We start from the raw sequence: 142,137 nt of genomic DNA, 5'->3' as shown, positions 1-142,137 counted from the left end.
AGTCCTCTCCCCAGAACTGCAGAGAATTTGAACAAAGAATTAAAATGAAAAGTCTGATTTTATAGCAATAAACTTCTTCTTTCATCCTACATTTCCCTCCGTGCTCTTTCTCGTAATACCTCAACTTAGACCTATTTTTTTCCTGTTATCTCTCCTACTTAATCAACCATTTCCCTGGATTCAGCCCACTGGAAATCATTCCTATCAAAATTAATGACTATGTATTTTTAGCCATTTGAATGAACTCACATCTTTGTGAGTTTTTCTTTCTATCTGGGAATGGTAAAGCCTCTCCGGTTGCCGAGCGGCGGCCAAACAGCCCCGCGCCCGGGCCGTGCTGGGGTCGGGGCCAATCCATGTGGGGCGGCGGTGGCGATCGAGCGCCTGCACTTCCTCCGTCCCTTCGTTGCCGAACAGCCTTGACTGCGTCCTGCCTGACACTCGCAGGCCTCGGCTTCCGCAACTGGGAACAACCTCCAGCAGCGATGATGCCATCGAAGGTGTCCGTGGCGTTGACAACGCGCCGACAGAATCCCAGCCCCGCTCTCCCCTGACGGGCTCGAGAGGAGCAGGGAGCGGCCCAGGGAGGCGACTGCAGGGGTGTAGGCACAGGAGCAGGGCACTGAGCGGTTTTCTGATCCGGCAGACCGGGTCAAGGAGGAGTCAGGGTCCTCAGTGGTTTTTGCAGGTCTTTTATTTAGATTTACCAGGCACAGGGCAGGCAGGGTGCTGGGGGGCCGGGAGGCTGGGCGTCCTCTAGCCCCCAGCAAGGCTTCACTCTGTCTGGGCTCTCCGGCCTCCTCTCAGCTCTGCTTCTCTTGCTTCTCCCTCGGCTTCCGTTCGTTCCTGGCTTCTCGGCTTCTCTTTCGGCTGCTGCTGGCGTCCCCGTGACGCCGCCCTTGAAAGCCCAGTCTCAGCCCAGGTGAATCCCATCCACCTAGGCCCACCCCCCCTCCAGGTGCCGCCCTCAGGCATGCATTCAGGACCGCAGGGATCCACCATCTATCCTGATGGCGGAGGGCAGAAAAGCCCGACGTTTTTCCTTACCCTACAAGGGGCGTTTGGTTCACAAGGAGTCGCAGAGCGACCCCAGGTGACAGAACAACAGCAGCGACCAGAGCAACAAGCCACCAACAAGAAAACCTGTGACGCTGCACGCCGCGCACTTCCGAGTCCCTTCTGGAAAGAAACTCGCTGAGTGTCCGTTGCGGGTGAATGAGAGGGCGGCAAGGGAAGTCGGAGCTGGGCAGAGTGAGTCCCATGGTGTGCCCGCCTCGCTGTCCTGGCAGTGCCACGGCCAGGCCAACATTTCCTCGGGTTGAAACCCAGAGGACCTGGGCGTCGCAGCCCTTGGCTGGACGGAAGTCAGGGAGAACCGGCTCCACAGGCCGGAGGGCTGAGCAGGGCTGCCCCCGGGACGCCGCTGTCCGCCTCACACCCCCAGAGCTGGGCAAGGGCAGAGGCGCGCCCTTCCTGCCAGGCGAGCGGGATCCCCCACGCGGCCTCGGGTGGGCGGCCACGGCGAGACACGGCTGGACAGAGGCCGAGGACTGACCCTCCCTGTTGCCCTTTCGGCGTCCATAGCGCTGTGGGTCTCGTCCCTCGGTGTGGAGTTGGCAGAGTCGTCACGGGGTCTGCACTGATGTGGGACTGGCACCCCTCAGGCAGCTGCACCAGGTAGGTGAGTCCTGCGGGCCCCCACCCTCACCCCCACCCCCACCCCCCGGCCTCATAACCCCGGGGTCAGGCTCCAGTGTCCGCCGAAGCCTGTCCTCAGAGTGGGCCGGCTGGGACTGCCCCGCCCTCTTTCTTGGTTGCTGCTTTAAAAAAAAAAAAAAGATTCGATTATTTATGCATACAAGTGCTGGGGTGCAGGCCAGAGAGGCCAGGGCAGAGGCAAGAGGATTCCCCAGAGACAGAGTGGGGAGCAGAGAGGGCAGGACCATTGAGAGCCCCTGCTGAGGGGAGGCAGGGGAGGTCTGCGGCGCCTGAGGGCAGCTCCCTGGCCAGGGGGTTGAACTAGCTCTGCAGTGGCTGCCGGTTGTCCATAGCACTGAGACTCAGCCCCTGCGCCCCCAGGAAGGCCCAGGTTGGCACCTCTGTAGTGAGTCGTGCGTGCATTGGATGCGGTGCTGGGAGATGCGTCCTGATTCCTGACGTGTTCCCTGGACGCCGTTTGTGAGGAGGCTGTTGCCATTGCAGGCCGTGCCCTTGCGTGATTCCCGGGGACAGTCCCGGCGCAGCGATGTCACGGGCCTTGCTTTCTTGTCCAGGCCGGAACACACTTGCCCCGACTTCGCACAGACCCGCGGTCAAAATAAGGCGCTTCTTGAGCAGTTGGTTAAAACACAGGCAACATTATGTTTCTTGAACTTTCTAAGGAAGTTTTCCTTTAAGCCAACGTCACATCTGATGTACTTGAGCCTGCAAGGGCCCCTTTGTCTGACGCGTGGGAGACCGTGGCCCTCGGGCGGCTGTGTCTGTCCCCGGCGCTCACGCTGGGTGCGCGGCCTGTGTCAGGTGCCCTCAGCGGCTGTGGCGGCCGAGCCGGCCCGGCTGTCCCGGGGCTTGATGGGCTGCGGAGTGCTGGTGGTGCGATCCTGTCTCTGCCAGGGTAGGAGGGGAACAAACCATATATTTTTTTAATATTTTATTTTATATAATTCTTACATCATTTTTCATCTTTGCACAACGTGTGCATTTTCGTTATGGTTGTATTCCCCATACAATTGCACCCCCCTTATTTTGACTCTAGACCTTCCTCTCCCCGCCTCCCCTCCCCCCCAAGAGTGTGTCTCTGGTTTATAGTTGCTTGTTGATTTTGATTTTTAGTTTGTATTGATTAGTCTTTTTCCTGGTCTCTTATTTAATTTTTCTAAATTCCTAAAAAAAGGGTCAATTTGGAATTTAATCACCACAATACACAAAGCTATCTGCAATGTAATTGAAAAATTCTTGGACAAAACGGTTCTCACCTCTGTTTAGAATAATTGGTCTTTGCCTTGATGTTGACGGGGGCCTCACCGTGATGGAGTGTCAGACCTCCCATCCCCACTGTCAGGGGAGCTCGATGCTCAGCTTGTCCGTCTGTCCATGCACCCAGTCAACATAATCTTGGCCGGGAGAGTCTCTGGAACATCATCCTAGCGAGTTTGCGAATGATGAAACTTTAAAAGAGCGTTCTGTCATCTTGTTTTACATCAAAGCAATATGGTGAATTATATATTCTGAATAATAGCAAACTGGAATTTCAAAAAAATGTTAAATATATGTTGACGTGCCCTCTGTGCCTGTGCGTCTCTCCAAGGAGCCGCGTCTCCATCAGACGCTACTTTCAGTTCCTGCTCCATTCCTTTATTTTTTGAGACCTAACGTCAGTTGAAAGGTGTTCACATCTTTATCACTGGAAAAAGGTACCAAGAGGGTTTGCGTACCTGAACGGTGGGGGGATGGAGAGTGTGTGGGGAGCAGGAGAAGAAATGGAGTGAAAAGTGCTTTGTCATGGGCAGTGATAAGCAAGGATTTTTCTCTTTCTTTTCTTTTTTAAAGTATTTTTATTTATTTATTTATGCATATAAGAGCTGGGGTACAGGCCAGAAGTGTGGGGGTGAGAGGATTCACCAGACACAGAGTGGGGCGCAGAACAGGTGGCTCTACTGAAATCCACTGCTGAGGGGAGCAGCGGGGAGACAGGAAAGGTCTGCTGTGCCATGTGGGTCACCCCCTGGCCAGGGATCGAACTTGTGCTGCAGTGGCTGTGGACAGCTTCATAGTGCTGAGACGAACCCCTGAACCACCAGGGAGGCCCTCTTTCTTTTTTGTTTTTAAATCTTCCACAATGTTATTTTTTCCCACCAGTATCCCATGTTTTTACTTTCTTTTTATTTATGCCAAGTAAATCAGTATATTATTTATGGGAAATAATGGGAGTGAGATAAAAAATTGGTTCTAGTACATTTTTAATTGTTTTTTCAAACAAGAGGTGATCATATAGACTACATTTACCAAAGTATTGTTCTGGAACATGAGATCTACAAATAAATTTGATAGACTGATAATAATAATGAATGTATCTTAATTTGTTCATTTCTCAGCATTTCTCAAACCTGCTTGACCAGAGACCATATTTTTTTTTCGTGATCTCCTGTGAATCTGGTGCCAGGAGTGCCCCTGTGGCACGGGCACACAGCAGAGGTGTCCAGCTCACATCCCAGTCCCTGGTGATATACAGATCCCTGTGTGTGCATCACGCGTGCATGCTCACACACACACACGTGTGCGCACATCCCCCCAAGAAACTTGCGCTCTTACTTCCGAAGCCGCCCACAAAGGCCCTCAGACTTGCAGCCGCCCCACTGATCCCTTTCCCCCGTCATTGCTTCCTTTCTTTCCCACTGGGAAGGGACATGCCCCATCCTAAACAGTACGAGATGGCCGAGTGCACGGCACGTGGGGCTGGACAGAGGAAACCAAGCAGAAGCTGGTGGATTGAACAGACCTATGGCCGGGTGGACACCGCCAGCCAGGCAGGACCAGTGGGGCGCCTGGGGTGAGAGCCAGGGTGCCGGGCTCCTGGGAGGGCCTGGGATTGGCTGCAGGAAGGGAAACCTGCGGGTGAGGATTGGGGAGGGTGCTGTGGGTCAGCTAACAGGGAAATACTGGGTGGGGGACCTATCTGGGGTAACGGGTCTCCTCTTTAAGTTTTGGGGGCCGTGTGGGACTGAAGAGGTCAAGGCAGCACATGCTATTTTAGGCCTTGGGACGCCCCTCCCCGCAGCAGCGGGCGGTTCTGTGCACTGGGCGTGCCCTTGCGAGGCTCCCGTGCTCCCGGCAGCCCAGTGTCCACGCTGGGAACTCAACGTGGGCCACAGTGCCGCCCAGCATGGTGTGTGGGGATCCCCTGGGCCGCTGAGGGTGGCTATTGTGCTTGATTCATTACATGCCATCGATCTCCGGAATTTTGATTAATGACAGGGAAACCTGAAAAGTTCAGAGTTTGGCTTTGGTTCAAATGAGCACCCAGAAGTTCAGATGCTTAATTCAAGCTGTCTCGGGCTCCTGGATAAGCAAATGTGGTTATGCAAAATTAGTCTGAAAAATCTCCTGGAAACAGCTTCTCTCTGGGAAATTTCTGGTATTTCCTGCTTCTACTTAGACCACAGACTATAAATACCACAAAGACAGCGCTTCTTGCTCTCATTTGTTCTGCTCATTTGCTCCTGGCAAGAGCCCAGGTTTCTAGGTTGGGGGGACAGGTAGCAAATCACGGTGGGGCGGCCGAGGGGCAATTCCCTCGCCGTGGCCCTGCGCAGACGGCCGCCTGGGCACACAGAGGCACGGGCACGTCGGCTCCCGGTGCGGGCAAGGCGTTGTCTGTTCATCTCCGACGAACCGACTCCCCTTCAGCGCGCGGGACAGTGCGAGTGCTTGTGGAGACGCAGGCGGCGCAGTGGCGCCCAGGGAGAGGCTGAGAAGTGACCGTGGAGAATTCCCCCCAAGTGCACAGTTGACGCCTCAGCCCTCCCTGGCTGGGTTGGGCCTGCAGGCCCGGGCGGGGGTGGTGGACAGCTTGTCTGGGGCCAAGCGAGGGGCCGGCCCCGGTTTGTGGGGAAGGACACTGCGGGCACGAGGGTCTGGAAGAACATTTAAGGACTGATCCCCTCGCCGCCCTGAACGCCCTCCCCAGGGAAGCCCCAGGCCCGGCGACCCAGAGGCCCCAGCCCGCCCGAGCGTCCAGTGCGGTCAACACGGCAAAGCGCCCCGTGCCCTAGGGCCTGCGTTACACTGAGAAACTATTAGGATTTGGATTAGGATTTGGAATGATTTGGAAAATAAATGAAAATTTCTGACCTTGGATACATGCATGTTTTTCAAGGACGCTACAAATCCCAGGAAACCTCACAAAGAGCCTGCCGTGACTCTGCACCTGCAGTCCCAGCTGCCTCTTTGCCCCCCCCCCCCGGGCCCCTCCCTGCACCCCACAGCCTCCCACAGGCCTGCCCCTGCACCCCGCCGAGGTGCGTGTGCCCCGTGGCCCCCTGGGGTAGCAGGAAACAGGTAACAGTTCCTGGAATGACAAGATGGTCCATTTGAAGTAAAGCAAACCCAAAGTCTGCAGCTTATGCTGAGAAAAAAGATCCCACTCGAACAGCACATATTTTTCCTTTATTTATAATATCGCTGCATCGTGCCGGTGTCCGGGTTCAGATTTATTAGCTGAACAAGACACGGTGGCTTTCGGTTTCAGCTGCAGGTTCTCTGAGAAGGGACTACACGGACCGGCCACTTGACTGATGATTCTAAAAAGTCACGAAAGCTCAATGGAGCATTTTACTACATGACTTTATTCAATAATTTACTTTTAATTATTTAAAAATGAAAAGTTAATGCTTAAGGGCATTATGCTTCCAGTTTACTATTTTCATAAACATAGGAATTTGAAGTTTTGTTTTATGTTGCACTAAAGTGCGGTAATTATTCTCATTTTTATATATTTACTTATTTATTTTTTTAAGATTTATTTTATTCATGCAGACAAGATCCAGGCCAGAGGTGTGGGGGTGGTGAGAGGATTCACCAGAGACGGAGCGGGAAACAGAACAGCAGACCGACCAAAATCCACTGCTGAGGGGAGCAGCGGGGGAGACAGGAGAGGTCTGCCGCGCCATGTGGGAATCTCCCTGGCCGGCCGGGATCAAACCCACGCTGCAGAGGCTGCGGACAGCTTCACGGCGCTGGGCTCAACCACCTGCGCCACCGGGGAGGCCCATCGGTAATTGTTTTTAGAAGGCCAGCCCACAGAGGGTGTGGGAGCCAGGCCAGGGTAGTGCCCGGCCCCGCGCCAGCAGGCAAGGCCCTGAGAATACTGTGTGACAACGCACAGTAGCTGATGCCTTACACTGGCATCGTGTTTGATTAATTTCCAACTTTCACGATTTCTTTTTTCTCCAGGACTTTCTTTAGAGGAATTTATTTGAATAAATGCACTTGGGAAAGCAGATATTTTTATACAACCTTCTTCCGAGTTAGGGTTGCTGTGGTCTCTGGCGGGTAAGACTTACTGTTTCTTCCCCCTCTCTGCTCTGGTCCATCAGTGGCCCTCAGGAGGGTGACCGATGACCTCCACTCTGCTTTTAGAGCCATTGTCTCCTCACATGGCCTTGAGATGACCTCAGGGCAACACTTGTGTCCACTCCCGGACAGCTCAGCGGCTCTGGTGGCTGAGACAGGCGCCTTTGTCCAGCACACATGGGCGTCGTCCAGCCCTCGGCCCTGCCTGACCCTCCCCTTCGTGTTTCCATGTACTGACCTGCACACTGTGGACATCGAGGCACAGAAGGAGCTAGAACAGCACCCAGGAAACAGCCTTCTTTTAAAATTGAAGTTAGGGCCTCAGCAATGTAACTCTTGGGCAATAATTAAGAATTGGGGGCTTGGATGTCTCAATATCAACCGCGGCTTTGCTTCCCGGCCGTTTCTTAGAAATACTAATGGCTTTAAAAGTCCTATTTTTACTGTTGCTTCTAAAAAGCTGCTCCTTATTCAGGCAACACGCAAGCGTGGTAGTTTACTACTGGAAAAAAAGTGAAATGAACCCCCCCCCACACACACACACAGAGCACAGGCCACGTGCTGGTTCACAAGAGCGCGGGTCACTTTATTTTCACAAACATAACTGCGATTTCTGTACACAACATCATCCCCCACCCTGGCACTGATCGAGGTGTGTCCAAGGCAGGGGCCGGGCCTCTGCAGCGTGGTCAGCAGGACATGCCGGCCATAGCCGCCAGCCTCCCGACGGGCCTCTGAAGAAAGAAATCAGAATTTTGCTCACAAATTCGGTGTCCACATATTTCTACTCTGTAGAAGCCAGGGCTGTGTCAATATTCTTAACGCTGGTGAGTCAGTAAACATGCTGGTCAACAGCTGCCTGGGACACGGGGCGCCTTTGAGAAATGCAGGCCCACCAACCGGGCGCTCGGCGCGGGGATGCTCAGCAGTGGCCCAGGAGGGCCCTGGCAGCCTGGGACTTGCCGTCCATGAAGCAAGAAGGCTGTCTCCCACGTCAGGCCCAGGAAGGGGTGAGAGGGCCAGGCTGCGGCCTCCGCAGCCTCCCCCACCTGTGGTGCCGCTCACCGCGTGTCTGTCTGTGCACTCACAGAGTCTTTCACGTCTTTAATCCTGGCTGTCACCCCAGGTCCACAGAGCCTGTGGGGCTGCAGGCTCCGATGGAGATGCAGAGGCCTGTGGGGCGCCATCCTCTGGTTACACTCACTCTTGAGGTTTCTCCTGGTAAAATCTCTCCCCTTTCTGAAAAATTGCCTGTTTTGCGTCTCAAAAGATGTCAGGAAGGAAGGACAGGCCAGGGGGGTCCAGCCTGGTGCAGGAGTTCCATCTGGGCCACAGCTGCCTCTGTGGTTCTGATGAGGAACCTGGCGCAGGCCTGTCTCACCCAGCCTCAGTCACACCCTCCCTTAGACAGCAAGCAGGCCGTCCCTTGGAACTTGGCGTCGAAAGATCAAGTCCTGGAAGAGGGACTTGTCCTGACTCGCTCCCCGAAGCGTCCTGCCTCCTTCCAGAATCCCTCCCTTCTCTCTGATAGATGGAGGTTTCCAGCATCAGCATGACAGTGAACTCTGCCACAGAATGATTTGCATGGAAATTAATATACTTAAACCTTGAAACAAAGCTGAGGGAGCTTAAAATATCACTCTGGTACCTGCAGCATATCACATGTATATAATTAAAGACCAAACAGTTCTTTTTTCACATCACTGATGGAGCATTAACAGGAGAGTGTGGATTCGGTTTGTGTAGAAACCAAAGGGAATCGCCTACACCATTATGTTCTTTTCTGCCACGAAAACCCGAGAACAAATATAAAATGGAAAATACAATTGAGGTTAAAGAATAGAAGCTGTTGGGCCTCCCCAGTGGTGCAGCGATTGAGCGCTGGGTTGCGAAGGTGCCCGCAGCCTCTGCAGCGCCAGTTCGATCCCCGGCTGCTCCCCGGCCACCGGAGGAGGGTCCCACATGGCGTGCAGACCTCTCCTGCCGCCCGCTGCTCCCCTCAGCAGTGTCCTTCGGTCCTTCTGCCTGCTCTACTCCCCGCTCTGGCTCTGGTGAATTCTCTCACCCTCCCGCCCTTCTGACTGTACCCAGTGCTTGTATAAATAAATAAATAAATCTTAAAAAAAAAAAAAAAAGAATAGAAGCTGTTTCCAAATGTCACCTGGGCTGTGAGCTGGCATCCTGAAGGATCTCCCATTTCAAGGAGCAAACTCCTGTTCATGGTGTTGGGGAAGCTAATCCTGGCCAGACAACCCTCGGCTGAAGGATAATGGGATTGCTTTGAAGGATCAGAATTAGAAAAATGAATTCAGGCCTAATTTTTAATAAGAAGAAAGTGATTACAGGTTTAGTTTTATAATACAAGTGTAATTTGAAAAAGACACGCTATAATAAACATCATGCGGTGTTCTTGCTCTCCAAGGACCCAGTTTTCTCTGGGGTTTTCAGGCCTCTGACTCTTCCCGGCTGCCCTCCCGGAGGCAGGACCAGGTCAGAGTCCCGGCTGAAAGGCCTCGGTCCACCCAACGAGGGTCGAATCGACGGAGCGACAGGCGGGTTTAGATAACACAGTCTGAGCTTGTTTTCATGTTGCACGTTGTTGGAATTAATAGGTCATAAAAAAGAATTAATAAGACGTAAATACTTCACTCAGATCCCTCTCTTACCCAATCAACAGCGAAGCTTGAATAGTTGTAAATTCTCTCAAAAAATAAATTACATTCCGAATGTGAAGTTGAGTGGCAGGACTGATTTATGACAACCGCTGAGGAGGGCCGTCGGACTCATTTTCAGACTCCAAGTTTTGCCTTACTTTGGTTTGTGCGAGCTACTTTATTCCTGGAAGATCAAATATAACGTTTTAATCAAAAAGAAAGGAAAAAGAATGTCACGTGATTTCTATACAAATAAAGGAGAAAAGAAAGAAAACCATATTCATCAACATAAATGTCAATACTGAGGTAAAATTGGAACTTCCTGGCATTCGTGCATTTTAAGATGAAAAGAGAAGATTTTAGGAAAAAAAGCTGTCTGAAATAAATATATGTGAGGATGCTAAAGAAATAATGACTTTACCAATGAGTTGGAGGGAAATTGGGGATTATACATAAAATATATATTTTGTTAACCTAAGATTAAGAATGTGGAGTATGACATTATTTACTTTTCCAGGTCTTTTAAACCTAATTTTATAACAATATTCATTTGCATAAGTTCAATATAATTTTTTATTTATTTATTTTTTTAAATGCTCAGTGCTCAGTGTTTGTTGTTTTTTTTTTTTAAGATTTATTTATTTATTTATACAAGCACTGGGCACAGTCAGAAGCGCGGGAGGGTGAGAGAATTCACCAGAGCCAGAGCGGGGAGCAGAGCAGGCGGAAGGACCGAAGGACACTGCTGAGGGGAGCAGCGGGCGGCAGGAGAGGTCTGCGCGCCATGTGGGACCCTCCTCCGGTGGCCGGGGAGCAGCCGGGGATCGAACTGGCGCTGCAGAGGCTGCAGGCAGCTTCACAACCCAGCGCTCAGCCCCTGCGCCACCGGGGAGGCCCAGTTCAATATAATTTTATATTATATATTGTTATATGTAGATAACACATATGCTATATATATAACACATATGCTAGATAACACCTGCTATATATTGTTTATGTAACATGCTTCCATGACCCTGTACTACATGGGTGTGTGTGTTGCGAGCAAGATGAGGGTCTTGCCAAGGTTGGGCCCCTGGGATCCATCCAGTGGCTCTGGGGGTTGGAGATTTATAAAGTAATTTCTGCTGTGCCCCACCAACCCTGCCCTTGTAGGGCGCAGGCTGCTCCTTTGGAAATGCCTTTCTAGGAAGGGCGTCGTCCTCCAGAGAGGGTGGTGTGTGTCGCGGCCCGGCTGCGTGTTTGCAGCTACAGAATTTCATAAAATATTGGTCTGAAGTTTTGAATTAATATCAGTGAACACATTTTTAACCACATTATTTTCCTGCCCTTGGGTAACTGATTCCTAACCACTTAGTCTTGATGTTAAGCTGCTTTATAGTCAGGGGAATAGAAAAAAATATTAACATTTACATTTCTCTAGGAAAATCCAGCGCGAGTCATTTTGAAACAAAGACTGGAATAAAGAGTTAAAATGCAATGAATAGACGCTTGGGTTGCAACATTTCATAAATGTCACACGTCTTTATTTTCACAAATGCCTTTCTAATAAGTAGATTTACAATCTGACTGCGTTATAGATTTCAGATGTGTCTGCTGGGGAGCGCCGGGGCCGAGGGGCCGAGCGCCCGGGCGGTGGCGGCTCCAGCGCGGCCTCTGTGCTGAGGCCCGGGCAGCGGCCCCTGCTGAGGCGCATGGCTCGGTGTGGCCATCTGCTAATTGTGTTTAGTAATTTACGCACTGCTACCTTTGGCAAAGGTACCACGAGGAGGTTTCAGTTACAAAATAAGGCAAAAGGATCTAAGAGAAAGGGGCAGGGGAGGAGGGAGACGAGGCCACGGGGAGATGTGCAAAGCGTCGCCTTGGTTCCTGGCGACATACATTATGTGTCCATTTTGCTAAGTGAGTAAAAATAGCTTTTTAATGTGAGTCTTTTTGTCTAGATCTAGAGCACAGCTCTCCGGAGGTGAAGGGATGAATAAAAACCCTGGTAGAATTGAGGTCCCGGAACTAAGCAGACATCACCAAGCGTGGGGACAAAAGGTGCTAATCTTGCTTTATTTAAACCAGCTCCTTGAGCGCGGTCTCCAGACAGCTGCTTCCTTCGGCCGCTGTAGTAGTACGGCCCTTTCTGTCATGTCTGAGTCCTCACATCAGGGACTGGTTGGAGGGGAGACCGCAGGACGTCGGAAGGAAGGCCAGGCCTCTGCTCCTGGGGTGTGGCCCCCGGCCCAGCACCCGGCCCTGTTGGGGAGCACCTTGCACAGGAGACTCAGCTCCTCAGAACCGGTCCCTGCTCCTGCCAATTCCTTGGTGATTCTCGAGCACATTCGAGTCTGAGAGGCACACACCTCGCCGCCTCCTGTCGCCACTGAGATGGGAACATCCACCGGTAGATTCAGCATAGGTGGGAGAGTGGGCTGGAGAAACCGGTTGTCTGATGGGCACGTTTAAGGCAAACATACCCTATTTCCAAGGCAGGAGGTTGTTTTGTTATTTATGTGGTGCCATAAAACACAATAGGATTTTAAAGGTCTATTTATATGCATAAAGCTGGCATACATATTCACAAATCAGTGCATTTATTTTCATTATCCTTGCGCGATAGCCAATACCCCATAAATTATCAATCCTGTCGTTGCAACTTTTGCAAATCCTAAAAATGGACATAATGAACTTTTTGAACAATGGAAATGAATACTCTAATAACTTGTCATGATTACTTTAATCATTGGCCATTGGATTATAACCGATCTGCCCCCACCCGGGATCGGTGAGACAGACACCCGGGTGTCGTGTACAAACAGCGACCAGGGGTCTGCGGCGTCATCTGCCGGTCCCTTCGGCTCTCCTGACAATGAATCCCAGCCCGAGCCTGCATGGCGCGGGGAGCCGCATGACTCACAGAGGCGAGCTGACGGTCCGCTGCGGTTGCAGAGACCAGCCGCGCAGCCAGCAGGCCCCGGGGAGCAGACTGCGGTTTGAAGAGCTCATGGGGCAAGCTCAAGAGGGTTTAGGGAGAGCAGAGCGAGACCAGCCAGACGTCCTCTTGGTTCTCCGAATCCCAGCACCAGACGGGGCCGCTGGACGGAGCCTGCACGCTCCCGGCCTCCCCACGTGGCACGATGGGGCTGCACGATGGGGCTGCACGCTGCCTTTCTTTTCAACTTGCCACGTTTTTGCTTTCTGGGCCAGTTCAAACCTGAGACTAACTTAGGGAAAGATGGTGCCCAATTAAAAGCTGTCTCCATACTTTTCTTTCTCTTGTTAAATGTCACCCAAGGGGTTGGTTGATTGTTTCTTGCCGCAGCGGAGGAGTGGCTGGGCTTGGCCTTGGCCCTTTGCCGCTCAGCGATGGCCGTCTCGGGGAGCTAAGGCCGTGGGAGCAGGGGGCCGGGGGGTGCGCTGCGCTTCATGGTCGCCTCGTTTGCTTTTTAGCATTGAGCACAGGGCTGGCGTTCAATGATTACTTATTAACTGGATTACACCTCGTAGCTTAATTCCCACTGTTACACAACAGCCTCAGGAGTTCTCGGAGGGAGATGGTGACGTGGTCCAGCACCTAACTGCACAGGCTGCTTCTCTCCTGGCCGCACTGGTGTCAGTGCTGCGGGGCAGGGCCCGGGCCTGACGTCGCTAAGGCCACGGGGTTCCTCTCTCGTGGGGCGGCCCTTACGCGCAGGGCCTGGAGGGTGAGGCGTTATCTGTGAGGGTACTTAGTCCCGTGCCCAGGTGAGACCAGCGCTGGGCAGTTTACAGCCGTAGGTCTGCACAGGGACGTGCCCGCACGCTGTTCGGTCCTCGGCGCTCTGGTGGGGCCCGGGGGGCTGTGACTGAGGAACATGGGGATGCGCGACCCTGTGGCACTGATGGTCAGCCCTCACCCATGTGGCTGCTCCTCAAGGCTGGTCAGCCCCAGGCGCCACGAAAAGGTGGGGCACTCACAGGTGCAGCCTGGTGTGCACCCCCTTCTGACAGATGTGCTTTTAGTAGCCGCCCGGCACCCCAGGGTGTCAGCTGCAGCTCCGGAACCAGGCTGCATCATCCGTGCCCTGAAGGAAGCCCGGGACGCACCGTCCCTCAGTGCTCTCAGGGAACAAGGACACGCATTTGAAGAGATGAACCAGATAGGTTTTTATTTTTACTTATTTTTTTAAAGAATTTTTTTTTAAGATTTATTTTATTTATGCATACAAGAACTGGGGTGCAGGCCAGAGGCGCAGGGGGTTAGAGGACTCCCCAGAGACAGAGTGGGGAACAGAACAGGTGGCTCTACTAAAATCCACTGCTGAGGGGAGCAGCAGGGAGACAGGAGAGGTCTGCTGCGCCCTGTGGGTCAGCTCCCTAGCTGGGGATCAAATTGGTGCTGCAGTGGCTGGTGATAGCTTGATATTCTGAGCCTTTAACCCCTGCACCCCCAGGGAGGCCCCCTGGATGGGTTTTTAAAAGGCAGGCGGGAGGTCAGTGAAGGGAAGGAGAGAAAGGCCGTTTGCCCACTGAGGAGCCCACAATCCCCTCCCAGTGCCTGGAAAGTGACCTCGCATCCGCCGTGCAGGGAGCCGCTCTGTGCATTGAGAGGTGCCACAGGAGGCCCAGAGTGCAGGGTTCAGCTCCAGGTGTAGGGGCGGCTGGTCTGAGGCCTTGGCAGGCCAGGAGTCTGTGGCACCCCGATTACCAGACCCTCGGATGGCGAGGAGACCTCAGCCTGTGCTGTGGCCACACCAGGGCACGTCCCAGTGGAGACCCTAGCGCTGGGGTGGCCAGTGCGTGCCTCCGGGACGCGCCTCTGTCATCTGGGCTGGTTCCAACAGCATCATAACCATCCGTCAGCCGTGCCTGCTCCCGCGTGCTATTTCAAGATGAAAGTTTTCAATACTAATGCTGCAAAGTGGGTATTATGTTGATTTATGCTAATCAGTTTCATGGATGCTGTCATATTACATTGTTAAGCAGTGACATCGGTGAAATATTCTGTGTCTCCCGTTATCTTGCAAACAGCCGCCGCACTGGAGGGGAGCTCTGCCGCCCCCCGCTGCTAGACGGCTTCTGTAGGGGGCTGCATGGCCAAGGGGTGCGAGGGCCCGACTGCACCGGTGTATGTTCTCTTCAGAGAAAACAGCGTAGAAAGGGCCGCATGCCGCAGGTGCCGTGTGTGGGTTGATGGTGACCGGTCGCCACAGGTCATGTCCACGTGGCCCTCTGAAGCCTGTGCCGGTGCCTCCGCAGCCGCTGGTCCAGCTGTGACCCCCGGCTCTGAACCAGGAGCTGCCACTGCCCCTGCTCAAGCGTCAAGAGGCGCTTTGCAGAGATAAGTTTATGTGAAATAAAGTCTACAGGGGTGATGGCTTAGCGGTTTTAAATGTTGCCTCTACAAACCACGTGCGTGTGCCCCAGCCTCCCCCACCCCAAAGCAAAACTGCTTTATAGGGGCCCGGGATCCTGTGGGGACACCCTCTCCCTTAGTAAAGATACTATGGGCAGGGCAGCTGCAGGGCCCTGTTGGGAAGGGCAGGTCCTTTGCTGCCCATGGCTGTGCGGCCTCACCATGGTCCCCAGAGCCACCGTCCTGGCACCAGGGAGCCCCGCTGCCACTGGCTCCCCTGTGGGCGCCCGGCGGGCCCATCTGGGCAGCTGACTCTGTCTAGTAGGAGGTGTGAAAGCAGTGTGAGTGATGGTAGGAATTGGGGTGCCATGTGAGTAATGGTAGGAATTGGGGTGCCATGTGAGTGATGGTAGGAATTGGGGTGCCATGTGAGTGATGGTAGGAATTGGGGTGCCTCTACTCAGACTCCTGAGCCCCTGCACTACCAGTGTCCCGGGCTCAGGTCCAGGTGGGGGGAGCCTGTATGTGGAGGCCCCTCACGCGCCCAGCACCTCCCTGTGCCTGAGCCCCTGCCTGGCAGGGTGAAGGTGAGGCCACCAGCCCCTGTCATGAGGGGCGCCCGCCACGTGGGGCTTTGCGCCAGGACCTGGAAGTCCGGGGCGAGAGGCCCAGAGTCATTACCGTGTGTCCTAAAGGCTCGCCGCTGTCTTACTTGGCTCGGTGTCCGGAAGCTCTGTCCAGAGCTCTGGGCACAGTGGAGACTCCGTGTGAGTCACCTGGGTGCCAAGGCCCAAGAAGAGGAGCCAGCGGCAGCCATGGACATTCACAGCTGCAGCTGGTCAGCCTGGGGTGGGGGCTGCCCAGGGCCTGGGCACTGGCCACTGGCTCAACCAGCATAACGAGGCTCCCGGGAGACTCAGCTCCTGGAGGATCAAAATGAATCGCCAGGAAGTGGCTCTCCTTGGAGCTCTGTTTTGCACTTTAACATTTGAAACCACTTCCACTCCAAAAAACTCTAGCGAGGTAAGGTAGAGATGTTTGGTCCCGGCTGCGGCGAGGGGCACCTCAAGGCCAGCCCAGCTCTGTGGCTTCTCACCACGGCATTGGAGGCGACTCACATGCTGGCAGCCCCAGCACCATCCAGCCCCTGAAGCTGGACTTGAGGAGGCCGCAGACGAGCCTGGACACCAGCACAATGTCCGGGGAGAGGCTCCCCACCAGGGCGCCACTGCCTCTGGGGGTGGGGAGCAGTGTCAGGTCACCCACAAAGGGAGCAGAGCAGGCGGTAGGACCTCCCCTCCACTCTGGCTCCCTTCCCCGAGGGTCACCCTGCCCGGGCCGGGCTCACGGGCGGTGCCAGCCAGAAGCCCAGCGCTGTCTCCTGCAGCCGTGACTTGCTCTGGGAAGCCGCGTGCGCATGGGGGGCTGCGGGGCTGGGAGGGGAGCTGCAGGGGAGTCTGCTATTTACCTCCCAATAGTGTTATTCAAAGACCAGGAATGAAATCCGATGTTTGCTGCGGCTAAATGACAGTATTTATTATGTACTCACAAAAGGGTGAAAAAAAGCTCCTGTTGATTATTTTGACATTAAATCGCTTGCAGTACATGAGGGATTAATTATGACGTGGCGCTTCACCCCGGCACTGGCACTAGCTGGAGTCTTCGAGAGGGTCCGTGCTCACGCGCGGCTTGGCACACGGAGGGCGTGGACGCTCGTGCCCCGCTCTGCACCTGGCCCTCGGCGGTGCGCCTGGCCCGCTCCCAGGCGGGCGCCCAGCCGGCTCTGTCAGCCCCGCGCCTCCCGGAGTCTGAGCGGCCTGTACAGTGGCTCCTGGACAGAAGGCTCCACCCGTTCTCTGGTAGGAAGGAGATTAGGGCCCCTGCCGTGGGGCCAGTCTCCCCAGCATAGCTGTTGGGGTATCGAATCCGACGTGCCGCAGTCCCCAAATGGAGGATGGTGAGCCGTGGGGTAGGCGGGCTGACTTCTAAGCGAGTGCTCCGCCGGAAGGGGAGCCGGCCACAGAGTCCAACTCAGGGACAGTGACCCCAGGAAACGCTCGGTCTGTCTCGAGGTCTCCAGGTCACTGGCCAGCCACCCCACCTGCTCTGTCTCAGTGCTTGATGGGCAAAGAGGGCTCAGCCCCCAACCCCGCGTCGGAAAGGCCCACTCCGCCCAAGAGGGGCAGGTCCGGGGCTTCACGGCCCGGAGAGTGAGTGTCGGGCAGAGGCTGGGGCGCTGTCTCTCATGGATGGAAGACGCCAGGCGTCCCGGGGAGAGGAGGCGCTGCCTCGAGGCCTGGGGTAGTGGTTCTGGCCTGCCTGAGCAACCTCTTCTGCTGGGGGCAGGGGGGAATGCAGCTTGGGGTGCTCAGCCACCATCGGCACCTGATGCTTTAGACCACGCCAGATGAGTCCCGGCCAATCCATCCCTTGTTAACGGAAAGGCCTGGTTGTTGACAATGAACACACTCAACTCCTGAGCTGCACCGTGAAGAGCGGAGCTGGTGACTGTGGCCGGAATATTTATTTACATTGTCTGGGGCATTCGATACTTGGAAAGGCTTTGCAGTCATGGTGAGCAGCTTTTCTTTGCACAATCCCCAGGGTCACCCAGGATGCGTGTGACTGACCCCTGGTGACGCCTGGGTTGGCGCCACTGCTTGGTCGCCTGGTGGGCGTGGAGAGGTCTGGGACCAGCTGCCACCCCAAATGCACTGGACCCCAAATCCTCCAGGGCGCCTCGTCTGATGTGCTGCAAAGGCCTGAGCTGACTCTTCCCTCCGGTCCAAGTTCATGTCTATAACAGAAACTCCACCCCGGGTCAGACTTACGTGCATTTTGATCTCAGAAGCCACTGCAAGGCGAGCGACGAAGCCGGTGGGGACGCGCTCCGAGGAGGGAATTCTAGCTGCAGGCGCTGGATTCTGCCCAAGGCAAACATCCTCTGCAGCAGGTGCCCGAGCCTCGGAGTCCTCGGCCTCCAGTGGGGTCCGCTCCGCCCACAGGGACTGGAAATCTTGTGCAAAGGTGCTTCTGGCACGTGGTGGTGTCCCTCGCCCCGCGGCCCGGAGTCGCCCGCCTCGGGACCCAAACAGCCGTGATCCTCGAAGGCATTTCCGCGCCGTTTCTGTTGGTTCGTGCTGTTTCTATATCCGACATCAAAGAGGAATTCAATAGCTCTGGAGTTAAATAATACATTTTTTCCCTCCCAGAACCAATAAATCTGTTTAAGGATGCATTACTCCTTTTCGTGAGGGGTAATTTAGACTATGTATCAAAAAAGGAAAATCAATAGTTTTTTCTATTACAAATAATTGCTTGTTTGACTCTTTCCCACTTTTTCTTTTTTATTTATTTTGGTTTCAAAATATTTCTACTGAGAACGTCTAACACTTCAAGCCTAAAACAGTGAGAGTTTCCACGGGACCACGTGTGTCTGTGGGCTGGGCTGGGCTGACCCGCCTGGGCTTGGCTGGACGCCTGCTCCATTTCTGGGGCTCAGGGCGGGCAGGTGCTCGGCGGGTGCTCTGGGGGTGCTCTGGGGGTGCTCTGGGCTGCCTTTGTGAATAAGCAGGACGGACATGAGATGCCCCCCTCCCCGGGACCAGTCCGACTAGTGCCCTCCCAGCCCCAGGTGCCAGCGCAGGTGCCCGCACCCTGGGAGCATGCCCAGGGTCATGTTTGGCCCCCACGCTGGACACTGTTAATCACGTGCCTGTTTCTTGTGCGCTCCTCGGTCAGGCTAACGGAAGCGGCAGGCCGGGGCCCTCTTTTGGAAATTAGAGGCAACCAAATGGTTACCTGGGATACTGGTTTGCAGTCTCTAGTGGTCCGAAGGGCAGTTGCTGGCACTCCCTAAAGGCTGCTTACTTTCAGATGATGTTTAGAGAAGAAATGATTTGAGAAGTTCCTGTGGCCTGGCTGGGCCCTAGAGAAGTGTCAGACCAGCTCCAGATGTCCAGTCACCCACCCACGACGGACATGTCCTGCCAGCGCAGCGGGGAGAGGAGGCAGAATCGGGCACCCTGTGTCCCCACAGGCCACGCAAGGGTCCAGCCTGGCTGAGGTGGACACTGACTGGGCACAAGAAAGGCCGTTCCCTGGCGGGACAGCTGAGCCTAGAGGCCGGTGCACCCGGGTCGGAGGACGTGGGGCGCGGCCCCTCAGGGACGGCAGCCTGGAAACCTCCCCCAGGGCGCGGAGGGGAGCAGGTGGGAGCGGGTGGGTGCAGCTGGCCTTGGTTTCGGGCCCTCCCGCGCCCTCCACGTGAATGTCCTCCCTGGCGCACCCCGCGGGGTCACCGGCGGCTTTGTGGGGGGCTGCACAGGGGCAACGGCGGGTCTCACAGACCAGCCCTTGCAGGGGAGGCTCTCTGGGCCCTCCCGGTGCCGCGGGAGGGGGAGCCGCGCACCCAGGACACGGGTCAGGAGCATCGTGCTGGGAGGACCTGTCACGGAGACCCCGCGGAGAAGGTCGGGGCTGCCAGGAGTCTGAGGGGGCGCAGCCAAGCCCGGCTGATGGGGCGGTGGTTCCCGCACGTGTGCAGGGCCGGGCGGGACTCCGTGTACCACAGGGCTGTCACAGCCCCCTCTGTCCCCCCGCCCCCCCGCGCCCCCTCCCCTGCTCAGGCAGCGCCTCATCTGCAGAGCCGGCCGGGGAGGGCCGGAGCCTGAGGCCGCAGACGGAGGCCATGGGGCGGGCGTGAGGGGAGCCGCCAAGCACGTGCCTTGGGCTTCTGCTGTGTGGGGTGCGCTTTGGTCCAGAGACGGGGGCGCTGGGCAAAGGTGGGCTCCCGGCAGCAGCGGAGGAAGGTGGTAACGGGGAGGGAGCCCTGCTGATGCTCGGGCACCCCGGGGGAGAGGTTAGGGGAGATGCTGGCAGAACGGTCCCAGCAGTTTAGGGGTTCCTCCTGGCTCCTCGCAGGTCCAGTCACCTTGGTAACACCTGAAAGGGGGGGGCAGGCATCCAGGTCACACGCTCACCCTGCAAACAGGAAATGTTGTTAAACAGGTCCTAGGAGTTCCCGAGACATCCCCCCACAGAGGGGCGCTTTGCTCCAAGGACACCCCCAGATTCCCCGGAGGGCCAGGAGGCCACGGCAGGGGTGGGTGGCTGTGGAGGGAAGGGAGACCAGGCCTGCGAGGTCGGATCTGTGCAAGGGGCATGAGGGGCAGCAGCCCCCACCTGCCCAGCTATGAGACAGGCCTGGGTTCCCCGGGACACGGAGGGTCTCCCGCTCACAGGGGAACAAGGGCTGTTCTTGCCAAAACGTCACCCGCGAAGGGAGTCTGAGCTTCCCTGCTTCTGGGGGGCACTGTGGAAGCTTGGGGGCCGTCAGCTCCCTGCTGGGAGTCAGGGTGAGCTGCTGCAGCAGGAGGAGGGAAACCAGAAATTTCTTGATTTGGGGGGAAAGTCGAATAGCCAGCTGGGACAATGTACCTGGGAGCCCCCAAAATGCGGAGATGTGTCTGTGCCCCCTGACGGCCGGGGTGCTACTCGGCGCCCAGAGCGAGCAGTGAGCCGCCCGGCCCGGGCAGCGGACTTGCGCGGGTGTCCAAGGTGTGCGGAGACCCTGAGCAGGACCCGGAACGGAGCCGCCTCTGTTCTGGCCGAAACAGCTCGTGCTGCGCTCTGCCTCCTGGGAGTGTGTGTTTTACAAGAGAGATGAATATTATCTCACAATCTGCCACATCACCTAATATCTATCACATTTCAAAATGAATACAATTACTGCATAAATCTCAGCATTGGCAATTTTCCTCTCTCTCTGGAAATGTTTTTTAATTGAAAGCATTTTAAGGTTTGAGAGAAAATGCACCATTTATTTCCGTTAGCTACTTTAAGTGTATTTGGTTACTTGGGAATAAAATAGCTCCTCCTTCAAGAAAAAAAAAAAAAATCCTACTTACATGACAACTGCATTTGGAGAAGGACGACCCGGAGCCTCCAGGCTGGGCCTTGGGGTGAGTGGGTGGTCGCACTGTCTATATAAGGAGATGCAGAATGAAATTCTCAAGCGATAGGTTCTTCACAACTTGGAGAACAAAGCCTCCACGGAGAGGCTCTAGAGAGACCGTTTCTGTTCTGGTGGCTTCCCCGGGGTTTCGGTGCTTGAAAGAAATCCTAACAAAACAGACGTCCCCACTGGCCACTCACTTCCCACGGAGAGCTTCCTCTCCTGGTTGAGACTCAGCGCCCGTTTCCCCTGAAGGGCGGGGCTGGCAGAGCAGCGGAGGGCAGAGGGCCCGGCTCCTGCCCGGGTCAGCGCTGGCTGCATGTCCCCTCGGCCCCTCTGGAACTGGGTTTTTCTTTGGAAATTGCAAAGTGCACTCAAATTGTGAAACTGCAAAGGTGCTGAATTATCTTCCTCTACAGCGAAACAACATGCAGGATGCTCAGGGTGCTCCCCGGTTTAAATTCCGGGAGACAAATGCTTCTGGTGTGACTGGCCCCTGGGGGTTGGCAGTCATTCGTGCAAGCCCTGTGCGTGCTCTGCTCTCCCGAGGCCGACCTTCCCAGCCACACCACACTGGGGCCGACAGAGAGATTTTGCTTCATAACCACCGCTGCTGTGCCTGGGGGCCGGGGGAGGGGGGCGGCGTGTTTGGGGCTGGCGAGCACACGGCTGCCTCTGAGCTGGAGCTGAGGCGCATCGGTGTGGGGGTGACGAGCACGTGCGTTTGAAACCTCTCCTCTTACCTCTTCTCCTCCTCATCCCTGCCTTTCTCTGCAGACCACACATTTCAGTTCTTAACAACAGAAATGCTTTCAGAAGAGTAATTTGAGGATTTTGGTCCAAACATACCATCAAAACCCAGAGCATCTCGTGGGATGAGGACTTGAGATTTACCCCAGACGGCCGGGCAGCGGTCTGCTCGCCGCGCCCGGTGCTGAGATTCAGAAGCGACCTTTGCCGGGTTCTTTCATTTTGTGTCCCAGATTTTCCAACTGTAAAGGTGGATTTTTTATTTTTATTTATTTAAAATGTTCTTAAAAAATTATTTATGCATACAAGAACTGGGTGTGAGCCAGATGCGCGGGAGGGTGAGAGGATTCACCAGAGACAGAGTGGGGAGCAGAACAGCAGACTGACAAAATACACTGCTGAGGGGAGCAGCGGGCGTGAGAGGAGAGGTGTGCTGTGCCCTGTGGGTCACTCCCTGGTGAGCCTTGGGAATTAACTCGTGTTGCAGTGGCTGGCGATAGCTTGATAGCGCTTTTTTTTTTAAAGATTGATTTATTTATTTATGCAAGCACTGGGTACAGTCAGAAGCGCGGGAGGGTGAGAGAATTCACCAGAGCCAGAGCGGGGAGCAGAGCAGGCAGAAGGACCGAGGGACACTGCTGAGGGGAGCAGCGGGCGGCAGGAGAGGTCTGCGCGCCATGTGGGACCCTCACCCGGCGGCCGGGGATCGAACCAGCGCTGCAGAGGCTGCAGGCAGCTTCACAACCCAGCGCTCAACTGCTGCGCCACCAGGGGCGGCCCCGATAGCACTGTCTTTTTTTTTTTTTTTTTTTTTAATAATTTTTTTATAGAGGCATGTTTTTATTTATTTGTTTGTTTGTTTATTTGTTTATACATGCACTGGGTACAGTCAGAAGCGCGGGAGGGTGAGAGAATTCACCAGAGCCAGAGCGGGGAGCAGAGCAGGCAGAAGGACCGAAGGACACTGCTGAGGGGAGCAGCGGGCGGCAGGAGAGGTCTGCGGGCCATGTGGGACCCTCCTCCGGTGGCCGGGGAGCAGCCGGGGATCGAACCTGCGTCGCAGAGGCCGCGGGCAGCTTCACAACCCAGCGCTCAACCGCTGCGCCACCGGGGAGGCCCCCGATAGCACTGTCTTTAACCCCTGCGCCACCAGGGAGGCCCCAAGGGGGAATTTTTAAAGTGACTCTTCATACATCTCTGGACATTAAATGAAATACTATGTAATGTACCAGGGTTATTTTCGGAACTTTGCAAATTCAAAAGGGCAGCTGGAAGAAAAGTAATATATATTCCTGTTATTTAGCGTCCTCCCTAATCAAAAATTAACACCACAATAGGAACATGTTTTGATAAACAGAAAAAAACAAACAAAACCTGAACCTGAGAAGCTTAAATGAAGATTTAAAATAGGATGCGGGAGGCTTTGTAAAAGAAGAGAAAAGGGCTGTTCTCCAACCGAGAGAGCTGAAAAGTTAGCAACTCCAGGCAAACAAAGTTGCATAAATTCTTCCCCATAGACCATGCTCCAAAACACTTCAGATAAATTTGAGGATTAAAGTGAAAAAGGAAACCAACTATAACCAACTATAAAGCAACTGTAAAAGTATTTCAACTATTTAACCAATTTCGGGGTGGGGGTGGATGCTACCGTGCGGTTAAAGGATGCAGCAAAGAAAGTGGCAGATCCCTCCCGTTATAAGAAGTGAACTATTGCGCATGTCCAGGGCTGCCACAGGCCGGGTGCAGTGACACGTGATGAAAAGGCTCGTAGCAAACGTGACGCCGATTGAGCAGCCCCGAGTCAGAGGTGCCGGCACAGGAGACACCCCCACGGTCTGCTTTAAAACAGAGGCAAAATCATATTTTACTGAGGAGAAAATGGAAATGTAGCAATATGTGAACAATTCATTTTTAATTATACCAAAATAGAAATTAAAAATTTAGGGTCATTGAATTGCCAGATAAAATGTTAAGTATCCTCCCTGCAAAAGGGGTGCAGGAGGGGTGTGTCCATGTGTTGCTGGAGGGTGTACATGGTGGGTGCACCTGGTGGGGTGTACTTGATGCAATGTACATGGTCAGTGTACATGGTGGGGGTACATGGTGGAGGGCCCTGGCGGGGGGATAGGGTGGGGTGTGCATGTTGGGACACTGCTTGAAATCATGCAGACAGAACCCCAAATGCTCATATCTGCTCCAGAAATCCCATTTCTCAGGTACCCTGACCGGCCTTCGGCCTCACCAGCCACCCAAGTGGGCCCTCTTCCCTCTCTGCTGACGCACAACCTCCAACCCTACACACACCTTCCGCCAGCAATTATTTCTTAAAGACCCAGAAAAACCTGCACAAAACCAAATAAAAGCCACAATTACAGTTACCATGGAGACACAGAGCCTTGACTTTCTCCTGCGTTCTGGAGACGTCTGGAGCGCCGCGTGCCTTTGGCAGCCTCACCTGTGACGTGCACCCCCAGAGCGCTGGTCCACGCCAGCACGCCCTCTCATAGGCACCCGGCGCTCTGTGTCTCCAGAGGCTCCTCCCACTCCTGTCCTCTCAGGGACCCTCCTGAAACAGCTCTTCACCCTGTTAGAGGTCAAGGTCAAGTTCATCCATCCATTCCCAGAAATGCTGCAGGGAAACCCCCTCCCTCCAACACCTTCAGCCCCATGTCCTCCAGCAAACCTTCTCAGGGGCTTTGCACCTGCTGGGCAGGCTCACCCACCTGGTGAGAAGTTAGGGTCACCTGGCACCTGGGTGATTGGTTACGATGTCAGAAATGCCAGAGGCACAGGAGGGCTAAGGACAGAGGCTGCCACGATCCCATGCTTCCTGCTTTCCCTGGCCCTCTGCTGCCCCTTTCCGCCGCAGCTCCGGCCTGGGCAGGGCAGAAGCCTCACTGGCTGCGGGGCCTGAGCGAAGTGTGTCCACCAGACAGAACATCACCTGGCAGAGAATGTTTCCAGATAGTGTTAATAGTGACAAGTGGCATGCAAAATAAAACGCTTTAAAAACAGAATGGAAAATTTATGTGCAGGGTTTCCCCAGGGGCCTAGGGGTTAAGTCTCAACGTTCCTACTGAGATGGCCCCCGCAGCGGCCTGAGTTCTATCCCCAGCCAGGAGCTGCCCACAGGATGCGGCAGACTCTCCTGTCTCCCAGCTGCTCCTCTCAGCAGTGGGTTTCAGTGGATCCGCCTGTTCTGCTCCCCACTCTCTCTGGTGCATCCTCTCACCGCCCCGCTCCCCCGCCCCCCGCACCTCTGGCCTTCACCCTAGTTCTTGTATGCAAAAATAAATAAAAATCTTTTGAAAAGGAAAGGAGAAATGTATGTGCAGTCTTATGCTAAGTTCAAGAAGAAAATAAAAAATTGGCGGATCGAAGAAGGACCAAAAAATACCAAATACCCGAAGTAATGAAGTGCGGTCAGCGGCATGACCAGTTTTTCAAAATTTGTTTCTTTATAATTTTCCGTGTTTCTTATTCGACAGCGGTGGGTGTTATTCTCAGGCAGAATCACCTGGGCCTTCCCAGGGCGTGTCCTCCAGACCGTTAGACGCGCACCTGAGGCCCCGGAGGTGGGACACTGCACCCGCGCGCCCTCCTCCAGCTGAGCTGCCTTGCCCAGCCCAGTGAGTTAGCGTGGAAGCTTCCAGACCATCCCAGAGCTGACCGCGGGCTGCAGTAGCTTCTTTGCTCCACAGGCACCTGACCCCTAACGGTCACCTTCCTTCTTCTGCTGAGCCCCGAGACTATGCTAGTGTGGGGGCCGCTGTATGCTGCCTCCTTTATTCACACTGGTCACGGCGCTGCCGCGGGGCGCTGTGCACAGGGAAGCCCTGTCCTGTCCTGCAGTGTGCACTTGGGGGGGGCACCGCGAGGCCTGTGGGGGACCCGGCCTCGGAGTCCGCAGGCGGCACCTCCTGCTCGGCATTTTCATGGCCCCAGGCCTACATCTGGGGCTCCCGCCTGCTGCGTGTCTTGTCATCCCGGCTCCGGCACCACCGTCACCTTCACTTGGCGGGACACGCACCCCACGCCCCGGCCGAGAAGCCCCCAGGCAGTCATCTCTCCCGTGGTCGTGACCTCCCACCCTGCCCCGCGTGGAGACGGGAGTGGTTTCCCGCCCCTCGCCAGCCCTCTTGCGTGGCTGTTTCTCTGCTCTGGCGTGCGCCCTGGACTCTGCTCGCCTCACCTGCCGCCTCTGCTGGTTGTTCTGGCTCCTGCAGGGCCAATGGCGAGTCCCGAGGGTGCCTGGGCTGCCCCCGCCCCTCGGCGGCCCTGCCCCTTCGCTGGGCCTCCTGCCCGCAGCCCCGGGGTGCGGAGGACCAGGCTGCCGTGAGAGCTGGTTGCTGGGGGCTGCGTGCTGTAGGCTGGGTGCTGGGTGCTGGGTGCTGGGGCTGGGTGCTATAGGTTGGGTGCTCGGTTGGGTGCAGGGAGCTGCTAACCGGCTGCAAGGGAGCACGCAGGGTCAGGCCTCCCCCTGACAGGCCTCCGCTGGCTCCCCCACAGGCTGGGAGCCCAGAGGGCAGCTCTCTTTGGTGGAGGCCAGGGAGGACCATTACTAAGGTGCCGCGGCTGAGCTGCAGCGGGCTGAGGGGCGAGTGGGGAGTGGGGCGGAGTCCTGTGCGGGCTGAGGCTAAATCACACGCCAGGGAAACGACCAGAAGGTCAGACACACCTGCAGAGCGAGACCCAGACAGGCCTGGGTCTGGGTGGCTGGCTCTAGGGCGCCGTGCCCAGGGCCTTTGTGGCTGGGGCTGCTGCCCTGGTGGTGGGCACAGCAGGGCCTCTGCGGCTGGAGCCCCTGCCTGCCCACCCCTGACCCGCCCACTCCCGCCTGCCGGGAATGACTCCCTCTTCCCAGATCCCATGCACCCCTCAACACGCAGCCGCTTCCATCGGCTGGGAGCCGCTGGCCCGGGGGAGCCGCTGGCCGGGGAGCCGCTGGCCCGGGGGAGCCGTTGGCCAGGGGGAGCCTCTGGCCGGGGGAGCCTCTGGCCCAGGGGAGCCGCTGGCCCCGGGGAGCCGCTGGCCGGGGGAGCCGCTGGCCGGGGGAGCCTCTGGCCCGGGAGCCACTGGCCGGGGAGCCGCACGTCCGGCGCATCTGGAGGGGCTCGCCCGCCGGCGGGGGTACATGTCCGCTGTCTGCTGACCTTCCTCGTGGAAGCCGCGGCCGCAGCCGCACATCCGTGGGGGCGACAGCCCGGAGGGCCCGGCGGGGGCTCCTCCCTGCCCGGCGGCCCCAGCCCGGTCGGCCTCGGCGGGTGGCTGCTCGAGCACCCCCAGGACGGGGGGTTCCGACGGACACGCTGCTCTAAACCAGCGCTCGCCATCTGTTCCGCCTCGTCCCGCAGGCGGGAGAACGTGCTTCACGCTCGCATCTGTAAGCAATGCTGCAAGTGATTCACATGCGTGTGTATGTTGGCGCGACGCGGAGACAGCTGGGCTCCCCCGCGCTCAGGTTTCCAGCACAGATCAAGGGAAAATCTTGACGATTCCTGATCGACTGTGTTTTCCCAGGTACGTGAGGTTGTTTTTGCAGGAAACAAGCTTCGCTGCCCTCGCCGTCCTGGTTCAAGGCCAGCTCCATAAACTGCAGCCCGCAGTCGTTTTCACAGCCCCGGCCTCGCCTCTGCCCAAACCCACCCTGGCATGTGGACCAGGCGGATCAGGCAGTGTCAGTAGATGTTGGTGAGGCCCGGTGGGCCGTGGGGCCAGCCCGTCACTCCGGCCCGGGGACGAGAAGACCAGCGCTGCCCCACACAGGGGATCTGAGGGTGGACAGCACGCCCGCAGGAGGGGGCATCCTGATGGGGCAGCGCAGCGTGCCCCAAGGGTGGCGGCTACTGGACAGGTGCTGGCGCCATGGGGGTGTGAGCCTGGGTAGGGAGTGGGGGTGTGGCTGCCTGAGAGAGGAGCACCCGCCTTGTGCTTAGGAGACGAGGAGCCAGGAGGCAGAGGTCCGGGGGTTCAAGAAGGACATGGCCATAGCTGAGAAGGGGTGTCCAGAGAGTGGCAGCCCAGTGTGAGTGGACGGGACCCGGACAGGCAGCCTTCCAGATGGGTACCCACTTTTTTCGAAACTCGATCTCTGCATACCAACATGCTACAGAGAATGCGAACTGCACTTGCTCTTTGGACAGAGATTCGTTGACCGTCACTGACACGGACAGGGACTGTCGGCTTCTGTGATGTCCCAGGGGCCGTGAGAAGGCCGAGTGGCTTAAAGGCGGCTGCGCTGCCACATCCCAAGCTGGGTGGCGGGTGACCTCACCCGCACTGGCACTGTGTGCTCCTGGTTACTGCGCCTGCTTCTTTGGCATCTGTGACAGCGCTCGCAGAAGTGGATTTGCGGGGACGTATGTTGCCATTTGTGAGGACTCCCCATAGAGGCCCCCTGAGTGTTCTGTACTTTGGATTTTGTAACTGCTTGTAGGCGACACATTTATTATGTTTTTTTTTTTCTCAGACAAAGGTGCTAGCGCGAACCGATGGAAGGTTTATTTTTGGAACATTATTAGCAGCTTGAAAATTTGGAGATGTTCTGCAGAGTAAAATTGTATTCAGAATTGTGCATGATGCATTTTTATTGACAAGAACCCAAGAGAGGGGTCAGTCCTGTCAGTCTCCATTTAACAGATGCCATCATGGCGCAGATTTAGATAAAGGAGCGATTTAGAGTCTTTGCCTATTAAGGGGCTACCTGTTTTCCCTGCATTATTAATCTGTTTAGAAGAATTCTCAACTCTGAATATATTCTCAACTTAGTATTTATTGTAAATTGGATGGGAATTGCCAACAAATTGCATCTTCAAAGAAATTGAGTTAACTGTTTAATCACGTGGTGCACCCACACGGCGCAGGAGAAATCAGGCATGGATGGTGGATGTAGCCCTGGGTTGCTCTGAGTTTTCACCTCAGGTCGCCTGAAGCTGGGAGCAAAATGCTGCAGGGAAACTGCCCGTACCCTGCCTTTAGGTGAATATGCATTTTGCAGAAACTCCTTTGGTGCTTGTTCTGGCAGCGATGCCACTGGGAGTAGCCTCGTGCACCAGACTCTGGGTTGGCGAATCTCTTCGGCCTCGGTTTTCTCAGCTGCAAAATCCTGAGAACACTGGCCTCAGACTGGGGCCCGGCTGGTGAGTGTCTGCACGCGAGGAGTCCCGCTGCCCGAATGTTGATCTTCGTCTGCGTGAGGGGTGGAGACTTAATGCTGTGCCACAATTTCGAGACTGGCCTTGGAAGGACGTTCCATCAAATCCTTCAGCTCAGACTCAACGAGAACAAAAGGCTGTGGTTCTGGTTGGCCCGGCCTGCCACAGGCAGCGGTGGGGCAGGCACTTCCGCTGCGGCTCCTGGGATTCCATCTGGCGGAATGAGCTGTTGAAAGGCCAGGGCCATACGCCCCAGGCCCCCCGGAGCCCCGCGTCTGCACGGAGGCCCCTGGCCGAGCTGGGCCACCACGGCCGCCATGCCGGAGTTGTCACTCAACGTCCGCAGAATCACAAAAGGGCAAAAGCAAATGTCATCAAACGAGAAACGAGGAAGGCAACAGATGTGCGTGAAGGTGGAGGAGAGACACGGAACACATTTCCTCTCTACATTTTAGGCAAGAAGAAAGCCCTGTTTTAAGACCTTGTGAAACGTGTCAGACTGTCAGCACTCAGGCCGGCCGGCAAGTCCACGCTGAGCACCCAGCGGGCTGGGCGGGGCGGGAAGGAAGCAGGTCAGCCGTCGTCAGGGCTGGCTTCACAGGCCCCAGTGCCCCCGTCGCACAGAGAAACAGTTAGGCGGCAGCACCTGTTCATGTGAAGGCAACTAGTTTACCAGTCAGCGGAGCAGCGAAGCCGTCCACGCTGGCTCACGCGCGCCTTCAGAGCAAACCTTTGCCCTGAGTGTAATCGTTGCTTCGGAGGTGGCGCCGTGCAGGGAGCACTCACAGCTCTGGCGTGAGCCGCGTGCTCTCTCTTGAGCAGCTGGCTTGAGATGAGCTGTTTTTTTATCCTTTCTAAAACATAAAAGGAAGGGGAAAGAATTTTCTAAGCTGTTGAAAGAGCCAAGCCTTAGAAATCTGTGACCTCCCCCGGAAACACACAGGACTTGCTGCTGGCTGGAGGCCGTGCTGATGACCGCAGACAGGAGTTCTCCAGACCCTTCGCCGTCGAGCCTTTTAGACCAGCGACAACGGAGGACTCGGAGCAGGTGCAGTGTGAGTCCCCGCAGGGCAGAGCAGCTGGGCTGCCCACACCCGCCCACGCAGGGAGCTGTCAGGGCCCGACGGATGGCGTGGAGGCTGCGGCGCAGGAGGGTGGCCAGGGCAAGGTCAAGGACCCCCGAATGCCCAGGGAGGGTGGAGGGACGACAAGCTCGTGGTGAATCCAGGCACGGGAAAGCACCCTGGTGCACCACCACCCAAGCTGGCAAGGAGACAGGGCGCCGAGCAGGCCATCGTGGGCCAGATGCAAGTTCCCTGCTGAAATGGGATTCTCGCCAGCGCCCCGAGTCGCCGGAGCTCACTGACTAAGCAGCCATTAACAACACCCGCGGGAAGCGGTGGCTCCACGCAGAACCCTGAGATGCTGCCCCCGCTTCCCATCTCCCCAGACACCTCCATGCATTTTCCCGCCGCACAGGAGAGCAGTCCACAGGGCAGGCGCCCCACCAAAAGAGACTCTTGACCCCCGTCCACTGTGGTTTTCACGCTTCTCTCCCTAATAACCAGTGACGTGGGATTTCATTCCATGCGCATATTTGCTGTCCAGGTCTCTCCTTTGGCAAAGTGGCCATCCAAATCTTCTGCTTTTATTTTAAATAGGATTGTTTATGCTCTTTTTTTTTTAAGGATTTATTTATTTATGCATACAAGAGCTGGGGTACAGGCCAGAGATGTGGGGGATGAGAGGATTCACCAGAGACAGAGTGGGGAGCAGAACAGGTAGACTGACTGAAATACGCTGCCGAGGGGAGCAGCGGGCGAGACAGGAGAGATCTGCTGGGCCTTATACGTTGCTCCCTGGCCGGCCGGGGATCGAACTCGTGCTGCAGAGGCTGCGGATTGCTTTATAGTGCGTTGCTTAACCCCTTGTGTCACCAGGGAGGCCCTGTTTATGCTCTTAATCATGAGTTGATATTTTACTTTTTAAAGTATATTCTGGATCTCAGTTATCAATTATGCAATTTGAAAATATTTTCTTCCAATCTGAGACTTGCTTTTAATACTCCAATGTACTCCAATATATTTTGAAGATCAGAGGTTCTTCATTTCAGTGAATAGTACAATTTATCAACGTAGGGCTCATACTATTGCTATGTATTTAAGAAATATTTCTGGGTCCGAGGGATCAAACATTTTTCTTATGGAAATTTTGTAATTTTAGGTTTTACATTTAGACCTGTGATCTATTTTTTTTTTTTTGCATAATCTAAGTTCTTTCTTCTTTTTTTATATGGCTCTTCAGTTTTATTGCACCATTTTTTCCCCACTGAATACCTTATAACTTGCTCAAAAATCAATCGGTCATATATGAGAATATCTGTTTCTAAACTTTGTTGCATCGATCTATTTGTCTGTCTTTAGCCCAATACCACATTGTTCTGACTGCTGTAACTTTGTAATTAGTCTTGAAATCAGGTCATATAAAGTTTCTAGCTTTGAACTTCAGAAATCATTCATCAGTTTCAACGAAGACTGCTGATGTTGTCTTTAGAAGCACATATTTATTCTATTGATAACATCTCTAATTTTTCTCAGCAGCATCCCTAGTTTTCAGCTGTCATTTCCAGCTTTTGTGAGACATCCCTCAGTATGTCATTTTTGGATGTTATTATAAATGCTTTTTTAAAATTTTAATTTCCAATGTGTTGCTAATATGTAGAAATATGGCAGATTTGGTATGCTATTTTTGTATCCCGAAATTTCACCAAACTGAGTTAGTACTGGTAGGTGTTCTTTTTAAAACGGTAGGAACCTCTGTCTATGCTCTCATGTTACCTGCGAAGACAGTATTAATTCTTACTTTCCAAGAAGACAGTATTAATTCTTACTTTCCAACTTGAGCGCCTTCTATTCCTTCTCATTGCTTTATGACTCTAATCTCTGATACAATATTGACTAGCTATAACGCGCGCGTACATCCTTCTTGCTTATCTTGAAGGGAACGTACTTAGTGTCTTCTATGATGAGGTGAAGGTTAGTTGTCCTAAAAATAGATGTGCTTTATACATTTGAGAAAGTTCTATTATTACTGTGTTTTATGCACCAGGATATGGTTTCTCACTAATTACTTGTGAACACTGGTGAAGTCAGCTCTGGCTATTGCCAACAATGTCCATCAATACTGTTGGCCACATTTCTTCACACTCACTGGCTTCTTTGTCCACTTCTATCAGTGAACCAATTATGGGGTGTTGAAATCTCCAGTTATAAAAATCATGGACTTGTTAATTTCTTCTTGTTCTTTTAGTTTTTGTTGCATGTATGTGAGGCTCTGTTACTGGATGTGTAAACACTTTAGGAATGTTCTGCCTTCTTGATGAATTGAGTAATATGAAATGACTGCCCGTGGAAAAACTTTGTTCTCAAATCTATGGTCTGATATCAATAGAGCCACTTGGGCTTTACTTAAATGAAGGCTTTTGTGTTCTACTATTCTCTATTTTTTTAAACTTTTACCTAATTTGTTGTTATAGTTAAACTGAGTTTCTTATTGGCAGAATATAGCTGTTTTTTTTTTTCAATCCAGTATCGCCATCTCTGTCTTTTAATTGTGTTAAGAGCATTTACATTTAATGTGATTATTGTTATGGTTGAGTTTAAATCTACCACCCAGTTATTCTTTTCTAGTGTACCATCCATCATTTGTTCCTGTGTTGCTTTTCCTGTCTTCTTTCGGATTATTGGCACATTTTTATTACTTCATTTTATCTGTTTTTGGCTCTTTAGTTTGAACATTTTGTTGCATTTTAGTGGTTGCTGGAGGGTTTATGGTAACTACCTTTAAGTTATAAAAGTACCTTCAATCATTTCACATATGGTAGAAGTTTATAAGAGCATAATTTTATTTCTTCCCTTACTTCCTTGCATTATTTTTGCAGACATTATATCTACATAAGTTACAAATTCCTGACTATACTATTTGTATTTTAATGTCAATTATCTTTTATAGAGATTTAACTAATAAGAAAATTATCCTTTTATTTACTCACATTATTACCATTTCCTGTAGTCTTCATCTTTTTGTGTGGATGAGTGATTCAACTGGGTCAATTTTGTCCCCTCCAGGGGATGGTTGGTAACTTGTGGAGACACTCATGGTCAAAATTGGGGGACAGGGACATCTAGTGGGTGGAGATTAGGGATGTTGCAAAAATGACTACAGTGCGAAAGAGCCCTACACTAGGAAGTATTTTCTGGCCCAAAATGTAATTAGTGCCACAGTTCAGCAATCTTAAGATAATGCAGAATTTCATCTGGGATCATTTTTCTTCTGCCTGCCTCGCTTGTGTGCAGTGAGCCAAGGAGGAATTCTTTCTGTTTATCGATGTCTGAAAAACATCTTTGTTTCACCACTGTTTTTGAAAGGCTGCTTTCACTCATACACATTCTACACCAACGGCTTATGGCTTAGGCTATGGTTAAGGCTAGATGGTCTCCTTTTTTGCTCCTCCACTATCTTCTGGCTTGCATTGTTTCTGATGAGAAGTCTGCTGTTATTTTTATCTTTGTTCCTCTGTACATCAACTTATCTCAAAGTTCACCAATGTTCTTTTCACTTAAAAAATTCCATTTCCTCTTGGTGTTTGATGTTGGAGTATTTCTATTGACTTCAAGTTCATGGTTCTTTTTACTGTGATGCATAATCTTCAGTTAATTCCATCCTATGCATTTTTAACTTTGGCCTGTGATTATTACTTCTAGAAGTTTTATTTGGACTTTTATTATGGTCTCAATATCTTTAATATGCTAAATATTTCTGTAGCTTCTTGAACAAATGCAATATAATTATACTAAATAATGTCCTTATTTGCTAATTGACTCTATACATTTGAATCCATTTTGACTGAGTGACATTTCCTCAATACTTGTCATATTAACTGGCTTGATAACTTTCTGAATACAATATATTGTGAATTTTATTTTGTTGGGTATCGGATATTTTTTCAAGCTTGTAAATATTCTTGAGCTTTGGAAGCAGTCTGATCCTTGTTTCTGCTGCATTTTATCTGTTAGGTAAGACTAGAGTAGCATTTAGCCTAATATTTTCTTCCATACTGATGAGAAAACCTTCCCAAGAACTCTGCCAGTGCTCCTCTGAAATCATGGACATAGCAGAATAATTTCCAACTGCTGAAAGAGGACAACTGTCAACCCAGTAAAGCCATCCTTAGGAATGAAGGATTAGTAGAGACATTTGCTTAGGATGGAAAAACTAAAGGAGTTTGTTTCCAGCAGCTGTACCCTTAAGAAGAACTGACCAGAGGAAATTCTTCAAGCAAAAGGATAATAATAAAAGACACGTCTTGGATCATAAAAAGGGGAAATGAATAAGAGAAAGAGCAGAAATGTGATATACGTGATAGAATATCCTTTTTCTCAAATTTAATAAACCTTATTTCATGATTGAAACAAAAACTTTAACATAATCTAAAATATCATGACAATATTTTAAAGTGTGGAAGATGTCCTTTCTCAAACTGATCCATATTTTACAGCACTTTGTTTCAATATCACAACAAAATTTATTATGGATACAAACATATTCTAAAATGTACATGGTGAGATGTAGGTTCTAGAAGAGCAAAAATAATATTGACAAAGAAGGATAAAGAGGAATAACTATTTTCTAGCCAGACTTAATACTTCGATACAGTAATCAAGCTGGTGTGATGTTGGAGTAAGGATAACTACATGGTCGAGACTAGAGTGCCAAGAAATAGTACCTTAAACATCTGCTCAACTTATTTTTGATGAAAATAAAAAGGCAAATCAGAGGAGGAAGAACAGACATCCAAGGAATTGCTTGAGTGACTGCACAACCTTAGGTCAAAAAAAATAACAACACCAAACCTTCCACCCAAGTCTCATACCTTACACAGAAATTAACTCAAAATGGATTATGGACTTAAATGTAATACCTACAACTCTAGCAACTTTAGAAATAAATAGAAAATATCTTTAGGATTTAGATAGAGCCAGAGTGTGTGACTTGACATGAAAAGCTCCATGAAAGGAAAATCAGATGAATGGGGCCTCGTTTCCGTAAATTTTTTCCTGAGCTCATGTGAAGAAGAGTAAAAAGTGTTAGAAAATATTTTCATCTCTCATCTCCCACTGAGGACAATATCATGAAAATATAAAGGACACTCATGACTCCACAGGAAAAATGTAAATAATCCAATTAGAAAATGGACAAAAGGTGTGGACAGACATTTCACTGCAGAGGACACACACAGGGGAGAGACCTGGTACGTGGTGCCCGGCATCATCAGCCATGGCATAAATGGAGTTAAACCCATAAAGAGCTGTCACCACACGCCCATCGGAAGGGCCACTATCAAAAATAGCGACAACATCAAATGTCCAGTGACGTGAATCATAGGAGCGCTGGTGATTCATGTCAGAGCCACTCTGGAAGGGTTTTTTAAAAAGCCAAAGAAAAGGATTTTGAGAAAGCTAATCATGAAATGACCACACGATTCAATTATTGAGATTTCGGCAGCGACTGCAGAGACATGAAAGCAGGTCCACACTAAAACCTGCACCATATTTACATCCCCCCTTAAAAAAATTGCCCCAAACTGGGAGCAGCCCACAGAGCCTTCAGCAAGCGCTTGGTTACACTAAGTGCGTGTGTGCCTGCCCTGGGCCCAAGGATGGACATGGAAATGCAGGGCACCATCCAGGGAACTCGGCTGAGCAGGAAACACAAGACCAATAGTTCCACGCTACAGGAGTCCACCCAAGCCTGGGTGTGGTTTATGAATGGCAGACGCCAGACATGGATAACAGAGTGGCCTGAGGGGCCCAAGTGCCAGGCAGGAAGCAGGGGGCAGATGGGGGCGGCCTGGTTATCGGAGGCAGCACAGGAGTTGGTGGGGGGACAGAGAAAGCGGGACCTGCAAGAGACCAGACCGAGACCACGTAGAGCTGAGCCACACTGACATGGGGCCGGCAGCCAGCGTGTCCCTGGCTGTTTCTTTGGAAGCACCAGAAACCTGATGCTGCTACATGATTCCGTGCGGATGAAGGAAGGCTGGATGGTCTCGGAAACCAGAGCGTGGTGGGCAGGGGTGGGGGGAGGGCCAGGTCAGGATGGGATGGACACGTTCTTGTCTCTCCAGAGCCTTGGGTTGCACAGAAGCGTGCATTTGTCACAACTGACCAAACTGTACACTTGAGATCCGTGCATCTCAGAAAATGTAAATTATACCTCAGTAAAAAAAAAAATGTATCTGATTATAATTTGAAAATTGGATGAAATGTTCTGAACATTTTATAGCTAAATGAAGTCTGGTAGAATTATTTCTCTACCTCATAATGGATATTGAATTCAAATTTAAATGCTTTCATTTGGTTGTTAATATTTGTGTAATAATTTTGTGGTACCAAACCATTAAAATACAAATGAGAAATAGACGAAAGCAAGGACCTACCTGCTGCTTCCTGGCTCTTCGACTTACTGAGTCGTGGCTGTGAGCAAGTTCCTGAGCTTCTCAGCCTCCGTTTCTGCCTTGACCAGAGGGGGGGATTTGTGCTGACTTTGCAAATTGATAGTAAGGATGCGGAAGAATACAGCAGGTGTTCAGTGAGCCTCGGTGTTCCAAATACAGGTATTTGTGATGGTATTTTCTTTGTGGCATACAAGACGCGTCTTGGACTAACGGGAACCTAGCGGGAGTGCGCCGGAGAACACAGCCTCATCCCTAGGGTCACACTGGCCCTCATCGGACAACACCGTCTGCTGTGGGAGCACCTCATGGTCCACTGCATGTTTCCATGGCCACTGGGATTTCTGCTTGACCCATTTTGGGAGTTAACAGCCGGATAAAAGTTCTCAAAATATTAAAAGTGGGTCTACCGTAAGATCCAGCAATTCCACTCCTAGGTATCTGCCTGCAGAAGCAAAAACATGAAATTGTGGCACTGTCTGCACTCCTGTGTCCACCGCAGCACCATTTATGATATCCGAGTTAATGGAAACAACCTACGTGCTCAGGGCTGGCGAGAGGGTAAGGAGACGGAGGCGGTGACTCAGGAAAGACGGACAGATCCTGGCATTTGCAGTGTGAGTGGAGGGGGTGACCCTCAGCAAAGTAAGTCAGAAGGGCGAAGACAAACACCCAGTGCTTTCACTCAGATGCGGACTAGAGAGACAACGAACAAAGGAGCAGACAAAACTAAAGCAAAACCAGCCCTAGAAATCTGGCCTTCGGATTGTGCGGCCGGGGGAGGGGAGCACTGGCTGGGGAGCAGGGAGCAACCCCACTGGGCTGCTCTGCCACGGGGCATGTGGGAACACCCCCAGTCCCTGTAAGCCAACGTCGCCTCAATGAAACAATAGTACAGTAAGAAGACATGAAGCCGAAGTGTTAGGTGCAACACCGACACGACTAAGGGTCAGAGAAGGGGCGTTCACATCGGGCACCCCCTGCTGCTGGGGCTCGCTGGGACCCAGGCGAGGAGCCATGCCAGCCCACGGTGTGGGGCGAGCTCAGTCCCAGCCCTGAGTGGGAAGGGGCAGCTGCGTCTTGCTGGCTGAGCCTCTGCCCGGGCGCAGCCCCATGGCTGGGTCCTCCTCGGAGCCCTGGTCCTGACCGTCACCGCCTAGCGCCGTGCCCTGCCATGGGCAGGCGACGGGAAGGCCAGGCACGCGGGGCCCCCCGCCCGCTCCTGCCTGCCGATGTCACCGCACAGTCATCAAGCAGGAGTGACTTCGTGACTTCGACCACTGCTTTCTGTTTTGTTCCACTTTGCCGAAGAGCATCCTAGTGTCTCAAGCACTGACGTACTTAGACGGCGCGGCTCCCTCAGAGAGGGCTGATGCGCTCAGGATGCCTTGAATTTGTAAAAGGTGCCGGCCTCACAGAAGCACAAGCTGCCAACTCCCTGCACTCGCTGTGCCGTGTGGACGGTTAATCAACATGCCACAATGGAGGATGAAAAGAAAAGCCTGGGGGAGAGAGTGCTTCGGCTCTCCGTGAGGTTACGACTATAAACCAATAGACGGGGCTACTTCTTGACCCACTCACTATCCCTCCAACGAGGCGCCGTGGCCCAAGGTCGTGGCTCCCTCCCCGCCGTGGTGTGGGGGCTGGTGGGCGGGCGACACAGGCAGCCGGACCATTCTGGTTGTGAGAGGGTGTGACGTTCCGTGTCCCTCACGATCTCAGTGACCTGCGTGCTTCAAATACGTCTCTCACGTCTGCCCTCACCATGGGTGATAGAATCTACCGTTAATAGGATTAAAATGTCTTTATTTTTAATAAAAAAGGTAAATACTTCCATGGTTTAACCTGTTTTCTGTTTGGGTTGGACGGATGCATGTTTTACCGGAGCAGTCTCTGCCCTGCAGAGGGAAGGAGGGGAACTGGAGAGAGCGTGTGGGTCAGCGTGGAAGCCGTCACCAGCCTTATTTTTGCTTCTGCTCCGCCTCATGCAGCTCCTCAGTGCGCCAGGACGGGCGTCCTGGCTGCCGCGCTGTCGTGAATCCCGAGATGAGAGGGAGACTCCAGACGGGGTCCACCCCACAGCTCTCATGCCCTGGACGCCGACCAGCACACGCCGTGGGCCGGCCACGGCTCGCAGCTGGACAAGGCGAGAAAGCGAGGCTGGCGGGCTCTCCCGAGGCCGCTCCCTCTCCAGCCTCCAGTGCCCTGGTGACCCCTCACCACCCAGGCCTGTGCGGGCCGGGCAGCCGGAGACGGAGGCCACCTCCCGTGGGGCCATCGTCCGGGAGCCAAGCACCAACCCTTGTTGACCTGGCGGGGGTCTCACTACTGGCCGCCGCGCAGGGCACTCAGCCGCTGAGGCGCCCGAGGGGCCGGCGGGCAGGTGAGGGCTCACCGCAGCTCCGGGAGGGCAGGAGGGACGAGCAGGGCCAGGCAGGCCCTCTCCCGGCCGCAGCCTGGCCGCCCCCCCTCCGCCCGAGGGCAGCGCAGGTGTGGGCTGCGGGCATGGCACCCGCTCTGGCGCTCGTCTGTCCAGGACGTGGCGGCCAAGGGCCTCCCTGGAAGTGACCGTCCTCTCGGCCACGCCGGCCAAGCGGGGCCGGCGCCAGCGCTGGCGGTGCCCACTCGGCTGCCGGCCGGCCCCAGGCTTCATCAGGGAGCCCCGCGCTCTGCCAACGAGGAATGAGTCCATTAGCGCTGAGACTAATAAACTTTAAAAAGTTAATAATGTGAATATGTTTGCTTTGGAATCATGCGCGCCGCGTCGCGAGCCACAGAAACGACGCGCTTCATCTGTGTGACTTCCTCCCTCCCGTTGCTGGGGGGGCTGGGGGGGCTTCCCAGTCTCAGAGCGTGACTCCTTCTCCAGAATCACAGGGTGCCGCCCCCCACCCCCAGCCTCCCGATGGACGCACGTCACAGACAAAATTGACAATGGCCAGAAATCATAAAAGGACCGACGGTTTCCGCCTCCCTTTGGTTTCTGCTTTTCCTGCCGGCCCTCGTCCTGCGCGGGCCAGGGCTGCCAGCGCTTCCAGCAGCCGGGCTCGGGGCTCGTCACTCTGCGCTCACGGTGGCTCTCGAGGACGCGTGGCTTGGAGCACGGTCAGAGATGCCCCGCGGGTGTCCGAGGACACGGCTGTCATCCGCAGCGGCGCGGGTGGAGGCTGCGGGCGCTCGGAGGAGCTGCACCCTGTGACCCGCTCTCACTTCCGCCGCTTGACCTCTGGCCAGACAAGGGCCCTCTGGGACTCAGTTCCTCGCCTGGAGTGAGGAGGGTGGGAGCAGCTCCCGGGGGGTGAGGGGTGCCTGCCCCTGCTGAGGACGGATGAAAGCCCTTAGACCAGTGCTCCGGAGGGCAGGCCCCGGCTCAGCCGAGGAAGGAAAGCTGTCTCGGGTTTCTCTAGTGGGAGAAGGAACCTGGCGCGCAGGCTCGTGATGCTGGAGGCCGCGGGGCACTCAGGGTCCGCTCCCCCCCAGCGGCCTTGGGAGGCAGGAAGGGCTCTTGCAAGTCACGGCCAGCACAGCGGGGAGAGCCCCGGCCCCTGCGCCCCGCCGCTCCTGCCCGTGGGCCTTCCCACCTGCAAACATCATCTTACCTGAGGAGGAGGGACCACGACCCCGATCGATCTCTTGCCAATGAGAAAAATGGGGGGCATCGTTTCTTTCCATATTGACCAGCAGCTCTCCTCAAATAAAACAATTTGTCCTGCAATTGACTATGTGCTCGGCATGTAATCAGGTTTTTCCCTTGAAAGAATAACCGTAATGTGATCAGCGATTGACGAAAACTTTTGTTTTACTAGGTTCCTTCCTTGTGGAAATGTAATTTAAGAGGAGCCACACAAATCTTGTAGCAGAGATGTGCAGCCAATATTACTGCTGTATGAAAAAAAGCATTTTTTTCGTACTGTCTGGGATCCTTTGTTGATCTAATTTCAGAAAACTCCTGGACCAGGGCTTACCTGCCCTGCAGAGGAGGCCAAGCCTTCAGAGTCTACAAAGATTGGAACAGCTGTCAGAAACCACTGGATTTCTGTCGCATTCACCTCATTTACCCAAAGGTCCTGCTGATCTTATTCCATTACCTTGTAGGCCAGCCCTGGTCAGGCCCAGCCCGCTGGAGACTCACCTGGAGAATGTCTTTGCACACGGAGCCCGGGCTCCGCAGCCAGAAACCCTGGCCCAGGGCTGGGGCGGGCTGAAAGCATGCTCTTCCGACGGGCGTGGGTGCTGCGGGGGCAGTGTTTTAGGGTCGGCGGCCTCATGTCTGCAGTGCTGCTCGAGCTTGCTCCAGGGCCGTGAGGGCATCTAAGTCTGCACTGGGGCGAGGGAAGCCTTTGAACCCGGGTCCCAGAGGAGCCCCCCACTCTGTGGAGAGACTGAAAAAGGAGTCACTTGGGTCCACAGGCTTATGATAGTCACCAAAAAGCCTAGGCCAGAAAGAGGGCTGCCTTCACCCCGCTTGTCCCTGTATCTGATGTCTGCTCTGTTGGTGTGTGTGTTTGCACGTGCCTGTGTGTGCGGGCATGTGTGTGTGCACGCACGCGCACAGGCTGGTGGAGTTGGCACAGTCAGGAAGGCAGAAATTGGATGCTGGCAACCTTGGCAGTCACAGAGTCGCTGATTTTGCTATCTCTCCCCTTCTATTTTCAATTCACTTGGGGGCTCTTATACAGTAAACACAGTTATAAGGTTTCAAACCTCAGTGCTTGACATGTTAATTCATAATTTGCCATAATCAGCACTTTCCTAAGAATGCCGTTTGCAGGCTTCATGCATGTAGCTGGGACATAATTTGCATCTTTAGTTTTTGCTGTTTGATCGACTCGGGTCCTGCAGGAATTCTGTGGCCTCTCGGGCAGGCAGGGGCAGGGCTGCACTGTGTACAGAACAGCATGGCAAATTGGCCTAGAGCCAGAAAATTTACTTGCCGCTGGGAAGAAGCTGGTTTTCTTTCAAGACAGCTCGGGGTGAAGAGTCTTTTCTGAGAGTCTCATCTGGCTGTAAAGTGAAACTACAGAGAAATCGATTTCCCTTCTGCGCCGTGCGCGCGGTGAACGCAGCCTTGCAGCGTCTTAGCAAAGGAATTGGAAAGGAAATTTAGGGGGGAGCCGGGATTAAGGTCAATGGTTGGAGACAACCTAATTGGTCTTCCTTCCATGTCTTCTATAGCATCCAATGTGGCTCAAGTAGGGGTGCATTTCTGTCCTTACCTACACCCTCAGGGACACCCACTCTGGTATCCCTCGCACGAGGATGTCACGGTGTCTGTGTTTTGTATCATAAAACACACACCTGACCGATGGCAGCCAAGAGGAGCAGTTTCCGTGTATGTCCTTTAAAGGAGGCCTAGGGGTGGGGAGAGCACGGCATTAGCCGCCACCAGGACGCACAGCCACGCCCACGGTAGCCGCGGAAACTTGGTGACCAGAGAGTCGGTGAGTTGTCTGCCATGCAGGTCTTGTCTGCATCAAAACAGCTTTCGGGGCTTCACTGGTGGCGCAGGGGTTGAGTGCAGCGCTCTGACGCTATCTGCAGCCACTGCAGCGCGAGTTCGATCCCCGCCCAGGGAGCCGACCCACAGGGCACAGCAGACTCTCCTGTCTCCCCGCTGCTCCCCTCAGCAGTGGATTTCAGTCGATCTACCTGTTCTGCTCCCCACTCTGTCTCTGGTGAATCCTCTCATCCCCCCAACCTCTGGCCTGCACCCCAGTTCTTGTGTGCATAAAAATAAAACAGCTTTCAGCCTTGCTCTAGGGACTTGGCCCAAACCGCTCCCCCTGCCAACCCGCAGCCAAGGTGTCTTGTGGGGTCTGTGCTACGATGTCCTGACAGTCAGTGCACAGTGATGACAAAAGCTTAGCATTGGGGCAAACAACTTGGGGGTTGTCAGCCCCTCTACGGCTACGCAGGCTTCTCTCTGTGAGACAATTAGGAAGAGCAGCGATGTCGTTTAAGTGGCATTTGTTACAAGATTCAGAGCATCTCGGGCACCCCTGCCTGAGGACAGGTGGACGGGCCTGGGCCCTGAGGGGCAGTGGCGGGTGTGGGCATTGGCATGGGTCCCGTCCTTCCCCTGGGCACACAGCGGGGGCCTCGGTGAGGGCGGTGTGCAGGCCACGTCACGCGCGCGTGGGGACTGTCCAGGGGATGTGAGTATCACATCCGATGTTTTAAAACGGTGACTCATGTCCGTGATTAAAAAGCCTGGCGCTGAGGGGACGGGACGCCATCCATCAGCAGGAATCAAGCCAAATCTGTAATTGCAGAACTCCAGAGCTTCAGGGCGATACCGTCAGTCTTTATCTCTGCTCCGGTCTTCAGCATTAGGATTTCGACCTACCTCACTTATGGAGAAATTACAAAGGGGTGGATGTCAAGGTGGAAATTAAATATTTCCCGGAGACACCCGCCCCATTTTTAACACACTTGCTCGCCCTGTCGTGCGAGCAGCTCGCGGCCGCGGTGCCGTGGAGGAGACAGCCAGGGCGGCTGGCAGGCCCCATGCTTCCTCCACACCCCGCCGCTTCCTCTGCCGCGCTCTGGCTGCCCCTGCCCGGAGGTGGACAGGCCGATGAGGATTCCCGTGGGGGGTCGTCTGAGGACACTGGGGTGGAATAAGCAGTGCTGAATCGTGAGAGAAAGCTCCTCGCAGCGCATCTGCCGGACCAGAGCCGTGACGCCCGGGCAGGCGTTTCATCTCATTCTCCGTCTGTGTGGGAGCTCCTCGCCCTGAGAAGTTAGGTGGGAAAGGGATCAAGTAACTGACTTACGGGAGGTCTGACCACCTCGGAAACGACCAATCTCCAGTTTCGGGAAGTGATATGATTTTTGCATCCTTGGCAAAGCCCATTCAACCGATTCTAGGTTATTGCAACAGGTGTTCCTGTGTCTCTACTGCGTGGGCCGCCTGACTCGCCCTGGGGCTCCAGGGAGACCCTCTGCGTGGTGTGTCAGGGCGCCTGGCATTGTGACCCGGTGGGGTCAGCAGAGTCTGGGAAGGGATGCCCAGATCCTGGGTCACGATGCCCCATGAAGGGGCATCTCTGAGGGGCGGGCTCTGGACGCTCTGTCCCTCCCTGAGCATCCTGACTCTGCTGCCTTGTCTTGAACACAGCTACTGACCACACATCCGGAATTCTGGTGCAGGAGATGCTGTCGTTAATCACCCAGGTTGCGTCTTTCATGAGGGCTGCAGACTTATCTTGACGCAAACTGCGCTGAGAACTTGTGCAGATCAGCAGACTCCTGGATGACTCAGGAGCGCCTGGTCTCCCAGCTGACCAGTCAGACCGGCTGGGCGCCCAAATGGTAAGAGACGGTCCGCAGAGAGCAGTGGGGGAGTCTGCCGCTCACTGCCGGATCACGTGCTACATGGGCAGCTTTCCCGCCTGCTAACAAATTTTTACCCAAGAAGATAAAAATGTTCCTGTGTCTGAATACTGGAAAACTGCTTCTGCAGAAGGTCCCCCCATCACTCCTTAGGGTTCCTGGAGAGGCGAGAAACTCAGAGTAGGGCGAGGCCTGTCCTCTAAGTCCGTCATTCTCGTTCCAGAGCTATACTTGGGGTGCGTGTTTATTGGTGTGGCCGTGGGTCTGTAACCTGGGGCAGAAGCCCCAAGGAACCCGTCCAGAAATGGGGGTGCATTTCTGCCATGAAGATGCCCTGTGGGCAGCGCCACGGCCCAGGTGAGGAGGGAAGGCTCTGCCTCGGGGCCTTGGGCCTCCTCCCCTCCGCGACGGCTCCTCTGCTGTCTCTGGAGCTGGAGGGGCCGCCAGGCCCGACCCGGCTCCTGCCCCATTCTATTGGCCAGAATGTCTGCACAACCCCATGAGCAGCTGAAAAGTCTGTAAAAGAACGGGGAGCCCCTCTCTTCCACAGGGCAGGATCCCCTTTTTGGCTTTTGTTCTCTGGAGCCTTTGGTCTGCTGGGTGCTCGACGCTCCGCTCTGTCATGTCTCTGCTGTGACGCAGGGGAGTGGCGAGAGGTTCGTCAGCCGTTAACTGCCACTATTTATAACACGACATAAAGCAGTTTTACCCAAGAAAACTGGGGTTCTTCTCGCTCCTGAGGGGCCAGGACAATGGTTCCAGGGGTCTGGGGTGTTGTCCTCAGGGAGGGATGTGTTCTCCAGCCTCCCGGCACTCACGCCCGCTCTCCTCCTCTTGAGTCACCGCTTGTTTCGGGCGCGAAAGCTGGGGTCTCACCCAGGGAGCAAATCTGGCTTCTCACCGCGGCCGGCCGCGGCTGCTGGCCTGTACGTGCATCTGTTTCCTGGGGCTGCGACCACAGAGTATCCATTGTGATGACGTGACATAGATTCCAGGACTTGCTTCTGGGCTGGCAGAACAGTCAGGAAACTCGGTATCTGACGTCACAGACTCGCCTGGCGCTGGTTAAATGAAGCATCTTTTTAACATATTGTTGCCTTTGTACAATTTAAAGGGGTGCACAGAATTCAACAACATCTTAAGTATGGGGCTGGGCGTCCGGGTACTGGTGAGGCGGGTTACTGTGGCGTCTCAGCAAAATACCCGCGTCACGCCCAGGATCTCACAGTAACCGCTGGGGGGTCCACGCACGGCGGGGACGGCGTGGGCAGGGCTGGGGGGCTGCCTGACGGCTCCCAGCCACGCCCGCAGAGCCGGCCCCACTCCCAGAGGTGGCGAGCGGCGGGAGGGCCCTGGCCCCGGGACTGGACGAGGCTCCCAGCTTCCCTGCTGCCCTGCCCGGTGAGAGCACATGCAGAGGGCGTGGGGCGACGTCCGGAGGAGAACAGGGCAGCAGCGTCTCCTGCGGCCACGCCGGAATCGGCCAGAATGGGCTTGGATCCCCCCACGCCGCGGCCCTGCGAGGGCGCCCCCCTCTGAGCTCTGAAATGGGGCAAAGACTCCGAGGGGAAGGGCGTGAGGGTGGCGACGTCCCGTGCCTGGCAGGTGGAAAGTCCCACCGCGCCCTGTGGCCTGTCCTGGTCTCTGTGGCCGGGATGGAGTCGGGTCATGGGACCGGTGTCAAGGGTGCCCCAGTGGACTGGCCGCAGACGGGCTGCTCGAGGAGGCGTGTGAACACACACGTGCGTGTGTAAACACACACAGATACACTGTGGGCGCAGAAGCGGCGTGACGCTGGTCGGCGCCAGGTGGAATTGCTTCGTTCTTTGTCATTCATCTTTCGTTCGGCCACTGTCCCGTCCGCGGCTGACACCCCAGGGGCGGCCTGGCCCCGACGCCCGGTCCTTAGCACCAAACGGCCGTCGGCTCAATTCCCACGGCACCGGGGTCTCTGTGAGAGGCCGGCGTTGTTTCGGTCCGGCTCATCAGATGAGGAGCAGGAGGCATTCTTCCCACCTGAGGGGCTGACGCTGCCCCCCCCGGGACCCACACACGGACTCTGGAGGAGACGCAGGGCCTGGAGCTGCGCTGGAGGCCTCGGGCGGCCCTTGGAGGGGCGGGGTGCGGAGGCTGTGCGGAGGCCCAGCCGCCGGCCCTGGGGCTGTGCCGACCGAGGGCGAGAAGGTAGCAGCGACCCGGCCGAGCTGGGCCAGGAGGGGGGTCGGCCAACATGGGGCAGCTGAAGCAGCTTGAGGGCATGATCCGAGTGTGTCCCCTCTAATTCATTTGCTGAAGCCTGACCCCCCCAGGCACAGTATTAGCGGGCGGGGGCTTTGGGAGGTGGCTGGATCCTGAAGTGGGGCCTGAGGGGGTCCGTGTTTTTATAAAGGATCCCAGAGAGCCCCCTCGCCGCTCCCGCTCTGTGCAGACCCCACCTGAGGAGCGGGGTCCGCTCGCACCTGATCGTGAGCGTCCAGCCTCCAGAAGGGTGAGCAGTTGTTCACGAGCTACAGACCTGTGGGATTTTATGGCAGCCGCTGAAGCGGACCAGGACAAAGTGTTTTGTTACTTCTGTAAAGTGCAATGGCGAGCACCCCCCTCCGCACACACCCCAGTTAGCACCATTTAGCACCGTTTAGGGAGCCCCGATGGTCTGACCTCCGGGCTCACGGCAGGTCTCTGCCTTCCAGGCTCAGCCGCATGAAGCTGCTGTTCCCAGAAGGTCTCTCCCTCCGCCCCCCACCCCGTCACACTCACACGTGGTTCTCACCTGTACAATCCCAACCAAACTTGAGTCCTCACCGTACAGGTGGGTTTTTTCTGGGCTCCCTTCTTCAACACAGGGGAGGGCCCTCTCTTACTTAGCCAGTGATTGCACGGAGTCTGCTGTGGCCCGTGCCGCACACAGGTGTTCGCAGCTCAAACCCGCGCGCAGAGCCCGGCCGGGTGTTCGTCCACACGCTGGGGCGAGCCAGCGCAGGGCGCCGCCCGTAACCACAGGCAGCTGGTGGGCGGGGTGGGGGGTGGGACGGGAGCAAGCCAGCACCTCCCAGGCACTGTGTGAGGCTTGAGCTCAGCTGAAGGATGACTCCTTGGTGGTGGGGGTGTTGGAGGGGAGGTTCGAGGTCAGGGTGACACAAAAAGGCCACGCAGAGCCGGTTGGGAGAGTGGGGAGGTGGTGGCCAGAGGTCTAGGCTGGTGACACCAGCACTTGCCCCCCCCCCCCCCCCGCGCAGAGCCACTGACGCTGCGGAGTAGGTGGCGTAGTTACGGGGGTGGGGAGGCTGACCTCCGGTTGTGGAAACCTGCAAGCTCAGGTGGGAGTGGAGGGGCACAGAAGGGACCAGCGGCGGGTGTGCGAGGAGACATGTGTTGCTGAAGCCAGGGCCAGCGGGGGGTTGCTGAGCAGCACCAAAGGCGGGGTGCAGGCGGGGCAGGGGTCGGAGCCCTAGGAGGGCAGTGATGGATGAGAAAGCGGAGCTAGAGATGGAGCAGGGGGGAGGGGGGAGGAGGTGGGGGCTGGGCACAGAACGAGCCCATGACATGGAATGAGGCCCACAGTGCGGGCAGAGCAGGGCCGTCAGGACCAGCTCTGACAGGGAGTGGACACACGATGAGGGACGAGTTGCACAGAGGCCGCGGAGAGGCAGGAGGGCCGGGCCTGCGGATCCCAGGCCTCATCTTGGCAGAGCAGGAAGCAAAGCTATTGACAAAGGTTCAGGGCTGGGGCTCAAGGCTGTGGAACGCGGGTGAGATTTTGAGAAATTCCCAGAAGTCTTGACAGGGAGGGACTGGAGCTGATGACCCATAGGAGGACCCTGGAAGGTGGACCTCACGGGCTATGGCAGCGCCAACTCATGTTTTCCCTGCAGGTACAGTCCTGTGGAGGTCCCCATGGGCCTGGGCAGCATCCAGAAGGACCCCAGGGGCCAGGGCAGCATCCAGGAGGATCCCAGGGTCCTGGGAAGTGCCCAGGAGATCCTCACAAGCCTGGGAAGCATCCAGGAGGCCCCATGGGCAGGGCAGTGTCCAGTAGGACCTCAGGGCCAAGGCAGCATCCAGGAGGACCTCACTGGCCAGGGCAGCATCCAGGAGGTCCCCACAAGCCTGGGAAGTATCCAGGAGGACCCCAGGGCCAGGGCAGCATCCAGGAGGCCCCACGGTGCAGTGCAGCACCAGGAGGTCAAGCCCAGAGCTGGGGGTCTTGTCCCAAAGCCATGTTTCTAGGCCACGCTGCATCCCTGGGGTCAGCGGGGCGAGGACAGGAGAGTGTTAGGAAACAGTATCACTTAGTGTTTAAATCAAAATAACGGCGGCTCTCTGCTCCTCACTCTTGGCTTATTCCCTCAGGTGTTTGCTTCCCGGGAAAGGCTCGCTTCCCGCCGCAATCTCTGTTTCTGGTCTGCGCCTCGCCCCGCCCGAGCTATTGATACGCGTTGCTAATGTGCATTTATAGGTCACCCGGCAGCGCGTGTCGGCCGCCGAGCCTCCGAGGCGTTACACTCCACGTGACATGCTGCCTGGGCCACGCGGCGCCGCCTATGCAAGCACGGCCCATATGCATTTCCTTGCGATTTAATGTTCTGGAAGCGTGTTTGTGACCGGGCGTGCTTCTTTATGTTGACATATTGTTCGCCGGGTTTCATCAGTCAGATGATATGTCACATCACATATGGAACACGAGGAAAAGTGACATTAATGACAATCTGCTGACATTCAGCGCTGCAACACATCAGGTTAAAAATAAAACAGGGAAAAAGGTCTTCTTGTTTCCAGTGAGGGCTTTTCTTTGTTCTTTTTTTTTTTTAACTCCTGAAGGAGTCTCTGCGCCGGCAGGAGCTAACGACTGCTGAGGCTCGCGGGCAGCGGGAGGGGGCCCCAGCCACCCCGCGGGAGCCTCCGCGTGCCCCCTGCAGCCCCGGCCTGCAGCCCGCGTGTGGCTGGGCCGGCCCTCGGCCGGGGTTGGCCTGGGGGCAGCAGGTGCCCGCCGCCGAGGGCGCCTGCTCGGCCGAGGAGCAGTGAGAGGGCCGGTGCGAGGCCGAGCCGAGGGGCGCGCTGGACGCTGCCTGAGACCAGCGAGGGGCCCCGCGCGCCCGCGGAGCCAGGCCTGGGCCAAGCGCCAGGTTGTGGAGGCTGCAGGGAGGAGAGCGCGGCCCCCGGAGGGCTGCCCGGTCCCGGGCCCCGTTCCCAGCGGCTGGAGCAGCGGTGCGGGGTGCGGGCTGTGGGGTGCGGGGTGCGGGATGCAGCCCAATGTCCACACGGGTGGGGCGGGGAGACGAGCAGCGGCGTCTGCGCTCAGGTCCTGCTGAAAAATGCAGAAATCAGCTGAGTCTGCACTTGAAGTCGAGGTGTCCCGTAATGTCCTGCCCTTCGGGTCTGTGGCTTCGTCCCGATGCTGCGTTTGTGTTACTCACGCTGGTCACGGCGTGGACCGGGCAGCGGCGGGGCAGCCACAGCCAGGCCCGCGCGTGGGCTTCGGAGGCGCCGGCGCTGCCAGATCCGCTGCTCCTGAGGACCCGCCCGGGGCACCCCCCGCGCCGCCCCGGCTCCCCACCAGCCGGGTCCCCCTGCTCCTGCTGGACTGCGGCCGCTCCTGCCCCACTGGCGCTTAGGACCGTGACATGCAAGTCCTGGGGTCCCTCCACCCCCACTGCGCGGCGGCTGGACCCGCTTTCCCAGGGAGCAGCCCCGGGCAGGCCGGGGGCAGCGGCTGGGCCTGGCCCAGAGGCGCCCGCTCGCAGCTCTGTGGCCCGGCCCGGCGCGGCGGGGATGTGCCCCGCGAGGGCGCAAGATCCTGTTGGTCTCCTGTGTTGTGGTTTCTTTAGCATCTGCTCCCCGCTACAGCGTCTCTCACTGATGCCCAACGCGGCCAGAGCAATAAAAACGCTTTTTCCGGGGCACTTCAGGCAGGAGTCATGCAGGATTTAACTGAGCACAAGCCGAGAACTTGAGCCCTCAAAGTGAAAACGAAGCTTGGGGAGACAGTGGCGTCTGTCCTGGGTGTCCCTGGAGTCTCGAATGTCTTGCCCCGGCGCGCCCGCCCCTAAGGGCTGCTGGAGGGAACCGCCGGGCGCTGCCTGGCTTCAGGCATCAGCGATGTGGGTCCTGGGAGTCGGGGGAGACACCTGGGACTGGGCCGTGTCCCCCGGCCTGGGCCGCCTTCCGGAGGAGGCGCTGGCTCCCCGGTGCCCGGCGTCCACTGGCCCGTGGCCTGTGCCGGCCGGGATCTGCATCGCTGCCATGTCTGACTGCCCGGCTCACGGCCGCCTCCCTGGAGACAGACCTTGGGAGACCTTGGTGAGGGTGGCCTGTGCTTGTGTTACCTCATCTGAGCGGGGCACGCTGCCTCCTTCCCGGTAAGGTCACATACTGGGGCTCCACCTGCAACCTGCCTTTTGGGGGGATACCCTTCCACCCACAACATGGGGGAAGCTCGGAGGTGCGCGGTGGCCCCGGGAGACAGCTGGTGCCTCCCCTGACAACACGGAGGCCCTGATCGGGCCTGCTGACTTCACGGCCAGAGTCACTGTGTTGGGTGGAGGTGTGCGCGTCCAAGTTGAGCCTTAATGGATGTGTTTGGCATTTGACCAAATCTTTGCGTAACGGAACGCATGTGTGCTCTGGGGAGGACTCGGAAGGGACCAGCTTGGGCCGCGCTATAGCAGGTGCTCATGGGGGTGAAGCCAGATCTTCCAAGGACTTCTTGTCTTGTCTGCGTGAGCTCACCTTGACCCACGAGGTCAAGGGCCCCGTCCTGGGTGCTGGGACAGACTGGAACCTTCCGGGGTCTCAGCAGGTGAAGGGTGGGACCTGCTTGTCTGCGACAGAGGGCAGAACCATGATGTTTTACGTACTTAAGGAGGGGGGTGGTCTTTCTCAGGGGGCAAAGAGCAGGGGTCAAATGAGAGTAAAAGCTGGCAGTTTGGATCTACTTGGTGTTACTCAAATTTGAAATGTGAAACTAGTAAATGGAAATAAGAACAGGTCAGCCAGTCTTTATGGCTCTGTATCTACGCACCCACCCTGGCCCACCGCCGCCGCCGTCGTGGGTGGTGAGGGGGCCTCTCCTCGGGGCGAGCGGAACACGGCTTATGGCGGGCATGTGCTGCATGGCGCCGATGTCACTTCAGCGGGCTTACGTGGGCCCGGGAGAGGGGCCGAGCCCACTTCTGTGGTATGTCCGAGAGCGCTGGGGCTGTCCCTGTGCAGACAGGGGAGAGGGTGGGGGCAACTCGTAAAGAGAGGTCAGCTGAATACCAACATGAGGCGGGCCGGGACAGCTAGAGGCCCTGGGGCAGGTGAAAGAAAGTCCTTCAGAGCAGCCCAAGGACAGGCTGGAATGAAACTCAAGGCTGGGACCTAAATAATAGGACAGGACTCAAAGACGTCTGGATTTGCAGCTGGGGCGAACCCCCAGGTGCGTGTAGCACTCCCCACGGCCCAGGAAAGAACTTGCAGACATTTGTGTGAGGAACACGCCACTCAGAAGAGGGGGACAGACGCATTCGTTCAGGCCAACTGGAGGCAGGGTACGAGGTGCCCCTGGCTCTAGGGGACCCAAAATACCATCACAGCTCACCTGGTAAGGGGGCAGATGACATGTGGAGTCCTGGGTCAGGCCACTTCATGGCCGTCTTCCTGGTCCCCAAATGCATCCTTAGGAAGGCGCCAGAGGCAGGTGGCGGGTCCCTCACCACGTGGCCTGAGGAGGAAGAGGTAGCCTGACAGAGATTGAAGCCCCTCAGACGCTCGGCCCAATCAAGAGCCCAAAGGAAAACATTGCCTCACTCTGAAGGACAAAGAGTCTGACCCTCTTAGCCTCACAGGTGCAGGCTGGCGTCCTCCATCATGTCTTCATCAAGTCAGTCATCTGGGGGTGCAGAGACACAGGGGTCGCAGTGATGAGAACAGACCCCCGCACACTCCATCACACGGAACTCCAGCCTTGAGTCCTGCGGGGGGGTGTGGGGTCCTTGCTGGTGTGGCTCTTGGGTGGGCTGACGCCTTCTTTGTAGTCCCCATCGAAAGGAGGACCTGGATCAACTTCGTGCTCCTGGGGTGGACAACAACATACATTGGTAGCTTTGCCCCCTGGCTCGGTCAGTCCTGTCCTGCCTCAGCACTGAGGAAACGCGCCATCCAGCCTCCAAACACCCTGTCGGCCCGTTATGTCAGTGATTGGCTCATGGTCGTGAGGAGCAGAGAGTGGTGAATGCTCTGGATCTGCGTCCCAGGGCGGGAGGCGGTTTCTATTCGGTCTCACGGTACTGCCATACAGGTGAGCGCAGAGACCCGGTGACCCGGAGGAGACAGGCCGTTCAGGCTGAAGGAAGGGGTGTGGTGTTTATGCGGCGGACCCTCTGCCATCAGGGAAGAAGTCAGACTTGCTCTGCTTGTTAGAGTCGTGAAGACGGGACATGCTCTCTGTGGAAATACTCTGGTAGTCCGTTTATCAAACAACTCACACGAACAGATGGCTTGAGTAGATCCAGAGCAAGGAAGGCTTGCAGCAGGCCCAAGCTGCGTGCGACAATCCCATACAACTTGGGTCACATAACTTCTCCATCCCTTGACGCTCAAAGTGTCGGGTAGACGCGGATGTAATGTGCAATCTGACAGTGACAGTGTTAGAGTCACAGTCCACACCCAGAGTTCCAGAAGAAGCCATGCCATATGCCTCCAGGGGCCGTGTGCAGACATCCTGAGGCACCATCCTGGGTCCTTCAGGTGATGGAGAGTCTGGCCTTGGGACACGACATGGCTGGGCAGAGTGGCCTGTCATATACTGGCTGTTAGCAGATTCGGCAAACCAGTGTTGCCAGCGGTACAAAAACAGTTCTCCTGTGTTGGAGGATGCCCCGCGTAGTGAGCAGAAGGGCCTTGACCCGAGTCCCTAAGGCATGTGAAAACACATGCGTCTCGGAGGAAAACCTCTGGGTGACAGGACTTGGTGTTGAGAGCCTGGAAGTGACCTGCGTACATCTCCACAGTTTGAGAACAACAAAAATAATGAGCGAACTTCCCAGGCTCTGGCTAGGGGGTGACAAGATTATATGCGTGAGAACTAACCACCTGGTACCCTACTGTCTGAAGTAAATAGATAATAGTAAGAAAGTAGACAACTCATTCACATGTGTTACCATTATATGGTATCATTATATGGTATGTTACACCTGCTGCAATTAAAATGGTATATAATGAGCACTAAGACAATCAAGATTTACTGCATGCTGGACATGACAGTCCCCCATGTCTGATTCCCCTCCCCGTCGTGTCCCAGGTCTCGGACTCACTAGAAGTCCACACTCATGGAAGCAGAAAGAGATGCCCTGGTGCATGGAGATTGTGCATGTCTAAGCTGTAGTCTTGGGATTGCTGCAGTGGGCGCTACAGTCATCCCACTAAGCCTCCCCTTTTACATTTCCCTGGAAATGGTGACCAACCAACCTCTTGAAGACGTCCTGAAAGTAGAAAGTAAAGCTTAACGTGAGTGGATTTGGACTACACAAGGGGTAGACTGTAACTGGCACTTACGACAGCCTCTCCCACACATTCCCTGGAAGTAGCCTGCAGTGGCCATTACCTGCAACACGTCCTTGGAGGCCTGACCTTGGCCCACTGGGATCATTTTGATTCCATGTACAGGGAGCTGGAATGACCCTGGAGATGATATTCCCTGCACCAAACCTTCGTCAGTGACTGAGACGGTCAGGAGTGTGTAACCCCAGCACCTTGGCTTCCGTTTTGGCCAACAGGGAGCTGTAAGTCACACGTCAGAATTGTCCCAAGGATCAGGACGAAGCTGCTTGTGTGGGGTTTCGCCTTAGGCGGCCTGCTTGGCCTCCACCCCTGCCTGCTGCCTTCGGTCTTCCATCGGGCACGTGTGGGGCGGCCTCCTTTGTAACAGGGTCGTCGCCCGTGGTTCCTTAGCTCAAGCTCTGCTTCTGGCGAACCTGATCCGTGGCAGCTCTTGTCTTCACAACCTACAAGTCAGAGCCTAGAGATCTGAGATTGTGCCTTATAATTCCTGATTGTTTATGATTTTGTGATGGCTGCGAAGCACATGGAATCAGCATAAGACAACCATCAGAGACGCCACACAATTACTGAATGGTTTAGCAAACTGCAGACGGTTATATAAGTAATATAATTTACAGAAAATGAAATATTTGCTTACGAAAATGAGATGTGATTTGCTTTTTTTTGGGCAAAATTATAGGAAGTTCTTTTTTTTGAAATCTTCATTTTATTTTGACATCTTCCAGCATGATTCAGATCATGCTCATTATAAAGGGCCCATCACATCCACATCAAGGTGAGGAATGACACAAAAAGAATACCTATGGCAATAAAATTTATTTTTAAAGTAAAGTTTGATTTTCAAAGATCTCACAGCATACCAGTGAATTTCTCTTTCCTCTTGGCTATCATAATATTCACAGAAAATTACAATAAGATGAATCATTCACATCAGTCATAAATTCATGATTTTAAGATCTCATACAATGCCTCTGATAAGTTAATGTGCGAGGAAAGAGCGTAATTGAAGTCGCAGACCAAAAAGTTCTCTTTGATAAAGATGACAGATGTAGGACCCATCATTACCCATGCGGTTTCTCATCCCCAGCATGTCTGTAAGATACATTTTCAACATTCTTTACTTTGGGGAGATGGTACCTCCATGCCACGGGAGAGCAACAGATCTTCTGAAAAAGCTGCAGGTCTAGAAAGCAGTGCCAGCAGCGACGGGCAGTGAGTGCAAGTGCGTTTGGAAACAGAAGTGCTCCTGAGCGTGAGCAGCGCCAGGCCGGGGCCACCCGGAGACGAGGCTAAATATCCAGAGGTGCTCACTGATAAAGCTTGCAGTAGGGGTGCTGTGGAGTTTCCTGACTCCCCACCTTCTGTGCACATTGTAGATGGCACTTCCTGGCCCTTCTGTGGGCCCTTGATTAGCTCTGGTCGTGAAGTGTGAGCAGACAGCCGCTTCGAGGTTAGAGCGCTCAGTTGCCCCATCGCGGTGGGGGTGCCCTCCCCCGAAGCGCTGTCCCGCTCACCCTGGAGGCGGGCGATGTCTGAGGCTGTGGCTCCACTGTCAGCCTGGGTCTGAAAATGAGGCACTAAAATGGGCACAATTTTATTTACTGTTTTAAAATTAATTTAATTGAATCACTTAAAAAATAATTCATTGACACATTTTACAGTTGGTGTGGAAATGTCCTCCTAGGGTCCATGCTGCTGGGCGGAAGACTCACCCCGCCAGGGATGGCGCCCTGGACGTCAGGCCCGACCATCGCAGCGGCCACGCACATAGTTGAGGGGTATTTTCAGATTAAAATGTCTCTGAAATTTATTCTAAAAAGCAACAGATGAGCTTATTGTCCTCGTTCCTGAGGATGGCCACATTCTAAATGACTTGCCTTTTAGAAGAAAGGATTTTGTTTTATTTTTCTGGGTTGTGCGTCTAGACTGTTGGCCAAACCACAGTTTAAATCTACACAAGGCTGTTCTATTATTGTGACCTAATGCATCCCAGGTCTAGCTAATCCAAAACTTGCTTTGTTTTCAGAGCCACGCTAATAAATTCTCGCCCCCACCAACCGCGTCTAGCACGTCCTCAGTGGCCTGTGGATGGGCAGCGATGACGGAGTCTCTCCAGATGGGCGCAGACCCCGGCTCTGGAGGCACGTTGGGCTGGCGGAAGGCCTGCACCTGGGATGAGCAGGGAGCACAGATTTCTCAGCGGCAGCTTTTTGATTAAGGCTGCAGAGGCCAGGAGCGCCCCCGTCCGTGCACAATGCGTAAGGGGAGTGGGCAGCCCACAGCCCCACGGCCGCCCTCCAAGAGGAGCCTGGCCATGGTGCGTCGTTGGCCCCTGACATCTGGGGACGCAGCACAGAGCCACATGCCCCCGTGTCCCCGCGCTCGGTAGACGCGGGCATCGGGAATGCCAAGGGACTCTCCGCGCAACCTGCGCAGGTTGGGGATGCATCCCCTTTCCATTCCTCGTCCACCTGAGCTTGTTTCATGTGCGCTTTCCTTCGCCGGAAGCTCTCCTGAAAGGCCTGGTGGACGAGAGCTCAAGGGTCAGTCCCTCTGCAGGGGAGGCCGGTCGAGTTTAGCAATTTGGGGACTTTGATTGCCCACGTTTGCTGGCCACCGTTACAGGTGTGCGGATGTCCACGAGAGTGGCCCCTGTGTCCTCGCTGTGTGTGCGTGGCGTGGCGCCCTGCAGGACTGACCCTCCACTCAGTGCCCGGGAGCGAGGAGGGTTCGTCGCAGATGGTGGCAGCTGCCACTTGGCTGGTCTTCCCGTCCCGCAGCCATGCTTGGCCTGGGGCTGGGGTGAGCCTGAGACTAGGTCCTCGCAGGACGCTCTGGGCCTAGAACACAATGCAGCAACCCGAGATGGACAGGAGGACCCTTTGCTCGGCTCCCCTCGGCCGTGGCCCACTGGACGGCAGAGCAGAAGGGCTCCCAGGTGAGGGTGAAGCAGTCGACCTGGAGCCTCACAGTGCACACGCCTGGTCCTGGAGCCTCCAAGGCGGCATCCTGGGGGACGGCGGTGCTGGGGGAGCTGCCGTGTCCCAGGGAGTTGTGTTGAGACCCCCTGGACACCTGGGAAATCTCCCAAGGGAGACCCCAAGACCACACCGCATGGAGTTGAGTAGATGTGTCCACAGGCGAGTGGACAGACCACTCGGGAACTCCCCCAAATCACTGAAATAGATTCTGCTCAGCAGAGGACACAGCACTGGCCTGTGCGCTTCAGCTGAACAAGCGACCCTGAGGCGCCGCCGCGGCAGGACACCAGGTGGCCGCAGCGGAGTCTCCCGAGTCCAGCTCCTGTGTCGCAGTGATGAGTCTTTTGAAGCGGTTGCTGCGTCGGGTGGTTTGCCAGGAAGACACCGACTTACATTGTCCCAGAATTTGGAGAGCGTTTAATTTCATGACGCCTGCAGTAGCCGGCCTTGTGGCTGGACCGGGAGGAGCTGGCCAGCGGGCGTCTGCGGGTGACTGCAGGACGGAGCATGCGTGCCACAGGCTGGTCCCCCCGGGGAGGGGACGGGCGGGGCCAGGCAGCCTTGGGGGAGCCGGGTGGCGACAGCCCTCTGCGTGGTGCTGGGCCTCCTTGCAGCCCACCAGGAAGGGCAAAAGCAGCCTGTGTGGGAGATGTGTGCTCTGGCCAGCACTGGCACTGGGGTGCAGCGGCCTCCACACACTGCATGGCAGCTGAGGTCGGGGACCTGGGGTCAGGCGGGGCTGCTGTCCCCCGAGGGCGGTGGCAAAGCACGGCAAACTGTGGCTTCCAACTCTGGAGACCAAAGCCGGTGTCCAGGGCGGGGTGGGGGGCTGCCTTCCTCCTGCGGCTCCCGGCCGACCCCACCCCCACTGCCACCCCAGGTCTGCTCTCCAGATGGCCGGCTACGCCAGAAGCCACGCGCTGGGGTCTGCGCCCCCGCCAGCCGGGGGGCCTGTCTTCAGTGGGCAGGTCCGCAGAGGCCCTGCTTGGGGGGGACCTCGGGGGACAGCAGCGGGACCTGCCCCCTGGGTGGGGGGTCTCCCGCGTGCTGCCGCCTGGATTCCCCCACAGGCCTGCTGGCCGGGTTTCTGGGTTACAAAGTTGTGAGGAGGCCTCACGTGGGGTCCCCACAGGCAGGGGCTCCCCCCTCGCTGAGCGGGGGCCTGTGGGGCCCCATAACCAGCGCCCCCACCTCTGAAGGAACTGCTAGCTAGGGCAGGAAGGGGCTTCCCTCGGACCCCTGCAGCCGCGGGCTCCGTGCACACCCCTGGTGCGCGACGGCCGGCGAGGCTCGTGGCTTCTCCCGCGCGCGGCCGCGGCGTCCTCGGGGGCGCGTCCGCTCCTCCCGCCGCGGGCCTCCTGCTCGCCGGCGCGGGGGTCCCCATGCCCTTTGCGGGGCTCCCGCTGGGCTCCCGTGGGGATCCAGGCCACCCGGTGAGTGACGCGGCCCTCCCGGCTGAGTCCCCCGCGGCCGCCCGCTGGCTTTCTCCGGGGTCCGCGAGCCGAGCGTCCGGGTGGAAGGCAGCTCCCCGAGCCCGCGGCCATCGGGGGCGGACCCCGCCTCTCCCGGTGACCGTCCTGGCCTTCACTGCCGGCCCCCCCCCAGGCCCTCCCCCCCAGGCCCTCCCCCCAGGCCCCCCCCAGGCCCTCCCCCCAGGCCCCTCACCCCAGGCCCTCCCCCCCAGGCCCTCCCCCCAGGCCTCCCCCCAGGCCCTCCCCCAGGCCCTCACCCCAGGCCCTCCCCCCCAGGCCCTCCCCCCAGGCCCTCCCCCCAGGCCCTCCCCCCCAGGCCCTCCCCCCAGGCCCTCCCCCCAGGCCCTCACCCCCAGGCCCTCACCCCAGGCCCCTCACCCCAGGCCCTCCCCCCAGGCCCTCCACCCCAGGCCCTCCACCCCAGGCCCCTCACCCCAGGCCCCTCACCCCAGGCCCTCCAACCCAGGCCCCTCCCCCCAGGCCCTCCCCCCAGGCCCTCCCCCCAGACCCTCCACCCCAGGCCCCTCACCCTAGGCCCCTCACCCCAGGCCCTCCAACCCAGGCCCCTCCCCCCAGGCCCTCCCCCCAGGCCCTCCCCCCAGACCCTCCACCCCAGGCCCCTCACCCTAGGCCCCTCACCCCAGGCCCTCCAACCCAGGCCCCTCACCCCAGGCCCTCCCCCCAGGCCCTCCCCCCCAGGCCCTCCCCCCAGACCCCTCCCCCCAGGCCCTCCCCCCCAGGCCCTCACCCCCAGGCCCTCACCCCAGGCCCTCACCCCAGGCCCTCACCCCAGACCCTCCACCCCAGGCCCCTCACCCCAGGCCCTCACCCCAGGCCCTCCACCCCAGGCCCCTCACCCCAGGCCCTCACCCCAGGCCCTCACCCCAGGTCCTCCACCCCAGGTGCGTCCGCTCTCACTCGGCGGCCGCCAGAGCCCGCTCTGGGCTGGGGGCGTCTCCCCCGTGTCTGCCGCCCGCGCCCTGGCTCGCCCTCGAGTCCCCGGTGCCCACGCCCGGCAGGGAGCGCGCAGGTTGGGGCCACAGCCCCGAGGCGCTCCCACAGGGGCTGACGGTCCATCTGGCTCGGGTGGAAAAATGACAGCAGCGTTGACCGGCCGCCAGCGCACGCGGAGACGCTCCTGGGGTGTGGAGCCAGGGGCGGAGCCCTGGGCATGGCGCCCCTCCAGCGCGGCGCCCCTCCAGAGCAGGTGCCCCCCCAGCACGGATGCCCCTCCAGCGCAGATGCCCCTCCAGCACAGGCGCCCCCCCAGCACGGATGCCCCTCCAGCGCAGGTGCCCCTCCAGCCCACATGCCCCTCCAGCCCACATGCCCCTCCAGCGCAGATGCCCCTCCAGCGCAGGCGCCCCCCCAGCGCAGGTGACCCCCAGCACGGATGCCCCTCCAGCGCAGGTGCCCCTCCAGCCCAGATGCCCCTCCAGCCCACATGCTCCTCCAGCCCAGATGCCCCTCCAGCGCAGATGCCCCTCCAGCGCAGGTGCCCCCCCAGCACGGATGCCCCTCCAGCGCAGGTGCCCCTCCAGCCCACATGCCCCTCCATCCCACATGCCCCTCCAGCGCAGATGCCCCTCCAGCGTGGGCGCCCCTCCAGCGTGGGCGCCCCTCCAGTGCAGGTGCCCCTCCAGCGCAGGTGCCCCTCCAGCGCAGGTGCCCCTCCAGCGCGGGTGCTGACTGCAGGAGGAGCGTGTTCCGTTCGGAGCCGGGGCAGCCTTAGGCTGAACGGCCCCAGAGCTGAGCGGCTGCCTCATGGAAAAATATAGACAGGGATTCCCTTTTCCCCGGGTGCCCGCCTCGGTGTGGATAATTGAATCTAGGTCTTTAAAAATGGACACATCGTGCAATCCAGCCAGACGAGCATTTTCGAGTTTAGTAATTAGTACTTGGGGGCTTGGTGGAGTGTGGGAGGAGGAGGGGGGAGTCTATTTTAGGAGACCAGCGTGATAAGACCTTCGCGCGTTTGTATCAGTTGGTGTAGAAGTTGGCATATGGTACGCAGGGAAAGGTAGTATTTAAAAAACCCATAAATATACAGGATTGAAAAATTACCCAAGTGGAGACGGGGGTGGCTGCCAGCGCCTCGCCCCGGCGTCCCCAGCAGGGAGCAGGCAGGGAGGGGCCTGGTCCCGCAGAGCGGGGCGACGGCCAGCGCGGGCCACACGGGCAGTGGCCGCCCCGGGCGAGGGCAGCTGCAGCCGCTGCGACCCGTCCTGGCTCGTCCTGCGCGCCGCTGGCCTCTGTGTTTAGAACCACAAACTCGGTGCCGCGGTGGCCGGGGGAGCAGTCCAAGCCTAGGTGGACTTGATTTGGCACATTCTTTTGTTTTATGGCTTTCTGTCAAGACCCCCCAAATTAATGCAATGTTATGTTGACTGTTTTGTTTCTTAATGCAATGAAGCTGTCTTGAAATTACAGTTGGATAGAGCTTTTTAGAAATTTGCATTGACATCATAATCATATCATAATACAATTGTAACGGAGCCTCCTGGCTTCTCACGGACATGTCTATTGTCAAGGTCTGGCATTAAAGGAGTCTTTTATGTGATTTTTAATGAATTTTTTGCTGAAGTATTTTTAAAAGGTGTCAAGGCAAATGCAGTCATCCTAAACAAATCACACTTGCCTCTGTCACTTACAACAGCCTGCTCAGATATTTGTTAGCTGGGCGATGAAACGGCATCTTGTTTGCTTCATTGTTGTGCGCTTTTCTCCAAAATGCTCGGAACTGAGAGGAAGGGAAGGTGGGTTACCATCCTAATCCTGTCCGCACCCACCGCCACTCCCGGCTCTCACCACCAGGCTCCGGGCATTTGCCAGACTCTGAGACTTCTCCTGGCCCTGGGAGAGAGACCTGATGAGACGCCGCTTAGAAGTGTTAAAAGTATTAAGAAAATATTAAACAGAGAACAAAGTATTTTTTGGTAAGTGAGTAATAATGGCACTGTGAGATAGTTCATTTTGACTGGAGCTAATTCAGTTTTACAGGAAATTCTAACTATATATCTTCCAAGTACAAGTTTCCATCTTTCTTCAAGACAGGAAATTGGACCACATGAAATATGGGGAACAAAGATTTTATTTTTACTGTTAACCAGGTCATGCTAGAGCATCCAGCTGATTCTCGCCAACGCCGTCGTGGTGGCTGAGGAAGAATCTGCTGGACAGAGAGGGAAGCAACACGCCTTCGTGTTTCTTGGCCCAATTTGAGCGCAGCCGGTGGGGCCACCTCAGCACCGTGGTGGCTGGAGCTCACCTGCGGCGCTGTGCAGCCCCCCCCACCCCCGCCAAGGCTGACAGTCTGCATGGAGGTGGCACAGACTGCTGCTCCCTTGCAATATCTGACTGTTTGGTACAAAAGCCGCAGAAAAACAGCGTAAGGATTACCACTCACTCGCGGTGCAGCTGCTGACACGGCTCTTCGACCGTGTCTTGGTGCCCAGGTGTTCCAGGGATGCTCTCACTGTGCGCACTTGAATGGCGCCGCCCTCTGGGCAAGTGGGGAGGAGAGCAGGCGGCCCTCTCCGTCCTTGGTCCTGTCCTCTGTCTGGTTATAAAGTTCTGCTTTTATCCCCGGGTCTGAGCAATTTGACTTGAGGTCACGTCATGTTTCTTGGCAGGCGTTTGTTTAACTTCTCAGAACTACAGAATGAATCAAAATTGGAAAATTTTTGTGCATTATTTTTTTCAAATACTTTTTCTTTTTTTTTTTTAAGATTTATTCTTTATGCATACAAGACCTGGGGTACAGGCCAGAGGTGTGGGGGTGAGAGGATTCACCAGAGACCGAAGGGGAAACAGAACAGGCAGACTGACTGAAATCCACTGCTGAGGGGAGCAGCGGGCGAGTCAGGGGAGGTCTGCTGCGCATGTGGGTAGCAACCTGGCCGGGATTGAAAGCATCATAGGTTGCATCTTCACCCTTGTGCCACCAGGGAGGCCCATTTTTCAAATACATTTTCCTCAGCTCTCATCTCTCTTAGGAATTCAGGGCAGACGGCTTGAGGTCGTGCCCCACCTCACCAACACGCTCGCCCCCATGTTTTAGAATTTTTCTTTTCCGTGTGTTGGGTTGGGAGCACCGTTGCCATGTTTTCCAGCTTGTGAATCGGCTGCTCTTCTCTTGTCCACACTTCAAACGCTGTTAATTCCACCCAGTGTATATCTCACGTCAGATAATGTTTTCCAGTCTAGAAGCTAATTTGAGTCTTTTTCAACATCTCACATATCTCAACTTAGATCTTGGATTTTTCCTCTACCTTCTTGAACACTTGGAATAAAATTGTAACCATTGTTATCATGCTTGTCCTCTGACTGCATGCGGGTCACATCTGGCCAGTGTCCACTGGCTCACCGGCTACTGGAAAGGGGCTGCCGTTCCCTGCGCTGTGTCCCTGCCCCTTTTTGGTTGATGCCTTTCACTGAATGTTTTAGTTCTTGGTGTGGTATTCCTGCACTCCTAAAGGATTCTGGAGCTGTAGTCTGGAGCTGATCAAGTTGCTTAGAAATTCTTTGATTCACTTGAATCTTATTCAGGTCTCAGTGGGGAGGGACCGACGTGAGTGGGTTCCAGAGCCCACTTCCCATCTTCCATGGCGGCGATGTGGGGTATTTTTAACTTCAGTTATTGAAAAGCAGGATATCCAACTGCATGTTGCATGGGGATTGAGCGTAGACTGATTGAGAAGCAAACACAAGTCCTTAACTTGATGTGATTTCCAAAGCGAGGCTGTCTCTTTAATAAACCCTCAGTGGCATTGCTACTCCCGGAGACCCATGTTTTTAAAGTTTGGAATGTTTGCCGATCAAATACCCGCCCGGCTAGCCTTGCTCCTGTGTCTTTGTGCTGTTCTGCAGAATGAGCAGGACCCTCTCCAAGACTCTACATCTGGGGTTACGTGGGGAGGAGCCTTGTGTGCCCCAAGACTCTCAGAATGTTCTACCAGGGTTCCATGTCACGTACCATGTCAGCAAGTAGTTCCCTCCTGTCGCTGCAGCCGAGACTCTGCTTCTCGTCCGTGGACAGACTGAGCTATGCACTTGTGCATTAGGAAGAATAAAGAAGAAATATCGTCTTTGGGAAGGAATAGGAAGAGGGGGTGCCTTTTTTTCTGTCAGCCGTGGCAGCCATGCTTAGCCACGGAACCGTTTGCTCCCGGGCTGCAAACTTCTCGCCGCCAGGCTGGAGACGTGGCCTGAAGACTCGTGCTCTCTTCTGGCTTGAAAGTCAAAGTCAGGCCTTCATGGCACCAAGACGAATCCCTGATGTATGCAGCTCTTAACTGATGCTGAGATGCATGATATTAATTCCTCTCTTGCATGGGTTTTCATGTTCTTGGGAATTTGTTTGACAAATTGTTCTAAGTGCAATTTCCAGACACCAAGCGGAAGTCTTGTGTGAGCTATTGGATCAGTCTACATGCATTTTTTTTTTGCAAGATCCCACAAAGCATGAGCAAAGAGTGCTTTTGAATGCGTAATCAAAACTACGTGTGCAAACTTTCGTGCTCTTGTTTGAAAAAGAACTCAGCGAGTGTTCTCTTTCTCCTTAAACAAATATCTCAGCCTACTTAGGACCCTCAAGGTGCTTTTCTCCCTCTTCATCATCTACTGGCTGCATTGTTTCGTAAAAAAATGTGATTTTCAACTTAGAGTCTGGTGACTTTTTGTGCCTACCCACAGACTTAAAAAGTATCCGAACAGTTTTCCCCACAGAAAATCTCTGTAAATCTTTATATAATCTTCCCATTTTACCTTGATTATCAAAACAAAAGTTTATGGAAATTGTGCATATATCTAAGTTATTATTATTTAACGCTATGTTCTTTTTGGGATTTCTCAATTTTAATTCTTTACCACAATACTGAGTTTAGAGTTCTTTGAGAGAGAGAGAATTTGGAGAGTGATCCAGATCAAACCCTAACTATCACAGAGCTCAGGAGTTGTGTAAAAAGCCAAAGAAACTATTACGTAGTGTATTTAAGAGGGGCCTTTATGGCATCAAAGCGAAGCCACCAGCACCGAAAGCCTGAGCTGGAACCCGCGGGGAGCTGCTGGCACAGACCGGGAAGGGCTCACGTGGGGCCTAGCGGGTGAGGGGCGGCCACACCAGTCGCCACATCTCTGTTGACTGCAGCGCAGATAGCGACACGTGATGCATTGCAATAACTTCATCCTCGACCACCTGCAACACCAGCCGGCCTCGCTGTCCTGTGACGGTGCCGTGGGGAGCCCATGTTTGAAGAGCAGCACCCGATCATCACCCCTTCTCCCCACTTCAGGAGGGTGCCTCAAGTTCTAGAGCATTCCAGAGGGAGAGCAAGAGCCTGGGAGGAGTCTGGAACCGGGGAGCTGAGGCTGACATCAAGTGAGGATTCCGTTGTTGATCTTGCTCTTTCCTGCCCTGAATATGGCCTTAAGAGGGTTGCTAGAGATCCTCACCCACGGGTAGAATTCCAGACGAGTCAGAGCAGCAAAAGGTAAAAACCATCACAGGTGGCCCCGGAGCGCCAGGAGATGCCCACGTGGGCATTCGGGAAACATCCCCCAGGTCTGGGCAGACACACCCACGCGCACCACCCACACTCGCAAGCCACACACCCACACGTGCACACACCATGCACACACGTCCTCGGATGGACATACACTGCGCCCGCAGAGTCCATGGTCCCGCCTTCAGGGTTCCCTGTCAGTCACTGACATAGTTACAGATTTTAAAATACAGAGATTTTTGACTCTATTCCTATGACACTATTTAGCAATGTAGTTGCTAAAGCCTTAGGGCTTACTTCAAGCCCCCTTTTCTGTGCGTGTCCCGATGCTGGGAACCCCGCAAACACCCGCGCCAGAATGGGCCCCGCTCGGGGCGCCCCGCCAGCTGGCCTCCCGCCGTGGCCGCTGTCACGCTCCCGCCCTCAATTCCTCCAAAACTGCTGAGTCACGGGCGAGAAACCGCAACCCCCAAACAGAAAAGCTGAGCCCAAGTTAGTTTAGGGAGGGGGCTGGATCCCCAAATAAAGTGACCAGGGCCGGGGTGGGACGGGCGAAGCCCCTGGCTCCGTCAGGGATGTGGGGACGCGCCGCGCAGCATCTGGAGGCTGGAACGCGCCCCTTTCCGCCTTCAACGAGGCGCAGCGCCTGCGTGGGCCCTGAGCCGAGTTTTAGGCACAGATCACTTTCAGGATGGGGCTCACTTTGCAGTAAAGCCGTGTCTGTGGGGCTCCGGGTGCCCCACCCCCGCCCCCCTGCACAGCCCGAACCGGAGAGCGAACGATGTCCCCCCAGCCAGAGACCTCACACCGGCCTGGGCGCTGGGGCGGAGGGGGGCAGTGAGGACCCCAAGGGCCCCAGGGCCTCCCCTCACTCCTGCTCAGCCCATCCACCCTCAGCCGAGAGCATTACAGGGGCAGGAGGACCCCAAAGTTGCCATCTCCAGGTCTCAGGGGTTCTCAGCACCCAGAGGGGCAGAGCTGGGAGTGGTCGCGGGTAACCGAATCAGCTGTTGGGAGCCTTAAAACTAAGTGGGCGCCCCCGATCAGCACGCGGGCGTGCTGATCGGCTGAGGACTAGTTGGGGGGACAGTGACCTGCACGGCTCCTCTGAGACCAGGGGCGGTGCGCACGCCCCTGCTGCGGCAGGCACCAGGGTGAGGCCTGGAAGAGGCGGCGGCCTCTTGCCTGGCGGAGTCGGACAGCAGCAGCCCTGGGAGGGGGCAGCGGATGCCGGCAGGGCCCGCGGAGGCTGGTCCTGTCACTTGCTATGACCAGAAGCTGCGATGGGGACAGCGATGCGCCTGGTGGGACGCATGTCGGGAGCCACGCCGCCGGCCTGGGCTATGTGGGGAGGAGGCGGGAGAACCGAGTCGGGAAGCCGGGTTGTGGGGTGCCAGCAGAGGTGAAGGAACAGAGTGGGGCCTGGGCAGGGGGTGGGCGGGCTGGCCAGGCCGGCCTCGCAGCCTTGACCCCGTGGTGGCGTCCCGTGACACGGGCGGCGCTGTGGAGCCTGCGGCCGAGGCTGGGGCCGGGGGCTCCGCCCTGGCCTCGGGCCTGGGGGCTTCCTCCAGCCCAGACTCAGGGCCATTCGGTCTCACAGGCCACTCAGTGCCCTGTGACCGCCCCAAAGGCCAGGACTCTCCCCATCTCCACGGACACAAAGGGTGGGTTGGGGAGGTGGTCGGGCCCTGGCAGGAGGGGGTGTTCGGAAGCCCGAGCATCCGCTGAGACGGCTCGTGCCGGGGCTCACACGCGGAGAGCTCCTCTCAGACCCCCGGGTCTCCAGCTGCTCGCACAGGCCGTGGCTGTGGAGCCGCCCTCGCCGGGCAGGCCAGCCTGCGCCCCTCACGGCTGCGTCTGCTGCTCACAAAGTGGCTCGTCGGCCCTGCCGACCCACAGCAGCCGCGCAGATGCCACTTTCATAAGCAAATGACTCCGTGCATGGACCCAGCCCCGCGTTCTGTGCCCCGATTTGTATAAGTTTGAGACGTGTCTCAGTAAAGAGAGATTTAAGGTGATCAGAAGAATAAATCCCTCATTTCAAAGGAGTTTGGCAAAGGCCATTCCGGCTCCTACAATGGAAAATCAATCCCTGTGGCTTTCTCCTCTGGGGAAATCATCCAGGATCTGCTTTTTTTAAACCTAGAAAAATACACGCAAACATTTTTATACTCCTTGATACGATCAATTTTATTATGATAGAGTAGCTATAAATGTGATTATAAAATATTGCATTCTCGCAGCTATCTTCGCAATGCGGTTTAAATAGTTTATACCGACTCATTCTTGGACCAATTGAAGCCTGCCTGTTCCCTGGCTGCCGGGGCATCGCCAAGAGGGGAGACTGGGCTGGAGCATTGCGGGGGGGCGAGGGGGGCACCAAGGGGTCCCCGTGAGTGAGAGGGCCTCCTCCCCTGCTGTCCTGCCAGCCCCCTCCCCCCAGAGCTGCGTGAGTGTCCCGGGAGGGCTGCAGTGGGCAGGACGTCCCTGCAGGGAGCAGAAAACCATGCAGTGAAGCCAAGGCAGCCATCAGACATGCCTGTGTGGAGTCATCAGGTTTGCTCGCGAGCCCTGCAAAGCTCCCGCGCTCTTCCTGTGTAAATGTGTTTCAATCTCTTCTGGAAATTGGAAGCTCATAAAACCCACGGGGTGGGTGGGGAGTGGACATGGGCACTCTGGGAGGCCGAGGCTAGGCCGCTTTGAGGGCACTAAGCACCCCAGCAGCGCATCCTCGGGGTGAGCTCTGGGAAGAGGCTGGGCAGCAGTCTGGGGCTGGTGCTGCGCACAGTCCTTCAAGCTGACGGGCGATCTGCAGAGTGCCGTCCCCTGCTGCCGCAGTGTGCCCTGGGGGCCGCAGAGCTGAGGTTTGCAAACAGGGTAATGAAAGCCGCTAAAGACCGGCTCCCGCCCCAGCCGTGAGTTAATTGGGCCCAAAGGTGCCTGGAGGTGGGGTTTGCAGGGACTGCAGGCTTTCCAGGGCGTGAAATATAACGCTAATTAAAAGAACTGTTGGAAGTTGGCCACGTCACAGAAAGCAGGATGCTGAAACATGCGATCACTTTTTAACACCACCGTCTGCGAATGGCGAATGGCGTCGTGTCTTCACGGGGAATGAGAGTGAGTGACAGACCCGGCCTCCTGGCAAACCTCATCAGCGATCAGGGGCTTTAAAAAACAATGGTTTGGGGTTTTTTGCCTTCAAACAAAACTTTGTTTTCTAAAAGTGTTTTCCCAAGAAGGACCTTCCTGGGCTGCTTTCTGCTGCACCCTGGCCCCTGGGTGGTGCCTGCAGCCGGAGGGAGGGAGCAGCACTGAGCAGCTGGTGGTGCTGAAGCTCTCAGCTCCCCCCTTCCCTCGGCCCCACCCTCATCTCTGGGTCCTGAGTGATGTTAGTGCTAAGAGCACTCGGGGTCAGGGCGGCACGCTTGCCGAGCTTGCTCAGTGCACACCCTGTACAACGGTGCTGCGAGCTCTTCCACACCCCAGAGATAAGACTGCACTGGGAGAGAGAAAGCTGGAGGAAGCTTAGCTAATTGAAAAGGGTAGAAACTCATGCAGTCTTTAAGTTGTGTGTCTGGTGGGCACACTTTTGACCAGGGAAGGTTTAGGTTCTGGAGAGAGAGCTGAACAAAACAGTATAGGGGAAATGTGTGTTTCATTGAAACACTTTAGATTGTCTAGAAGTTTCTTCTAGAAGAGACTAGAAGAAATCCCTCTGAGTTATGAGATTTTGATTCTATGGGATTATTTTACAACTTTCCAAATTATAGGTCGCTGATCACAGTGCAACCTGCTTCTGGTCTGCAGACCCGCACATTCTTCCTGTAAAGCTTCAACCGGACTCCGTCTCCTCCTGTGGAAAACCTAAAGACCTTTCCTCCACTTGCCATCCGTGGCAACGTTCTGCAACCCCATAAATATGTGTGCGTTTGAAATTCCTTCTTTGAACTGGGTGTGACATCTGCTGAGCTCTCGTTGATTGGATTAAGTGACATAATTAACGTGTGTTCATTTCGTGTCTGTAGAGAAGTCACAATTTTACCTTTTTTGTGAAATGGCTTTATGCATAATGTCTTCATCCTCCCGGAGCTGAAAACGTGGAGAACAAAGAAAAGCAAGAGAAGTGAAAACAGATGTCACTCAGGCCTCCCCTGGAGGAGGCGACTGCGGACCCAGGAGCTCAGGGTTAGTGAGGATCAGACAGAGACACTTTCCGGAGTTACTCTGTGCACAGTGGTTTGTACCGTGTTATTCACGTTTTCAGCGACATACCGGGTAATAAGCATTCTTGATGCATCCACCAGCAAGGCAGGTCATCCGAACCCCGCTTTGCCTTGGGAGCCACTGTGGCCGTCGTGGCCGGGTCTCCGGGTCTGAGGCTCCAGGTGCCCGGCAGCGGCTGTGGCAAGGCCTTCTCTTCCCTTTGGCTTTTGCAGACGGTTGATTGTGTCCCCCGGGGCGGGCCCCTCTCTGGCGCTTTGGGAGCCTTTGTGGGCGCAGCGACGTGCGCTGCGCGGGGAGCGCGGGGCCCAGGGGGGCCGCGTGGGGTGGTGTTGCCGCGAGACGTAGGACCCTGATGCGCTGGCCGCGGGACACGCAGCGCCAGGCTGGGGTGCGCGAGCGCCGCTGCACGGGGGGCGCGTCTGGGCGCCCGCGGGAGGCGCGTGGGACCCACCCGAGGCCGGGCGCGGGCAGGAGAGCCGCCCCGAGCCGCCCCCGCGCCGGCCGCTCCTTCTGCGCACAGGACACGCTTCTTGGGAAACGCAGGAGAAAACTGGGCGTGCGTGCGCTGGGGTTCGTGTCCCCAGGTGCCGAGGATGCTCCCCGCAGCCGGCGCCGGGGCCGGAGGAGCCCGGGGGACCCGCCAGAGCAGCTTCTGCCGCGATTCCGGGTGTCTGGGTTCCGGCATTTGCGCATCTTCTTTTTTTCTTTCACAAACAAGCTAGTTTTGGGGTGTGCTCCCCAACTTCAGCTCCGTGCTCCCCACAGCCCCGACATCCCCGCCCCTCGGCCTCCCTGGCCCGGAGCCCTCGCCCCGGGGCATAGACCCGCCGGCTCCTGGGAGCGGTTTGCTCTGCGCGCTCACGGCTGGGGGTGTCCGGGGCGCCTCGTGACCCTCCGGCCCGCGCGGCCCCGGCCGAGCCCCGCGCGACCCCCGTGGGCGGCTCCCTCGCCGCGACCCTGGGGCCGGGCCGGGCGCGTTCCCGGCGCTGCTGTGCGGGGCTGGGCGCCGTGGAGGCCGCGGCGCGCGGGTTTGCGTGGACGGTCCGCGTTCTCCGCGCGGGCGCCCGGGAGCGGCTCGAGCCTCCCACTGAAGGGCCCCGGCCGCGAGGCCTCCTGGACGCCCTTCCCTGCGCACAGGCCGGGCTGCCGTGTCCTCGCGGGTCTCCCCGGGTTTCAGGGGGTTGGCGCCACGCGGGGAGCGGGGACTGGCCGCAGCTCCAGGCCGGTGGGTGCTTCTCCCCAGGAGCAGACAGAGCCCCGACGGCCGCTGCTGCGCCGGGACCCAGGGAGCGCGAGACCCTGCCCGGGAGGTGTCCGTGGGGCGGTCCCCTCAGCGGAGGCCACACGGGGCAGGCTGCTCTCGGGGCGCGCTGGGCACCGTCGCCAGTTGAGGGAACACTCTCCATCCAGGCGGGGCAATTTCCTCAGAGCAGTCACATCCTGGGGACCAAAAGGTGCGCCCCAGTCCCACTGCACCGGCAGCTGGGCTCCTACGGTGACACGTCCTGCGACTGCCTGGCCCGCGGAACCTCTGCCACGCGGGGAGCAGGCAGCCGGGGCTCTGAAGGCCAAGGCCTGGGCCCTGCAGCCCCAAGGTGCCCTTCCCTCCGGTGCCTTCCCAGCTGCCTGTCAGGCTAAGGCCTTTAGCTGGTCCTTTCGTTCCCAGCATGAAGGAGCCCCGACCTTGGTTCTCAGCTTCCCTCCCCGGCTTCCCCTTCCCTCCCAGGCTTCCAGAAGGGAGGAGCGCGGGCAGCTGGGGCTGGAGGCACAGCCTCTCCCTCCCGGGCCCTGGCCTGGGGCTCAGCCATGGGGCCCCTCCCGAGCCACCCCAGCCGGCTCCCCCTCCAGGTCTGCACTTCCCCTGCCCTGTGGAACTTAATGAAGGCCTGGCGTCCACAATAGCATCTTGAAAACAGGAATTTGTGACTGCTGTGAATCATCACTCACAGCAGGGACCCAGAAATGTGAATTGTGGGAGGAACACACAGAGGCTCCTCTCTTTTTTACTGGGAATTTATTGCAGGCGGGCCATTATTTACAATGCACCATTCACGTCCTCTAAAGAGCCGATAAGCGGCTGCTGAATATGCATTTTGCTCTGTGGTGCTCACAGATGTTTCCAGCTAATATCCATTTCATTTAATTTCTTTTCTCCTTTTTTTTTTTAAATTCTATCTTGCTATTTCTGTAGCAGCTGGGTAACTATTTGCCCGTCTTCGGTTTGGGAATCACTCCTCATATTTATTATCATTGGTGCCGTTCGTGTTGCTCTACTTAAGGTCTGTCAGCCTTTCCATTAAAAGCTACTGGCTCAAAACCAGGCTGCTCAAGTTTTCTGTGGCTTAAGAGTCAGGCATGTGAGGTCCCAGCTTGGGATCCAGTCCCTTTAACAACACAGGGTGATAATGTTTTCGTATTGCGGGTTGGCAGGTGGAAAGCAGGGGCAGGGCTGGCTGGGATCATTTCCAGCGCCCTTCGCATCTCTGTAGCGGCAGCTCTGCTTTCTTCAACGGATCTTGTGATTATCGTGATGACGAGCACCATCCGTCTTGGAGCCTTCCTGAGGTTTGGTGGTGAGGAGCAGAATGGGCAGAAATGGCTGCAGAAGTATCATTAGGAGCAGACTCCATGTCACTGAAACACTGGGGGGGGGGGGCCGGGAGGCCGGCCACCCTCTCCCCAGGGGTGCCCCAGGGCGGATGTCACAGACAGTGATGGGGCTGAACCTGGCCCGGCTGCCAGTCCCGCCAGGTCTAGCGCTCTTGCCCATCACTCGCCCTCGTGCCCAGCCCCACTGCTCCAGCGGGGAAACATGTTTTTCTGCCATACTGAAATCTCTTCCTGCAGGGAAGTAGCCGGCTTTTCTTAAGCACTTGCTGGACCAGGGACCCCGCTGGGCAGGCACTTGCCAAGCGTTTCCGTCCTGGACAGCCCTCGGTGTGCGCCCGGAGGCTGCCCTCTGCTCCCTGCCGCAGAGACCGCTCTCCACGGGGAGGAGCAGAGGTGTTCTGTGAACACCTTGATCACCTGCAAGCTGGACGGGGCCAAACAACTGACTCTACAGAAAGCAAGAATTACCTCAAGAGAAGTTTCTTGCTCCTGACTTAAAATGCCCCCGTGGCTCCACACCGCCCTCGGGGCCCAGGACCGAAGTGGAGAGACAGCTTGACCCAGCGGGGCATGGGGCAGGTTTTGAGGAGACGCCACTTCTAGTGGACCCCAGGCCCTCCTGGCTCCCCGGCGTCGTCACCTGTGCACGCCGAGCCCTGACTCCACTCTGGGGTCAGCTTTGGTGTGGGCAGAGGTCAGCTGCCCCGGTGTCTCGTCTCCGAGTTCTGTGGTGAAGTGTGCATGGAGGAGGCCGTGCCAAACCGCCGCCGAAGAGGGAGAGGGCGTTGTGCAAATCGAGATGTTCAGATTATTCTGGGCTGACGCTCACCTTCGCACACATTTTCATAAGAAATCGAGTGGCTCATTTAGCTGATTAAAAACGATCAAGTTTACATTTTAAAAACATCAATCTATAACTTTCATTGATATTCATTAACCTTGAGAAAGCCTTTCAGATTGAATTATATTTGTGGGAGGCCCTCAAATGCATGTTCCTGAGACAACCAGGGCTTTTAAAGTCTGGCTTGTGTTTGAGCGATGGCCTCTAGCTTCTGTCCTGGTGAATCGGATGGGCTTTGGCGGACCCCGCCTTTCGTCCACGCTGTCTCAGACGTCCTCCCACCTCAGGGAAATTCCTCATTTTATGTCTCTGTCAAGCAAACATCAGGAACAAATGGAGAAAAAAACACTCCTATGCCAAAAAGAACGTTGAAATCACATTAATGTGGCGCCTCAAACCTCTCAAGCCCAGGGCTGTCACACTCGAAAGCTGGGACGTCCCCCACCGACCAGGGCACACCTGGGCGTTCCCAGGAAGCGGCTCCAGGCCTGGGCCGCTCCAGGGGTAAGCTGGACCTCGAGGGGCCCAGTGGCAGGGTTGCTCCTGCCCCTCTGCTGCCCTTCTCCTGGCAGATGACCCTCCTCCCTCAGTTCTCTCCTCTTCCCGCTTTTCTGCCCTCGCCCTGGTCTGTTTCTTATTATCTTCATGTGCCATTTGCCAAAAACAAAATATTTCGTCGCTCTTCACCAAAACGCGTACGCGTATTAAGTAGCAGTTTCGCTTCGGTGTTTTTTGAACCTCCGATAGTGGGCTTTTTGAATTTTCAGCTCTACAGGTCATCGATCAAATCTGAGTGCGTGATCATATAAAAATATACATTTGAAGGATCTTGTGATTAGGTGACACTCGGCAGGTGGGGATCGCAGCTGGACAGGCGTCTACCATGGCAATGATAGAGAATTTCAAATCGGTTTCTCTAAGTTGCCTTTTGTACGGTGAGGTATGATAGAGTTAGCCAATCTGATTTATATGCTAAAAGTGATCATTGTATCAAAAGTGGACTTTATTCTTTCCTTTGTTGGTTCCATTGTTTGGTGAAATCGATTTCAGTAATAGGGCTGGGTTTTTTTAAACTCTCTGTCCTTAGGAGGCTAAGGATCCATCACAGTGGCTTCTAGTTAAGTGTCTGGTTAGCAGCTGCCCACTCAGCACCTTCCATTGTGCTACGAAAGTCCCTACAATGACACAGGAAAGATAAAACGTCACAGCATCAGCGATGAGTCAAATCAGTGGAGTATTATTAGGCCTCAAATAGGAAACTCCGGCACAACCCAGAAGATCAGCATCTAGAATAACTCAGAGGCGCCAGCAGCCGAAAGAATCTCACCTGTGTCACCGAGCTCTCCCCAACAGCAGAATCACAATCTCCCCAGGGCCTCAGGGCTCTGCCCAGGCGACCGTACAAATGCCCAACAAACTTGTGTTTGAAATCACACAGAGAGTGTTGAATGCCTTTGATAAAAGACAGACCCGAAGATCAGCTGTGTTTTCACACACTCGCATCGCACGCTTGGACAGCAAAATTAAAACACGGTTCTTTTTTTGGTTGCTTTATGAGCATGAGCCACGAGCCGTCAACAACAACAACAACGAACACTACGAGCCGTCGTGTGCAAACCTCGCTGTGCAGAAGCACAAAGCCTCAGTGACAAGATCCAGACGCTCCAAGTCCAAGGGGAGATACACGGTGTGCTCGGACCCGGGTCCATGCAGTGAGGCGGCTCCTTCTCTTCAAGGGACACAGACGACAAAATGCACGTGAACAGCCAGACTTTGTGGCTGGAACCAGTTTTTCTGAAACTTCCATGCAACAGCAAAGTAACTGAGGCATCACCGGGCCCAGTTCGGCCGGTAAGGAGGGCTGCTGGGGCCTGCGCTGCAGTGACCTCCGCCTGTGGCACCAATAGGGGCATGAGCAGACCCAAGGCCCAGATTTCCCCCACAGGTGAAACAGCTGCTCGTTGACAAAGGGTAAAGGCAGCTCAGAGGAGGAACAGTTTCCCACAAACTCTGCTGCAGCAATTGGATTCAACAAGCCAAAAACAGACCTTTGCCTGCAGCCCACCCTTTATGCAGAACTTAACCGAGCTGGTGTAAATAGAAAAGCAAACCTATAAAATTTTTAGAAAAGAAACCATCCAAAATCTTTGAGATTCGGGCTTGGTGCTGCTTTCAGGCATGACACCAAAGCACAAGTCATAGCAGAGAAGATGGCGGTAAAAAGGACTTGGTCAGTCAGAGAGGCCTTTTCTGTAAAGGACTCATTTAAGACTCATTAAAGGGGAAGGCACAGGCTGGGAAAACAAGTCTGCAAAGCACAGATCTCAAATAGGAGTCACATCTAGAACACGTGAAAACTCAAAATTCAGCAATCAACACCAGTTAGGGAGCAGAAGGACAACAGGAAGACTCCGACTGAAGGGGACAAGGCAGATACGCACATGGAAATATTTCCTGCACCCCACAGGGAATGAAAGCCAAGGAGGAATCACCCTGCACGTCAGGACATCGCGACAAAACGATGACACCGAGTGTGAGCGGGTGTGCAAAGACCGTGGGCGCGTGAGACGACACAGCCTCTCTGGGGAGAGTGGAAGCTTCTTGTGAAAACGAAACACACACTTGTTTTATGTCCTGGAGATCGCAGAGCCGAGAGAGCTGGAAAGCGTGTCCACACGAGAGCCCTCACGCATTCTTGCAGTGGCTAAAACCCAGAAACAACCCAATCTCCTGCAGCGTGGAGGTGGTTCCATCCCCCCACACTGGAAACACTACACCCCCCCGGAGGTCCGGAGGGCAAACCAGGCAGCTAGGAGGGTCGCCATCACGTGATTTTATTCTGCTCTTGCAATGAGAGAAGTGTGTTCTAGAGATGGAGCACAGAGGCGGGGTGGGGAGGATGTGGGGGTGGGGAGGTGTGGGGGTGCTGAGGATGTGCACTGGGGGCTCAGCCGCAGGGGCAGGGGGATTGCTGCGCCTTCTCCGTCATGCATGAGATGAGTGAGCCAGAGCCAGAGGCCTGCGCTGTCCTAAGGCCAGCGCCCTCCCGAGGCCAGCGTCCTGGCTCTGACGTCCTACGACAGTTTCAATATTAGGAGGAACCGAGCAGAGGATTCCCAGAACCTCTGTATTTTTTTTTTTTTTTTTGCAACTTCCTGTGAATTTATACTTTTTTCAAAATTAAAAAAAGGCCAAAACTTGCATCTATATACCAAAAGCCAACATTGTAATTCCCAGTGAAACCCAGGAAGATTCCCATTAAATTCAAGAGTGAGACAATTTGATTTGCTCTCAATTTCTTCAGATCCGTGCTGGGCATGGTAGCCTCTGCAGAGGAAGGGAGACGTTTTTAGGAAGGGAACCAATCATTTTTAAGTCTCTACAATTACATGCCTCTAAAACCAAGTTAATCGAAAAAGCTTAAAATTCAACAGCAAAGTGATATAATGTCGAATAAATATAAGAATTCTTTTCTATGCGCTGGTAACAATAAGCTAGAAACAGTTATGTCAAAAATATTTATAACATTAATCAAAAGAAAACAAGTAAGTCTCACATTAAGATTCAGTGAAATAAATGAACATGATTTTAGTCGTATAAAAAATCCTTAAGAAATAAAAATACATACGATGTTTCTAGAGACTAAATTATCTATGGAAATATATTTTTTCCTCACTTAAATTTTAGTGTAATACTTGCAGAATTTTTTTTGAGATGGAACAAATGATTATAAAATATCTGAAAATATAGACAAAATGATTTTTGATCATTTTATTGAAATGTTCTTTACCCAAAATGTACATCACGTAAACTTCCCTCGTCTTAACTGTCCAGTCCCAGGATGGCTACTCGGTTTACGGAATCCCCCGCCCGCTTTGCGGCCCTCGCGCCCCAGCCCGAGCAGGGCCCCCCAGCCCGAGCAGGGCCCCCCAGCCCGAGCAGGGCCCCCCAGCCCGAGCAGGGCCCCCCGGAGCAGCGCAGAGGCCGCCCGACCCCCTCCCGCCGCCGACGGGCTGCGCCTTCTCCCCCCTGGACGTTTCAGACGCGCGGACTCACCCACCGCGTCTCCACGGCCGCGTGTCTGCGCCCCCGCGCGTCCCTGGGGCTGGGGCTGCTCTGAGTCCCGCAGCCCGTCGGGGCGTCCCCGTCCGCGTCCCTTTCTCCCGGGGAGACGGGAAGGAAGCTGCTGGGTCGTGTGATCAATTATGTCAACGTTCAAAGACAGCGATTAACCTTCCCGAAGTGACAGCTCCATTTTGTGAACCTGATTTTGAGAATGTAATTAAAAAAAAAAGGGAAATGATCTATGATCTATTGGCTATTATAAAGGTAGCATATGTGCTGTATTCGGTAAGCATATAACATGCGTTATAAAGTTTATTATAAAGTAATATAATGATAAATTATATTATAATAAAATGTTAGAATTAAAATTAAAATATTACTTAAGTTAACTGAATTATTATTAATTAAAATATATTGTTGCTCTAATAAAATCATTAGAGGAGTGTGTTAAGTATACAAGAACATGCTAAGGGACTTCTGGACTCGGTTAGTGCCTGGGAATCTTGCCTCCGTGGTGAGACAGCGTCTGAACTGCAGAAATAATGAAACATTTGACCGAGAGGACCGGTGAGAGAAAAAATCAAGGTAGAATCTCACATTGCTCTATCGACTGAAATGATTTCTCAATAGATTAATGAATTAAATATAAAAATAAAATCAAAACACGAGATGTTTTGCTGATGCTCCAGTAAGTGACCTTGAGAGGGTGAAGGTCTTCGAAAGAACAAATGACATAGAACAGATAACAAAGGAGACAAACGACAGATTGGACTTGCCGAAAGCATCATCAATATATTTAAAATCCCAGCAAGGCCACAGGCAGAACCGTGCGCGCTGGTCACTGCAGGAAGGACCCGCCCGAGCGACAAGGGTCGGTGGCTCCGTGGGGAGCACTGCACCCCAGCTCCCCAGCGCCAGACTGGCCGGGCGAGGCGCCGCCTGTGCGTGGTGCGATGTCTGTGTCTCCTTCAGAGCTCCTGGGGACAGTCCTGCCCTGAGCTGTCCTTGCCTCCCCGCCTGCCCATGTCATCCCCCATCCTGGGGACAAAGGCGCCTCCACCACGGTGGAAGCGTTGGGGTGCAGCTTTTACACCCAGCTACAGGTGCCCCTCAGAGACGGCGTTTGTCTCATCCTTGGGGCGACGTGTGTTAGGAGCGGACACATTTGAGAAAGGGGTTCGTGGTGTTGGGAATGCACCTGTTATGGCGGCAGTGTCCTGGAGACTCCGGTGACGTGCAGGCTACGACGACAGAGAGCGACCCGTGACGGTGGGGCTCGGGCGTCACGACAGCGTCCCTTCCAACTGGGCCTTGAGAACTTTCGGCCACAATTCCCAGCCCAGTGGCCTCTGCCACACACAGGAGGATGGCGCGGTGCTCTGGACACAGACGAGGCGGCCTTCTCCTGGGCGAGTAACAGAGAGGGAGGCGGAGAGAGGGCGTCAGGCCCTCCGGACGCAGCCGACTGTGTGGGTCTGGCCAAGCGGGAAGAGCAGGAGGGAGTGACCGCCGGGACGTGTCGCCGGCCCAAGTCCTCGGGTCCCTGCCTCGCGCGGTGCGGGCTCCGCCGGGTTTCGAATTCCACCAGGAGCAAGGGAGCCGATCCCTCCCTGGGCCCCAATGTGATGCCCCCTCAGCCCCTTGGACGGGGGCTCCCCACTGCCCCAGGCCCGTGGTCACCCCTGCATGGTGCTGACACGGCCAGGGAGCGAGGGAGAAGGGCTTGGCCGAGGGTCAGGACAGCCCGGCACGCGCAGATGCTGCTATTTACACAGCCTCACAGTCTGCAGAACAAAGAGCCCGAGGCTGCCAACCATGCTCGGCCCCAGCGCGCCTGCTCCCCGCTCAGCCAGCCGGCCCCCCTCACTGACAGAGCATCTCTGCTCTGCCGGGGACCTGCCAGGGCCTGGCGTCCCAGCCAGCAGGAAGGACATCGGGACTGCACTTGTCACCGCTGCCGTGTCTTCTCCGAGACAGTCTCTCCCCCCGGCTTATGTGGGCACGCGCCGCAGCCCTTACCCGCATCTGCATTGGAGACGGGCCCAGAGGCGCCCCCGGTCGGTGCAGCTCCTCCGCCCTGGTCAGGGCTGCATATAGCTCCTCCGAACCCCGAGGCGCTGTGTAAAGACCAGTTATTTATTTTGGGATCAGATCACCACAAATTAATTCCTGGAGCGGCTCCAGGAGCGCCCGGGGAGGCCCGGCACACCCATCGCTCACCAGCAGCTGGGAGGACGCGAGCTATCCTTAGCCAGACAGCCGGTGGGCCAGGCCGGTGTGTCGCGGGGAAGCCCCCGCCCTGGTCGGGAGCGTCCCCCCCAGCGGAGCCTGGGCAGGCTGCGGAGACGATGCCCCCGGGGCACCACGCACCAGTGGCATCACCAGGCAGAACCCGCTTGTTTCCCTGTGGGAGATCTGCTGAGAGCATTACAATAAAAGTTATTTAAGTCACATAGTCTTTAATCTTCCGGCAAAATATTGTGCCCGTGCCAGCAATGAATCATGTTGTATTGTTATGCCTTTTTATAGCCTGATAATCTGTATTGTGTGTTTATAACCCTTGTATGCTGTATTTTATGGGGGAAAATCCCAGCAACCAACGACTCGTGAATTTACCACCTTAACCGCTCGGCTTCGTGGTGTGTCACGGAGCAAAGACCCGAACGTGCGGAGTGAAAAGGACCTCGACGCGGTCACTCACGCGGGCCAGCGGCCGGCTCTTCGCTTTCTGTTGCTCCTCCAAGTCTCTGGCCCTTGTCAACGCGTCCGTGAGACCCCCTGACCTTCCCATCCCAAGTGGCCGCCCGGCCCTGGCCGGCCACCTTCCTGCTGCCTCAGAGGAGTCTCCCGTGCGCGGTATGAGATGAGCATGACAGGCTTGCTGCTCGGGGTCTGCCTTCCCAACGAGGACTGGGCCGCCAGGAGGACGGGGCCCTTCAGTAGCAGAGCCTGTGGCCCTAAATGCAGTAAATGCAAGAAGCAAATGCTTTGATTTTTTTTTAAAAGTTGAGGCCCTTATCAGAAAGCAGAAAAGCTCATCTTAGCTGTGGATTCCAGATCATCTCCAAGGAGCAGTCCCCGTGAGCATTCTGAAAGGCGGCTCAGAGAGGCGAGGGGTGCACACCTTTGCGGTTGTAACCCCCTTCCAGGCTTGACCTTGAGGAGCTAATTGCCTCGGGCACAACGTCCTGTTGCTTCAGGAAGACCAAGGCAAGGTCGTGCACAGGCGTGGGAACTGGAGGGGCGGGGCCTCGAGGCAGGGGCTGGTCATCTACCTGCAGGCCCACGGTGCGGGCAGGCCACGTCATCGTTAAAATTAAGGCACATGGAGCCTCGCTGCTGAGTGGCAGTGCAGGTGGCGAGAAGGGGTAGGTGCGGCTTGCCTGTGAGTGTGTTTGTGCGCACAGGACCTTTTAGAGGTTAGATTTGGGATGCGGGAGAGAAAGGAATGGGACCGTGCACCTGGCAGCAGCTGGGGCGGGTGAGTGGTCACTCTGAGTCCCAGCAGGTTGATGAGAAGCCCAGAGGGACCAGGCCAGAGAGCATGGCCCTGATCCGAGGGCTGGCTCGTACGTATCCAGAGAAGATGGGCATGCAGGTGGGGAATGCACATGTGTGGGGTGCCCTACACGGGATGCAATCTGTGGGATGCCTTCTAGTCTGGTGCAAGCTGGGGTGGAGTGACCATGGGCTGTTGCTTGGGGCTCCACAGTTCCTGCTCGTCCAAGGGTGCTCCTTTCTTCCCTGTTCATACTTAACTTTCTGCTAATCTTTCTAAGTAATGTATTTCAGCTGCTCTTGCCAGTCGGGTCATTGTATGTGCCTGCTGTTTTCAGCAGATACTGGTTTCCCAGTATATTCTCATGCCAGGACTTCTGTCCTTGGTGAGAGGCCCCTGCCTGACTGTACATTTAGCTTGACCAGCAGGAACTCTGGGCAGCGAGACAATAGCCCCAAGGACAAGGAGGGCTGGGGAGTCCTCAGAAGGGGACCAAGAATTTTGCACGGTAAGTCTACCCCTGGGAGGTAGACTAGACATCAGTGAGAAAAGAATGGCCAGTGGAATATGTTTGAATTGGAAGATCAGAACTTGATTGGACATGTTAAATTTAAAATATCTAGTGATCATGTGCTGTGAATTAAATTGTGTTGATTCACAATAAGACTGAATACAAAAAAAAAAACAAACCACATTTATGGTCTACCCCCTACAACTGTGAATATGACTTTGTTCAGAAATTGGGTCTTTGCATCTTTGATTGAGATAAGATCACCTGGGTTAGAGTGGACACTGATCTATTATTACTGGAGTCCTCGTAAGAAGAGGTGGAGATGATACACAGACAGGGAGAAAGGAGAGGGGAATCCTGAGGGCTAGTGGAGGTGGAGATCAGAGGTGAGGGGACGTGTCTGCAAGCCCAGGACACAAGATGCTGGGCAGTCCCAGGGGCCGATGAGAGGAGTGGCAGAGGCTGCTGTGGAGAAGCAGGTGGGAGGGAGCAGGTGAAGGTGCCCACGGGGCCTTGGGACAGTGAGTGCTGGGAGAGGGAGCTGATGAAGAGCATTTAACTGAACGAGAGGCTACCAGGGTGGCCACGATTACAGTTATTTCAAGGAGTTCTGCTGTAAACAGCAGCCGAGGAGTGGACAGAAAGAAGCAGGTGGGAAAGTGTGAACAAAAGAAAGTCATTTTTGTTTTTGTTTTTACAGGGGGAAATAATAGCACACTTTTGTGCTTTGGGGGATCATACAGAAGAAAGAGGGGCCAGGTGCTGAGAGACAAGGAGTTTCCAGTCAGTCCATCAGCGAGGACGGGGTCGGAGGGGAGGAAGCCAGCATCTGCCCAGGAGCAGGTGAGCAGGCAGTGGAGGGGCCTGCAAGATTCACTTCGGTTTCTCAGTGGATTAAGAAACAAGGTCATCAGCCTAAAGGGGGAGCAGGGGAAGGTGTTGAAAGTTTGTGGAGAGAAGAAGGTGTGAAATAATTGTCTGGAAGACTTAATTTGCCTTTCAGTTGATGTGCAAAGGATTTTTTTTTAATTATACAAAATCCAAAATAGAGACGACTACAGAGGCAATAAACACTATAATGCAACACAATAACCAAGAACAAATGCTTTAGCGTTTTGTCATATTTGCCCCAGATCTATTTTAAGCAAGAAAACATTAGAAATGAAATTGAGTTATCAGAATTTGAACAGTTATTCCTGTATCCTTCCCAGGAGTAAGACGAGGAAACTCACTTTTAACTCTTAGCTGCTATCCTTTGTCTTTCAGGTTTTTTCTTCTCAGTAATTTAGCTATCTTATTTTCACCTCGCCGGAGTAATATTGTTATTTTTATCCTGGCAATACTTATTAGGCTTGTCAATATGATTACCAGTTTATTTGTGTGCCTTTGCGCTATGGGTATCTCTTCATTGTCGTGACTCAAAGTCACACTGCCTGAAGTTCACCCTTTAGTAGCTCTTTCAGCCAGTCTGTGAGTAGAACCACCTTAGTTTTTGCATGTGTGAAATGTTTTTCCTTTAATTGCATATATAGTTACATATTATATAATCATATTCATAATATTTACCTGGGTACAAAATTCCGGCGTGGCAAATTTTACTACTAGCACTCGAAAATCCCATTCCATTTCCCTTGGACGTGTATTGTAGAGTTCTTACGTCTTCTGTGCATTTGATTTTCTCTTTGACAGTGCTGTCTTTTCTCCCCTGTAGTTGTTAAGGTGTCTTGTTGAGCTTTGAAGTTTGAGATCACACTAAGGAGTGTCTAGTTGTGCTGATTTTACTTACCAGCTTGGGGATGAGCAGTGCTTTTCAACAGGAACGCTATGTTCTTGGTCATTCTAAACTCTTGGCCCTCCTGACACTACTTTCCTGAATTCTCTCAGGTCTCTCTAGACTTCATGGAGAATCTCATTATATTGCCATATTTCCTTGCGTCCCATCTCGGTTTCTTCATTCCTGTGTCTCTGCTGGATTCTGAGTTTTCCCTGGATTTGTTACTCAATTCCCAAATCCTAATTTCACTCTTCAGTTTTCTATGTGCTACCATAATGGACTGAGAGACAAGAAAACCTGGTGATTCAGAGTTGAGACTCTGGGTCCAGACTCTTAATGTGAATCATGGCTCCGCTGCTTCCTTGGTGTGAGTCTGCGCCAGTCACTTAATTTCTGTGTCTCGGTTGTTTTTTTGCCTGCAAAGTGGGAATTGCAAAGAAGTATACACTCATCTCACAGGGTTGTTGCAGGAGTAATCAAATGTAGACACAGGTAGAGTGCTCAGAGTTCCAAAGCAGGCTGGCTTTGCCATTTAATGTGCATTTTAAGTTTTAAAACATTTCAGTAACATTTCCTTGATATTTTTGTTACATTTATCATCATATTTTATTTTCAATGCATGGTCTCTTTTCTGTTCTTTATTTTATGAGAGTTTAAAACCTTCTTCCTTTTAGAGCTGATTATCTCGTCTCTGGGGATGGATGTTCTCATTTGTCTGACCGGCTGACTATGCTTTTTTGGTTCCTGTCCCTCTGGTTGGGATTTCCCTCTCCCAGAGCCCTGCAGGCCTTTCACTGCAGACCAAGTTTAATGTCAGTTTCCTGGCCAGCAGGCTCTGGCCCCTGCCGTGTCCACATGCAACCCCCAGGCTCCGCCCCAAAGCACAGCAGACGCCGAGGGCTGCCTTCTGAGTTCTCACTCGTGGTTCTCTCAGCCTTTGAGCTGAGCCCCTGTGCGGGCAGGGGGTTCCCACAGTGTCGGGGTGGTTGTTGCACCCGGGTGCTCTGTCCCAGGGTCTGGAGCATCGCGTCTTGTGGGTCTCCTGGTTTGGTTGGTGCAGGCTGCTGTTCTCCCCGCTTCTCTGCTTCCGCTCCTGCTTATATCTCTTTGTCCCCCTTTAACTTTTCTTCCATTCCCTTTTCCTTTCTCCTTCTCGCACGCCCTCCTCTTGCTTTCCTTCACCTCTCCCATTTTTCCTCTGAGACAGATGACTGTCTTTGAAGATGGACGTGGGAATGGAAAGCTGAGAGAACCGGCGCGTCTCCTAGCCTTGCGGCGATGCGGATGGTGGTGGTGGTGGTGGTGGTGGTGGTGGTGATAATTACAGAAAGAGCTCTTTCCCCTGTAGACACAAACACTTTCTTGTAAAACTGTTACTCCCTAATAATCCACATTCGCTGAACGAGGACCTAGCTAGTGAGCAACACACCAGCCATTGCACTAGGCTCTTCAGTTGAACAATGATAGATGAGACAAGCGTGACTCTGTCCTCATAGATCCTACCGTCTAATGAGATGAGAGACATATTAAAAACAGAACAGGGGCTTTCTGGTGGCACAAGGGGTTAGGTCTCACCACTATGAAGGTATCACCAGCCACTGCTGCACAAGTTCGATCCCCGGCCAAGGAGCTATCCACAGGGCACAGCAGACCTCTCCTGTCTCCCCGCTGCTCCCCTCAGCAGTGGCTTTCAGTGGATCCGCCTGTTCTGCTCCCCACTCTGTCTCTGGTGAATCCTCTCACCCCCACCCTTCTGGCCTATTCCCCAATTCTTGCATGCATGCATAAATAAAAAATACTTTTCTTTTTTTAAAGAAAGAAACCTTTCTTGCCTGGCAGACTTATAATCGTGAACCTGAGACTCACTAAGAGTATCAAAGTCTGTGTTAGAACTCAGGCTCAAAGGTGTGACACCAGGGAGTGTTCCCCTGATTCGGGGGTGAGAGGTTTTCCACAGCATCTCAGTCTTATGAGATCATATAGGGTTTTAATGGAAAACCATATGGAAATAGTAGGATTTTAGGGCTGGTTCAAATTTTAGGGTCTATCAAAATAGACCATGGAACTGCAGTCCTGGCCTTCATTTCTGAAGAAAATAGGACATTGCGCTCTGTTCTCACATGATGTCCAGTTTCTCCGGGATGCAGCACATGCTGGCCAAGAAGGAGAAGCCTCCAATTTATAGGTCAGCCGAATTGTAGAAGAAATACAAAGCCTGGAAATCTCAGCCACTCCCTGGCTGGGTTCCACATGGAATCACAGCAAAGAAGGCTTTCGTCTGTCTGCTGTGAGCAGGCAAAACTAGAAAAGAGAGGCACAGAACAGCAGCGTGGATATTTTTTACGTGTGCAAGGCTGGCCATGTCCAAGGAGATGGGAGCTCAGAGTCCTCGTCCAGCAGCCCTGGAGGCCAAGTTCAGATTCTCTCTCTCTCTTTTTTTTTTTTCAGATTTTTTTTTTTTAATAGAGGCATGTTTTTATTTATTTATTTGTTTGTTTGTTTGTTTTGTTTATACAAGCACTGGGTACAGTCAGAGGCGCGGGAGGGTGAGAGGATTCACCAGAACCAGAGCGGGGAGCAGAGCAGGCAGAAGGACCGAAGTACACTGCTGAGGGGAGCAGCGGGCGGCAGGAGAGGTCTGCGCGCCATGTGGGACCCTCACCGGTGGCCGGGGAGCAGCCGGGGATTGAACCGGCGCCGCAGAGGCTGCGGGCAGCTTCGCAACCCAGCGCTCAACCGCTGCGCCACCGGGGAGGCCCTCTCTCTCTCTTTTTTTTTAGCAACAGTGAAAGTATTATTTTTTATTGAGGTAACATTCATTTTCATCGTGGCCATATTTTGGCAGTGCTGGATCCCCCCTCCCTGTGCAGTTATGGTAGCATGCCCTCCACCAGAGCACCCCAGCCCCCCTCAGCCCACTGGTTTCCCTCCCCTCTGGCTGCTTCAGTTCTTTTGTCAACTGTCAAGGGCCAGTTTTGAGCCTGACTGCGTCTGCCCCGCATGGCTTCTCCGCATGCCACGTGTGAGTGACCAGGAAGCTCGCCCAGCCCTCGTTCCTGCTGTCCACCTCCTACCAGCTGAGCCTCCGGGGTGGACACGCTCACATCTACCTGCTCCTCTGGGGAAGCTGCGGGCAGACCCCTCCCGCTCCGTCCACTGCTGCTTCTTGCTGCCGAGTGCTGGGCAAGCTCGCTGGTTCCTCACTAAATACTGCTGCCTTTCAGATTTACTGTCAGTGAGCAGACCCCACGTGGCACGGCAAGGCGAGGGGGGTCCCCTACTCATTCCCTGGGTACCTCTTGCTGCTTCCCCGGCCTAGAGCGGCCAGTTCCCAACGCCACAGGCGGGTCGGTGTTCTGGGCAGGGCACGCACTGAACACCAGAGCAGCGGGTGCAGAGGGGCTGCGGCTCACCCCTCGTCCGGGCACGTGAGGCAAATAGCAAACACCTGCCACCTTCCAGGGGCTTAATCTAACACAGGTGAATGAGTCTCTGCTCGCGGGAAAACGAGGCCTTATATCTAGGGTGGAAAGTCACCTCCTTTGCAAAGTTTTCCTGAACCAGTTACAAATAAAGCTCTGTTTTCCCACTTACAATGGACCATTTTAGTCTAATGAGCTTTTCTCATTATGTGGAAATGACTTGCACTAAAACTTTCACAAACTGCAAGTGGGTCGCTGGTGTTCAGCGGACACGGCTGCACCATCCAGAGTCCTGCTTGCTTGTCGCAAGCCTGCAGCGGCCAGGGCATGGCCACCAGCAGACCACGGGGTACCTGGGGAGCCTGGAGGTGTTGGCCTGCCCCAGGCCACCCCCCTCATGGCCCTGCCAGCACTCCTGAAGCCCGCAGGGCACCCTCCCCTCCCCTCGGCTGCGACACACCCTCCCTGGCTCCGCTGTCCTGTGGGATCACTGAATTCACACCATGTAGGACGCTTGTGGGTACAATAAGGAAGAGGCAACTAACTGTGACCTCAGTGCTAATGAGTCACTGCAGAGACAGCAAGAAGCCAAGTGTAAAGAGACCCCAGCACAGCACAGGACGCCCAGGCATTCCCTCTCTGCACTGACAGCCTCGGCTCTGGGCCTGGTCCGGGTCCCAGGACACTGTAGTGGGAGGCCAGCGTGGGTCGGGACACCCAAGGGCACCAGGACAGAAGCCGCCGCTGGTGTTCCGTGGGGAGGCGGGGTCAGTCTCTGCGCACGCGCGACCTACTCCAGGTGACTTCTTGTATCGCGCAAGGACTGAGCCCCACGCAAGAGCCTAAACCAGCGGCAGCTGGAAGGGGATGGAGACGGTGGGTTTGCTTGAGACAAAGATCACACGGCCCTCCCCGTCCGCGAAGCCCAGGCCCGGGCAGGACCCGCAGCCAGGCCCGTGTCGGCAGGAGGGCGGCGGCCGTGGGCAGACAGTGCTGCCCTCAGCCCTCACGGGAGCACGTCCAGGAGTCAGGACAGGACTCGCCCCAGCTCCGCGCCGCCGCAGACCCCAGCTCCGCGCCAGGCATCTCTCCTCCCTGCAGCCTCTGATGCCACCTGCGATAAGGACGATTCGGAGCGTTCTTGGCTAATTATTCAATTCCCATGTTGTAGCAATATCTGAAAAACAGAAGTGAAAAGATAAATGATCTTTTTGGTAAAATCCCTTAATCTTGAAGTCAGGGTGTTACGCAGCATAAAATGTATGTTCATTACACTCATTAATTCTTACGCTCTCCCGGGGCTGCTCGCATTTGCTGTCTCCGGATAGGTGAGGGCATCCGGCTGAGGAGAGCGGCAGGAGCCATGTCCCTAAGCGGCCAAGCACCCGGTGCAGGGTCAGCACCGTGCAGTTTCCATGCAGGCCCCGTGCCTGCGCTGTTGAGATGCCGCAGGAATTGCAGGCTAGGACGTTCCCGACTGGCACGGAACCACCGACTGGCACGGAACCACCGACTGGCACGGAACCACCGACTGGCATGGAACCACCGACTGAGCAGAGCACACCAAGGTGGCCCCAGTCGCCTGGTCAGCGAGGAACTGACAAAGGCCGGCCCTGGAGAAGGTAACCAGCCGGGGAGAGGCGGTCTGGTCAGGGAAGCAGGGAACTCAAGAGAAGGGGCCGCTGGCCACAGAAAAGCCGCTAAGGCCTGGGGTGATGGTGTGCCCCAGGGCTGCCCGCAGAGCATGGTCAGTCATTCCCACACCAGGAGAGCCCAGCCCCGGCCGATCACAGCCTCAGCCTGCGGAACGCACCTTCCTGCGGGGAGAGACTGAGCTGGCCTCTGCCCACCGCCCGGGACACCCGCGGGGAAGCCACCTGGTGTCACCCACGCGGCTTCCGCAATTTCTCTGACCCGAACCACACATAACTTCTGAAGATGCAAATTTGTAAAGCGTCACGGTTGTGTATTGCATGTTTGGCGTCTACTTTAGTTTTTAAGAATGGATGTTGTCTAATTATGCAGAGGAGCTTTGGATGAGGAAATATACTAAGTGTGCATTAAATAGACAACTTTAAATAATGGCACTTGTGCTAAGAAGTGTATTTTCTGGCAAGCAACTAATTTATAATGGTCATAGATAAATGCATTAGTGTATGAAATGCTTGTCTTTATTTATTGATTTGAAGGGGCAGCATTATACTTCTGAATATGTCTTCTTTATTGGGTCTGTTTTCCATCTTTTACAAAATTGCCCATATTTTATGTTTGTTGACATTTGCTGCACTTAAATGTTGGAAAATGGAAGCAATTTTACCGTTAAAAAAAAGTCCACGTGAAGTTGACTCCCCTTGCTTTCTGCACCGGGCAGGCGGGAGGGGCGGCCGGCGCGCCCCGCCTGCCCCAGCCCCGGCCCCCGGGTGCCGCCGAGGCCGGAGCTGAGCGAGGCCTGGATGGACCACGCCCGCTGCAGCGCTGCCCGGGCCCCTCGCTGTGCCCGGCCGCTCGCGCCGCGCTGGGCCTTTGCTTTGGGGGTGAGGACGGGGGACGCTCCGCCTCATTCCCTGAGTGTCCAGCGCCCCGGGCGCAGCTGCCTTGCGGGTCTTTACAAATGACCCATCCCGGCAGCCCCGGCCATGGATGTCGGGCCATTAAACGCTTGTGCCGGAGCGTCCCGGGCCGTGAGCCCCGACGGCGGGGACAGCCTACCGCGGTGGCAGCCCCCGCCCCCCTCTGCTGCCCAGGCCCCCCGCGCCGGCTGAGGGGAGGTCTCTGGTTAAAGGAAGCCGCGGGCCGCGCTGCGGGACCAGAAGGTGCGGGGGCCTCGGTGCAGACGGCACTGACCCCCACGAATGCCCCCGAAGTCGGCCGTCGGGTTTGCTCTGCGAGGAGACGGCACGGGCTCGTCCTCCCTGGTCACCCGTGGCCGGGGCCCCGCGAGGGGCAGCTCCACGCGCCGCCCTCTGCGCTCCCGGGTTCCAGCCGCCTGCGCGCCCGGCCGGCGGTCCCTGGGGCGCCCGCGGAGCGAACGCGCGGGAGAAGCGCGCCCCGCGGGCCCGGGGCCACCCGTCCGCGCCCGGGGCTCGGCACCTGCCGTGCGGCCCGCTCAGGGGAGCAGCGGCGGGGTCCTCTGGCCGGCGGGCGCCAGGCCCGGAGCTGCCCGCTCCGGCCTTTCTTTATCGCACCCGTGAGAGCCGGTGGGCCCGGCTGTGCGTGGCCAGCCCAGGACCCCAGGATCAGGCGTGAATCTGGCGTCGCTGGAGATCAGGCTTCCGGGTGGCCGCAGGGCGGGGAGCGCCCCGGGGCCCCCCTTCTGGAGGGCAGAGGGCGGCTGGTGTCCAGCGGGAGACGAAGGCGCGGCTGGTTCTGCCCCCTCGTCCGGAGAGCGGCTGTGGGGGCGGGAGGCCCCGGGGGCTCCGCCAGGCCGCGAAGGAGGAGGCCCTGGCCACGCGCCCCCAGCCCGGCCCCGCCAGAGGAGGCTGGACGCAGCGCGGCTCTTTTGTGCGGCCGTTTCCGCCTGACTGAACCCGAAAATAAACACCTTCGCTCTGGATCGTTCCTGTTTCATTAACACCTTGGCCGAGCGCTTTGGCCGAGGAGACTGGATTGCGGTGCTCGCTGGATTACCCCGCGCAGGGCAGGGTGGCCCTCGGTACCGGGGTGTCCACTGCTCCCCTCTCGCTAGCCCACGTCCAGCTCGTTACACACACACGCATACACACGCACACACACGCACGCACACCCCAGAGGAGAAGCACATGCACATTGGAGTGCACAAAAAAAAGACAGGCAGGGAACAAACAAACCCAGGCAAGCTATTTAGGGCACGGGTCCCACCGGGTTTCTCTGCAAAGCAGTTTAACTGTAGTTAGTAAGTGCTCAGTGTAATCTAATAAAAGGCATTTTGCAATATTAAGCAAAAAACATCTGGTACCCAGAATTCCCTGATCATTTTTAACTAGATGCAATCTCTCTCCCTTTCTCTTTCTCTTACAGACATGTGAAAAATAGCCTAATAAGGATCCTTGTGGTAAAATCAGATGGAAAACGGGGAGGAAGAGCTGTGCCGTCTCCAGCAGCTCATTTCAGGCAGTCCTCCGAGTTTCACAATAATAATCAGTGCTGGCCCAGTGCCGCCGGATTATTTTGTATATTCATGAAGCTGCTCATCAGCCGTCAGGAGAATGCGCAGTAATCCTTGGATGAAATAAGGCCAATCAGTGGAATAATGAGGAAGGTAATATCTCCCAAGAGGCCCGGAGTGGGTTTTCATCAAACCGGGCTGTAACTCTCCAACTATTTGCTTTACAAATGCAGCCTTTGATCTTTGATTTGGGGAGCGGAGGGGAGAGACAGCCTCGCCGGTGGTGTCCAGCCTGCAAGGATAAAAAGCTGGCTCTGGAGGAAGATGGGGGGACCTGGCTTTTAAGTATCAGTCAGTTCTTGTTAACTAAAACCTCAGAGCCTTTTATTTACTGGGCCCTGATATATATTCACTTAGCGGGTCAATTGCCAGGAGGCTTCCCTCCCCTCTGCTTAATCTTCCACACATGCAGATGTGAGGACCGGAAGGCGTTCCTGTCAGAGCTTGGGCTTGGTAACGACCCACCCTGCTTCTGGCTGGAAAGCAATGGAGACTTCCTAATGAGCCCTGGGAACCCTCGTGGGCCGTGAGATCAAGCAGGCACCTACGCCAGGAGGGGCTCGAAGGGCTGAATTGCATCTTATTTCTTCGCCTTCAAGTCAAAAAGCAAAGCCAAAGACAAAGAGGTGCAGATGAAATACACACTGCAGGTGGTCCCGGCGTCCCCTTCCAAGATAAACCAGCCAGCCCGGAGGTGAGGAGCCGCACCCTCACCTGGCCCGCCGGGCTCCCGGTCTGGGGTCCGGGCGAGGCGCACAGGTGCACGCAGCCCTCAGCAAGCCTGGCGGGAGGGGCCAAGCCCAGATTTCCCTCTGCCCACCGCGCTCCCTGCTGCCCCCCCTTTCCTCAGGCCGCGTGCTTGGCCCCCATCCTTGATCTCCCTGCAGGCCTTTCGAGCCTCCCCCCGCAATAAGTGAGGCTCTTTCCTCATCAAATAACCACGCTTTGCATTAGTCGAAAAGACAAGTTGGCTGAATATTGAATTCCCGAATTGCAATGTACCTCTGAATTGTACATTCGTGGAAAAGTATGTCCCTTTTCACCTACCTTATCAGACCAAAAAAAGAGAGAAAAGCATAACCATTTATTCACTGCAGCAAAACGTGAGTATTATCCAGCGCTCTGAGAGAAAATGCCTGGACGCTCAGGTCTCGGGTTAGGCCTCCCGGATCGAGGGCAGGAGACGTTCACATCGTAGTACAGTTCTTAATGAGGAAGGTTTTGTTTAAAGTCTATTATGGATTATTAAGTCTGAAGAATTTCTACTTAATCTCACGGCATACCTTGATTATGAGGGAAATAAATCTGATTTTTAAAATAATATCAATTTTACACAGTATAAGAAACATTTTGTTATTAAGGGCTGCTATTAAAAAGCAAGGTAATGTATTGGCTCTTACTAAAATTAAAAAAACTAATAAGAAATGGAGGAAAATTTCAGGATGGGAAAAGCACTTCTTTGAAAATTAAGTATAATGAGGTGTACAATAAACAAGGTCAAACAAGTTAATTCGAAGGGATGAAATGAGGTGAAAAGGAATTAAAGGCGATGGCCGGGACAGATTTATTCACTTACTGTGTGATGGTGTCATTAAGGAAGCCGCCCGCGTGACGGGCTGGGACAGCGGCGGCGGCACGAATGGTCTTTGGCCACGAGAGGCGCGCCGGGTCTCCTCAGCGCTTATTAATGGTGTCTCCGAGCACCTTGGAGCAGGCAGGAGGCTTTCCGCGCGGAATGTGCAGCCGCTGCCTTTGACGCGGGGGCTTCTCAGCCAGGGGTGACTTCAGCCCCTCGGGTTCCCGCCCGGCCGGGGCTGCGGAACCGGGGCGCGGGCTGCCGCGGACATTGGAGTCACCCCATTCTGGGATTTTAAACCGGGATGTAAATGAGTTTGAAACCGGTCTTTCTTCCATTTTCTCTTTTCCAAATGTAACGCAGTGAAATGACAGAGATTAATCACGGCCGTAACTGCAGCTGGAAAGCGGGCAGCGCCGCGAGGGGCCCCCACGGCCGCGTCCTTCTTGACAATCACGCTTCACTCCAGCCACCATTGTTCTGGCTGGCGAAGTCCCCCACCAGGGCACGCGCCCGCACACCTCTCCTCCCGGGGAAGCGGGGGCAGAGGTGGCGTGGGCTGCAGCGCCCCATGCCCAGGAGTCTGCCCGGCCCGTGCCCACGGGGGCGCAGCGCAGCCCACCCCCGCTCCCCCGCCCTCGTCTTCTGCCTCCTGGGCCGGGCGGGGCTCGGACGGGCGTCGGGTGAGTCGGGCCTCCCCGGCATCTGAAGGGGGAGCGGCGCCCCGTCCTGCCCCCCTGGACCGCCCCTGGCACCGGCGGGCGCGCGGAAGGGCCTCGCTGGAGCGCGGGGGCGCCGGGTGGCCCGGGGGGCAGAGACGAGCCGGCGGGAGGCGCCTCCCAAGGCTCCGGGATCCCAAAGGCCTGTAGCCCGCGGGTGAAGCCGGCGCGGCCTCCGGATGTGGGGGGAGCCGAGGCGAGGCGCGGGCGGTCCGCGGGAGCGACTGGCCGGCGGCCCCCACGCCCGGGGCCCGCGCCCCTCACCGCGGCCTCCCGGGGCTGCTCCGGCCGCGCGGGCCACGCGCTGCTGACCCCGGCCTCGAGCGACCGCCGCGGACACCAGCTGCAGGCCGAGGTGGCGCGGGGGAGCCGGGGCTCGGACTGGGGGGCCCGCCGGGGGAACCGGGGCTCGGAGGGGTCCCCGCGGAGCGGAGAGGGCGCCGCCCGCGTCCCGGTGGAGGGGGACCTCGGAGCCGGACAGCCAGTGACCGCGCGCTCCGGGGACCACGCCCCACCCCGGGTCCCTGGAGGGGCACAGCCGGGAGCCCCCTAAATGAGGTCCACGCAAAGCTGGAAAGTGACGCTGGTGGCGGCGTGACACGGGCGGGGCCGGAGGATGGATGCGGGGGAAGGGCCGCGGGCTGGGCGCAGGGTCCAAGGCGGGGGGCGCCGGCCAAGGCGCGGGGTGCGGGGCGCGGGGCGCGGGGCCGAGGCGCGGGGAGCGGGCGCGGGGGCCGAGGCGCGGGCCGGGCCGCGTTTCCTCCCAGGTGTCTGAGGCGTGATTTCATCCGTGAACCATAATCAACTTCCTTAATGAAATACGTAATTAACATATTATAATTGTGGTAAAGATGATTTTGACAGAAATCATTTTCCATATCTAATACTATGCTAATTTAATCTGTTCCTCCCTCCCCGACATGACCTTTAGTGATTAAGTTTCACGGCGGGGTTGTTGTGGGCTGATGGATGGATTCCGGGGCGCCTCTGCCCGCGGGTCCCCGGCTCGTCCGCGGGAGGCGCCCCGCGGGGAGGCGCCCGGGAAGCCCGCGCAGTCCGGGGGTCCCGCGGCTGCCGAGTCCAGGCCGCCGGGCAGTGACTGCGCTCCAGCAACCCCCCATCACTGGCCACCCCAGACGCGAGGAGAAGGCCCGCAGCAGGAATTGGGGGGTGGAAGTGGGTGGTGGGGCCCTTGGGGGTGGCCCGCGCCTCTGCGTCCTGCAGAGTGATGCCCACCAGCACCGCCACGCGCGGAATCACGTCAGCGTGAAAGGCACAGGAAGAGACGCCGCAGGGATCCTGCCCTCACCCCCCACCTGTCCCCTTCTGCCTTGTCCTCCCCGGCTCCCCGCTCCCAGAATCAACAGTCACAGCCCCAGGTGACACACAGAGGGGACAGAGCGGCCGCCTTGCCCCTGCCCTTAGCTGTGACCCCGCGAATCTCTGAGGGATCCAGGGCGCTCGCTGGGGAGCTGAGGCCGTGGGGACCACGGGACTCGGGTGAGTGATCCTTGGACATCTCTCCTCCCTTGCTGGCAGCGGTGTGGCGGCGCCCAGACACATCTCCAGCGGGCCTGGAGCAGCCAGTTCCTTACACACAGCCCCCTGGTCAGCATGTAATGCACCTCCCGTCCTGCGCCTGCCTTGATGATGCCCTTTCCCTGGCTCCCTTCCCTGGACAAGCACAGTGAGTGAGACGCGGGACACACAAGTCCCTGTTTCACCAAGGTCCCGGCGGCAGCAGGCTATGAGCAGCTCATTTCAGAGATGTCAAACACTACACGTGGGTTGTCAGCTGCAGCTGGGGCTGCCATCCCAAACCCCCATTTTGTTCAAGGGTCAACTGTACAAGAATTTCGTGAAGAAACACGTGACGGGTGGTGTGCACTCTGAGCTGTTCCGCCTTGCCCTATTCACATATCTGTCTGATCCTGTCTATTAAAATATAATCAAGAGGGGTCCCCTCCTTGGTGGTCTAGGGGCTAAGTCTCTGCGCCATCACCTCTATGGCCTGAGGAGGAGCTGACCCCTATGGCGCAGCAGACCTCTCCTGTCTCGTCCTCTGCTCCCCTCAGCAGTGTGTCTCAGTAGATCCACCGGTTCTTCGCCCTGCTCTGTCTCTGGTGAACCCTCTCACCCCTCAGCACCTCTGGCCTGCACCCCAGTTCTTCTATACCAAAAAAATAAAAAGCCAACCAAGAGCAACTAAATAGATTTCGCTATGAAGTGTCATTCCAGACTGAGGCTGTCAGGTTCTACCAGTCCGTTCTTCTGGTTTTCACATATGATTCTGTTCTAGCAAGTTCTTCCAACAACAAGTGCCGGCTGCGTGTCACTGGTCTTGTCATCCTGGGAGAGCACACTCACGATGGGAGGCAGGACCACGGTGCTCTGGTTCAGCCTGTCAGTTCATGAGCGGATGGACGTCGTCAAGTCATTATTTCTGCCTTTCATCTCACATGTAAAATGGACTCAAAATTAAAACCTCTGTATGAGCCGTGTTTGTGAGTCATAACTAAAGACAATTGTTATGAAAAGAGTATAAATCAGGTATGTTCAACATTGAAAAGAGAAACATTTGGAAAAATCCAAATTCCATATTAGCCACCAAATTTTTTCATCTGCATCACAATTTGGGGGTCGGTAAAGAAGTAATTGACCGAGAGTTGTATTGGACACTCTTCGCATTGGTTTTTACTCGGAGCAATTGCAGCATTTCACACCTGAGCTGATTTGTCTGCATCTCCATAAGATCATCATCAGCTGACTCTGCCGTTCTGGGCTCATGCACGTAAACAGGAAATTGGTAAAAAGGCCTCGTCTCTCCAGATGAAAAGGCTGCACGTGCAGTCCGTTGAGAGCACATCGAGAAGTTCAGTCACATTTGTCTTCCGATCACTGTTAGATAAACTGGATCTATTCAGCAGTTCCGAAAGCTCAGACTTGCCGTCTTCCATGTAGAGATGGAAATCGTGAAGATGGGCTTTATGGCGGCTGAGACCCCGTCACGGCCCCAGCTGCCCCGTCAGCATTTGGGATTGTTAATTTAGAAGTGCTTTGCAGATTACAGACTCTGTCGTTTCAGAACGATGTTCAATGCTTACCGTTGATGAACACAGACCTTTTTTTTTGTTCCCTCTCATAATCATTTTTAAAAGAAGTCAAGATAGGATTTAAACTGCATCAAGTTGGAAAAAGTCTTTCAGTCAGTGCATGTCAATCCCTGTCTTTTGAAGGGAGCGTTATTAAGGCCCAGTCATTGTTGATGCGATCTCAGGCGAAGACAAACGCACACCAGGCCTTTGGTGGTTTTCCGCGTCTCCCGCCTTCCTGTTTCTGTGCCTCCTTTACTGCGTTTGGTGCCAGATATATATTTTCAGTCTTAAAATTTTAATTCCTCTCTTGATGTTCAAAGCATTTATTTACTTGTTTTCCAGTAGTCTTCTTGTGGCTGCTCTAGAAAGCTCACTCCGCGCTTTGCCTCGGTACCGTCTACTCGAGGCTGACAACTCGGATGACACGCACAGCCACTTTGGCCCAATTTCTCTCCCTCCTGTGTGCTCACTCCCGCGTGCGCCCACCCGCATGGAGTAAGCCTCACAGTGCGGTGTCCTTCGCCGTTGCTTTGCCCCATCTTAGGGTTTTACAGAAATGTTTAAAAAGGAAAGCGTATGTTTCTAGCCCCTGCTCCAGGCACCCACACCTCGGCCACCTCGGGCCACCTTCTTCCTTTCTAAGGGTTCGCCGTCTTCCCTGCACCCCTTCCTTCCTGCCTGACGCAGACCACCGTGGGGCTGGATGGCAAGTGTGCGGGCCATGAAATCCCCCCGCTTTTGTCTGTCTGGGAATTTTTGCCTTCATTCTTTGTATATGTATAGTTTTGGCTTGACAGGTTTTTCTTTCTTTCAGCTTTTAGTTATGTCACTCACTGCTTTTTGGCTTTCATTGTTTATGACCATCCTTTAGCTACTTATCATCATATTATTCCCCTTATGGATTGAACGTGTTTCTTCTTTTTTTTTTTTTTAAGATTTATTTATTTACGCATACAGGAGCTGGGGTGCAGGCCAGAGGTGTGGGGGTGAGCAGATTCACCAGAGACAGAGTGGGGAACAGAACAGGCGGATCAACTGAAATTCACTGCTGAGGGGAGCAGCAGAGAGACAGGAGAGGTCTGCTGCGCCCTGCGAGCAGCTACCTGGCCGGGGATTGAACTCATGCTGCAGAGGCCACGGATTGCTTCATAGTGCGGTGCTGAACCCCTTGCACCACCAGGGAGGTCTGAGCGCATTTTTTCTTTTGCTGCTTTCAAGGTGATCGTCTCTGTGCTTCAGAGGTCTGATTGTGATGTACTGGGTGTGAACCTCTTTGTGTTCATCCTGTTTGCAGTTCGGGTTTCTTGGATGTGTAGGTGTGTGCTTTTCATTAAGGCTGAGGATGTTTTCTACCATTATTTCTTCAGTTATTCTTTTTGCTCCTTTCTCTCACTCTTCTCCTTCTGGAACTCCCGTCATGCGTTTATTACTACCTGATGCTGCCCTGGCATCTCTGAGCTCTTTATCCGCTCTGTCTATGTCTATGGATCTTCCTTCAAGTTCGCTAATTGTTTTTTCCTGCCACCTCAACTCTTGTCGAGACCATGTCATGAACTTCCCTCTTCAATTGCTGTGATTTTCAATACCAAATTTTCATTAGGTTCTTTTAAAAATCATCTGCTTCTCTGAAAAGGTTTCCTATTTGTCGAGTCTTTATTACCATATTTTCCTTTAAGTCTTTAATGATAGCTTTTTTATAACAGCTACTTATAATAGCTACTTTGAAGAATTTGTTTGCTAAATCAGAGATCTGGACTCACAAAGTCAGTTTCTCTCGGTTGCTTTTTCTCCTGAATGGGTCGCACTGTGTTTGCTCTTCTACCTGGTCTTATAATTTCTTCAAATAGTGGACATTTTAGAGAAGATGGCTACATAGTCCTACTGGTTGTGCCCGGCTTTAGTAGGTCTTCATGTTTAAGTATCTCTTAATTTTGTTGCTTGAATTTGTCTAATCTCTGGCAGGTGGAAATCATTGTTTTATACTTGCTTATGGGAGAAGATTTGCAAACTTTTCACAAGCCATTGCCAGAACTCACTCTATTGAAAATGGATTTAAAGATTGTTACTGTTTCAAAGAGATAAAAATTCCATGCTCAGAGCTACAGCTGGCCTTTCCCGGGCCCCTCCAGGTCACCCATCTGCACAGTAATTTAAGTGTTTGCTCTGCGTGGGCAGTGCTGGCACCCAGGAGCTCCCTCTTCAGCCGGGAAAAGTCACCTTTCACTCTCCCCAGCTGCCGGGCCCCTGCGGACTGACCCCACCTGGACACACCCACTAGCAGGAAGGCAAAGGGCCAGGGCGCGTCCTTCCTGCGCGCGTGGAGAGGCTGCAGCGTGCACTCTCGGAAGAGCCTGCGGCACCTCCATGTCACCTAAAGTTTCGTCTCCTTTTATTCTGTTTTAAATTCTGGGACAGAACAAGAGGGTGTAAGGGCGCTTTCTAGAACATCACACCATGAGGCTTGGGCGATGACGGCCGGGCTGGAAAGAGGGGAATTGTGGCCTAAAAACACCTGAGGCGCTGCGGCAGGAAAAGGGGCCCAGGAAGCAGCCTTCTGTTCATCGTCAGATTAGCAATACATGTAATTCACCTGCTTGAAACAAAAACCAGTAAACTTACGGCTTTTCACGTTGACTCTTCATATAAATAAATTCACAAATGGGGGGGGGGGCTTGGTTAGACCCCGTGCCTTGACTTTGTACCCAGATGGAGGGTCAGTGCAGCCTGGGGGGCACCAGACAGACAGGGAGGCCTCGGGAGGGGCTGGCCGGCGCAGGGCTTGGATTTCCTCCCCCTGGAATGTCAAAACGAGATACGGAGAACTGAACTTTCCCGAATGTGTAAAAGAAATAGACTTTAGTTAAAGCAAAGCGGAAAGGTGACACCAAGCAGATTTATTTTTTGAGTTTTCAAATCTTTTTTAAAATTTTGTAAAGATTTATTTATACATACAAGAGCTGGGGTGCAGCCCAGAGGTGTGGGGCTGAGAGGAGTCACCAGAGAGAGAGAGCGGGGAGCAGAACGACTGAAATCCACTGCCGAGGGGAGCAGCGGGGAGACAGGAGGGCTCTGTCGCGCCCGGTGGGTCTCTCCCTGGCCGGGGATCGAACTCGTGCTGCAGCGGCTGGCGGGTCGCCAACCTCCTCCCCCCGCCCTTACAGAGACCCCTTCGGGGTTTGCTTGGCTCCTCAGGGTTGTCTGAGTCCAAAGCACATTCATCAACATCCCTCTTCCTTCAGTGTAAATATTTGGCCAATATTTTGAAATATGGGTACAATTCCCTTTTATAGTTACCTTTTATAAAAGGCAATTTCATTTATCCTGATCCTTCCTACCGTAAACCACGAGATTGAGATCTATTCTCTTGAAGGGAGATCATGAAAAAATGCAATAGGCCTAAGACACAATTTCTTCATTTTCAGGCACGAAATTAGGTCTTGAAAGCCGTGGCTTTCAGTCACCGGAACAAGCACTTGCGAGGAATAAGAAGCTTTTATTTTATTTCTTCCCCTTCCTTTAAAAGCTTTTCCTGAGGTATCAGGAGGAAGATGTGTTTGCAGGGCCCACGTGTGTGCAACCCACGAGTCGCATTCCCCACAAGGAGACAGAGCTAGAAGTTGGGATTCCCGCGAGGAGACGCTGAAAGGCAGCTGCCCCCTGAAAGCGGGCGAGGGCCGCGAGGGGCCGGGTGCAGCGGGCTCATCTCCAGCCACCTCTCCGCACAACAGTCAACCCCAGCAACAGAAGTCCAGGGCTGCTTACAGGGCCTCTAGGGTGGGGGTGCCCCCGCCCCATGCCATCCCCGCTGCCAAGATGAAAGCCGGTTGCCAGGAGGGAAAAGCCAGCACTTCCTACAGCACCGGGTGACTCTCAGACAGTGCTCAGGAGAGCCCCGCCCTCAGGAGCCTTCACACCAGCAGGTGACCCTCCCTGCACCTGCGTTTGCAGAACAAAGGGGCCTGGGCTCTGCGAAGGGTTGCTTCAGAGGCTGGACACAGCTTCACAGACCACCTGGCACCTCAGTGTTGGCCAAGCCCTCGTCACACTCCTAGGGCGTGGGGGTCCTCTGGCCACAGGGCCCATCTGCAGAGAGGAAGATCCTGTACGGGGAGGTCACCCTAGAGTGGCAGAACCACAGTAACGCCAGAGAGCAATAGATGAAGTACTAGTTAATGTTTCCAGAAAGGAAAACACACGGGCCTGCGTTGCTTCGTCGCGAGACTCACCTGGGAGACCAAGGCTGAAGGCACCGCGTGTGACTAAGTGGCGAGACTCTCAGTTCCTCTCTTTTTAAATAGCTGATAGGCCCGGCCAGGGGGATTTATCACTTTTTAATTAAGCTCATGTCAACGCTTGAAGTTTATTTCAGTCCAAATCTGTTGACCCAAGTCCTTTTTGAAGAAACTGCCCCTCTCCGAGGCCTAAGTATTCATGGGGAATTCACCGTGGGGAGCACCGGGCGGGCGGTGGGGCCACATTTCACCAGCAGGACACGGGCCCAGGCCTTCCAGGGCGCCAGCAAGCTGTTATGGAAATGAACTTCAGCTCAATCTCTGTTATTTAAAGTCCAGAGCAGCAGGTCGCACTGCCCAGAGGGGAAACAACAAAAGCTGGAATAAATCTTCTGAGGTTCCAGTTGAACCCCAAAGCAGTGTCAGCTGCACCCACCACCTGCTCGGGCCTTGGAAACTGAGGCTCTGGAGGCGACTGGGGGATACAGTTCAAGGGGGGCCTGTGATCGCCACGGTGTGGTGGTTTCCTTTTGAGGACAATTACAGTGTTTTTAAATTTTGGAGGCGACGCTATGAGGCGGAAGTGTGGGGAACAGAGGGAGACTGTCCGCCGAAGCCGCCATCTGATTCCAGCGGTTTGGAACGCGGTTAAGGGAAGGGTGCAGTCTGGGCGGCAGTTCAGCCCACCCAGATCTAAAGGGACCCCCCCCCCTTGCTTTTCACATGCTATTGGCGTGTCCAGTTGGGCCAGCTCTTGCCGAGACCCTCGGCTCCAGCACTGCTCCTGAGCTGGCCAGGGAGCTTGGGCGCCTGGGCAGTGGACACGTGTGGAGCCCAGCAGGAGCCAGGCGGCCGCGGCCTCAGCCTGCAGTGTGGGCAGCTGCCGCCTGAGGTGGTCTCCGAGTGCGGGTGACCCTAAGGGCCCCGGAGCATTTTCAATTTTGACGTCACTGTCCCTCCTGCAGCCTTTCCGCGCCCTCGCCCTGCACCGCGCGGCCTGCGCTGTGGCTCTCCTTGCTCAGGGCCTCTCCGTGCCTGGGCAGTTCCTTCCTCAGCACCCCGGGCTCCCCTCGGAAGCCCGCCCCAGCACCCCGGGCCCAGGCGCTGGTTTCCTCTGCAGCCCCGGTGCCCGCTGCGCCCGCTGGCGGCTGGTGCTCAGGCCCCGCGCAGACGCGGCAGAGAAGCGCAGCAGGGGTCGGGGCTGAGAGGGCCCTAAGTTTCCAACTCCTCCCTCTTAGGGCCTGAGGGTGCCCCCCAAATGTACCTGCTGATAGCAGCAGGGGCAGGTCGTGAGGAGGTGACTGTCTCTGAGGGTGGGGTCCTCGCCAGTGGGGTCGGCGCCGTCGCAGAAGCCAGACCCGCAGCCGCCCTCCCAGGCCGTGCCCTGCCTGCGCGGGATCTTGGACTCGGGGCCGGGGAAGTCAGCCCGCAGCACCCCGAGGTGTTTGGCGGTGCAGCCCGAGCGGAGGGGGACCCACGCAGAGGTCCTGTCCCTGGAGGGCGCTGCTGCCCCGCGCCGCCGCCTCTGGCCCAGTCCCCAGCGCACGCGAGCGCGGGCTCCAGGCCTCCTCCCCGGCTGGGCGGTGCTCCTCCGGCGCCCCTCTGTTGCTCCCCTGGCGCCCCTCTGGCGCTCCTCCGGTGCGCCTCCAGCTCTCCTCTGGTGCTCCCCTGGCGCCCCTCTGGCGCTCCCCTGGCGCCCCTCTGGCGCTCCCCTGGCGCCCCTCTGGCGCTCCCCTGGTGCTCCTCCGGCTTTCCTGTGGTGCTCCCCTGGCACCCCTCTGGCGCTCCCCGGTGCTCCTCTGGAGCTCCTCTGGTGCTCCCCTGGTCCTCCTCTGGTGCCCCTCGGTGCTCCTCTGATGCGCCCCTGGCGCCCCTCTGGTGCTCCCTCGGCGGCGGGCCCGCAGCTGTCCGGCCCCACAGGTGCGTGGAGGCTCCTGCAGCCCTGCCCGGCCCTGGCCTTCTAATGTGGCCTCCGCGGCGGCCGAGCCCCCTCCGGACCCACAGGCGGCCGAGTTTTCCCGACGCCCCCAGGGCGGGGATGCCTCACGAGGGTGTCCTCTCTGGCCCTCGGGTGATCGCTTGCGGGACAACGACCCAGGCGCTGGGACACTGCGGGCGAGCTCGGCTCCTCGCGCCGCTGGGCCGCAGGGGGAGAGACCCGGGGGGCGCCAAGGTGCGGGAGGAAGGGCGCGCGCGAGGAGGGGCCCTCCAGGGGGGCAGTTAGGGCTGCGGAGCGGCGGGGAGCGGGCGGGGAGCGGGCGGAAACTGCGCTCTCGGGGCGTGGGAAGGGAAGGTGGAGAGGGAGCCAGCGGCTCCTGGGCAGAACAGGGTCTAGGGAGGATTCCAAAATTATTTTCATTAATAATAAAAAAAATAAATAAAGGGTTGTTCCCTGCAGGCTGTGCTCGCGGCTCTCCTGGGCCTCCCCGCCGAGAGAGGCCGCCGGCCGGGGTCCACCCAGCAATCCCGGGGATGTGCGCCGGGACCTGGATAATCACCACATACAAACCAGGCCTTTGCAGAAAACAGAATAATTAAAAATGTCACTCTTATTGCACACGTTTGCTTTATTTAGGAGCAGGTGGAGGCGAGGACCTGGGGGCAAATAAATACCTCTTAACTGGTGTAATATAAAACAGTTTTTTTTCTTTTAAATTATTATTATGACTTAGGGCATTTCATTAAAATTGATCAGTCAGATTTAATGCGGGATTGACTGCTGTGAATTTGTAAATTTACCTTAAAGTAAAACCAATTTGTGTCAAAAAAATCTACAAACAAATCACTCAAGTGACTATTAGAACGTGAATTTCTGGGTGTGCGAGTTTGGCGAGGGCACAGCCGGATGGACACGTCCGGGAGCGCAGTCAGCGGTGACCTGCGAGGCCAGGGGCCCACGGCCGTGGGGCGTGAACCTGCGCGCTCCGCACCCGTGTCTTTCCCTGGAGGCCCTGCCGCCCGGGCCCCACGGCTGGGTGGTGCGGGATGGAGGGTGCGCTGCGCCGCTGTCCTGGCAGGCTTCAAGGGCCTGCCCGCAGGGAATGTGGGGCTGGAAAGGTGACCCGGGGGCCTGGCACCGGCTCTGCTCCTCCTGGGCAGCGAGAAGCACGTCCTGCACATGCTGTGGCTGCAGAAAGTGCCAGGCGGGCCAGGGAACCCCGCACTGCTGCCCTGCGCCCTGGTCTGCTCCGCAGCTTCCTTCCATTGGTTTCCTTCTTCAGTGCGGAGGCTTCCCTCACTCCTGACACCTCCAATTATTTGGGGGCGGGGCTCATGCTATGAAAGGAGAACCTGACAAAACAGCAGGTGTGTCTTGTACAAAGCATCAGCAAGAGCTTGCTGTTATGAAGTGCATGTTCTGAGGCACAAATTTATTGCAAATACGTGTATTCCACGACACATGGCAGGTTGGAAGTCTTGGTAAAATCCATGACAGCCTCTCTATTTTGTGTACTGAAAACGTAACTCTCTAGTGGATGATTATTCCTGCACCGTTCCAAGTCCTTCCTGTTTCAGCTTTGATTTTTAAGAATTCTTAACATGTTCCTTTCGGCGTTTATCAAGAAACCTGCAAACCACAGGGCTTTCTGCTTGCCTGAAATAAGTTGGGAGGATAAAGCTCTGTCCATGAATGTGAATAAAACTCTGGAGCGCACGTGGAGACTGAAGACTCCCGGTGTCCCAGAGCTGGTGGTGTTCCCTGGGCTCCCTGCAGCGAGACAGGCAGGCCCTGGCAGCTCTTCCACGGTGACAAGGATGCGTCTGCTGATTTTAATTTTATCAAACTGATCTGGATTTGATTATGAAGTTATATATAAGGATATATTTTATTACATATGCATATATTTGAAATCATATGTAACAAATCTATACAGTAATATATCACACACTATATAAGTAAATGAGTTGTACATAGTATTACATCAAGCCATATATAAGCCTAAGAAGATACTCGGAGAAGTGCATGTTTTCCAGGTGCTTCTAGGTGTAACTGATTGCACATAACCAGGGCGCCTGCGGTAGACTCTGATTCTTCGGCCCACCACCGTCACCTTTTTTTAGAGCCATCTAGTTGCCGAGACAACTGAGGACGCCCACTCAGAGCAGGGCCCAGAGGCTGATCTCACGCTGCAGCCTTTGCTCTCCGAACCTTAAGAAGCCGGTCCCTGGGCGCCAGCGGCTCTGCCTCACCTGACCCCCATGTCAGTGGCCGTGAGCCTCATCCCCCGTGTTCCCCATGGAGACAACTCTCCAGGAGTCCCTGCAGGTGACGCGAGGCACACCTCCTCAGTCTTGGTTGGAGACGCCGTGTCTGACAAGTGAGACCGCTCTCGGGGGGCTAGGAGGGCCCCTGCTCTTGTGTCAACAAAAGAGCAAGCAATTGCGTTGTTCTCAGGATGTTCACTGTCCAGTCCCGGCCATCGGGCAAGTCTCAGGACAAAGCTGGTGCGCGGACCGGGCACGCACAGGCGGGGAGAGGCGCGTGGGGCTGTACTCTGCCCCCAAGCTGCGCGTCCACCAGCTGGCCCAGCGGCCCATCCCGTGAAAAAGCAAATCGTTGTTGAAGCCCGTCCGAGTCTGGGCTTTCCTTCTTGAGACGGGAGTATCCTAATTGACACGTTATCTGCTGATAATTGTCGCCAACAAGAACACAAACATTGACCGGCAACTGGCGCTGTTACTACTTACTATTTAATGAAACTTGCTAGGATGTAAACTGCTCATTACCTTTATTGATGATGCTTCTGTCCGAGGATGACTTGTGCCCGGAACAAGAGACTTAAAATTCACAATGCACTTGGGCTGTGGGGGATTTGGGGGGGAAACACCTCCTCCAAAAGAGGGCACGTGACAGTCAGGGCAGCCCCTGCTTGGGAGGAGCACCAGCTGCTGATGACAATCAAGACGTACAATGCGCTGAGTAGGATGGAGATGCTTTAAGCCCAGGTGAGCAACATCAAGCAAGCAAGACCGAGGTCCCGTGACAGGTGAAGCCCAGGAACGCATCGCCAGGGAGTGGACCCTGAGTGCGCCTAGAAACCCCGGGCTCCAGAACCCCTGACCCGTGGTCCAGGATCGGCGGCCGACCCCTTGGTTCTATGCGCAGGGGCTGTGGAAAGGCGCTTGGTAACTCGTCCCCATAAGCTCTGTTTGCACACCATGCAGCCACCCCGTTACGAAAAGCAGTGGACTGCATCTACAGGAATGTGGTCAACCAGTTTGTCCATCTGTATAATATTGAGTCACTTAGAATAAGAAAGCAAATTGGGAACGGAGAGGGTGAGGGTTGGTTCCAGGATCCCCCACGGACTCTACAATCCAAGGATGCTCAAGTCCCTTACAGGAAATAATGGGGTGTTTGAATATGAATATGATCTGTGCAGACTGAGTGTCACTCGCGTTACTCGTAACACCTGAGCAGTGTGCACGGGCGCGAACCACCGCTGTCTGCTTGTCCAGGGAGACGTGACAGGGAAGAGCCCATATGGGTCCAGCACAGACACGACTGCCCCAGGGGTGCCTCTGAGATGCTGTCTGCGCGGCTGGCCCGATGCGGAGTCCGGGACACAGGAGAGAGGTGAGAGCAATTATTTGCCCTGGAAGAGATCGTCCCCGGGCTTTCAGAGTTTAACACTTCGTTGTCAGACAAGTCATGATTGACTCTTCCCCATGATGAGATCAACACCATTCTTTTTAGCTCTCCAAACCTCCAAGCGCACGTTCTTTTTTTAAAATTTTTTTAAAAAATTTTTACATCATTGTTCATTTTTAAACAATTTCTGCTTCCCCCACCCCCTCAGGTGTCGTCCCCATAGAGTTTCCTTCCCCAAGGCCCCGGGCACCATCACCCCAGTCCCCTGTGCCCCTCCTGCCCTCCGACCCCGCTCCCGCCTCCTCCCCTGCAGGATGGCTCTGATTTATAATTGTCCGTTTTTGCTTTGTTGTGTTTTGTACTGTTGTCATTTTTTTTACACTGATGTCTTATTGGGTTCCCCTATATTCCTGCTATAAGTGAGACCATCCGGTATTTTTCTTTTTCCTTCTGGCTTATTTCACTGAGCATCATTCCTTCTAGCTCCATCCACGTTGCTGCGAATGGCATGAGTTTCTCTTTTTTGATGGCTGAGTCATAAGCACACGTTCTTTATGGAATCACCCCAGTTCCCCAAACATTGGACTGAGGCTTTATCCCTGCTCCTTTTGGAGGGCATTTCTGTTTTATCTTGGTCACATTGTTATTTATATTATTTTTGTACTTATTATGACATCTTTATATTCCTGTTATATGAATAATTTTTAACATAAAAATATGCTTTTTTGAAGAGTGAATTAAAGCCAGAATTTTCTGTGCCATGTTTACCAGAAATTGATAACTTACTTGTTGTAGTAAAAATAATGTTTGATTTATCATGAAACTACTACATGTTCACTGTAGAAAAACCAGAAAATAGAAAAAAATTAAAATAAAGAAAATATTTTAAAACCCATTTAATTCCAAAGATAATCACTGCTGACTTTATATGATTCAAAGTATGTAAGCGTGTGCATATTTCAGTTTATGCAGGTGGATTAGCACTCTTCATATTGCTTCTTCGGTCGATTTTTTTTAACTTAACCTCTATATTTCGGTAAAAAGTTGTTTACAATGTATGTTGTTCTTCTCATGTGCTTCTACACATGGTTATTGTTTCAGTCCTCTAATTCTGCACATTTGTCTGTTATTAATTCCAGTTTTACTAGGATTGTTGAGTTTAAATTTCTGGTAACCAACCAAGTCTTTGGTGCATTCTTAATTAACACCTGCACACAAATGATCCAGAGGATTACAAGGTTGAATTGAATGCATGTTTTTTCAAGCTTAACATGCTTGTAGGATAGTTGTTTCTTCTTTGTGAATTATTAGTTGATAAATTTTGACCACTTTTAAAATATAAGAAATTGCTCTTTGTATTAATTTATAATGTTTTTCTTCTATTATAACTAGTAAGCCCTTGTCCTATATTGCATATATTTTACTTATTTGGTCTGACTCTGAATTTATTTACTGAACTTTTTGGCAGGTTGAGCCCATTGGACATTTCCTTGATAATTTAATTATTTGCTTAAAAAGAGCTTCCCAATTTTAAGTGTCTTTACACACGCATTGATTTTTTCAACCTCTCTATGATTTGACTTCCTATGTTCTAACTTACTATTTTTAGCATTCCTATTACCATTCCATTGATTTTAATAATTTAGCTGATTTCAGTGGACTCTAGGTTTTCTTAGGCTGCCATATGAAGAAATAATAATTCCATTTTCTTTCAAATCCTTATACAAATTTTCTGTTTTCATCCCTTATTACATTGGTTAGGAAGTCAATGATATAAAATTACAGTGATAAAATCATGCATTATTATGTTCTGCTAAACATTAATGGAATTCTCTTTTTCCTTTTCTTTTGCTTATCTTTCCTCATAAAACGTTATATTGTCTTTTGGCTTGAAACGATCTCTTTTTTATGTTAAAGAAGAATCAGTTCATCCCAAATTTAGCAGACAAATGTATATGAAATTTCACTCATCAGTTTTTTTGTGATTTATCATGGTAAAGTATAACTTTGCTCTTTTTACTATTGATATGATAAATAATGTGCACGAATTTTCTGTTTTTGCAGCACTCTCAAATTTCTAGAGTAGAGCCTATTTGTTTTTATATTATTAATAATCCGCTGAGTTTTGCTAGAAATGTTGTCTGTGTTGATAAGTGAATTTAGCCTCTGTTCCCTTTCTTATTATGTTCCCATGTTGTTTTTTTCTCCATCTGTTTCTCAATTCTGGAATATTTTATATATCAGGGATAGAATGTGTTCATTGGAAGTGTGAATGAAATTGCCAATTATAATTATGGAGTGATGTTTTAATAGAAAACTTTTTTTTCTCTTTGAAAACTTTGGGAATTCCTTCTATAGTTATGGGTCAGATTTAAGCCTAGTATGTTTAGTCTTATTGCCTAACTGATCAATTTAATTAGCACAGAATTATCTGTCTCTTTTTATCTCACCTATATCTATTTTTAAATCTTTTTAGCTAGCTTAACCAATAGACCTCAGTTAACCTCAATATACAATGACTTTTTAAAATATGGATCTTTGTTTATCTCACACATGACAATTGTAAGGTGGGAAATTTAGGTCAAGTGGGCACTTGTGTCTTCCAAGTTCTTTCAGGAACATAGGTCCCTTCCTGTTTTCCCCTCGCCATCCCCAGTAGCCTCATTTTCTGCATGGTTGACACTCAGTCACAATAGCTGACTCGTGCCAGTGGGAAGAGGGGAAGTAAGAGATAGTTCTCAAGTGTTAATTTCCAAATCCAGAAATGGCTCACATCTTGTTCACATCCCATTAGTGAGAGAGGCATGTGACGGCGCCTGGCCGCAAGAGAAGTGGAGAGCCGTGGTCTAGCTCAGTCAGAATGTATGAGGAGGCTAAAATTCTGTAGCACTGAGCAACGGAGAATGGGTTTCACAGGACAGCCACAAATCCTCCATGGTTGTCTTCTGCCTTGCAGATGGGGGGCGGGGGGAATACCACTCCAGTTTAAGTAGAATTAACAGAATAAAAACTTTCATATCCTAAAAAAAAAATTACCTTATTATGTGCTAAAAAGTCCCTCCTTTTCTAAATTATATTATTTGAAATTCTGGTCCTTGTTTTAAGAGGCGCAGAGACTATCCAATGTAGAACAAAAAGAATTGCTTGCCATCTAAAAATGCCTTTATCCCAACATAGTTGAAAGAAACATTTACCCACAAAATAAGACTAAGGGAAAGACTTGTTGCTTTCTTTTTTTAAAAAAAGATTTTATTTATTTATTTATTTATACAAGATCTGGGGTACAGGCCAGATGTGCAGGAGGGTGAGGAGGATTCACCAGAGACAGAGCAGGCAACAGAACAGGCAGACTGATGAAATATACTGCTGAGGGGAGCAGCGGGCACGACAGGAGAGGTCTGCCTCACCATGTGGGATCCTCGCTGGCTGGCCGGGATCAAACCCGACTGCCTGCACCACCAGGGGAGGCCCCTTGTTGTTTTCTTAATTCTGTGAAAATCTCACATGAAGAAGAGAAAACAAGCTAGAGAAGAATGTTACAATGATTGCAAAGCTGATCTGATATGCCTATGATCTTTTCTGGAATTATTTTTTAATGAAAAGTATAATTGGTTCTACATATCTTTAATCAATATTTTTTGAGCTTATACTGCTGAACAAATCCTTTGTTAGGAGCCAGGAATATAATGATAAGAAAGATGTGACCCCACCCCCATTCTGACCTAGTCATATCATACAGTACATATTTTTAACTACATTTCCAGTTTTCTTCAATAATTGAATCTCGTTATTCTGAGAACATTTCGAATTCTGCTTCTTTATATTAGCTTAGTTGACTCAATAATTAGTTGTTAGTTAATGGAATATAAGCTGAAATAGAAACTATATCAATATCTTTTGCAAAAATCTGTCTATGCCTTAAAATTGTTCTTTGAAAAATAGGCAGAAAACTGTGTTTTAAATGCCCAATTAGTGAATGCAATCTAGAATCAGGTGGTGAAAACATTTTGAAACAAGTTGGGCAATTTACTCAATCTTGCTTCATCTTGAATTTAAATTTGATCTACAGGGCCCAAGGGGATTAAACAATGCTTTAAAATGCACATTGTATGGAAAGTCTGATTTCTATGTGAAATGCGATTTTCAAATTCACACTTCCTTTCCTGCTATGTATCAAAGCTTGTTTTTTGCAAGGTCATCACTACTGTTCACCACACCAAGACAAAAGGAAGAAAAACCCTTTTGTATCAAGTACCCTAATTTTAGTTACAATCATTTATAGAAGTCAAGAAAAAATACAGTGAGAGAAACTGTGAGAAATCCAAAGCTTCTAATTACTCAGTCTAAGCAAGGAAATCATAAATCGTTTTCCTCTTTTTAATATATATACATTTAGGAAGGAGTGGGCATAGTGGAGAAAAAATATGTTGAAAACATATTCTCTTAAGAAAAGTATGTTACAAGAGTCATTTTTTAAATAATTGTTTTATATTTTTATATTTAAGTGCATATATATTAATAGTAAGGTTTAAAGGTACTTAAGAACTATATGGGCATTTATAGGCAAAGGCTTTCTTGAAAGGCTCCCTAGAACTGGACTTGCGGTTTATTTATTTAGTTAGTTATTTTTAAGATTTATTTATTTATGCACACAAGAGCTGGGGTACAAGCCAGAGCTGGGGTGGGGGGAAGGTGAGAGGATTTACCAGAGACAGAGTGGGGAACAGAATAGGCAGACTGACCAAAGTACACTGCTGAGGGGAGCAGCGGGTGAGTCAGAAGAGGTCTGCTGCGCCTGTGGGTTGCTCCCTGGCCAGGGATTGAACTCGTGCTGAGGAGGCTGCATACAGCTTCATAGCTTGTATCTTAACTCCTTGTGCCACCATGGAGGCCCCTTGGGGTTTATTTAGAAACAGAAATATCTGAACCTAATAAAAATACTAGCCTACCAGTCTCATGACTCTCCTGTCTACCAAACAGAATAGAGAGAATGTCTTTCCCCCCTTGGAAAGTGCCTCTGTGCTCCTCCTGGGAATTCCTCAGGCCCACTGGGCCCCCGAGCTTGGTCACACACATGGGCCTGGTCTCATTCTTCATGTACATGACAAATGGCTTGTGTACTTCATGAGTTTCCTTTCAATCAAAATAGCATTTTTGAGATTCAGCTGGATTTTGTATGCATCAACAGCGTGTTCCTTTCCTGAGTCAGAGATGCTGATGCCTCTTTATCCATCCTCTTCTTGATATGCATCTTGGTTGCTTTTACTTCAGGGTATTTTATGTTTATATATAACTGTATATTATAGAATTTATATAGCATATGTATGATGTATTATGCTCTGTATATAGGATATATATTGTGATATATTATAATATATATTTTATAGGTATACACACAGAGACACAAATATTTGCCAATTTCTTCCAAAAAGAGTGATGGTAATATCTTTAGGTCAATTTATAGATGAATTTCAAATGAATGGACGTATTACATGACTGTGTCTTCTGATCCATGAACATGGTATAGCTCCCTATCTGTTTGGTCTCTAGGCTCTTCTAATTGAGTTCATCCCCCTCAGGAAGAGTGGCTGAGCTTTTTGGCCTCACAACCTGCCTTTCTCCAGGCATATCTCCCTGCACCTCTCCTTTATATATTTGTGACACCACATAGGGAGCAAGCGGCTAGGACAAGGACCTGATTCTCCTGGAATAGCCCCTGCTCAAAGAATGGGTGGTTTTTCCTGCTTCTTCTTACTGGTGAACTTCTGCTCTGTGAGTAAGTGGGATGGAGGCAATAGGGAGCCCAGTGTTCCAGTCTGTGACACCTGGTGTATAGCTTCCACCAAACAAGAAGGGGCTATGGGAAAGCAAGAGATCTGGTCCTCTCAGCCAGACCTATCTGATAATAGAACTTCTGCAACCCAGGGAAGGGGAGATGGAAGCTCCTAGTGACTTGGTCCTCCCATAACTGGGTTTAGAGGGATCCACCTTCTTGGCTGCCCCACTGGAGCAGAGCCCCCAAGAAGAACATCTGCAATGCTGACCTCTTTGGGGAGGTAAGGCTGAAGTGTATTGGGTCTCAAATGCCACAGGTTTTTACTGTTATTACTGAGATGTAAAGGTTTTTAAACATTTCACCATTTTGGAGAGACCCACAGGACAATTATAAAGACTTTAAATGATTGTTTTTTAATAATTTTTACCAGTTAAATGGTTGCTTTGCTGGAGAGATGGTCTGGGTGACTCCTCACTCTTATCATTTCAGAAGTCCTGCATCCAAGCTCATTGGCTTTTTGATGCTCTATTTTAAGACCACAACAACCATGAGGAAATACGGCTCTTCTTGAAACCATGGTTAGTGGGAAGAAACCCAAAACCAAAGGCAAACATGAAACACAGCTCCAAGTCCACTTTCACTCAGGCCCCCTGCCCCCAGAGCTCCAATGCCCCTCTAGGCTGAGCGCGGCTTGGGTGTGAGTGGCATGCCCAGGCCTGGCCTGTTCCGTTGTCTGTGCTCTCGGTGGGCGGCTGACGTTCACCAGTTACTTCTTTCTCGATTCTGAATGCTGTGGCACAGGCTTCTGTCCCCTCAAGGTTGGGGGCTCTAGGTCTCCTTACAAGGCAGTAAAGTCATTTTCTCCATGGACTAACACTAAGGGGAAAGCCTGAAGGGACTCCTGAGCAAGCTTTCTTCTCTTCCAATATGAATATTCAGATAAATAATAGGTTTTAGGGGAAGATATTCCCATTTTCAGAGTCTTAGACAATGCTTTCCCGATCTTAGTGGACATAGCAAATGAAAGAGAAATGATGCCCGTTTAGGTGAACTTTCATGAAGCCAAACGCAGCTACTTTAAAGGGCAGATTCTGAGCTTGTGTCTCTTGCTGTTGTAATAAAATCACCATAGTAGATGGTAACCTTGCTTGACTTGATGTTAATATAATTATTTTATATTTTTGTTTTATATTAGTCACTGAATATGATTTACAAGTCATTATTTCCCAAATCATGGAACTGTGGCTCTCACCTGTGGGGGGGTGACATTTCAGGTAGACATTTCAGGTCTTGAGGGGAATGAGAGCCGTTCTCCTCAGTCCCTGGAGAGGTATTTGAGACCATACAGAGACTTTTCTCACCATTGAAATCTACACAGCTGATGTAGGATCTGGTAGAGGTCTAGAGAAATTTGGACAAAGGGTTATAATCTATTCAACATTTTACCTTTTGCTACCATAAACTCCCTATGAGAAACAGAAATCTTAAGTCAGGATAACATTTATCACTTCTGTGTAATTTATCAGGAACATGATATCGACATAGAAGGGAATCTGATTAGTCCAACAATTTACTTTCCATGTAAAAGAGATCACTTATTTTTCAGTAACCATGCTAATTTCCAGGAAGCTATAATGAGATTTTTGTTATTAAGGAATAATCACCCAATTCATTTAATGAAGTCTAAAAAGCATATAAAACAGAGTGCTTGCCAAAAATAGAGCTACACATTTGTTTACGTTTCAAGATTTTTTAATTTTAGTTCACAAGAAGGTGTTGCATTATTATGACAAATATGTCAATAAAGGAATACCTAATTTTGCTATATTAATTGATTGGGAAAGATATGGTTCAATCAGATGTTTTACACAGAATATGTAGAAAGTATACATATTTGGTGAAATCATTTTCCACAAGCTGAAAGATACAGATCCCTGGAAGTACCTTATTCCTTTTTTGTGAGGCAAATGAAGGTAGTCATTTGATTTTATCCAGAGCCTATTTTTAGAATTTAGCTAATTTGATAGTTCTGTGGGATCACTGGTATTTGTATCTGAGCAAAATGAGAAATAAAAGTGCCAATAAGGATCTGAATTTAATGATTTCATTTCCCCCTTTTCCTCATCTTTCCTAGTTCCACGTGACTTTATTTGGCATTGACTAAAGATGCTAGAATTTAGAAATTTTAGTGAAGAGTAATTTGAGTCAAGTTGAGTGATTTATATCAAATTGTCCAAGAATGTCTTTCGTGGATGATGGTGATGATGATGATTATGAAGAATGTTATCCCTTCTGGAGCGTGTTCTGTGCACCAGGCACCACTGAAGGCACTCTGCATGTGTCAATTCATTCAATCCTTGTGACAACACTGTGAGTTTAAGAATGGAAGGTAAAGGTTCGCATGGCACTGGGTAAATAAGCTGAGGATCTCCATCAGCCAGAGCAACCTTGGACCATACTGACACACCAAGGGGACTTTGAAAAGAGGCAGACACCTCAGCCCCCAACCCCCCTAAACCAAAGACTGATGAAATCGGCCTGGGTAGAGTCCAAGCATTGACAGGTATTTGAAAAATTACCTGATGTGATTTGCTGTGCCGTTAGTGTTGAGAGCTGCAGCTCGGGCTGGGTCTTTCACTTAGCAATTGTGTGTCTCAGGCACACCACCTAGCCCCCAGAGCATCATCTGGAAAGCAGCAGTGATAGCCATCTTCATAGCCCATAAATCAGATGTTGCTCCAGAAAGCAATACGTTATTGTTTGCTAGTAGACTTTAAAATCTGAATTAATTAAACTGGTCATTGTATTAAAAATCATCTTATCTGTGCACAAAACCAAGGGGACATGAGGAGGAGATGTAAAAATACGGAACTGGGTAGTTTAGCATTAAGTCTGCTGTGCACCCAACACTGTCGGGTGCGTAAACAAGCAGCCCCTGCTGCTCTTCCTGCCCTGCTGGCTGCAGAGTGGCCGCCTGGACATGGCCCCCGGCACAGCTTCTGAGAACGGAGCTCATTGCTCGTTTCTTGGCTCTCAAGGATTCAAAGTGAAAACTTTTCCTTTCTTTGTCCTACCCTGAGCAATCTAGCTGGTTCTGGGAAAGGGCCCAGAAGACATAAATTTAAACACAGAAGAATACATACGTGGGATGATGGAACCGCTGCCAAGAAATCTATTTCCAGACACAGAGCCCAGCCCCAGGAGCAGCGCGCACGGCGCAGGGCAGCCTCAGCAAGGCTGGTCAGGATGGGGGAAATCACAGGGGAAAAAAAGATAGGCTTTTATTTGGGGGAGTCACATTAAATTTGAGAATCATTTGATCAAAACATACACAGATGGCTGGTTTATTGTGAACCTGATTGCTGCGAATCGTGAATACTTGAAAACAGGGTCGTGTTTAGATCATACTGGCTATACCCTTCCAGTTCCATCAGAACTCCAAAATGTGGACTGTGTGTTGGGATGTTTCATAGAAGAATTTGGTTTTCCATGAGCTTTAAGGGACTCTGGAAGGCAAAGAAAACTCAAGGCTGCTGATGCAGTTAAGAAAGAAGCATATTGCACTGTGAAATTCTTTCAAATTCTACAGGATCCATAGGTATATGAGAGACTTTTATTCCTGGAAAGCTTTTTTATTATACTATAATATAGAATAATGTATATAGTACATGAAAACATTTGACTGTATATTTATATTATTTATAAAAAAAAAACGATCAAAATTTATTTAAAATCCCACATGTCGATAGGTGTCCATTCCCATCTGGACTTGGCATGTCCTGCAGGATGAGAACTTGTGCCTCTGGCAGACAGCGGGGGCCCTCCTCCGACAACCCCGCGAGGGGCGCACCTCTCCATGAGTGTGGTCCCCAGGTGGGCACCCCCGTCCTCTAAATCAGAGACAAATATGAGTAAAACATTTTCTTTCCATTTAAATGTGTTTCTAAATTGCATGAAATGACTCAAGCTCATAACATTCCTTTGGCAAACTGGCAGATGCGGATTTTTGTCACATAAATTAGTCGCAGCCTGAGCCAAAGACTTACTTTCTCCCTCTCCCTCTCATCTTTGACAGGAGTGTACACAAGAGCTGAACAATGCCAAGACTAATATTGTTTTAAATGGATATACGCTACGTTTTAAAAGGAAGGAAATAAATGTCAGATTGGGCTATTGGATCACAAATAAGTCAGGCTGCTGCAGCTGCCAGCAGAAGCCTCTCAGCCCTTCACATGCCCTGATTGATAACTATTGACTTTCTAATTAGCCTTTCAGATTGCTCTAAGAGATCCCCAGTCCTCATTTCTCCCAAGTGGTGTTTTCACCAGAGTCTCAGCAACCCCTCCCTGGCACGTGTGCACAGCCTTATCTCACTCAGCTCCTCCCTCTGGGTCTCATCCGCTCTCCCTCTGCCTGGCCCTCAGCTGTGGCCTCTTCTCTCTGCTCTGCTCTCCTTCCACACCCACTCCCAGGCAGTCTCGTTGGTTTTCACCATTTTCAGTGGCCATCTGAATGCCCTCCCTGGGGAGGCACAGCAGAGTACCAGCAACTGTGGTGCTAGAAGCATTTGGAGCTGATCTTCTCACCATGCTGGAGAACAGAGGTGTGAAGTGGAGGTGTGGCAGGTCTCGCTCCCCTGGGCCTCCAGGATGGACCCTTCCAGCCTGTTCCAGCTGACTATAGCTCTGTGTTCACACGCTATGCTCATACCCTCTTGAGGGGTTAGACTGCGAGGGCGGTGTCGAGCCATCTTTGCATTCCAAGTACCCGGCACAGTTCCTGGGGCTCAGCAGGAAAGCCGTCAAAGCTTCAATGACGTGCTTGGCAGCTGTGGGCAGTGGCAGTGAAGCAGTGACAAGGGCCATGTCAGTCGTCTGGATCTGACCTGGAAGCACCAACTCCATCAAATGAATGACAGTTGACTGAGGGGAGTTACATGAAGCAGTTTTCATTCCCCAGCCCAGAACCAGGCATGAAGGATCATCAAGAAACAAGGACGCAGGGAGTTTCTCTCCTTGGTGGCCTGAGGTGGCCTGGACAAGACACATTTCAATGCGACTGAGAAGGAGAAGCAGAGAATTCTCCTGGGAGACGACATGTGAGCAGGGACCGGAGCGGGGTGGCAGGGTGACTGACAGGTATTTAGGGAGTGTCCAGTGAGAAGCTCCAAAGGGAAAATGTCTGCAGTTTACACTTTCAGGTGGGTGCGTTAGTGGCCAAATGATTGTGAAAGTGATCAATTGAAATCCACCAACTGATGAAGAAATTTCCCATTATCTCTAAGCATTCTTTATAAACAAATGCTAATGACTGCTTCAGTTTAATATATGACTCGGTCATTTGTCATTTAGCCTTTTATTTCCTCTAAAAATCTATATCTAGTATGATACTTTTATTAAAATAATACCCCAAAGAACTGATTTGTGTATGCGCTCTTTGCGTGTCCATAATCTCAACTCTTAGAAATAGATTACTAAGCCACTGAATAGAATCAATTTTATTTTTTACCTCTTTGATAACATTTTAGGTTTTTGAGTGCATAAAACATATGTGTGATTCATCAGTCAAAAATATAGAGGAAGGTACATTGAAAGAATGTCCCTGTGAGTCCCCGCGCTTTCTCCACCTCTGCACCCTCCAGTGGGTAATTGTTTTAATTAATTTTTGCCTTACCATTCCCCCTTTTATAGTAATATGAAATACATATTTTATTTCACCTTCCTGACACAAAAGCAACATATTTATTATGTGAGAGTGTAAATTACGAATGCACACAAACTGTTCTCTACTGCACCTTTTCGCTTCTCATAAAGATCTTCCTTGCTGGTGACTGTGACGATTTATTATGTAGTTTTGTCGTTATTTGTTCAACATCGATTTCCTATTGATCCTCCTTTGAATGAGCGAGTCTTTTGCTCTTAGGACGAAATGAATAATCTGTTCTCGTGCTGTTTTACGTCTGACACGGGGAGGCCGCAGCTTCCAGAAAGGAAACCCGCGCAGGGCAGGGGCTGCAGGCCTCGGTCCTCGCGCACCCGGGAGGCGGGCGCTGCTCGGGAGTTTCCGCTCCCGACCGCCTCGCCCGTGGAAGGCGCGGGCCAGCTCCGTGGGCACTTTTCATCCACATCCCCCAGCTCGGCTCCCCAGACCTGCTGTGGATTCCGTGCCTGCCGTGGGGCGGGCATGAGGTCCTCCCCCGCGGCCCTGGCTTGGCGGCCCGGCCGGCCGTCGTCGCGGGAGAGGCGGGGGCCGTCGCGGGGCTCAGGCCTTCTCTGGCGTGGTGCGCGGCGCAGTTTCCAGCGCCGGGACAGGCCGTCCTGCAGGAGGGTTAGTATCCCGCCTCCCCGAAGCACGCATCAGTCAAGCCCCCAAACCTAAAGCCGCCGCGCGGCGCCGACTCCAGGACCAGCCGGGTCAGGGGGCGCCGGGGCTTCCGGCCGGTGTTGCCGCTGGTGGGTGCCCACGCGAACGGGCACGGGCCGGCGCTGGGCACCGGCAGGTTTGAGCGCCACGCGCCGTGGTCGCCCTCCCGGGCGCGCAGGGCTGGGAGGCTGGGGTGCGGGCGCTGCCCCCCGGGAAAGCGGCCCCCCCGGGGGCTGGACGAGCCTCACGTCGGGCTCAGGCCGGGCGGGCCGGCGCTCCCCGCCGCGCGCTCCTGGAGCGGTTCTGGTGTCCGCGCACCGCGCTCCCAGCCCCGCGGCGTCGGCTGAGCCTCGCCAGGCCGGACCCCGCGTGTCCACCGACACCCCAACTCCTAGCAAAGGCGCGCTCGCTGCCCCGAACCATTTGATTTATTTAAAGAGAAAATTTGTTGTTTGTCTAAATATTGAAATTCCTCAGGATGATTTTGAATTTTCACACACACACACAGGCGCACACACGCGCACACACACGCACACACACGCACGCACACGCATGCACACACACTGGTTCCGGCTGTTTCTGGGGACTGAATTAACAATCAAACCTTTTACTTTATTTTTTTTAAGATTTATTTATTCATTTATTTTTTATTTAGACATTTATCATTTTTTAAATTTTTTTAAACAGTATTTGCTCCCCCCCACCCCCTCAGAGTGAGTCCCGTAGAGTTTCCTTCCCCGAGGCACCCGTGCACCATCACCTCAGTCCCCTGTGCTCCTCCCGTGCGCTGCGAGCCGCGAGCCCCCGAGGCCCGGCCGGGAGGAGCGCCCCGGGAGGAGCACCCCAGCTCAGCCCAGGAGCAGAAGGCAGAGCCTCCCCGCCCAGGACCCGCTCAGCCCATGGGCGGCCATGCGCTCCAAAGCCACCCAAGAGTTACAGGACCCAAGAGTCTGCAGGACCCGCGTGGCCCCGGGAGCAGGCCTGCTGCAGGCCACCCCAGCTGCGCCTCCTGCCTGCTCTTCGTTCTTTCCTGAAAAACCCATTTTGCTGGTGAAATAACTGGGCGCTTATTTGTTCAAAGCCAACAGCAGCTAAGTGTGGAAGAAATTTCTAGCCAAAGCAAAGCCGACTCGTCTCCCGCGCCTGAGAGTCTGCGCGGGCCCCGGGGTTGGCCCGCGAGGGGTGCTGCCCACAGCGCTGCCCACGGCGCTGCCCACGGCGACCTGACTGCAAGTTTGGGTCTCGCGCCGGCACAGGTGGGTTAAGTCCTCTATTTACATGGAATCGGGTGGCCAGGGGTGGTGCTCCCGCGGTCGGTGCTCCCCTTTACTCATCAAAGTAAAACATGGAGCAATTAAAAAGGAACTAAAATATTGCCAGCACTTAGTCCTGTATGTGAGGGGGCTTTTTAATTTTATTTTATTACCTTTTATTTCAAACATAACATAAACCAAAAATTAATTACAGCAATTACATAAATTATTTGAAAATACATAATTCCAATAATTTCAGCGGTTGTATATTTAGGGACTCCACATTGTCCGCGCAGGCCCCGCCAGCCTGTGGCCAGGAGGGAGAGGCGGCCACACCTCGGGTCAGGACGGGTGTCCGCAGGGCGCCCCTCAGGCTGACCCTCGTGGGGAGAGGGCATCCGCCGCCGCCGAGGCCGCTTTTTCCCTTTGGGCTCATCGTGGTTCCTTCCCCTCCACGCGAGGCCTCTCCCAAACCCACGCTCTTGTGAGTTAATCGAGGAAAGCGAGTTTCTCCTCTTGCTCTGCTACCGAGCAGTGTTTGAAAGACTCTCCGGATCCCCTTTATTGGGCACGGACCCCAGAAGCTGAAGACTGGCCCTGGTTCGGCAGGGAGGTGGCCTCAGGCCCAGGCTCCCCACAGGGGCTGAGCCCAGAGGCGCCCCGGGGAGCAGCCCTAGGGGGTCTGGGGGGTCTGCTGCTGAGGGAGGACCCGCAGGAAGGCTGCACTGGGGAGCCCTGCAGGGGGACTGGGCCAAGGCCTGAGGCGGGGAGAGGGTCGGGCTGAGCCCCAGGGTGGAGATGGGCGCGGGGTGAGGGGCGCAGTGGGGAGCTACCACTCTGCTCAGTGCGTGTGCATGAGGGGGCGCTGGGCTTGTCGCAGCCACGGGCACTGAAACAGCCCCGTCCCGGGACAGCGGCGGACGCGACAGGCGCTGACCTCTCCCTGCGCGGCGCCGGCCAGGGCCACACGCTCGCGTTTCCACGCAGGGCTGGGCCGTGATCAGCGCCAGGAGGCTGGAGGCAGAAATGGCAAATTGGGTGAAATATTTATTTCCTATCTAATAATTTTCCTGAGAATCGCTGGATCCCAAGGGAGCCCAGGAGCCGTTTGCACAAGTCCCTCATCCACAGTTGAAGCAAACGAAGCCACGCGGGTGCGCCGGCTGAGCGGGGTGTCCAGAGCAGGCCCCGGGCACCCCGGCCCTAGCAGCCCCCATGGTGCAGGCTCCTGTCTTGATGGGAGGGAGGGAGGATGTGGACTGTCCGGTTTTGTTACGATCACCTCTTAAAATAGACCTGTTCCCCCATTTTAAAGGTACTTTAACCCCCTGCTCGACCATGAGAGATTAGCCGGAGGAAGAGAGCCCAGAATCGCTGTTGATGTTGAAAACTATTTCCAGACGTGCGTGGATTCACAGGGACTCACGCTGCCCCAGACAGACACGCCGCCTTAAATGAACACCTTTTAGTTCCACTTAGAAACATTTAAGTTACAGATCAGGCCTCTCTGCACCGAGAGTGGAGTGGCTTGTAAATAGATTGCTTCAGACAGAAATATCCGGGCGCCTCAACACAGGGAGCCAGGCAGCAGGAAGTGGGGTGCTTTTACGGGCCCCCGTGTTCTGAACCCCCAGTCTGAGGGCCGCCGACGCAGGGAGGACGGAGATTTAGCAGCTACTTCCGACGTGGCGGCCGCACGAGGGCGGCCGAGCCGAGGGCCGGGGCTGCCCTGGACACCTTCTCGGCCAGCGTTTGTTTCAGCAGAGGTTTTCATGGTTCTGGAACGGGGGCGAGCATCCCGGCCGGGTGCTTTAACTCTTCGACTTTCATTTCCAAATGGGCGAGGCTTTCCCGCCAGAGCCGAGGGGCCTCGGAGAGCAGGTGGAAGCTGCTCGCCAGGTCCCGGGGACTCGGGGGTCACTGCACGTGTGTGGACTGACAGGCAACACACCAAGGACCTGCTGTGTTCACAAACACGTGCTCTGCCCTCATGTCCCTTCAGTATTGTCGGGGGAAAGGATGTCCTGCCGAACTGCACACAGGTGTGTGGACTCCACCCCACGCCATCAAGACACCGGGAACTACAGATCCCAGGATCCGCAAAGGGAGGCAGCGAGGACCTGAGGGTGGAGCTGAGCAGCCATCTGCTCTGTTGTGAATGGAACCAGCCCTGTGCCTGGGCTCCGCCTCTCTCGGCCTGGCAGCCCTTGGTCTCAGCAGGTCATTTGGGATTCCAGGTGGGCGGAACGGGTAGGACACATTTACGAACTTGTCTCCCTCTTTTTCTCCCGGAGTTACTCATTTCCTCCTTCCCCTTTCCTTGTGAATGAACGTTTGCTGAGCCTTCTGTGTGGCCTGCAGTGTGAGTCCCCTTCAAGCACGCGGGGGAGGCCCACAGTCAGGCAGCCCATTTCACGTCACGGTTGCCCTGTAACGTTATGAGAACATGTATGTCCAGGGAATGGTCTAGAAATATTGCCACTGGACACCGCTCTGACTCCTGGTCTCGGGTGCCAACAGGAGCCTGTCCGCCTCCCGGCCGGCCGTCCTGCGGGGTCTGGGCTCGGCTGTACCTGCAGACTCAGCCCATCACCGAGCGTCCTCCATTTTGTGCAAGGCCGCAGCCACCCTTGGTGGATAACCAACACCAACACCCAGGATGGTTTATGGGGGCCTGGTTCAGAGGAGACTGGCGCTCGCAGGGCTGAGCTCAGCTGTGGTTTGCATCCCAATCGCTCGGTCAGGAGCAGCACCCTCTGAACAGAAAGCCTAAAAGTGAAGTGCAAAAGCAATGAGTTCTTAGAAGGCGGCTGATGAAGTATTAAATCGAACACAGCTATAAAGCAGATTGTATCATCCAAAAGCTCCTTGTCTAAATGGAAGGAAAGGCCGGCGGGAAGCATGGGGGGCGCGTGCGCCGCTGACAGGCTCCTGTTGACGGGCGTGATCTTTAGGGCCGGGCGGTGTTCGGGGAAGCACCAGCATCGTGTTGGTGTTGCTGAGGCTGCATAATGAATTAGAAAACCAGGCCCTACTGTGGTGTCCTTGACATTTAATTTGTAGCAACAAAGGGAATTTATGGGTGAATATCTCTAAAGAGAAACAAACTAACACAAGCCGGAGGGGAAAGAGTGGGTTCCCCAGTTTCCTTTCCTCTCCCCACAAACCCACAGATCAAGACCGGCTGCTTCTCCTCTTTTCTCCCCCTTCCCGTCCCCAGGTAACAAAATGAAACGTTACATCTTAAAAACTGGGGTTTTGGGAAGTGGCTGCAGCAGAGTCTCAGCTCTCTGGGGCTGGGGAGGACAGGCGCCCGGAGGCTGCTCCCAGGCGCTGCTGCTCACGTCAGTCCCTGACATGAGTGACGCGGGTGCACGTACCGGGGGATAAGCCAAGTCCATCCCCTCCAGGAAGGAAAGGATCAAAGCAGCAACGATAACAAAACTGTGCAGAATATACAATCCCGGTGTCTCCAACCCCCTCTAAGAGACACCACGTCCCGCGTGGCCATCATGAGTGACTCAGAGAAGCCCAGGTTCCCCCGACAGCTGACTTGGGCGCAGGGAGGGGGAGAGGTCGGGGTCCCGAAGGGCTCGGTGCCCACTGGACCCGTCGCGAGGCTGGGCGTAACTGGAGGGGACCGTCCGAGGCTTGATCTTGTTTCAAAACGTGCTTGGACGTCTGCGTGTGTTTTTAAAACTTTAATTCACCTGCTGACAAGATGTTCTGACAGATGGCGGGCTCTGCTTCCTGTGCATCCACGGAGACGTGACACCCCCGCTTCTGAAAGGCAGCCAGAGTATCATTTTAATGCTAATTTGCTACTTGACCTTTTGCTTCATAAACTAAGAGTATTTAGTGCTCAGGAACATTTGGGAATAAAAGGCCTTGGAGGTAGATCATAATCCATCCTAAGATTGTCTTTCTAGGCTAATAAGCAGAATTTTCTAGAATCTGGGCTGGAAGCCCACAGAGATGCCAGCGAGCTGAAACCATGGCACGCAGGGCGGGTGGCTTGTGAAAGAGGAGGCGACACTCACTGGCTCGTGGCGGGCGCCCCGAGAGTGAGACAGTCACGTCCCCTGGCAGGTCCTCTCACGAGGTCTCCAGTAAGCACCACACTCTCCCGTCTAGACTTTTTCCTGCCAACGACATTGCTTGACAGCCCCCATTTTTTTGTGATCATTTTAGAAATCACTTTAATCTAAATATACAGCCAAAAGGAAAAATAATATTAAATGGTAAACAGTGGTGGTTTTGAGAGATCAAAGAGGTTAAATTCCCCAATATTGAAAATGTACACACACAAAAAAACCACGAAATGGTTTTTCATAACCGTCAGTCTGATGGGGGTTTAATGAAACTCTCAGAGCCCAGCGTTTCTTATACCAAGAAATACAGGCGTCTGCACCTAGTTGGGGGGTCAGAATGGGGCTTGTGCGTGAGAAGGGCACCCCAGCCCTGCCTGCTGAGCTGTGGACTCATTGTCTGGATGGAGATTAAACGTGGCTCTTCGATTGCTGACGTCCACGGAACAGACACCCTGGTGGTCACCCAGCAAGGGAGAGTGTCCAGCGGGAAGAAGTGGGCTCTCCCTGCAGCGGGCACTACATCTAAGAGACAGACTCACGCTAGAGGCATCCACACTGGCTCTGAACCTGAGGGGCCACAGGTGCTGGCATCCGAGGGCGCTGATGGCCAGTGAGGCTGGCACCCCGAGGAGGCCCAGGGACAGGCAGTGTCCAGGTCAGACGTCAAGTGGGACGGAACCATTGGTGGAGGCGCCGGACTGACAGGAGGCAGCAAAGGTGAGGCAGGAAGGGTCGTCCCCCGGCTGGAGTGGACAGGAAATCGCAGACCCACCGAGCACCCTAGGGCTCGCCCTGCTGGACAGGGCATGCGATGCAGGTGTTGGGTCAGTTCCCACTTACAGCGCAAAGCAGGAGTTTTTGCTTGCTGAATGGTATTCCGCTGCGTGTCTGTACGGCCTCTTCTCGATGCGCAGCACCTTGGATGCAGCTGGAAGGGATTAAAAGCGAATTAAGGCATAAGGAAAAGAAAAGCATCAGGTATTTCACTTACAGGAGGAATCTAGGGGAACCAACTAGGGGATCAGGAAAAAATAATCATAAATAAACCAATCTTAACAGGGAACTATCAATCAGAGACATTCTGCAGGGGGAGGGAGGGCCAGGGATCCCAACAGGGAAGGGACGGGCACAGGGACTGTGGTGCCGGTGCGCGGGTGAGTTGGTGGTGGGGGTTTTGCAGGGTCTACCCCTGCGAGGAGGAAGCACGCATCGTACAAACATGAACAGTGATGTGAAATAGATATATAAGTAAATAAATTTAAAGAAAAGAGAGAGCAAAGCAATGAGCACTTGCCTCTGGCACCTCCACAAGGTGGAGAAGGTCCTTGCATGATCTTTCGGCCCACGGACCCTCGTGGGGACCCTGTGAGCACCCCCATCCTGAGGCAATGTGGTTGCTTTAATCCCGGGAACAATCCTCTCGGGTGCTACCTCTGCAGAGGGGCGCAAACCCCCGCACGAGAGGCCTGAAATGTGCAGAGCTCTCCGGTAGGTGCGGGGGCGGGGTTCCAACCCAAAGAGCCCCACCACCCTCCGGCGCACAGTGCAGAGAGGCCGCCTTCCCCCCGCCCCCCACCACCCAGCATGGGCTGGACTCCCCTGGCAAACAGGCCATCGTAGCTGTGTTCAGAATCCTTGTCTCGTGGTTGAGAGAAAATGGCTGCTCTTCCAGAAGAACAAATACTTTCCATAATCCCCCCCTGCACTTTGACACTGGAAAAAAAATCCAACACTGGCTGCATGTGGCCGTGGCCTGAGGAGCCAGCACCCCCACAACAGCCTCGCATCCCCCCTCCTCCCAGGAGGCAAGCGTGACCCGTGGACACGGCGTGTGTGTGTCAGAACTGACACCTTCCCTGTGGCACCAAATGTGGAGAACACGGAGGAACGTGGTAGAACAGGATCGGAAACCACGCGCACCTCACACTGTGCACACGGGAAGTTCATTTCAATTCACTCTCGCTTCCCGAATAAATAGGCACTTACTCATGGCACACGCTGTTTCCCTAACTGCGGGTTCTGTTAGACAACTTGGCTGAAAGAAACTCAAAGTGATGCCTCAGATGAAGACGTGAGAGAATAACAGGTACTTAAAAGAACAAAAGACCAGGATTCACATTTGTACTCGGGGAAGCATCTAGAAAGGCAGCGATGAATCCGGGCTAAGCAGACTCTAGAACCACATCAGGTTAAAAATGACGATTTCACCTTGTGTGTCCCGTCTACACAACACCAGGACCAGAGCAACCACCTAGACCTGGGGCTGAGAGCACCTTTAGAACCCGGCAGCACGGGCAAGCTTTTGAACACTTCTGCTTGTGACCCATGTTGTCCAGCCGTGAACTGGCCCCACCGCGCATGAGATCGCATGGGACGCTCGGATAAAGAGCTATTTCTCTTTTTTAAATATTTATTTGTTTATGCACACAAGAACTGGGGTGCAGGCCAGAGGAGTGAGGGGTGAGAGGATTCACCAGACGGAGTGGGGAGCAGAACAGGCGGATCTACTGAAACACACTGCTGAGGGGAGCAGCGGGGAGACAGGAGGGGTCTGCTGGCGGGGGAGGGAACTCGTGCTGCAGAGGCTCAGGTAGCTTCACGGTGCCGTGCTTCACCCCCTGCGTCACCGGGGAGGCCCAAGATAAAAACTATCCCTGTGCGCGCTGTCTCCCTGCTCTGCCTTGGGACAGGGAATCAAGTACCTGCTGGTCTGGACAGCACCGGCAGGAGCTGGACCTGCGAACTACCTGGGGCTGCGTTTCCATGCAAGAGACAGCACAAAGGAAAAGCAGCGCTGGCCTTGGCGAAGCCTTCGAGTTCCTCGCAAGGAATCCTTCTCGAGGTTTCTGTTTAAATGCTCACCTGGGCTGGCCTGCCGGGCTGGCTTCACCAGAGGCCTTCGGGAGACAGAATGAGGGGTCGTGGGGGAGGCGAAGAGCTCGTCTTCATGCAGCCGTCACGCATGTGAAAACCCTGGCAGCAAAGTGGGACTTGTGGTAATAATCGTGACACAACAGACTTTGACGAGACAGACTGTTGATATGTCCATTTGCACACAATGCTCGGCCCCTCCCCCCCCCCCTACACAGAGGCCCGGTGCGGCCCCAGACGCTCCTGCCAAGCAAGGCCGCCTGCCAGGTCTTCAGCGAGGAGTCCAGACCCGCCAATTTGATCAATTCTGGAAGCAGACTTGATAAAAGAGAAAGGGTCGGGGCAGACACAGACAAGGCCTTGTTGGCGTCTGTTTCCGGCAGGAGGACGGGCGATCTCCCAGCCCCGGCTGGGCAGCACCACGACAGGTGGGCGTGGCCCCAGGAGAACCTTCCAGGAGCCACCAGGGGCGCTTTACCCTGCGAGTTCCCGGCAGGGCAGGTCTCTGGCGGCGGGTGTCTGTGACTGGGAGGCACAGGCACAGCTTCTGGCCTCTGGCCCGCTGCCCTTTGGCTCCAGGGGGCTCGTGTGCGCGCGTGCGTGTGCTGGCTTCACTGTCTGGGTGTTTTTTTCAAAGACACGGGGATGACGGCGACCCCGGGGTGAGTGGCAGCAAGCCGCGAGAGGTGTGGTGGTGACTCTGGAACCCACCCCTAGACTCGCGCATCTGTGCACTGCCCCTGGGTTTCCAGATTTTGTTACAAACTCATCAGAGAGGACGGGGGAGCTCACGCAGCTCACCCAAGGATGTGGACAAGGCCTGTCAGTGTCACAACCATAACTCCGCAAGCGCGGGTGATGGATGAGGGTGACGGGCCATTCGTAAAGGACAAATAATGACAGTCCAGATCTGTCTTCTCCCCACGCCGTGACGCGTCCCGGGTCAGCACCAGGTAAATATTAGTCTCAGGTAATACACATCCTGTCCTTCTTGGTCTGCAAGGTTTGGGATTCTGAAAGCTCGCTTTTCTAAGACGGCAGCTCCATTCACAGCGTGGGACTTTTCTGGGACACTCAGCCTCCCCGACGCCGCGCCGGCCGCTGGGTGGCCGGGTGACCTGGGGCTCCCCAACATAACCTCTGCCCTGGCCTCCTGGCATCCATGCCTTGTTTATTAAAAATAATGCTGTGTTTATAGGATTCTTTATTTCTCACAGAAGCATTTTCTAGAACATCTGGTTGGGTACACTTTACATAAATTAACAGGCTGTCACCTCCTCTTGACAGTTACCTGTTTACTTTCACTTCGTTAAATGCCATTTTTCAGAAATAACACAAGATATATGAAACACAACATGTAATTAAGCGAAACAATACAAATAAACATAAATAATCATAAAGAGACCAGGCAGGGGAGCTCCGCGGAGCAGAGCAGGGAACGTGACCCCGCCTAGCTTTGGAGCGCGCGGGCCGCGGCGGCCTCTGGTCGAGGCGGCCTCTGGTCGAGGCTCTGGGCACCCGCGGTTTGCGTGATGCAGCCTGAAGGGCTCCTGGTGAAGGTTCGTTCTTCCACGGAGCCGAGACCCCCTGGGCAAGTGCAGAGAAGACCACGCGGAGAAACAAAACCTAACGGGAAGCTGCAAGGGAAGAGAGACGAGGCCCGGGCCGAACCCGCTGGCGCAGGAGCCGGACACGCGGACGCCCCGGCCCAAGCAGGTGGCGCGACCCCGCCGCGCGCAGGGCGCACGGACCATGGCACCTGGGGGGCGCGTCCACCCCCCGCGTCTCGGGTCAGCGCTGGGCCTTTTTGCGAAACTGCTCTTTCTGCGTTTGATCTTCACCTACCTTTACAGAGAAGGTTGCTTTGGAAAGTCACACCGCACTTGCACGGAGGAGCAAACAGAGATCAGGCTACTACTATTTTTCAATTTCTCCTTTCTCTGTTGTTCTCATGAGCCCTGTCTCTCTGGCTGTCTCTCCCTGTAACCTCGTCTCTCTCGCCTCTCTTTCTTTCTATTTTTTTTTTAAGATTTATTTATTCATGAATGCAAGAGCCGGGGTGCAGGCCAGACGCACGGGAGGGTGAGAGGATTCACCAGAGACAGAGCGGGGAACGGAACAGGCAGACTGACTGAAACATACTGCTGAGGGGAGCAGCGGGCGCGACAGGAGAGGTCTGCGCGCCATGTGGGAATCTCTCCAGCCGGCCGGGATTGAACCCGCGCTGCAGAGGCTGCGGACAGCTTCGCAGCGCCACCAGGGAGGCCCCGTCTCTCTCCTTTCTAACTCGCTCTTTCTCTCCCCCCTCCCCATGAATCCATCTCTCTGTCAACCTCCCACCTCTCGGTGAGATCCCTGGGCCAGTGGAAAATAGGATCGTCCTACTGCAGGGTCTATAATTAGCAATAGTTAAAAATTTCCTGTTACTATTCATACCAAAATCACATTTCAATTATTTAATTCCATCAGCGTTGAATATACATTACTCTCCGCAGAATCCAACATTTTTCTCCTAACACACACACAACAGCGTCTCATCCCCCTCCACGTGCTGTCGTCTTTGCTGAGTGTCCACCACAGCCACGCGTGTTCGGGGCCACTGCTTCTGATGTGTAGCAGGAAGAGAGAAAAAATATAATTCTGCCAGATTCTTGATACGCACCCCCTGATATTTTTTTCCAGAAGTGAAGATAAGGTATCAGGCCACCGAAACCAAACTTAATGTCATTTAACTCCACGGGAGAGCCCCAATTTATACTGGGGTTTCTGACCTACTTTCACCACCCAGGCGAGCACCCCCGCCCCCGTCACAGCGCCGCAGACCTGCCAGGTTTGGTGCATGGAGGTTGTCCCCTGAGGAAAGGAAACGCCAAGGAGCCGAGGGGAGGACTCAGCCCGGCAGGCTGGGGGTGATCGGCCGCTTCACGGCCTTGGACATCCAGGAGCCCTGGGCGAGCTGAGTGGCTACACGAGGCGCGTAAATTAAATATTTTCTGTGTTTGGAAGGAAAACGCCGGCATTTTCAGCTGCGCAAGGACTCGCCATCCCTGTGCGGCAGGAGGGATGGACACAGACGAAGGGAAAGGGGCTGGACCCGGGTGTGCGACGCACAGGAGCCCCCCGCGGGCTCCCCGGCGCCCCCGTGAGCCCCGGGAGGGTCCGGGCGGGCGACGGTGGCACCGGGGGAGGAAGGGCCGTGGCCTGGAAGCTGTGGGGGGCCGGGCGGGGTTCTCGGGGTGCTGGCGGGAGCGGGAAGGGCACGGGCCTGTCCAGCAGGACTTTGGAGACGGTTCTCCACGTTGAAACGACGAGTCTCCACCAGCCCGGCGAGCCCACCCCGGGCCCGGGGAGGGAGGGACCAGCCCCCCAGCAGCAGCTGCCCGGGGCGCGCCGGCCGGGGCGGGGCTCAGCGAGGCGTGTCCGCCGCAGCCGCGGGTTTGTCGGGGACCCGGGGCGCGGGGCGCGCGTGAGGTGCGGACACGACCCGCGGGCCAAGGCCCGGGGAGCCCGCGGGAGAGGCGCGAGGCCTGCGGCGAGTCTGACGCCTGCTCTTTGGGCTGTTTCGTCCTCGGGAGCTCCCCGGGCCGTCCGCGGCGGGGAGTTTTAGGAAAGAATTCAGGTGAATCAGGCGCGTGTGCGAGAGACTGGGGGCGCAGACGGCGCCCCCGCGCAGCCCGGCGGGCCTGGGACCTGGACTCCCGGCCTGGGCCGGCCCCAGCGCGGGCCCCGGGGGGCCTCGCGGGCCGCAGCCTCGTTCAGACGCGGCCCGAGCTGGTCGTGGGGTCCGGGCACAGGCGGGGCGGGGGTGGGGTGGGGGTTCCCGGGACAGAGCGAGCCCGCAGCGGGCCTCCCCGACCGAAGCGCGAGTCCCCGCATGATGGGCCAGAACCAAGGGGTGCTCAGAAAGCTGAGCCGGGCCCCTGTGACGGGCGGGGGTGCCTCAAGCAAGGGGGGCGCGTGTTTGCCGGCCCTGTGGGTGCACTTGGTGCCCCTCCCGCCTTGCTCTGCGCCTGAGCGCCCGCCTTTCCTTCCAGGGAGCTGGCAGCTCCGAGACCCCACTCAGACCCTCGGGCTCTCGAGGGGGGCGCACGGAGCTGACCCGGAGCCCCTGGGGGGTGGCGGGGGCGCCGGGTGAGGGCCTCCCGCGCCCCCAGGAGGCTGCGTAGACGGGACACCCGCCGAGTGCAGCCTTGGGGGGCGGAGCCCGCGGTCTGGCCTGAGTGATGTGTCCATTCGGCTGGACGTGTTCGCAGCGCAGATTAAATTAGGGCTTTTCCACGAATTGATTGGTGGTTTGGGGACGCGCAGGGCAAACCGCAGCAGAGGCCTGTGCGGCTGTCTCCGCCCCGGCGGGCGCGGAGCCCAACCCGGCCAGGGCACGTCCCTGCCAGCGGGGCCCGGCTCGGCTCTGGCTCTGCGGGAAGCGGCCAGGACGGCGGGGACCGCCGCAGACAGAGGCTCCAGCGGGGGGAAGCGCGGGGCTGGCGGAGCTGGAGCACCAGGGAGGAGGGGCCCTGGGCGCAGGAGCACCTGGAGCAGGAGTTGCCGGGAAGAGGCACACGCGGGAGGAGGAGCACCTGGGGGAGGAACACTTGGGGGAAGAAGCTCCTGGGGGGAGGAGCACCTGGGGGAGGAGCACCTGGGGGAGGAGCATCTGGGGGAGGAGTACCTGGGGGAGGAGCACCTGGGAGGAGGAGCACCTGGGGGAAGGAGCACCTGGGGGGAAGAGCACCTGGCGAAGGAGCACCTGGGGGGAGGAGCACCTGGGGGAAGGAGCACCTGGGGGGAGGCGCACCTGGGGGGAGGCGCACGTGGGAGGAGGGCCTCGGGGAGCCCAGCTGGGGGCTGCGGGCGCCCCCACTCAGATTCTCGCAGTGCGCAGATGCGCTGGGCGCCGCGCCAGCCTCTCTAGGGGCATCAGTGGCTGATTATCCCCAAGAGAAGGGCCTTCGGGCACTGAAATCAAACATTTTTTTTGGCGTAGAGATGCCGACCTGCTCCCCAGATGTAAAAAGGTGACGCAGCGTTCTTGCTCCCACTCCTTCTTCAGGGAGCGGCTTTTAAAAAACAGCGAATAACGTTCAGTTAATAAACATTCGGTTTTCAGAAACTGATGCTTCGCACCCATTTCGCTCTCCGCGTGTCACCGTCAGAGCCGCCGCCTCGGGCCGGGGCGGCTGCGCGTCTCCCTCCCGCGCGGGGAGCCGGGCCCCGGCTGCGCGCAGCGTCTCCACAGACCCGCGTGCGGGCACGGCCTGAGGGTCATTGATCAGCGTCTACCGATTTGTATTGGCGACGCTCTTGGTGTTTTCAAACCGTGCGAGCCTTATTTCTTAGTCCATTGAGAGATCGGCGTCTAAGGGTAAACATTTTACCTTGATTTAATGTCTACACGGGTTTTCGTAAATGTTCCTGCTCCATCTTTGACAATTTTGTAATTTATCTTCTAATAACAGCTTTGAATCAAAACTTTCAAAAACATTGTAAAATGTCCTTCGTGTCCGTCTGCCACAGGCCAGGCGGTGCCCCAGGTGGGCCGCGGGCGGGCTGCTCACTCCCTTCAGGTTTAAAAAACCTGATCTTTTGGGCCAGTTTTGCTCTTTGTGTAGCAGGGCTGCAACTGCTTTCATCGCCTCGAGTTTTCCACGTCCGTTGAATGTATCTCATCGTCTTCCATTTCAGAGACTTGCTCCTTTGCTGCCGCAGGTCAGTGATTTAAAGTCGCGCCTCTTCTCTCCACCTTGGACATGTTCTACCTTTCGCCCAACACCTGATGGCTGATCTCCAAGTCATCGCTTGTATATTTCGTAGCACAAGAATTATTTTGAAGTGGATATTTTAATGTCATCGGGAGGGTAAATCTTTTGCCATTCATTGCTCTCACAGTACTGCGAGGTTCGTTGCCTCAGATTCAACGTCTAACGTTGTTGGACTTAGTCACGTTTTCTGCAGGTTGTTTCGAACATTAGCTTATTATGAAATTTTCTATAGCTATTAGCATGGATTTCATCTTCACTTCAAATGCTAGAAAACCAAGAGCAAATGAAGCCCAAAGTAAGCAAAAGGAGAGAAATAATAAAATCAGGGCAGAATTTGTCAGAATTTAAAATTGTTAAACAATAAAGAACATCAATGAAATAGAAGTTGGTTTTTCAAAAAAGTTAATGAAATTAATAAACTTCTGGAAAGACTAGGTCACTTCCAGCCCCCCGCCCCAAATCTTTATTCTTTCCCTGGGCCCTGGGCTCTCTCTGGTGTTCTGTGTTCTTGCCTCTTCTGTAGTCACTCGGCCTCCCACATCCATCTGAGTGACGCCGCCCCCACACCCCTGGCCTCTAGGCTCGGGTGTGCGCACTTACGCATGCGGACACACCCACGCTCCAGTGTCCACCATCAGGCCCCTGTGCCCCACACCCATGCTCCCGAGCGCCTCCTGCAGCAGCACCATCGAGGCCGCAGGTTGATGGCCACAGAGGCTACTGGTGCAAAAGCCTGATTCATTCCCTTGGCCTACAACCATGCGTGTGAGTGATCTGATTATGTGAATAAGGGTGTTATTTCATGCTCCTCGCTGCTACCCTATTGTCGTAGACATGCTTGTCTATGTCAGAAATGTAATTGGCTCATGAGGGGCTCAGAATGCTCACCTGACATGTCATAAATCCATTTTCCTCTTTTCCCTATAGATGAAACACCCCACTACTTTGAACGTATCAGGGTAAATTTAGGGGAAACTGCTAAGTGTCATAGTTTCAAACAGGCATGGCTTGAGTTTCTTGAGTAGGAAGAATTGGGTTATTCTCCTTGGTTTGGACCATTTACCTCCTCGGCCCTCTGTGGTCGCCCATTTGGGAGAATACACATAGAATAGTTAACAAGTATTATCTTTTTCAGCCTGAGGATAACTTCTCTTAATTTTTGAAGGCAAATTAAAGACAGAACAGCTCCCCTTTTGTAGCAAGCCGGTAACAACACACCGGTTTTCACTTATCACAAGAGAAACAGAATTCCATCTGCCTCTCATTAAACAGACTCAGAAAGCACCTCGTGGTTTTCAGCAGGAATGGGAATTGGTGTTATTTGTTTAGAAGATGGTTATCTTGAGCCGATTCGGCTACGATCAGTCCGTGTCTCTGGCTGTGTGCAGAGATCAACAATGAACCCAACTCAGAGAGGATGAACAGCAAGGCAGTGTTACCTGGTCCTTTGGGGGTCCGCAGCCTGCGCTGACTCTGACGATCAGCCACATGTGACGGGTCATTTCTGGCAACGTGAGTCTCTGGACTCTGGTCCTGGAGCACCTGACGTGGTGTTGCTGAGGGGTTAGTGGCGAGGAGCGTGCGCCAGGCGTCTGGGCCCCAATCACCTAGGCAAGAACCTGCTGGGTGTTACCAGACAGTGAGTGCTGTGAACTAGAGAGAGGTCGTCACGTTTCTTCACCGTGAAGGTAGATTTCTTCATTACTCAGTTGGAAGCCAAACTTGGAAGCCATGCCCTCCAGAAGGACCGCTCCGTCCACGCCGGGTGGTGCCTGCTTTCCTAGGTGGCTCAGGTCACTGATGTGCAGACAATTTGATGAATACAAGTAATTTATGCATTTATTTCATTGATTATTTCAGGGGCTTGCTATTTGGAGCACTTTGATATGGACTGAAATGACCCAAGTTCAGGTATCATGAAGTGGACAGCGAGGCCTGGATGGGAGAGAGAGTGCGGAGACACTGCCAGAGACAGCAGCTCCTGAGAGTCCACGCGGGGCCTGCAGCCTGTCTGGCCCATCTCAGAAGAGTACACCTGGCCGACAGGTGGTCGTGGTCCCCCCGTAAAGGCCACTCCCTGCTGGTCAAAGACGGCGCGCAGTGCTAGTGACCGGTCTTTCTGTCTAGACCAGCACCCCAGCGGCGTACTAAGTCGTGGGGACTCGGGGCCAGGCGGTGGGAGCCGAATGAGTTTTGTGAAATTACATTTCATTTTGTGAAATGACCCACTGGGAGCACCCCCTGCTATAAAGTGCCCTCCCCCCGCATCCGAGCCAGGGGCCGTGGTTCACGTCTGGGTGGAGCTTCCTTGACCTCCGTCCACGCTCCCTCTCACCTCCCAACAGCCCAGCCCTGACTTAAGAGCAACGGAGATCAGCGTGGACCAAGCTGCCCTTGTGAGACAAGACGGCCGTGGACACGGGTGTTCAGAGCAGGAAACTGGTCTGTCTCCTTCACGACGCTCCCAGAACATGAAATAGTGGGACTCCCGCGGCCCTGAGCCCAGAACCCGTTTTCCTCAGCCCGCATGCTCCCAGTCAGCCTCACGCTTCTTTTCCTCCCAGCCCCCCCGCAGCAAAATGTCAGCGTCTGAACACGTTGGGGCAGGACTCGCAGGCGCCGAGCCCGCCCTCCTCCCCGTTGGCTGCGGTGCGGGGCGCTGTCGGGCTGCCTTCTCCTGGTGACAGATGGCCGCGCGCTGCATTTTTAGTCTGGTTTGTTTGGAGTTTCTGTTGACAAAAAGGGGGAAAGGGAAAGAAAAGATTTCCTGGAAACAGGGAGGTGTTTGTTGTGTTTCACAAGATGCCTGAGAGGCACAAGATTTCTTCAGCTTCAGTCTGAAAGGGTGACACTGCCCGAGGGGTGGCAGCGAGCGGGCTGGCAGCGAGCATGCAAATCAGGCGCAGACTGACGCCGGGGAGGCGCGGAAGCCGATCCCCTACTAGTTTCGAAAAAGCCCAAAGTAATATTTACAAATAAGACCTTTGATGATGCCAAGAGAAGTCATTTTCTCTAAAGGCGAAGGGAAAACCCAGACATTCTCCCGCGAACACGCGCGGCGGGCCGGGCTGCCGGGGGCTGGGTCCTGCCCCTGCGAGCGAAGCACATGTGGACCCATTCAATGCTGAGATGGGGTTTCTGGGCTAAACTGGGATTGCCCACGGGAAGATCATTTCCAGGTTCAGTGGTTTAATTTTTCGTTGACAAGATTAAGTTTATTCAATGCATAAAAGAGGAGGTGGAGGACGAAGCGCAAGGCATAAATTAGCAAGTGCCTGCGCAGCGCGCAGTCATTTCTCCTTATCATTTGTTATTTTTATTTTAAATATAAATTGTTGTATTTTTTATTCTGGTTTTTTTTTTTTTTCATTGCCTAGGGAATCCGCCATTGTTTTATCTGAATTTTTGGAAGAACCCCCTGTGTTTCTTTATACAGCTTAGGAAATGTTTTATTGGATACTTTTGATATAGACCTTTTAAGGCTGAGGTTATAAATATGAAAGTGTGTGTCTTTCACTCCCTTTGCTAGTTCTAATTTACAGATTGCACGATTGCTTCCTCTTGAGGTTCCAATCACTTCTGTATGGCAACGATTATTTATTATTTACAGAATTAAATCTTCAGAAAACGCTTCCCTCGTTATTTTTCCAGGCTATTTTTTCTCCTCTGGGGTAATAAACAGCATCGTAATTTTTTTTCAGCAAAATGAGATTTTTCATCAGATGCCTGGACAGTTGGGTCCCCCTTTTATCCCACAGCAGCTTCTCCTGCAGATCTGTATTCTGTGTTTCTTTTTCACTATTTTGCAGATAGTTGGGGGGGCCCATATCCCCTACCCTGCAGTCTCCACACCCATGCATCTTCTACTCAAGTTCCTCCACTGACAACCCGTTTTTAATTTATTTAACACTGTTTCCTTAAAAACATTTACACCTTTTCATTTTCAATTAGTCATATAATAATTATTACGAAATTAATAATTAAAAATAATGCCCAGATCCTGCATACCCTTCATGGAGTTACCTCAGCAGCAAAATCTTGCAAAATGGCGGCAGCTTCACGGCCAGAAGTGGGCATTATTCACCCCACCTGCCTCGTTCAGACTTGGCGGATTTTACCTGCACACACCTGGCTGCGTGTGCATTTGGTTCCACGCAGTTTCCTCCCGTGTGCAGTTTGCTGGGCGGCTTGACAGCCCGAAGGCACCAGCTCCGGACCAGCCCCAGTGCCCTGCTACAAACTCGGGCGCCCCCACAGCCCGCAACCCTGGGGTCCACCCCTGTTCTCTGAGTCCCAGACGCTCACCTCCGCCGTCGGGGCGCGCGGGCGAAGTGGCCTCGACCTCCGACGCCCTCGCGCACCTGGGAGCGGCGCCTTCTCTCCTTGACCTGACCGTTGCACTAACCCTGCGCCTTCGGGTTCTGGAACCTTCAGCCCAGCGAGGCAGCGCCTGCCCCTCCACAAGGACGTGCCTGGGGGCGCCCCTTGCACAGGAGCTCGAAGATCTCCCCGCCGGCCGCTCCCGTCTCTGACGGCCGCTGTGTGGCCCTCGCCGGCCCCACTGCCCGGGGACGGGCTGCACCCGGGGTGGCCGCGAGGTCTCTGCGCCCTGCGCCGTGAGGGAAGCGGGCTGAGCGCGGGGGACGGTGCGGTGGGGCCGGGAGGCAGGCAGGGCCCCGCCAGGAGCTGCGAAGCCTGGGTGACCCCGACAGGTCCAGAAGCCACGATGGGCTGCCATTTTGCGTTTCCTCAGAGGGGGCCGCTGTCAGCCTTCCTGGGCTGCTTTTCAGAGGCGCCGTCTTGGGGGCTGGCAGGGGCCACGCTAGCTCTGCCCAGGCGCGCCCCTCGCGGCTCCCCGCCGTCCCCTGCAGTGCCACACCTGCCGCCCGACGCCCGCGCAGGGGGCTGTGCTCCCGCCCCGACGCCCACGCAGGGGGCTGTGCTCCTGCCCCGACGCCCGCGCAGGGGGGCTGTGCTCTCGCCCCGACGCCCGCGCAGGGGCCTGTGCTCCCGCCCCGACGCCCACGCAGGGGGGCTGTGCTCCCGCCCCGACGCCCGCGCAGGGGGCTGTGCTCCCGCCCCGACGCCCACGCAGGGGGGCTGTGCTCTCGCCCTGACGCCCGCGCAGGGGGACTGTGCTCTAGCCCGACGCCCACGCAGGGGGGGCTGTGCTCCCGCCCCGACGCCGCGCAGGGGGGCTGTGCTCCCGCCCCGATGCCCGCGCAGGGGGCTGTGCTCCCGCCCTGAAGCCGCGCAGGGAGCTGTGCTCCCTCCCGGACGCCCTAGCAGGGGGCTGTGCTCCCGCCCCGACGCCCGCCCAGGGGCTGTCCCCCCCCCCCCCGCCGGCCGCGCTCCAGGGCCTGCGCAGAGCCCTGTTCCCGGGGCTTGCGGGCTCCCCGCGCGGGGCCTCCTGGGCTCGCCGCCCCGGCCGCGTCTCAGGTTCGGTCCCACTGTCTCCCCGCGCCCAGCCCGCAGCCTCCCGCCTCGGCGAGTCCTGTGCCGCGCGCTGCACGTGGCGCTGAAAACCTTTCAGTTCCTTCCCGGCCTTCACTGTTCTTTTTTGCCTTGGAATCTCTTCCAATATTTTATTCACTCTCCGTCTCATCAATATTTCATGTCCAACACAGCATCCGATTTCCCGCCCGGCCTCGCGCGCGGCCTCTGGGCCAAGGCTCCTTCCTGCGCGCCCGGCGGGCGCCGGGCTTCGCACCGACCAGAAGTCGGGGCCGGGGCCGGGACTCTGCGCGCCCTTGTTTTTGTTTTTAACCCCGTGACACACCGTCTCTGTCCCTCGCCTCCTTCAGAGTCAATATAAACAGAATTCGGGGTGCACGCGCCCCGCGGTCCTCACACGAGGCGGCAGGTCCACGCCCCGTCCAGCCGCCGGGACACGCGCTCGCGGGGCCTCGGGGAACCTCCGCATCTGCTCGTGGACGAAACCAGGAGCCCCTGAGCACCTGGGCACCGCGTGTCTGGAGCGGGCAAGAGGCCGCTCTCCGCAGGGAGGCCCCTGCGGCCGGCGAGGGGCCCGCGCGCCCCAGAGCCGCTTCGCCCACGCGTGGGTCGCAGCGCGGTGTCCTCTGCAGCGTTGGGCGTTGCTCCTCCCTGGACAGCCTCTTCCTCCGGGTCAGGAGCTCTTCGTGGCTCTCACCCTCCCGCACATCCGGCCTGTGCCCCCGCTCTTCTATTAAAAAAAAAAAAAATCATCTCATTAAAAAAAAAAAGTAGCTCAACAGCTAAAATTTCCTAATCATTGGAGTGTCAACATTTTGTAATTTCAGGAGGAAAAGGGAAAAAAAGTGTGGGAGCTTTGGGGAAATACCTGCTCTAACAACTGTCTGCTGGAAGTGCGATGTATTTTTTTGAAAATAATAAAGAGTCAAAAGAAAAATCGCAACAAATCCTTGAGGCATACAAAACAGAATATCTGAGCTCTAACCGCATTACAACTCTTAAAAGCTGTACTTCTGCTTGATCTGAATTTTATTCCATCCTCTGGATAAAACCGAGTCAGAAACTCCCTGGGAATCAAACATGAAGTAATTAGATGGGCAGCAGATTGTGTATCTAGTCCAGTACAAAGAAAATAAAAAGATTTCTGAGCTTCCTATCCATTGGTCTGGTTTTTAAACCCTGGGGTGTGTCAAGAGCGCATGGAAGTGCCCGCGCTGCCAACACGCTGCCCTTCAACTTGTCAGTTACTGCCGGGCGGCGTGGGATGGATAGAAATGTATGTTTGATTTTGTTCTTTCTCTTTCTGCGGGATGTTCTGAGTTTCCTAGTTGTTTGACGCAACACAACTGGCTGATCCTGCAGATGCAGGTGGTGAGCTCTGCTTTGCCGCCCGTCACCGCCGAATGCCCGCCTCAGCGCCCCGCTGCCCCTCCGGGCTGCCGGATGGTGTGTTTCCGTCTAGGGACTTGATTCAGGAAAAGCGGGGGAGACGTGAACGCTCGTAGCCATCCTGTTTTCACCTTGGACAGGCACGGGCTGTGCGAACGCATCGGGGAAGGCGCACTGCCCTTCCAGCCTCAAAAATTAATTGCCCGCCCCGTGCCCTGTGTGTGCTTGTTGAGCCGAGCGCACATTTCTTATGCTGCTTGAGACGTGGAGGAGCTCACAGCAGCGCGCAGCAATATTTCCCCCACAAGTCTCCAGGCTCCTCATCCGACGTGGCCCAAAGCACAGTTCTCCGAAGGAAGTAAAGGCTGGGGTCTCCCTGCAGACGTGTCCTCCGGCTCCTGGGGCTGGGCAGCTGCTTGGAGCCCAAGGGCATCGGCCTCGAAGGCCTGGTTCTCCTGGTGCCCAGCTAGTGTGGCGGAGGTGCCGTCATTGTGCTGTTTTATTCCAGTTTTCTGCACTTTCACTCCTTGCCTTAAAGTGCCGTGCGCTGCGCCACGTGCCCGAGCGACCCTGTCACCCACCGCCCCGCCACCCACGCTGGTGTTGCGGGTCTCGTTTGCTGATCTGGGGTCCTCTCCCCCACGAGGAATGGGGGAGGCAAGGAGCACCCTCATGCCCACTTCCCACGCAGGCAGGACACGCCGCTCGCGGACACGGGCGGCGGCCGCCCTAGACTCCGTGGAGGCAGGCTGGCCAGAGGCCAGGCCCCGCACCCAGTCCTCGTGGCCGGGCGGCTTCTCAGAGCTGCCCCTGCCCCGCCCGCCTCCCCAGAGCCCCGCTTCTGCTGTTTGTGGCAGACAGAGGTGTCCTTTTCTCTCTTCTGCCACATCCCCGTCACCTGTCATGACGTCCAGCCTTCCTGTGTGGGAAGAATCTTAGATGTTTCCCTTGGGTTTTCATCTCTGCTCTGGAGGGAGCAAGAAGACTTTCCCATCCGAGTGTCCTGTCACCAGCCTCCTGCAAAGACTCGCCCTCTGTGCCTGTGTGTCCTCAGCAGGGCCCTAACTCAAGGGGCCAGGGCCAGGGCCGGGGCTGTCAGACCCGGAGGGTCCTCCTGTGGGTGTGGACGGATCCGATGGTGTCTCCTTTAAGCTTCTCCTCTGCAGGTGTAGCCCTTTGCTTCGCGGTCTTTGCACCCACCTCGCCAGCCGCTTCTGTGTGATCAGACTCTTAGGAAGTGAGTCTTCCAGGTTGCCGGTGGTATTCCAGAAGCCCTCCCTTCAGCACACACGTGCCTGCTGCCTCTCCTCCCCGAGACCTTAGACTCTTCCCACTGCTGCCACCTGAAGCAGACTTTTCCCTTTTCTGTTCCTACAGTTACAGTCCGCCATTGGCTGACGCACGTCATGCTCAACTGAGAAACACTGACTATCCACCAGGACACTAAACAATTTCATTGTTCAGATGTTTGGCATCAGATGCCATAGATTCAAATGTCAGAGAGGCTTGACACGAATTTTCCATTTGATTCAGAAATTTAGTCAATGTTAGTTTCCCCAATAATTTGCGATAACTTGAAAGGGAGAAAATTGAAAGACTGGTTTCTAAAAGCAATTGATTATGTGGTGAATTAGAAATTAAGGTCACAGAAAAATGCTGTTAGTTGAGGGGAGCAATTTGCATGTCTAGAGCTCCACCCTCAGCTCTCCCCTGGGCACGGGCACCGCTCGGCCCGTGGCAGGAGCCTCTGCATGGAAAAGCGCCTTATGTGATTCAGGGGCCGTGCAGCGGGCACGTCCTCCCTCCCAGCCCTCACCGGGCCAGCTAAAGTAGCAGGGAGCCCCCCACCACGAGAGCTGTTCGAGGAAGGTAAGAGACTTAAGTGTTGGAGGTATAAACATACAACCGTAAGAAGGAAATGTGGAATATTTTCATTACTTTCAGGTAGAAAAAAATCTTTTTAACAGACAAAGAATGGACAGTGAAAAGATGGATACATTGGGCTTCGTTGGCATTAAGAATTCCCACCTAACAAAAGACCCCCCTGGAGACTCTGGGGCCAAGGCTGGCTGGGGACCGTGTCTGTGAAGCGTCTGCCCGACAAAGGCGCTTCCCTGCACAGGGACCTTGGCGAGACTGTACCGTGGTGTCCACGCCGCTGGCCCCACAGAAGGCAAACCGAAGGCCCCGTTACCACATTTGCTGGTACCTGGTGGTGTGATCGGGCGACTGCTCAGTATTTCTGGGGGGAATATGCAGCGTTACAAAAACGCTGCAATCTGTTGGGCAATTGAGACTGACCTGGACTTGTGTCCCCTCGGACCCAGGATCCACTCCCGGGCGCACAGCAAGAGGAAGGTGCAAGGCTCTGCTCACAGAAACCAGAGGGGAAGAACCCCCGGGTCTACACAGAACACATAGCACATAAACTTTATTATTCTGATTAAGAATCCAGAGAATCTTGGAGCCTCCCTGGTGGCACAAGGGGTTAAGATGCAACCTATGAAGCTGTCCACAGCCACTGAAGCATGAGTTCGATCCCCGGCCAGGGAGCTACCCACATGGCGTGGCAGACCTCTCCTGTCTCCCCACTGCTCCCCTCAGCAGTGGGTTTCAGTACATCCACCTGTTCTGCTCCCCACTCTGTCTCTTGGGGGTCCTCTCACCCCCCACATCTCTGGCCTGTACCCCAGCTCTTGTATGCATAAATAAATAAATAAATCTTTTTTTTTTTTAAAAAGAATCTTAATGAAAGTAGTGGACAGTGCTCATATTTCTTCTGACAACAAGAAAAATGGAAAAGCAATTTGAAACTCTGCATAAAGGCATAGAAGAGCAGACGGGCCCAGTATTAGCATGAAGGTTGGAAACACCTGCTTTGTGGTGTTCATGTAGCTGCTGCAGCTCAAAACGCTCCCAGATTAGCCCGTGGCCTTGACTGAGCTGCTTATCTTCCCCATGACCTTGTTTTTCATCTGTGAGTCAGGGTTAATCACAGCACTTCATGGGTTAACACCCACACGCGTCTTAGAATAGTCGTGATGTGTATTAAGTGTTGTAGAGGTGCTTTCCATAAAATGAAATATGGCATGCCTTTAAACAACTAATGACATGTAGGGAAAGAAATCAATTTGACCTTGATGTTTTAAACATTCTCTTTCAAGGGGCACAGATTTAGTGAAATACGTTCACATTTTTTACCCCACCTGTACAAACTATTTGGTTTTGAAGTAAACAAAATTGTATAATCCTAACCTATACGGTTGCTATTGTGGTTTGTGTTTTGTGTTTGTTTTAAAGAATCTATGAACAGAGGTGAAGAAAATAAATAACTGAATAAAAATGTGTTTGGCTAGCCCGCCCACTTTGGAGGTGACGGGTCCAGGGGCAGTTTAGAAATTATGAAATCCTGTCTCCAAGGACAATCACGCTGGCAGTAGTGCTCCCACTGGAGTGAGTGCTCCCTCAGGGGTGAGTGCTCCCCCATGTGGGTTCTGCGACACTTGTTCCATCCGTGGCAGCATCTAATTGAAATGGTGGCATTGAACCCCAGAATAAAGATAATGTGGAATGGGAATTGGAACAAGGAAAGAAAAGTAGTTGATTTTTAAAAATATAATTACTTAGCGTATTGTTGGAATTCTTTTCTCACTATGCACACAAATTGCTCTAAAAATTAAAAGAAAGGCAACCCCAACCTCTGGCGCTGGTCCTGTGGAAAGTGACTTGCCCTGCAGGGTGGTTTGCTCCTGGGCAGAGAGCCTGACAAGGAATATGATCAAACAGCTGTCAAAAGACTGATGCTTGTTTTTAGAATTGTGCTTATTGAAGCACGTGTGTTTACAGCTGTCTGTGTTTTGGGGGTTCGGGGTGACACCAGTACAAATTTGAGTTGTCACACCAAACCCACCACCCAAGCGCCAGTGACCTCTACCCTCATCCACAGGACCCTTCCCCTTTGCGCCCCAAAGACTTCCTAAGTGAATCCAAAGAGAAAAAACCTCCACGCATTTCCACAAGGAAATATAGTTTTAAATGTTATTTTCTTTTGTCTTTAAAGATAGAATTCCCTCCTAAAGGTCTCAACACTAGGTTTTTACAAAAGAAAGGAAATAAGAATATTGGCATAATTGAGATATAAGAAAATTTCAAACACAGAGGTGTTTTTTTTTATGAGTCCTAGGAGGAAAGTAGGATGGTTATTTAGAGTGAGAATCTAAATAAGGATGATGTGGCATAGCTTTAAAAATAATTTGTTGGCGGCTGTTACAGTTTAAGCCAGTAACTCCTTACTTCTTTGTAAGGTAAATAGCTTTTTTGACTTCCAAATTGCAAGGACAACTTCGGGTCAAGATCAGATGTCTGGCTGATAGGAAATAAACAAGCCTGTCAGGCGCCAGAAGAACGGCACACACCTGCCCCGGATACCGACACCAGCGCCAGCTTCTAGAAGGATTGGGACCCCAGGGAGCCCTCGGAGGGTCCAGACGCCACTTAGTCAGGCAGCCCGCCCGAGCGCGCTCGTTCAGGAATTCATAACTCAGCGCTCACGCAGCTGGTGTTTGCAGCCGGGCGCCCTCGACACCGTGTCTCCACCACAGCTTCCGTCCCGGCTCTTCCTGGG

At 54.3% G+C, this 142,137-nt stretch overlaps 1 long non-coding RNA gene across 1 annotated transcript; it reads left to right on the top strand.

Moving 5' to 3' along the window:
- The first annotated feature begins 43,514 nt into the window (after positions 1–43,514).
- Positions 43,515–104,490, top strand: LOC129145664 (uncharacterized). The gene is made up of 4 exons (XR_008551583.1): positions 43,515–43,735; positions 89,195–89,435; positions 89,755–90,036; positions 104,425–104,490. It is a non-coding gene; the product is annotated as an uncharacterized LOC129145664 (long non-coding RNA).
- Positions 104,491–142,137: the final 37,647 nt, after the last annotated feature.

The sequence above is a fragment of the Talpa occidentalis genome, unplaced genomic scaffold (assembly GCF_014898055.3).
Source record: "Talpa occidentalis isolate TD23 unplaced genomic scaffold, MPIMG_talOcc4v2.1 talOcc4.13, whole genome shotgun sequence".
Taxonomy (NCBI): domain Eukaryota; kingdom Metazoa; phylum Chordata; class Mammalia; order Eulipotyphla; family Talpidae; genus Talpa; species Talpa occidentalis.
The sequence above is the reverse complement of the archived record's forward strand: the minus strand, read 5'-3'. Positions and strand labels throughout refer to the sequence as shown.